This window comes from Zalophus californianus, chromosome 10 (assembly GCF_009762305.2).
Source record: "Zalophus californianus isolate mZalCal1 chromosome 10, mZalCal1.pri.v2, whole genome shotgun sequence".
In the NCBI taxonomy this organism is placed as follows: Eukaryota; Metazoa; Chordata; class Mammalia; order Carnivora; family Otariidae; genus Zalophus; species Zalophus californianus.
The window spans coordinates 2,281,093-2,402,988 of NC_045604.1; the positions used below are offsets into that span (position 1 = coordinate 2,281,093).

The following is a 121,896-nucleotide window of genomic DNA, read 5'->3' on the forward strand; positions in this document are numbered from 1 at the left end:
CCTCTCTCGCTGTGTCTCTCTCTGTCAAATAAATAAATAAAATCTTTAAAAAAAAAAAAAGAAAAGGAAGGGAACTTGAGTAAAAGGGGCCCCAGGCAGCCTTGCAGGGCGAGCTGGGCTCTAACCAGGAAGAATGAGAGGCAACAGTGAGGAAATGGTTGCAAGGTCCTCTGGGCCTCCAGGTTTTGCCTGTTGAGCAGAAGCCCGCTCCTTCTGGCCCTGCACCAAGACCAGGTGCCTTTCAGGACATGGGCGTGGGGGGGGGGGAGGGTAAGGGGGGAATCAGAGCCGCTGACTAGTTACCAAGACGCACCCTCAAAGCTAACCTCGAATGAGATTTTCCCAGCTATCTCCCATTACTGATTACAACGTAACTCAGCCTTGCTTTCATGTGTATTCCCCGTTCTGGGTGCGGCCCTCCTGGATCATTCCCACCTAGAGGTGTGTGAGGGCGCCTGGCACCTCTCCGAAGTGTCAGGGGCATTCCTCACGTCAGGCTCAGCAGGAACCAACTTGCTCGGAGCCCGGCAGCTGCCTGTGCAAGCAGATCCTGAGCACAGGACAGGACCGCAAGGCCACGGCCGAGGTCCGGTCTGGCTGCAGGAACCTCCCTGCAACCAGCTGCCGTGGCTCTAGCGCTGCCCCTGGAGCCAAACCCGCCACTCCAGAGGGCACAAGTCCCGGTGCGGACACGGAGGCTGCATTCTCTCAAGATGCGGCACACACAGTGGTGCCAGACACAAGGTCAGACCTGTGACTCACCTTCCCAAGATGAGGGTGTGTGCCACCCAGGAAGAGCCGGCAGGACCAACCACGCTGGCGTCACCAAGCACCCTTCCCTCCCTTGCCCTGTCCCTCCTGCATGCCCACTCTGAATCACGCTGCTGGTCACATACCCTCCCCTGTGAAGGTGTCTGAGTGGTTTGGGGCATCATTTTAGGTGTGCTCGGTTTGTGACAGGGATAGGACAAGGCAGCAGAGCACGTGGGCTGCACGCAAAGGCTTGGTCAGTGCTTCTCGATGACTTCTAGCAATGGGGGTCCACAGAGATCCGGGAACCCCTCACGCAATCACAGCCCCTAAGACCTCGTGACAAGATTCCTCCCCCCCCAAGTAAGCTCTATATCCAGCGTGGGGCTTAAACTCACAACTCCCGCGATCAAGAGCTGCATGCTCTCCTTGGGCCAGCCAGGCACCCCTCCTCGTGACCAAGCTTTTTAACGTAAAGTTCAAACAACAGCAGGAGCACACAATTGTTCTTCCGTTACAAACATTTATCGAGGGAATAATTTGAGTCTTTAGAGGTTTGGTTTAACAAAGTAAAACACTAAAAACCATGAAAACACTTAAAATTCTTTTTTAACCTACCAAGGGGGACCTAAGTTAAATAAATTCTCTATTACTTTACGAGAGGGACTGCTTTCCTAAACCAGAGAAGTTGATTTCCAAGTCACGCTCTTACTTCTACTGCCTTGTAACCCGAAGGGGAACTGAACCTCCCCAGGGATGGATCCTCTGCAGATCAAGGTGGGAAGGATGGGCGACAGACCACCACAGACTAGGTGGAGATTCTGAGCCAAAAGCTGAGTCTGGGATATGCTGTCATCCAACCAGGGTACTTCGGAGAGTGAAAGAGGGTGCTGCTAATTACTTGACAACAAAAGGCATACGATGGGGCCTGTGGCCCCCCGGTGAGAAGGCCGTTTGGGAAACTCCACTGCCCAGGGTGCCCCGTGAAGCTCCAAAGGCCCGCTGGAGCACCGCACCCTGGGACCTGTGCTTAGCACCGTGTAAGAGGTAAACAGTGTAGGGCTGCTTCTGACGCGGAGGCTTCCTCCTTCCTCGGAACACTTAACCAGACACACGACACAACACCTGAGGTGAAACTTCAATGACTATTAAGCCTGGGGCGGAGCCTCCGTCTCCCGCCCCCGAGCTGGCAGAACTGCAGCCTGCGGTGGCACGCGGGTCCACGGCCGGCTCTCCTGCATGCGGCATGCCCTGCCTCCCCACGTCACCCGCGGCCCTGCTGCCACTAGTCTTTCGGAGGGTTCTGGGCCAGCTGCTGTTCCCACTCGACTTCAACCAACTTGTACAGCTCCATGGTGGCCTGAGCGTCTTCCACTGAGGAGTGTCCACTTTTCCCGACCTGAACGCAGGAGGAAGAGAAGAGCGTGAAGCCACAAGAGACCATTTCTTTCCTTCCCGACTGGCTTCCCCCTGACCCCCAACACGCTGCTGCTGAGTTACTGCCTGCAATGCTACAACTCGGGGGGGGGGGGGGTCTACTCCCGGGTTCCTGTCCGCCCCGGTCCGTTCTGCGCTCTGCAAACACAACGTTCCAGATCACTGACAGGTCTCGAGTCTGGCACATTCCCCACTTCCACAACCTCTCTCGACATGATGTGCGCCCGCCCTCCTGCCAGGCAGGCCGCCCTCCTCCCGGTGCAAACGTGTCACAAGAGGCCCAGGTGCCCACTGCGGGCTCTTCAGGGCACCACGATGTGCTTTCTCCTTTTCCCAGCTTGGGTTCTGCATGCACTTGAAGACTGTTCCCTCTCCCAAGCACCCCCTGGGATGCTCCGCGAGGCAGAGAACAGGAACCATTACCCTACTACAGACGGAGAAACTACTGGGCTTTTTGTCCAAAGCTCTTCCCATCAGAGCGGCCGCCTGCATCTACGTCCCAGAGCAATTCTGGGGCTAGAGTCTGCAGCGAGGCAGCAAGGAGCTCCCCCCGCCCGGGTCTGAGCCGGGGGCCTGGCAGCATCCGGGGAGACACTACCTGGATGTCCCGGTTCAGAAGTTTCTTGGTGAGAGTCTTCAGGGACATGGTGGCATTCTCCGGGCAGTCGGCCTTCCGGTTGAGGGGAGGAATATGGGAGGTGTCACGGGTGAGGGACTTGGGGTGGAAGTACTGGAGGGCTTTGAAGTCGTTGTGGATGGCATGGCCCACCACTATCTTCCCTGTGAGGATCTTCAAGATCTGGAACGGGAGCAGGGGACGCGGTGGTGAGGTGGCCGTGCAGGCGGAGCCCCTGCATCCCAGAAGCCCAACGTGGCCACTGGTCCTTCTAGACTCTCTTCACCATGTGCTCACCTACCTCATGCTCTCCCACAAGGTTTCTTCCATCTGAGGGCCATCTCCACTCCCCGAGGTGAAAGTGGCTGTAACCCGGTTTGGACTTAACCAGTGGTTCCTTATCTTCTCGTTAATTTCCACCCCAAAGACAGATCAGTTTGCCTCAGTCCCAAACCACAGTCACGTGTGAGATGTTCGCTAACTATCCAGTTCAGTTCTGGCTTGCTACGTGAACTTCTCCAGCCATTCCCACGTGCTGGCCTCAGGCACACGGCTTGGACGAATGTAGTCAAAGATGGGCTCCAGGGAGGTAAGAGAAGGCCCATGTCGCACACGAACAGTTATGTATATGGGCTTTCTTTGTGGGGAGGGGTCTGTGGTTTCCATCAGACTCTGAAAGGGCCTACAAGCTACAAAAACTTAATAATCACTTGTAGACTCTGGCTGCAGGGGAAAGCGGTCAAGCAGCCGGGAAAGTCAGCCCCACTGCTCTACTCACCAGCTGCTCAGAAACCTTATTCATACCGGTCTTGAGACCAAGTAACCTCTCACCATTTCAGGATTTTTTTTTTTTAAAGATTTTATTTATTAGAGACAGAGAATAAGAGAGAGAGAAAGAGAGCACATGAGGGGGCGGGAGGGTCAGAGGGAGAAGTACACTCCCCGCCGAGCAGGGAGCCCGATGCGGGACTCCATCCAGGGACTCCAGGATCATGACCCGAGCTGAAGGCAGTTGCCCAACCAACCGAGCCACCCAGGCACCCAACTGTTTCAGGATCTTAAAGCGACAGGACAACCAAAGAATATACCATGAGCTCTGAAGGCCATTCCCCAAAGGGCTCCAAACAGGTTGTGAACAAGAGAATAATCCTATGATCAGTGCAGAGCCAACAGGAGCCCCCAGAAGGGGCCAGACCCATCTGAACATCCCCCTAGTGTCACACCCAAGCGTGGGCACCAGGAAGCACTTTATGATGAAAACCCGATGGGAGTCCAATCAACTAGGTACCTGCGTGCTCCTGACTGCAACTGCCATTTACCGTCCACCAACACCTTCACTGCGTGTTCAATCAACACATAGCTCTCCTTGGAGCTGAGCAGATTTGAGATCTCAGACCCAACCCACCTTCTGCCTCTCCCAAGTCCTGCTCAGTGGTGCCCCGGGGCACAGAATCTGCAGCCCTTCCTCTCAAGTTCTTTCTAAAATCCAGCCCCTTCACCTGTGACGAAGCTCCTCCAACTGTCAGGGCATGAACACAATTCGTGGAACAGAGCGTGTCCAGAGAAGACAGAGAATGTGGAGTTGAAGAGACAGACGCGGACCACGGACGCCCTCTGGAGGCCTCCCAAGACCAGCCGGCTCCCTCTCCACCTCCTCCCTGCGCCTCCCAGGTTCACCCTCCTTTCCCTGTCCCTCTGTGGTGCTCCCAGGGGCCAGCGTCCAGCACAGGGCCACCATGAGGAGGTGTGCTCAGTGAGCGAGGTGAGAACCCTGACACGCCAGCCCCGTGTCTTTTATCCCCTCCACTTCAGGCCATCTGTCCCGGGTATACACATCACCCTGCTCCTGCCACCACCACGTCCCAAGCTTGCCACACTTGCTTGGGAACCCTCTCCACCTTTCTGGGCTCAACCCCAAACTCCAGCTATAAAGCATTCCCAGACTGAGCCCTTTCCCTCGCCATTCATACCTGCTGCTCTGCCCCTCAGCGGCTGTTATTTCTGTGTGGATTCCCAGTTCCCCACACGAGGATTCATTTTGGGAGCTCAGGTAGGTCTCAGCTAACCCAGTTCATCACAGCAGCTAACTAACTTTCTGGACTCTCACCATGCCTCACCCCAGCAGGAAGCCCCCTTCATCTGGCAGTCCACCCCCCTCCCTTCCTCCGCCAGGATCCTTCAGCGCCTTCCTAGGGTGACCTCGCTTGCTGAGAAATGATCTGCACCTCACTGCCTCCAGCGTACCCCATGCCTCTCACCTGGCTCCGGGCGATCTTGAAGGGTGTAGCATTCACCATGTGCTGCTTCCGGATGCCACTCCATCTGGTCCGGTAGTCCACGATGTGGCAGGGGGGAAGAACGTACTCATCATAAAGCACGTCTCCGTGGTAGTTAACAATGCTACATCGGGCCAGGGAACTGACATGCCCCTTGGGTCCTGTGCCCACCATCTCACAGTCAATGGCCACCATCTTCCTTGGCATCTTCTGGGATGCTCCGGAACATTTATTGTCTGAATGAGACTGGGTGGAGCTCTGCGGGGCATTCTTCTGAGTAGGGTTCTTCTGGGGGCCCTTCTTGTGGGGGCGAGTTGGGTGGCTCCTAATCTTTGGAAGGGCACTCTGGAACTCCCCCAGCAAATCCACCTTAGCCACTGCAGACCCGGCCTTCTGTGCAGGAGCAGGGGTCAGCCACGGCACTGCAGCCTTCTTGTCCAGGGACTGCTCTGGTCCACTGCTGGAGGAAACGGTCTTCTTTTTTGGAAGGAGAGACACCTTCCAAGTGCCATCCACGCTAGAAGTCTCCCCTTTCTTTGGAGGTTCTGAGTGCAGCTTAGGCGCCTTGCTCGGGGGCTGGTTCTTCTTATTCAGAAAGCCTCTCCGTTCCAAGAGCCGCCGCTTCCTGACAAATTTGCGGTGCTTGGCATTCCCCTCAAATGCTTTTTTCGGGGGAGGTTCACCAAAATCCAGATTGAGGAGTAAGGTAGACATGAGGACAGTGGATGGCGGGAAAGCAGGTGGGAAGAGTGGCTTACTGGTGACAGAAAGACAGAGGACTCATCCTCTGTTGAACCCCACAGGCCGACATCTGGAGATCTGGAGTACACCCTGGGGAAGAAAGTGATCCTGATAACCGAGCCCGCAGGCCTGGTAAACAATAAGACCCATCTGCGTGGGGCTTAAGGTTGGAAAGACATCAGAGCGACTGCCCAGAGTGGGAATGAAACTGTAATGTGAAATGATGTTAGGAGCACTGTCTGAGCCAGGAAGCCTGGATTCCGGCGCGGCCCCACAATTCATCAGCTGTACGGTCTTGACAAGGGACACCTGCCCTCTCCCGAGCTCAGTCTCATTCGGAAACTGAGTGGGCTGTAGGGCCAACCAGCTCCAACTCTGAGCCTGGAAAGCCAGAACAGGGGAGCTCCATCATCCGCCCAGGGAGGGGAGATCTAAGTGTGCTCGCCAGCAGTGGCGGGGCCGGCCCCCAGGGCCTCTGGATTACCCTGGCACCCCCCGCGCGGCTCCCTCGGCTCCAGGCCGGGGGGGACCCTCCGCAAGCATCTCACCCCAGCCCTGCTCCCGAGACAGGCCCTCTGACCAACACATATCCGCCGGGGAACCGAGGCTGGGGGCCGCCTACCTCGGCGAGTACGCCGAGGTGAGGGGGGGGTCCCCGCCACGGACAGCGCCCCTCGCGCCCACACCTACCTCCCAAAGGGCCCCGCTAAGAGCGGAAGCGCCCGGAGCCGGATGCGGAAGTCGGCGCGCGCCGGCAAGGCCCGGGCCGGCAGGCGCGCGGATTGGACCGCGCCGGGGGCCGGCGTGCGCGGGCGCGCAGCGCCCCCGCCTCCGGGAGCGAGGCCAGGGACTCCAAGCGCGTGAGCAGCGGCGGCGGCGGCGGCGGCGGCGGCGTGGGGAGCGGCGGGGGCAGGATGCGCTCCCCGGCCCCTCGAACCCCGTGGAGGTACAACTCGAAGGTGGGGAGGCCGCGCCCCGCGAGAAACGCCGCACGCGGGACCGGCCTCACTTCCGGGGGAGGAGGGAACTGCGCGGGGAGGGGCGGGCCTCGGCGTCGCGGCACGCCTCTGTGACGTACTGCGCGGCGCCCCGCCCCACGTGTGCGCCCACGCCGCGCCGCGTCGCGACCTGTGACGTCAGGGGGAGCGTCCCGTCTTCCGCCCCAGCCGGCCGGGGAAGGGGCGTCGGGGGTGCGGGAGCCCCGCGGGTTCCGTCCCCGCGCAGCGCGCTCTCGTTGCCGACGCCGCCGCTGCCGCCAGGGATGCCGGGCGTCTCCGCGCGCGGTCTCTCTCTGGAGCAGAGGAAGCAGCTGGCTGTGAACCTCACCCGTGTGCTGGCGCGCTACCGCTCCATCCTGGACGCCTACATCATCGTGAGGCCACGGGGGTGCGGTGGGCTGGGTGCGCACAGCAGGCGCAGAATCCGGAGAGGTGGCTTCTGCCCGCTCCTCGATGCGTCTGTGCAAAAAAGGAACCATCCCCCCCTTTGCTCTTCGGTTGACATACATTTTAATATTCCTGACCTCCGGGTGGTTTCTCTCACCTACCCACGTCCAAAGTAAAACGCGTGGACGCGGCTACGTTGAGCTCTCCTAGGAACACGCGAGGTGTTCCAGAATCACCCAAGCTTTGGCTAAATCCCCGGTTCAGCAGTGTAATGGGCTGTTAGAGCTTTGGAGTCCACTGACCTATTGCCTCCCTTACAGGGTCAGCCTTAGGCGTTTAAAGAAACTCCTCCTAGCCCGGGTTTCTCAGCTGTAATAGTCACCCCTGTCTGAAGGCTCACGGTGGGGAATAAATGAGGTGATGTATGAATGGCACCAGTATCCACTGACTCGTCCAGCCCCAAAACCCAGAAGCATCCTTGATTCGGCTTCCTCCTTCATTGATGTACAGTCCAGTCCTTCCCTTAGCTCTACCTGCAGAATAGATATCAAATTCACCCATTGGTTTCCATCTCCATCGCTACCCCCCAGGGCGAAGCCACCATCCTCTCGCTCCTGGACCACTTCCCAACTGATCTCTGTGTCTACTTTTCCATAACCATTTCTTCATAAAGCTGCCTGATTGATCTCTTTAAAACGTAAATCTGATGAGGGGCGCCTGGCTGGGTCGGTGGTAGAGTAGTAAATTTGAGCCTCACGTTGGGTGTAGAGTTTACTTTAAAAAAAAAAAAAAAGTAAGGGACGCCTTGGTGGCTCAGTCGGTTAAGTGGCGAGGTCGTGATCCCAGCGTCCTGGGATTGAGTCCCACATCGGGTTCCTTGCTCAGTAGGGAGTCGGCTTCTCCCTCTGCCTGCCGCTCGCCCTGCTTGTGCTCTCTCTCTCTGTCGCTGACAAATAAAATCTTAAAAAAAAAGTAAATCTGATCAAGACACTGCCTTGCTTCCTGGGTACTTTGATGAAATCTTAAGTTCTTACTGTTACCTAGAAAGCGCTGCACGATCCGTCCTCTGCTGCCTCGTGAAGACCGTCACTTTGGTTCTCCCACATTCCCTTTCCAAACCTATACTGACCTGATTTCTGTTCTAGAAACATGGCGGGCACCTGGGCCTTTGCACTTACTAGTGTGCCTGGAATGTCTTCCTCCACGGGAAGGCAGTAGAACAAAGTGGTTAAGAGCAAGAACTAGAGTGGAGTTGGTTTCAGATTCCAGCTTTGCTACTTACTAGCTTTTTGACTTGGACAACTTACTGAATTGCTGTGTGTCAGTCTCCTTATTTGTAAAATGGGAGGTAAGCTAGTACTTACAGGGTTGTTTGAAGATTAAATGCATTAATACGTGGAAAATGTTTTGGACAGCACCTGGCATATTAAAGTATTTTATAAGTGCTATTACCTGAATTTTTTTAAGACTTTATTTATTTATTGGGGGGGGGGTAGGGAGCACAGAGGGGGAGTGAAAGGGAGAAGCAGGCTTCCCGCTGAGCAGGGAGCCTGATGCGGGGTTTGATCCCAGGACCCTGGGATCATGACCTGAGCCGAAGGCAGACACTTAACTGATTGAGCCACCCAGGCACCCCTCTCCCCTTTTTTGGATGCAAACTTTTAAGATCTATGTTTGCCAACTTTCAAATACGCAATACAGTATTATTAGCTACAGTCACTCTGCCGTACATCTCTGTGATCTATTTATTTTATAACTGCCAGTTTGTACTCTGACCCCCGCATTGCCACAGCTGCCCCCCTCCAGCAGGTACCGCCTGGCCTTTCTTATCTGCTGTTGCGAATTTGTCGTTCACGTCTCAGCTCAAGAGCCAGCCCCTCAGACAAGTCTTCCCTGTTGCGCCCTCGAAGTAGCATTCTCTCAAACTCCATCATGTTACTGTTTCGTCAGGGTTTTAGTGTCTATGTGGCATTTGATGTTACCTGAAATTACCTTTTTTATGTAAACTTTGTGAGAAGAAGAATCTTGTCTCTCTGGTTCCTTGTATCCTCTGCGCCTAGACTAGAGCTTGGTGAGTGACCAGAGCTCCAGAGTGGGTGATGAACAAACGCATGAATAAAAACGCATTCTGTCACATACAGTGTCTGGCACGTAAAGTGTCCGGTGCACATAATGGTGGAGTGTTAAATGGCAACGTGCTGATACGACAGGCCAGTCACTGCACTTTTGGGGATGCCCAGGTGAAGGCGCCGTTGTGTGGAGGGAACACACAGAGCAGCGGGCAGGGGAAGTGCTGCAAGGAGAGGCGTGTCCAGAATGCCGCCTGGGCCCCAAGGGGGGTTGATGGAGTCCGGCTTCAGAGAGCGGTGACTGGGATGGGCAGGGAGGAGTGGGGAGGGCAGTGACCAGACTGCTTCTCCCCTGCTCCTGCAGGAATTCTTCACGGACGACCTGTGGAGAACACTCCCTCGCTCATGGCAGGAAGCACTGGACGGACTGAACCCGCCAGAGCTGGCCACACAGCTGCTGGGGATGCCCGGGGAAGGGGAAGTGGTCAGGTATGGGCAAGAGGGTCCCCGGGCCCTCCTGGTGGGCCTCAGGCTCAGAGTCTCCCCCGGGCTTCCTGGGTTGCAGACTGGTGCGGTCAGGATGCAATGGAGCTATTCACTGGGGTCCCGGGCCGGCCTGTCACAGGTACAGGTCGGTGTGGCCACTCTCTCTGCTGGCCCTGAAGTCCACAGCCTGTGCCCTGGCCTTTACCCGGACACCTGGGTTTCAAACCCCTTCCGAGTTCCTGGAGAACCCCAGCCAGAGCTCCCGCCTGACAGCTCCATTCCGGAAACACGTGAGGCCCAAGAAGCAGCACGAGATCCGGAGGCTGGGAGAGGTGAGATGGCTGGCATTCAGGTGGCATCTGGGAGCAAGCGCTGTGGGTTACCAGGACGTGAGCACCTTCTGTCACCCGCAGGACCAGCCTCGGCAGGCATACGATAATTATATCTCAGTGCTGCAGCTTTTTGTGTTGTGTGTTTGTCCTTTTGTTGGGTTGGTTGGTGGCTGTGTCCAAATCACTGTCTTCTTCCCGTTTTCCACCTCCACCATCCGCTCTGGGCTTCACGGTGGGGGCTCCTCTCCTTGTTCATGCTGAGAGGAGTGAGGAGAGGAGCTTGAGCCTGGGGTCAGCACCCTCCCTCTTGGTTTCCGTATGTCCTGTCTCCCCCGTGGCCCCCCCTCGCCATCCTCCCCCGCCACCTGCAGCTCCTCCACCTTCACTGTGGGTGTTTGCTCTGGGAGCCAACTGCCAGTAGCCAGGAGAACTTTGTCCCTCCTCTTGTAGTTGGTGAAGAAGCTGAGTGACCTCACAGGCTGCACCCAGGTTGTGGATATAGGTTCAGGCCAGGTGAGTCAGACCCCTGGTATTCTGGGGCTTGGGGTTTCTTTTTTTGAATTGCAGGGATAGAAAGCTGGAGGCAGGTTACGAGGCCACAGGCCCCGGGAAGCAGGTGCTGAGGAGTGGTGGAAGTTGGCAGATAAGCCGTCTGGGGGCCTGGGCGACTTCCTGATGGTGGGAGGCTGACAGCGGAGGGGGCACTGAACAGGGCTGTCTCTGTCCTCCCTCTCGTGACTCCAGGGACATCTCTCCCGATTCATGTCCCTGGGGCTGGGGCTGATGGTGAAGAGCATTGAAGGGGATCAGAGACTGGTGGAGAGAGCCCAGCGCCTGGATCAGGAGCTCCTGCAGGCTCTGGAGAAAGAGGAGAAGAGGCACCCACAGGTAGGCCGGTTTTCCCTGCAGCCGGGGCTGCGGGCGAGGTCCAGTTGGCTGGAATGGGGCACCGAAGCTGGACCCACTCCTCAGTTTCTGCGATTGAGATGGTGTCGTCTCTAATCCTGCTGCCCCTTGCCCGAGAGCCCCCTTTTGCCAGAGCCTCCTCACATCCTAAAGGCACTTTCTAGTTACCAAGTGCTTTCCACAGTGTTTTCCCCACCACCTGCCAAGTGGCCAGTCAGGTACCAGGCTCCTAACGGACGAGGGCACTGGGACTCGGGGAGGAGGTTTGTGGTTCCCCATGAGGGGCCCCAGGGCTCAGCCTGTCTCCTGATTCAAGGCCCAGCTGTCTCGGTCCCCAGCTTCTCCCCCTCCTTGGGAAGGAAGGCAGAGGACACATCCTGTCCTGTGACCTCAGGTGGCATGGGGACAGCAGAAAGACTTCCCACTTGCCTCTGTTCCGCCCTGCCTCCACAGGCGGTCCACGCGGGCCCTCGCCACTCGCCACACCACGTGGTTAGGTGGGTGGAGCCCACGGCCCTGTGCGAGGAGCTGCTGCTTCCCCTGGAGACCCTGCCCCAGAGTGGGGCCCGCTTGCTGCTGACAGGGCTCCATGCGTGCGGGGACCTGAGCGTCGCCCTGCTGAGGCACTTCTCCTGCCCCGAGGTGGTGGCACTGGCCTCGGTGGGCTGCTGCTACATGAAGTTGAGTGACCCCGGCGGCTACCCGCTGAGTCAGTGGGTGGCCGGGCTGCCGGGCTGCGAGCTGCCCTACCGGCTTCGGGAGGGAGCCTGCCACGCCCTGGAGGAGTACGCCAAGCGGCTACAGAAAGCGGGCCCTGGCCTCCGCACCCACTGCTACCGTGCAGCACTGGAGACCGTCATCCGGGGGGCCCGGCCTGAGCTTCGGCGGCCCGGCGTGCAGGGGATCCCCAGGGTCCACGAGCTCAAGATTGAAGAGTGAGGCTGGGGGAGGCGGGGGGTGGAGAGGGGGCTTCACCGCCTGATTTCCCCCCCAGCCTCACTTGTTGGCTTATCTCAACGAAGTTCTAAACGTGCCCAGGGGGTTGATGTTGAAGTCTTGGGGCAGCTTCTCAAAATTTCTTTAGAAGGGAGATGTCGTTCTCCTATCTGGGTACTATCAAGTTTTTCAAATGCTGAAAATATAGCTAAATAATTGGACAGATCTGGCTGAAAAGAAATTTTGCGGTTAATTTGCAATTGGACAGACAGCTCACAGCCAGAGAAATGTTTGAAAATGCATCCTAGGGTAGCACATGAAGCAAAGTTGCAATCGAATTAGGAATGGACGGTTTTGAGTGGGCGGTGCGGGTTCCTGGAACCAAACTGAGTACTGTCTGTGGCTGACCCCACAGATACGTGCAGCGGGGGCTCCAGCAGGTGGGGCTGGACCCCCAGCTGCCGCTGAATCTGGCTGCCCTTCGGGCCCACCAGGCCCAGGAGAACCGAGTGGTGGCCTTCTTCAGCCTGGCCCTGCTTCTTGCCCCACTAGTGGAGACGCTGATTCTGTTGGACCGGCTGCTCCACCTTCAGGAGCAGGGTGAGGGTGGCCTACATTGGGGACCCTGGGTGGGTGGGGCTGGAGTTCTGAGGCTCCTCCTCCAGGCCCCCAGCCCCGACAGCTGCCAGGCAGCCTGGGTTCCTCCCTGCAGTGATTCTCCAGCCAGTCAGCTGTGGGGCGGGAGACAGGTCAGTGCAGATTCCTACTGAATTGGACTCCCATCCCTGAGCTGCATTTTAAGCCAGAACCCTGGGCACCGAGAACCTACAGTGGGCACCCCATTCCTGGTGGAGAACTGGGTCTCCTTAGATACCCTGAGGCCTCCCCCATGGGGAACAGGGGCTGTACCCACAGACTAGGCAGGGAGTGGCTGAGAGTGTCTCTGTTTCTTTTTGAATAGCCCTGCCTTTCTCCTAGGCTTCCATGCTGAACTCCTGCCCATCTTTAGTCCTGAGCTCTCTCCCAGAAACCTGGTTCTGGTGGCTACGAAGAGGCCCCTGGGTGAAGCCTTCTCTCTTCTAGAGACTGAACACAGCTGACAAACCCCATCTGAGACCACCCAGGCATCACACTCACCCAGAGAACCACCAATCTCTATCCCTGGAACCCTGATTTCTCCATGTGTTAATGTGATATGATGTAAAAATTTATTTTTAATTTATTAAATAAGTGAAATCTTCATTTCCCTGCCATTACCAGTCAGTATAGAGAAGGATGGATGTGCAGCCTCCCTACTAAGATGCTGCAGAGATGCCACAGCTGGGCCGCACACCCCCCACCCCTACCACCCTCCCTAGCGGGTAACACCCCATTACTCACGGGTCTCCCTCCCAGCACCTGCAGGCCCTGCCCCGGGGAAGGCTGGCGAACTTCCATCCAGGCTCTGTCACTACGTGAGTGCAGATGCCCCTTCCTTCAGTCCCAGAAACGGTGCGCCGGGGTCAGGCATGCCCATCTACCGGAAGACAACAGTTGCACGCAGGGGAAGACTCGTGGCTCTTTATTGGGGTCTGGAGAAGAGGCAGCCCTGGCCTTCAAGGTGAAGACGAGGGGAGAGGCTACGCCCCCAGGTTCAATACCAGTAGACCTTCTTGTGTCTCCGAGTCTCCTGGATCCCCATGGCCTCCATCACCTCTTCCTCCAGTGTCTTTAAACAGGGCACATAGGTTCTTTCTAGAGCATCTTCCACCGAGGTGTCTTTGGGACCATCTGTTGAGCCGGAGGAAAGACGGGTGGGAGGGCTTCTCAACACCCCTCACTCCCACTCCTACCACCCCCAGCCCACCTTCCTGCCCCTCAGCCTGTCTCACCGGTCCATGTTTCAGGGACGATGCCATCAGCTCTGGGAAAATCAGGTTTGGGGATAATTCTTCCTGATCTTGAGGAGACACGTACCCGCTCTCCTGCCTCCGTGAATCTCCATTCCACCTCAGTGGGTTTCCTAGTGGATGGAAGAGAGAAACCCAGCATGGGAAGCAGGCCTTCCTGCTGCGTTCCACCCAAAAGTCAATGGCTGAAAACATTAAAGTCACCACCCTGTCGCCGTTCCATCTGTACATCGTGTCCATCAGATGAACGGCCCCTTTCAACTTCCAAAGACTGCAACCCACCGTTCCTTTTGTATAAATGTGCTCAGCACCTACGCAGATGCGCAGGGTGGGAAACCCTCTGACCGGGGCCCCATGTGCTTGCCTGTCCACAGGGTCCACAAGTTTGACCTGGTTGTGGAGCAAGGGCGCTTCGCTAGGGATCATGGTTCCCCGGTACTCCTCGGTCTTGCCAACATAGCGGTAGTGCTGTCCAAAAGAAAGGTGGTCGCGTTCAGCCCCAGGGGACAGCAGAGCCGTCAGCTGCATCACTGCCCCTGCAGCTTGTCTCCTCCCTCCCCAGGCTGCTCTCTGCAGAGTGACGGGACAGCTTCCTGAGAAGCCCCAACTCTCTCCACTCACTGTATTCAGTCCCTCCAGGACCACCCAGTTGCGCTGCCGGATGACTTGAACTACTTTGCCTTGCTTCCCAGCATCCTTGCCTTTGAGAACCTCCACCTGCAGGAAGACATGTGGGTCAAGGAGTGGGGGATCCTTGCCCGGGAGCCCCCCGCCACTCCATCCCACCCGAGGCTCTCACCGTGTCCCCACAGAACAGATGCCATTCTTCATCAGAGATGGGCTCCACAGCCACCCGGCGCCGCCTGGTCCCTGGAGGGTTCTTCCTCCTGTCTGCAAGAGAGCCTGGGCGGCTCATCCCATAGCGGTAGTCTCGGGGCAGAGTGACCTTGGAAGCCAAGGCCAGCAGGGCAGAGAGACGCATGGCTGGAGGCCGGGAGAAATCCCCTGGCCAGGGAAGATCCAGAAACCTTCCTGGTCAGCTCTGAAGTAGATGGATAGAGGGGCTCCTGGCTGGCTCAGTCAGGAGAGCATGTGACTCTTAATCTCAGGGTCCTGAGTTCAAGCCCCGCAGTGGGTGTGGAGCCTATTGTTAAAAAAATAAAAAATTAAAAAACGAAAACAGAGTAGACAGAAACAAGTGGGCAAAGAAGGAATATTTTTTTATACTCAGTCCATTGCTAGATGCATCGCATTGAATCCCTACAAAATGTTATCTCCACTTTACAGATGAAGAAGGACTTTAACTGAGGTTCAGTGACTTGCCCATGGTCATAAAGCTACTATGTGAGAACTGAAGTTCAAACCCACATGTATCTGACCTCAAAGTCCAAAAAGTTCCCCCAGGCCAGGGACCATGCCATCTAGTTTACCCCTGAGTCCAGCAGATCCAAGCAGGGCTTGGCACACAGTAGATACTCAGTAACAGTTATTAGATACTCGCACAAACAGCAGCATAGGAAACACACAGGTAAGGGGAACAAACCAGTGGCACAAGGCCAAGGGGCAGGCAGTTACAAGGCAAAACATAGGGAAAAAATGGAATTAAAATGTCCCTATACCACTTCCAATTCCTAAACTCATTCGGGAAATAAGCACTTCTCCTCCCTAAGACAGCTTCTTTTCTAAAGGAAAAGGCCCCAGAGCCAGACTAGGATTATGGAGTCCTGGATTTCCCAACTAAGTATGTACTGGAAGCCTCCCAATTTTGGATGATGGACTAAGTCAGTGGGCTGATGATGAGAGAACTGAGGCAAAAATCGTCATGCGCTTCCACTTATCGAGCACTTGCTACCTGCCAGGCGCCACGCGGCTTTCTTGCAGCATGCACTAAAGGAAAGGGATGGAGGGGGCACCTGGGTGGCAGTTAGTCAGTGAAGCGTCTGACTCTTTGATTTTGGTTCAGGTCATGGTCTCAGGGCTATAAGACCGAGCCCTGCATTTGACTCCACAATCAGCGGGGAGGGATTTTCTCTTTTTCTCCCTCGGTGCACATTCTCGATCTAATAAACACATAAATCTTTTTTAAAAAGGGGGGAGGGGGAAAGGATGGAGCAGGGATCGTTAATCATATTTTATAGCTAAGAATGGAGTCTAACTTCAAAATACAAATAAAGTGCACTCTTGGGGCGCCTGGGTGGCTCAAGTCGTTAAGCGTCTGCCTTCGGCTCAGGTCGTGATCCCAGGGTCCTGGGATCGAGCCCCGCATCGGGCTCCCTGCTCGGCGGGAGGCCTGCTTCTCCCTCTCCCACTCCCCCTGCTTGTGTTCCCTCTCTTGCTGTATCTCTCTCTGTCAAATAAATAAATAAAATCTTAAAGAAAAAAAACGAATAATGTGCTGATAGATCTATTTAAAAAAAAAAAAGACTTTACAGTTTTACTTTCAATGTTTTAACAAAGCAAAGTACAGAATAATGTGAATGGTATGTCGTTTAGGCAAACTAAAAGTACATATATTCTGGCACAGACTTAAATATTTATGCGAAGGAAAGAGCCCCAGGGCTTGTTTGGGGCGAGGTAACTGTTTGGGGGCGCGGTTCCTTTCCATCTTTTCCAACTATGCGCGTTGGGGGGAGAAACACCAAATTGGAACTGGTTTATCTGAACCGTCAGTCATTTTTCTTTATACTTCTCAATATGAAAAAGACAACGCCTAACGCTCTCCTCAATTAACGTCGGCCTCACTGTTCCCATGCAGATCCAACACACGCTTGGGAGCACAGCTCCATTGACAGACCGAACGCGGGGAACCTCACCGCCGCCGCCGCCCTGGGAAGGAAGCTGACAGGTGCGAGAACCACAGGGTCGGTTCCGCAGATGAGGAAACCCGCCGGATCGCTGCGAGAGGTCCCGGCCTCAGCCACTCTCGGTTTGCAGCTCCGGGAGGAGACCCCAGAAGCCAGCCCCCTGGACGCTGCCCTCCTCTCCTGCACACCCTGGAGGGGCTGTCCTCGGGGTGCTTGCGCGGCGGGCTCCAGCAGTCTTCAGCACCCACACGCTCCAAGCAGCCGACTGAGCCACGGCCGGGGCAAACGAAAGCCCTTCCCGACCCCGGCTCCCGGGCGAGCCCAGCGAGGTCACCACCACCTGGGTACCGCACGCTCACCTCCGCTTCCCGCCGCGTAGCCGCGCCGCCCGCACCGGCGCCCTGAGCACGCTGTCCCCCCCCTCCCCCCGGTCCCTCGGCTTTCTGGGAAATGTAGTCCAAATGCAGAGGGGACGCTCAAACCAACCTCGCTCTGCAAGCTGGGAGTTGTAGTCCGCCGCTACGAAGCCAGCTGGAAACAGGAAATTTGGTCGGGTAGGTAATCAGGAAGCGTAAGAACACCGAGAGGCACGTTGGGAGTTGAAGGCATGGCGGGATAGGCTTCAGCGCCCGGCACGTTCCCTCGCGCGCTCTGCGTGGGGGCCGCTGGGAATTGTAGTTTCCAGAGAGGAGGGCTCCATTTTATAGGGGTTGCGGCTTCCTCTTCGGAGCAGAGGGCCTCCGTTTCCAGGCTGGGCTGCGGCGAGTCCTTTCCCCGCGCGCCCCAGTCTGCAGTAGGGGGCCAGGGCAGATTAAGAAACTGCCCTAGGGCTTCCGCAGGAAGGGGTGAAACGTGGGCCCTTCCAAGGCAAGTTGATGAGCTTGTCACAAAATGTCAGCTCTGGGAGGGGAGGCACGGGAGGCACGGGAGATGACCTGCTCCGGCCCCTCCACGCAACTCGGGGTCGTGGGAGCAGCCCACGCTGCCAGCCTCCCGGCCCTTCCCCACCACTTACGGGTGGGGGGCACCCCTAGCTCTGACCCGTGGCAGCAGCATCGCTCCCCGCCTTCTGGAGCAAGCCTCCGCTCTGAGGCCTCCCGGGTGACCGTGGGGTGAGCTGTGTTCCCCAGCGGCTGGCAGGAGTGGACTGAGGGGTGCAGTTCGTGCCAACTTTGCCAGAGCAGAGAGGCTGGCACCACCCACCTCCATCCGAGAGGGGGCCACTGCATTCGGTTCCCCGTCCCACCCCTCCAGTTCAACAACCTCCCCCCAAGAAATAGTCAAGATCCAATCTAGTAATCAACGGGTTTTATTTTCCTAGAACTGAAATTGTCTACTGTTTTCATAGCTAAACAACCAAAGCTACAGTCAGCAATTTTTCATCAGAGCCCAAGGGAGAGGGGCGAGGGGGAGACAGGAGACTGGAGAGAGGCAGAGAGACCGCGCGAGAGGCTGGGCGAGGGCACTTCTTTCCCTGTCCTCTCAGTGGGTTTCGGGTCGGCTGACGACACTGAGGAGACCAGGTGGGGGATGTGAATGGGAAATGACACGAGAAGGAACACCAAAGCCCCAGCGCTACAAAAAGAAAAGTCATCAAACCCCAAATAGAAGGGGAGCCTCCCAGTGCACCTCAGAAATGGGGGCCACAGTGGGGAAGGAGTGAGGGGGAGGAGGGCACACAAAGGGATAGGGGTCTTCAAAATTTTTTTTTTTGTAATTTTCTTTTATTAAAAACATTTCCTAAAAAATGTGTCTTTTCCTTAACGTCTGGGTGACATATGTGACTGTAGGCTGGCCTTGAGCACGTGGGGAAAGGGCAGCTAGGGGTCTCCCCAGGGCAGAGATCAAGGGCAGACAGATACTCAACGCTCCCACCCTAGCTGGGTGAAGCCAACCCTTCCGATCTCGGGAGGCCCCGGTCTTTTGATGATCAACGACAACTCCCAGAACTCCTGGGGTCAGCAAAAGAAGAAGGGTGCTGTTAATCATCAAGGATTCATGGAAGGGAGCACCTCCCCCACAAGCCGTCCCACTTTCCCTGAATCTAGGCAGCTGGGGTAATAGGTATGGGAGGAAGGGACATCAGTGCAAGATGCCATCCTCCTGCCCACCCCCCCTCCCCAATTTGAAGATTGCCCCTCCGAGGCCCAGAAGCCCACCCTGCTGTTTATTCTCCATCCTTTCCACTCCTACCTCTGATCCCAGCTAACCCAGAAGTCCAGGATGCTGGGGGGGGGGGGGGGACGGAGGAGGTGTCAGGAGGTGGAAACAGCCAGTCCAGGCCCCAGCAGATCCCTCAGAAACAGCTCCAGGCAGGGAGGGACACAATGGTCTCATCTCAGCCCATGAAGCAGAAGACAGAGCCCTGACTCGGATCACAGGGGTGTTGGGAACATGGAGGTGAGGGCCAGGTTCATCTCCAGGGGCTGGGCTTGGAGTGGGGAGAATCAATGGAAGCGGACAGCAGGGGGGAGGGGGGGAGGGGTTCCCAGTTTGCAGGCCATGGCCAGTTTCCCCAGTAGCACCCAGACAGCAGCAGGAACGGGGCGGGGGCTCCTCTTGAAACATTGGTGGCTACAGGCTGCGGGGGAGGGTTGGAGGGGAGACGGGGTTATGGGCGCGGCCTTGCGCTGGCCACACCCCAGCCAGTGCCAGTCTCCTGGGAGAGCCCACCCCGCCTCTGCGGCAGGCCCACCTCCTCCTCCTCCTCTCCACAGCTGGCTGGGCCCCCCCCCCCAGCTGCCTCAGGGCAGGGGGCTCCCTCACCTCTCATGATCTCTGATGCCTGGGGCCTCAGCATCTTCCTTGGCAGCCTCTTCCTCCTCCACCTCCTCCTCCTCCTCCTCCTCCTCCTCCTCCTCCTCCTCCTCCTGAGGAGGACCCCGGCCAGAGCTGGGCTCAGAGGGGGTGCTGTTCTTCTCCACCTCCACGGGGAGGGGCCTCTCGCCCTCCAAGGGGGCTACCTCCTTCTCCTCCCCTTCGGGGTCTTCTGCCTCCTTGGGGCGCTTAGGGGAGTCCTACGTAGGATTGACAGAGACGAGGCCAGCTGAGGCTGGAGAGGGAGGACACCAGCCACCTAGCAGTCCCCCCCACCCCCCACTTTCAGAGGGGCTCCTTCCTGGGCACACCCATAGTCCACTTCCCCGGCCCTCTGACAGCTGAAGCGTCCCTAGGGACCCCAGACTAGGAGCTGGTCTCCCCCAGATCGAGACGTCAGTGAAGAAGGAGCAGCTGCCCCCACCCGCCGCCCTGCCCCGCGGCCCCAGGTGGCGCTCAGCTACCTCCAGCACGTCCCCGGCTCTCCTCTTCAGTGCCCCCTTCTCGTTCTTCTCCTTGGCCGGCTCGTCGATGACCAGCTTCCCTTCCTCGTCACTGCTGCCCTCGGCGCTCCCCTTCCTGTCGCCATCCCCCTCTGTGGCTTCGGGCTCGGGCTCGGGCTCGTCCACCGAGCTCTTCTTCGGGGTGGACTGCGCGCAGAGACAGCAGAGGCTGAGTGGCACCAGCGCGGCCTGCGGGGCCCCTCCCCAGACCCACCCGCGGCCACTCACTCCTTCCTTCTCCCACCTCGCCCCCGCCCACCCCCCAGGTGCCCAGTCTCACGAGTGATTTGAGACCCACCTCTGGCGGATTAGCCCCGGGCTAAACCCACTGGCCGGGCAGGCAGGGCTCTGTGCAGGAGGGGGGAGGGCTGGAGCAGGAGGCAAAACCTCGGGTCAACTTCTCCCGAAGGGAGCTGGGACCCTTTCCCCGCCGACCCCCGCCCCCCACCCTCCCGCCTCATCCTGCCCGGCTCACGAGCACCTCCTCCTGGAAGCCTTTGTGGAAAGAGTTAAGGCCAAGTCCTACACTCACACTAGGCCCCATAAAGGGCTGTCCCCACTTACCGCCTCTGTCCTCTCCTTGCCCCCGCACCACACACCACCCCCTGCGACCCCAGCCCCTCCTGCAGGGCCCCCCACCCCCACCCCAGGAGCTCCTGCCCTGAAAACCCTGGTCTCCCAGCCCCATTCCTGAAGGCTAAGCATCCCCAGCCCTGTGGGCCCCGGAGACAGTGGCCACACCTGCTTCCCAGGGGGGTCTCTGGGGTGGACAGCTGCTCACCTGGTAGCCCGAGGCCTTGACGGTGGGGTTGTTCTCGATCTCCCACAGCCCCTCGCTGAAGCCTTTCCTCTTGTTGGGCTTGCCGAACTTCTCCTTGGACTCCTCGTATGGGAAGAGGTCTTTGGGGCCCAGGAATGCCCTGGGGAGAGATGGGAGACTGTGCTCTGGAGCCCTCGCTGCCTGAGCTTCGAAGCCCCAGGGGAAGGGGCACCAGCACGGCCTCTGGCCTGCCCCACCTACAGCCCCTCACTCACGTCTCATGGGTCCCGAAAAAAAAGACTTGGTACTTGTTGGCTGTGGATTTCACGGCGGCCTCAGGCATCTCGTCAATCTGGGAGCAAGATGAGGGAAGCGAGTAAGTGGAGTCCTGAGGTCACGAATCTGGGGCCAAGGCCGGCCTCCAAGACACATTCGTGTAAAACCAGACTGAGGGGGACCCGGGAGATACCCCAGGTGGTGTTTAAACCCTTCTTAGCAGCGGAACTTTGTTCAAAGTCAGACATTAAGCCCAGCAGAAACCTGGAGTCGGCCCCTCTCCACGATGGGCGGGACGGCACTTGTTCTGCGGGCCCGTTACCCCAGCCCAACCAGGGTCACCTGTCCCCTTGGGCTCACTGGACTACAGCCCGCCTACAAGCTACCACCCCCACGGCAGCCGGGGGGGGCCTTCCAAGTGCTGCCTTGAGCACTTCTCCCTCTGCTCAAAACCTTCCAGGTTCCGCTCACTAGAGTGCCCACCTGATCACCTCCTCCGGAGCATCAAGGCCTGAATCCCCACACTGCCACCAATATACCTGGATGACCTGAGGCAACTTGCTCAACTGTCCTTAACCTGTTACCCCATCTGTAAAATGGAGAGTGCCATGGTACTTAAGTCGTAGGGGGGGGAAGGATTAAATGGCTACAGCCTGGCCAGTAACCCAGCCCACGGGCACCAGCTCTCCTCCTCAGCCGTATGCTGCCCTTCTCCTCCCCGCTCCAGCCACACTGGCCTCTGGTCTCCCACACTCATTCGGTCCCGGTGAGCCTTCCCACCCCAGCCCAGCCGGCCCCCCACAGAAGGCTCAGCCCCTCTCCTTCAGAGCACCCGTGTTACAGTCACCCGCGTGAGCATCTGAACGCTGCCTGTGTGGGCTCTGGCTTACACCTGCCCCGAGATCTGAGAGCAGGTCTGTCTGTACCCACCCCCCCACCCCGTTCGGGGCCTAGCATACAGTAGGCTCACAAGAAAGATCTGCTGAAGGAAGCTAAGAGACAGGTAAAGGCAGACTGCTCCGGTGGACAGGGAAGGCCAAAGGGCTGCCTATCCGACACCCCTCTCCGAAGCAACGCCAAAGGCCTCGGCGGGGGGGGGGGGGGACACTCTGAAAGCCTGTGGGTGTAGTCAGGCACTCTTGTTTTACAGATGAGGAAACAGGGCCCCCAAATGACAGGGGAAGTTAGTGAGGGTCTGAGTTGGTTTCCTGACTTGACCCCCCTGCCCCCCCATGTTCTGGGGGACGAGGAGTGCCGTGGTGGGGAAGGTGCAGAGGTGTGCGGTCAGGGAAATGGACAGGCAGTGACCCCAGCAGCCTCCCCAGATCAGGTCCTGGAAGCCCAGGTCCTGGAAGCCCAGGTCCTGGAAACCCAGGCCCAGCTGAGCTGGGGGCGGGGGGGACTACAACTCCCAGCAACACTTGCAGCAGCCCAGCAGCCCGGCTTCCCGCCGGACACAGGCCAGGTGGCCATGTTGCCCGGGGCCCCAGGCGCAGATAGGACAGAGACAAGCCAGAGTAAGGCACTGACTAACACAGAGACTGGGACGCAGCACCTGACCTGGGGACCTGGGGAGACGGAGAGGCTGGGTGGTTGCAAACCCACTGAGACCCACCCAGAAGAGGGGGTGGAGCCCTGGGCAAGAATCTGAGGGGCATCTTGCTCCAGGCATGGAGTCTTCAGGTTCCTGGGCCCCTCCCCCCTTGCCCTGTGGCCTCTGGGACAGAGGTCCGGCCCCTCCCCCCAGGAAGGCCCAACACCAACTGGGCCCTCCCCATGACCAGGAGGTTGGGGTGTGAGAGCAGGGGGTGGAAAGGCATGCAGTTCCCCCCCACAAACAGGATCCCCATCGCCATGACAACCCACCCCGCCCCCGGGGCCACTCAGCAATCAGGAATGTGACCACCCCTCCCCCCAAGCCCTCTCTCTGGATTGGGGAGGAGGGGACACTAAACACACCCCACCCCACCCCCAGCCTGGCGTCTGGCACCTGGGTCCCAGGCTGTGCTAGAAACCACAGCCAGGGCTGGAGGGCCCAGGCCTTCCTCAGGAAGCCAGACTTGGGGTGCAGGCGGAGGAGTCAGTCCTCGGCCCGGACACCTGGGTCTGGTGACCAGCTAGCTCCCCACCCTCCTCTCAGAGGGGGTCAAGGAAAAAGCAAAATGCGAACCTCCAGGGCTTAGAGGTCCCAGGAGACAGGCTGGGTACAATAGCAGAAGGCCTAGGCCTCTTCTCCATGGATCTCAGCCCCAGAAACAAGGGGCAGGGCTGGGAGCACAGCAGGGAACCCTGAGCTCTGCATTCCTGGCACCCATACCTGAGCCAGGGCGTTAATAGGCTCATGGGCTGAAAGGAAGAAACTGAGGCTCAGGAAGGGGGTGGGGTGAGTGAAGGGTCAGAGACCAGCGGCCAGGAAGTTCTCTCCAGGAGCACAGCCCCAGCAGGGCTGCTCCCAACCACAGGGCCATGGGAAACCATGGACAGCAAACCCAGAGGCAGCTGAACGATGTGACAGGGGACCCAGGAGGCCACCAGCTGCCCAGCCTCAGGGGCGGAGGAGAAACAAAAGAATGGATGGGAATTAAAAATAGAAAGACACGCCAGATATACCCGCCCTGCTGACTTCTCGCCAAATAAAGGGTGGGTCTGGAGGAAAGAGGGAAGCCAGGGGCCCGGGCAGATGGGCATCTACCCCAAAAGGGTCACCCGCCCCCTGCCTCCCCTTGACTGGAGGTACCTGGGGGGAGGTGCCAGGAGAGGGGTGCTCCTTTCACTTAATGCAAGTCCCAGGCCCTCACCTCAAAAGGGGAAAAAGCCCTTCCTTCAAGCTACAAAGGAAACGTCCTTTCTGCGTTTCGAAGCAAAGGGCGGTTCTTCCTCCACATAGAGGACGTGAGGTCTCAGGGGAGGCCTGTACCCCCAATACAGACACATGTCTCCCAGGCGGTGCCTTTACATCCAGGCTGTGACTCAGAACAAGTGAGTCAAAGCTAAGTGGGTCAGGGTGGGGCGGGAGGAGGACTAGGGACCCCACCGCACACCCCCCCCAACCACTGGCCAACAGGGGAGGGGGCTCTGCCAATTCTCAGCCACTCCACAAAGCCAGAAGGTCAATTCTCCCAGGCCGGGGCCCCTCCACCCGGCCCGGCCCTCTGCATTTGCCTGGCTCCATCACGCAGAGCCAAGCACGTGAATCGCCGTCCTCCCTGAGCCCAGGGCCACCCCAGGGTCTGACGACGGAACTGAAGCTCCCAGGTGAGGAAGGCGGGAGAGGACTGAACACCGACTGAACACCAGCCTCAGACCAAGGCCGAGCCCAGGGCCACTGGCCCACATGAAGGAAGGCAGCAGGGAAGGCTAAACCCGCTTGGAGTGCCAGCCAGGGTTCTGACCACCACACCCAGGGCCAGGCCCGACCTGACCCAGGAACCGGAAAATCTGGGGCAGGAGACAGTTGTGGCCGGGAAAGTGTGGCAAGCCCAAGACTCAGAAAAGAGAAGGTGGTGCCTGGCCGTGGGGGAGGGGGGGAAGGGGGAGGAAAGCTGGGTGAGGCCCTCTGGCTGCTCAGGTTTTCTGGGATTGTGAAACAGGAAGCAGAGAGACGAGGAAGGAACCTGGGAGGGAAAAATCCCTGAGTCTTGGAGGTTAACTGTTAAGTGCTTGGAGATCCCCCAAGAAGTCAAGCAAGAGAAAGAGGGAAAGGAGAAGGTTAAGATGGAGTCACCCTACACTCCAGGCAGGTCTTGCCGACCACGTGGCCCCTCTGGCTGGGCCTCTCCAGGCACTGAGCTGTTCCAGCCTCACCCGCAGTCAGCCACCCTCCCCAGAAGCAGGGGCCTTCACCATGGCTCAGGATTCTACTAGATGAAGTGGGGCCATCCATGAGAACCCCCAAGCCTCCTCCCTCTCAGGAGGGGCCAGGCCCCTTCAGACTCTGCCACTCTAGGGGCTAAGGCAGCATCCCAACATTCACCATGGGACGCTGGGATCTGTCTGTGCTTTTGGCATGCAAGGGGGACCCATCTGGGAGCTAAGAGCCTTGGGTGTACCATCCCCCAGACGTCACAAAAGCCGGAGGACAGGCAAAGGGTGGTGCCTCCTTGCGATCCAATCTGACCTCCCCTCCCCAAGCCTAACTTTTATCTCAAAGGTCCAGGCCTCAAAAGGAAGACACTGCAAAGACACTGCCTCCCTGTCCCCACCTTCTGTGCTGGAGGTCCAGGGTGAAGACAAGACAGGAAGGGATTCCCCAGTCCCAGGTGCTGCCTCACCCTGAAGCTCTACCTCACTGGGGCCAGGGGCCGGCGTGGGCCCATCTGTGTCCCCCTCCCTCTTCCCTGATGCGGAAAGGCTTCCCTGCAACCCACATTCCAGCTGCCATTCCCTGGGGCCTGGGCCAGCCTCCGAACTTTGTCCCACCCCCAGCAGGTAGGAGCAGTAGAGACCTGGGTTCAGTTCTTGCCCTGCCCAACAGGGCCTTGTCGTCCGGGCCAAGAAGCCAGATGGATCAAAGGTGCAGGGTAAAGTACACGAGTGTTCACACACCACATACACCAGGCACGCACCAGGCCGGGTGGCTGGTTCCCCCCCCCCCCCCCCCGGCTGCTTCCAACCGCCCCCCACACACACCGGGCCCAGGCTCTTAGGAGGCCCTAGAAGCTGGGAGAGCCCCACTTCTCCCTGTACTGCATTCCCACTCAGAGGCTGGACATCTAGAACTGTCAGGGAACAAGGAGCTCAAAGGATATGGGATGAAGCACACTCCTCAGGAGAGGGTACAGAGTGAGGAACGGCCTAAGTGGACCCTGGGGCAACTTCGCAGGCCCAGAGCAGGGTCTGTGGCAGATAAAGACACAGACTCACGTGGAGAGCAACCTAAAGGCAATTCTGCACTTGGTCCCCTCGCCTGGAAAACCCCCTCCACCCTCTACTCTCTGCCCTATTTGGTTCTCCTGAGTCCTACCTCTAGGGGACAGAGTCAGACCCGCACCCAATTCCAAAGGCCTCTCCAGACCAACTTTGAAGTAAGTTGCCAGAGGTACTGCCCTGCCCCCCCCCCCGCGTGACACCCCCGACCTCTTCCAGCAACCTCCCTCCGCCCTCCCTCCTTACTCGAGCCGACCTAGTCCTTAGGGGAAACATGATGAACACACCAGGTTGGGCTTTTGGGCCCCACCCTCCCACCTGGCCAGGTGCTGGGGAGGGGGGGCAGGCCCTCATATTGGCGGGCTAACTCAACCACATGGCAGACTGGGCCGTTGTGGCGGGAGGATCCTATCTGGGGGGGAGCAGCTGGGGCTCCCCCCACCTTCAGGATGAGGCAGCCTGGACGGCACTTCCCGGCCTCCCGGGGCCCTGCCACCCTCAGCCCCCCCCTTCTGAATTACCAGCGTATAGAAGAATATATTTGTGGGGCTGCGAAGGGTTCTGGCGGATAATTTCCGAGCAGGTAGATTCCCGTCTTACGCCGCCCCCAAACATTCATTCCTCGACCCTCCCAACTTCAGACCTCTCACCGCCGCCCCAAACCAAAGTTTTCCAGATGCGAACTCCGCCTCCACATATCCCTCACCGGGCTGGGACCCTCCTGCTACCTTCCGGTCCGAGAAGGGTCTGACCCGGGGCACCGATTAGAGACGACACCGGGGGTCTCTAAGGGGGTCCCCGGGCGCCCGGGAGGGGTTCCCGACGGCCCCAGCCCAGGCCGCGCGCCCCACGCCGCCGCGCTCGGGGGGCCCCCGCGCTGACGCCGCGCTCCCCCGCCCCCACCATTATGTAACCGGCGGGGGGGGGCGCGGAGGCGCTCGCAGCGAGTCGGGGACTCGGCCGCCCCCCGCCCGCGCCCCTCCGCGCGGGGCGCCCGCGTCCTCTCGGGTGTTACGCAACCCAGCCCGGGGCCGGGGCGGCGGGCCGCGCTGCTCACCCGGGCCGGCCAGTGCGGGTAGCCCTTCATCTTGGCGAACACCAGGTCCCCGCACTTGTACTCCTTCTGCCGGTTGGAGCGCGACATGGCGGGGCTCCGGGCGCCCCGGGCTCCGCGCCGCGCCGGCGAGCGTGAGCCCAAGTTTGCGCGCGCGGCGGTGGCGGCGCCGCTGCGCTCCGGCCCTCGCGCGGCCCCCGCCTCGATGGCGGCCCCCGGCCCCAGCTCCGGCGCGGCCACGGCTGTGCGCCCGCGCCGCTCGGACGGGGCGGGCGCGGATGCAGCGGCGCGGTGCTGCGCGCTCGTGCGGTTGTTTGTGTTTGAAATTCAATTGCTCCCTCCTCGGCGCGAGGCCTCTTCCTCCTCCCCCGCCGGCCCCCTCCCCCTCCTCCCCCGCTCCCCCGCTCCCCTCCCCCTCCCGCGCCGGTTCGATGCGCGCGGCGCTCGACGCCCCGGGCCTGCCGCGGCCCGACGCCCAACCCGGGGCCGCCCGGCGGCGCGCGGCCGCACAGGCGTGAGGAGCCGAGCGCCGAGCTCGCCGAACGGGCTTTGTGTGCGGCTGTCGGGGGGCGCCCGCCCGCACGCCCGCCGGGAGGAGCTTGCGCCCGGCTGGACGGAGCGGCCTGGCGCCCCTCCCCTGGTCCGGGGGGCGCTCGCACGCGGTGCCCGACGCAGCCGCGGGTACCCGTGTGGGCGCGGGCTCTCCCTGCCCTCCGCCCCCTCTGTGTCCCCCAGTGCTCGCGGGTCACCGACGTGCAGACACCCGGGGGTCTGAGCGGCCTCGGCGGAGGGGAGAAGCCCGAGTTTGGGACCCGGGAGGTGTCCGAGGGGTTGGGGCACAAAGCGGTCACGTTGTGGGCGCTGCTCCCTGGCAAAAGCGATCTGGGCTCCGCCACCCGCTAAGTCCGCAAAGATGAGCCCTTTGGGGAAGACACCGCACAATGCCAATAAATCCCAAACCGTCAATAAAGCAAATCGTGAAGACTGGGGAGCCGGGCACTCCCCCAGGGGCGGGGGGGTACTGGGGCAGAATCTGGGAAGGCTTCACAAAGGTGGTGACTTGAAGCTGGGCGTTAAAGAGTGAATGATTTTGCGGGATTCCAGATTGAGCCAAGTTTCTAGGTTGACAAGTGGTGGAGCCCAAACTTGAACTCAGGTCTCTTCCCATTAAGCCAAACAACTACTGTGATTACTTTTTTGATTTGCTGTCACTGTTGATCTTGGATTTGATGAAATCCAGACACCTATGATCTCTTGGAAATAAGATATTTAGATCTCTTACAGCACTTCCAGATCCTTAAAATTTTGCAACTGGATATTCTGGATTTGAGTAGGTAAAATACGCATGCATGCTTTTCTTCCCACGAGTTTCCTGATCCACTTCAAAGCATATGCAAAGCCTCCCTGCACGGAAGCGCAGTATGTAGCCAAAAGGCCCAGGTCCACATGCTGCTCCTGAGAACAGGGACCCTTGAACTTCCCTGAGTCAGTTTCCTCAGGGGTAAGAGGGGGTACTGTTCCTGCCCTGCCGACATCCATGGGAGGCATGGGGTGGCCGCTCCCTACAGTCTTTCGTATTGGCTGGCTGTCCTTATACGTTATGTCCTTATGGCAAAGCGTTTCACAGGTTTTGCCTTTATAACAGTGTGACCTCTCAGCGTAATTTCCCCTTGTGATAGGAGTCCCTCTGGCCCTGTCCACAAGCGCTGCTGGCACAAAGGGACACCCCTGTTGCAATAAAAGAGCCAGGCATGGCCTCAGCCACAGACTTGTCGATTTGTTTCAATAGCAAATCCAAACTTGTTGCAACAGAGCAGCTAGATTCCAGTTGGTGTTTACTCTGCAAGGCATTCCAGTTTGAAATGTTGTCAGTGTGATAGTCCAGATTCTGTGCTTTTCTTTGTTGTTGTTGTTAGCAGACAATCTTGTCACAAATTCTTAAACCTGTTTCAGTGAATCCTGTGCCCCAATAGGTTTCCTTTAAGTGTCTAGGCCAGTGTTATAAATATGCACCATTTCAGCGCAACAAACATGTTCTAAGCTGTTTTCCAATTTAGTGCACCCCAGTTCAGTTAAAACCGAGAGGCCTGTTTCTCCACTCTGTTGCATCGCAATAGCCTGTTCGGAGGTGGCAGCAAGTCCTCAGAATCCTTCCACAAATCTCTTGGGCCCATCATTCACTCCATCATGCAGATGCTGGTTGCAATAAAACTAGCAGGATTCCTTTTGTTGCAATAATCTCCCGGACCTTGGTTGCAATTTAATATCCAAGTTCTCCTTACAATAACATCCTCAACCACCTCACAGCTGGCCCTAACAACCCAGCCAAGCACAGAGGGTCAGTTACACGGGTGGCCAGGCATAAGCCTGCCTCCCCTGGGAGTCAGGTCTAACTTAGTGCTCTGCAGATTTGAATGTGCAAACAAACGAAATCATCTGGGAATCCTCTTAAAAAGCAGATTCTAATTCAGTAGGTTTGGAGTGGCTGCATTTCTAACAAGCCCCAAGGTGCTGCTTCTACTTTGGACCACCATTTGAGTGGTGGGATCGAAAATGCACAAGTCACAGGCCCCCAGATTCCAAGCCCAGCTTGGAACCAATTCACAGATGTCTCCGTGAAATCATTCCGTTGATGCTGGTGTTTGGTTCAACTTCTGTGTGGGAGGGAGGTCAGGACAGAAGTCAGGGGACTTGGGGCCCCACAACAGAGAAGACTCTGGGTGCAGACCTGGCTCTAGGGTTGTGAAGCCTGTCTCCAGAGGAGCAAGGTCAGGGGGATGGTGGGGTCCTTATTGTCCCTATGGGGAAGGAGGCGTTAACACCGCAGCAGGAGGGCTGGTGCTCAGGCTGCTAGGGGAAGGGGCAGTGTGGTCTGGTGGAAACCACCTGGGTTTGCATGTCAAGGAACCGGTTTGAATCTCGCTTTTGGCAAACAACTTAGAATTTCTTTCTTTCTTTTTTTTTTTTAAAGATTTTATTTATTTATTTGAGAGAGAGAAAGAATGAGAGAGAAAGCACATGAGATGGGGGGAGGGTCAGAGGGAGAAGCAGACTCCCTGCCAAGCAGGGAGCCCGATGCGGGACTCGATCCAGGGACTCCAGGATCATGACCTGAGCCGAAGGCAGTCGCTTAACCAACTGAGCCACCCAGGTGCCCACAACTTAGAATTTCTAAACAAAATTCTCTTCTACTGTAAAACTGTGATACAGATACTACCTTGTGGGGTGTTGTGAAGGGAAGAGGAGCCCGGCCCTGTGAAAACCTCAGATGCTCAGTAGGTTCAAAAGAAAGTTGAACTTTCTTTTTCAGTTGCCTTCCTTGGACTCCCAAGTCAGGGGTTCAGCTCCTGTGCTCGACCCTGCGTGAAGCCTCCTCTCCCCCAGTTACTCTCTGGAAAACGGAGGTAGGGAGGATGGGTAGTTCAGACCAGTGGTTTGCAAAACAGCCTCTGCATTGCCCCCTCCCTGGGGTGTCACCCAATGTAAAAGAGGGGATGTGCATTTATGCATTTTACCAGGCATCCAAGTGGCTCAGTGGCCCCATCCAAGCCCCTCAACCACTGCCACCCTAGCAGAGCTACCTAACCCCCCAGTCTCATGTCTGTAAAGAGGGGCTTATGAAGAGAGAGGAATGAATAAATGTATCTAGGGGCGCCTGGGTGGCTCAGTTGGTTGGGCATTTGCCTTTGGTTCAGGTTGTGATCCTGGGGTCATGGGATAGAGTCCCATGTCGGGCTCCCCGCTCAGCGGGAGTCTGCTTCTCCCTCTCCGTCTGCCCCTGCCCTGCTCTCTTGCTCTCTCTCTCTTGCTCTCTCTCAAATAAATAAATGTATCTTTAAATAAATAAATAAATGTATCTAAAGTGTTTTGAGGGGCGCCTGGGTGGCTCAGTCAGTTAAGTGTCTGCCTTCGGCTCAGGTCATGATCCCAGGGTCCTGGGATCGAGCCCCGCATCGGGCTCCCTGCTCCGTGGGAAGCCTGCTTCTCCCTCTCCCACTCCCCCTGCTGTGTTCCCCCTCTCACTGTGTCTGTCACATAAATAAAGTCTTTAAAAAAATAAAGTGTTTTGAGCAGAGCCCGGAACATAGTGCCTGCTCAATTTGCCATCACTGTATTTATTGTTCTACTAGACTTTGAGTAACGTGTACTTTGAGAACATGGGTTCCTCTGTGTCTAGCTGCTCTGGCAGCAGCCTGTGCCCTGCTGCAGTGGGGGGCCTGGGGGGAAGCGGCTGGCTCGCTTTGGGTTTGAGTCCCAGCCCCGCCGCTGACCCGCTGTGACCTGCCACAAGTTAGCAACCTTCCTGTGGGGAGGGGTTGCCCGACAACCCTTTCATGTATGTGCTCCGTGTGAACGCTTAATACGCTGGGGGCCTGGTACGTCTTTAGCTGCTCTACGTTAGCTGTTAACTGCTGCTATGATATTAGCTGTTTTTCTTTTTTTAAAAGATTTTATTTATTTATTTGAGAGAGAGAGAGAGAGAGCACGAGAGGGAAGAAGGTCAGAGGGAGAAGCAGACTCCCCACCGAGCAGGGAGCCCGATGCAGGACTCGATCCCGGGACTCCAGGATCATGACCTGAGCCGAAGGCAGTCGCTTAACCAACTGAGCCACCCAGGCACCCTAGCTGGTTTTCTTGAAAATGCATATGTGTGATAACTCTTCCGTATGTATAATAGCCTTCATAATAAAGAAATATGTTTTTAAAGATTTTATTTATTTATTTAACAGAGAGATAGAGCCAGAGAGCACAAGCAGGGGCAGTGGCAGGCAGAGGGAGAGGGAGAAGCAGGGAGCAGGGGCTTGATCCCAGGGCCCTGGGATCATGACCTGAGCCGAAGGCAGCCGCCTCACCGACTGAGCCACTCAGGAGCCCCCAAAAGAAATATTTTTTAAAAAGAGGGCTCTGTTTTACAAAAAGTGACAATCATTGGATTCATATTCTAAGATTATATTGTCCAATATATGTGACTATTGAAACTTAAGTTGATTAATATTAAGCACAATTAAATATTCAGTTCCTCAGGCATTGAAGCCACACTCAAGTGCTCAGTATCCTCACATGGCTGGTGACCAGTGTAATCAGCCGGGGCAAACACAGAACATTTCTGTTATCACAGAAGGTTTCTTGGGCAGCACGGCTCCAAGGCAATGACTTTCCACTTGAGCTCTACATTAGAGTCAGTTGAAGAATTAAAAAGATACTAATGTGGGGGCGCCTGGCTGGCTCAATCGGTAGAGTATGTGACTCCGGATTCGTAGGGTCGGGAGTTCAAGCCCCATGTTGGGTCTATAGTGCTTACTTTAAAAAACAAAAAAACTAATGAACGGGCCCGAGTGCCCAGAATTTATATTTAATTCGTTGACAGTGGGAGCCATTAAAGGGTTTGGGCAGGAGAGAAATGTGAACAGAGGTGAACTTCAGGACGCTTCGCTGGGCAGCAGCATGGAAGTGGGGGGGGGTCTGGGATCGCCAGGTCAGGGGAGAGGGCACAGCCTGGCCCCTGCTGTGGGTGCGTCCCGGTGGGGGTGCCGCAGAGGCCCTGGGGCTCTTCTGTCCACTCTCCCCAAGCATGGCGGTGACCATAGCTCCGTAGCTCTCAGGGGAGAGACCTTGTACCTTCCAGAGCCGGAAGGGGCAGGGTACCTCAAGATCCCCGGGAGGCCCACATCGCCATTTTATTTTATTTTTTTAAAGATTTATTTATTTATTTGAGACAGAGAGAATGAGAGAGAGAGCGCACAAGGTGGGGGGAGGGTGAGAGGGAGAAGCAGACTCCATGCAGGGAGCCCGACTTGGGACTTGATCCTGAGACTGCAGGATCATGACCTGAGCTGAAGGCAGTCACTCAACCAACTGAGCCACCCAGGCGCCCCCCACATCGCCATTTTAAAAACTCCATTCAGGGACGCCTGGGTGGCTCAGATGGTTAAGCTTCTGCCTTCAGCTCAGGTCATGATCCCAGGGTCCTGGGATCGAGTCCCGCAACGGGCTCCCTGCTAGGCGGGGAGCTTGCTTCTCCCTCTGCCTCTGCCTCTCTCTCTCTCTCTCTGACTCTCAGGAATAAATAAATACAACATTAAAAAAAAATAAAAACTCCGTTTAATTTTCCCGGTAAGTAATTAGTACATGCATATGATACAAGATTTAGGAGATAAAGAAGGTGATTTTCAGAAAAACGGTCTCCTCGGCACCTGTCTCTCCTAGCCGCCCCGATGTTCTTCTTAGAGACAGAAAATATGACCAATCTTGTACATATTCTTCTGGTGGTATTCCCTCTATATCACTTTCAAGCAAACGCAGAGCTGTTGGCTGCACACAAATCACAGCATCCTGTATGCTGTTCTGCACTTCCTTTTCAGGCCCCCCTGGGCGTCACCCTGGAGCTCTGCTGCGCCCACTGTAACACTGCTCACTGGCCCCCCTGCTTCTGGGCCACAGGTCCTTAGCCAGCCCCTGCCCACGGGCCTGTGGGTGTGCTCACTCTTGTTAACACCCGCTGTAGTGAACATGCGTGTACACACTGCATCTCATTCTGCGGGAAGGGCCTCTCCCCATTTTTGACTGTGCAGAATGTAAGAGGTACAAGGCTGTTCACAGCCACGGCCTTTGCCGGAGCTTGCTGACCAGCAGTGCGGGCAGTAAGCTGGCTGCTCACAGATGGGGGTGTCCAGGGTCAGATGCGAAGCCCACCGTTCTGTTCAGCCACAAACTCCAGGTCTGTCTGCTTGCCCCTGAGTCCCTGGGGCTTAAAGGAAGGAGGTCTGGGCCCAGGGTCAGGGCGGCGGAATTGTCGGGGCTCTAGTCACGTTTGGCCACACTCCGCAGCCTTCTCTCACCGACACCTGGGACAGAAGCCTGGGGAGGTGAGGAGTGGGGAGGAGTCAGGGTCCTTTCCTGGCCTCATAAGATTGAATCCTACTGGGCTTGCTCCCTTCTCCTCCCACTCGGGAGAGACAGCATCCTTCCACGTGGGGCAACAGGATTGGCCCTACAGGAGGAGGCTGATGGTGGCTTCTGTGGGGACAGATGGCAATGGGGTGCTGCAAAGCCATTTCCGCCACCACATAGCCTATGGCTTGGGGCTTCATTCATTCACCTAGTCATTCATTCCTTCACCCGCACACATTTCCTCAGGCATTGTTAGGTGCTGTGCCTGGCCCCCCTCAAGTTTGCTGGGGGTGGGGAAGGGGTAGGTCTGGAGATGAATAAGACAGGTGGCTGGCCATGAATAGTCTGGGCTCCAGCCTTGGGTCACCTGATGTACCCTGTTCCTGCCCTGACTTCATGTTCCAGTTTGGAAGCTTCTAGTTTTCTCTCTCCAAATTCACCTTCCCTCCTTTATTTTTGGGCATTTATTTTTTCAAAGTATTCGTGCAAACCAACCTAATAATGTCAAGACTATCTGTACAAAGAACACTTACAAAATAGGAAAGGACAAACAACCCAATTGAAAAATGGGCAAATTACATGAACAAGAGTTTCACATAAGAAAAAAGATATACATATGGCCCATACACATGAGAAGATACTCAATCTCATTAGTAATCAGCAAAACTCAAATCAAGAGACCACGCGTGCTTGTCCAATAGGCAAAAATTAAGAAGCCCAATAGTAGCACCAGCTGTTGGGAGGTTGTGGTCACTTCTGTGCTGCTTTGGAAATCAGTTTGGCAGCAAGTTGTAAGGTCTGACTTCCGCATATTCTGTGACCCATTATTTCCACTCCCACGTGTGCACACGAGAGAGGCCATTGTGTGTGAGTGCACTCGGAGACGTGGAGAAAGAACATCACAGCCTCGTTCACGACAGCAGAGACCGAGGGGAAATTCAAATGCTCATCAGCAGGAGAATGGATAGATAAATTGTATATTCACACGAAGGAATTTCAAAACAGAAAAAAATAACAGACAACGTTCAATGTAGATATACCTAAGAAATATACTACTGAGTGAAAAAAAAGTCGTTACAGCTTGATACTCTTTTGATAAAAGTTAGAAACAGCCGAAAATGACCAGTATATTTTCAGGAGTACATGTAGATGTGAAAAAACTGTCTATACACAGAAAAATTTTCAGGACAGTGGATACTAGGGTTGGGGGCAGTGGGGAGTGTGACGGGGGCAGGGAGCCCAGGACAGAATGGGTCAGCAGGAATGGTTGGTGGGTGGGTACACTGGTGTTGATTACACACGTACACATTTTTCCATAGATAAATCAAAGAGGGTCCTGTGTGGACCAACAACGAAAGCAAATGAAGAACCAACCAGGGATTATGGTCACTCCACGAATGCAGTGTTCAGAGAAACAGAGTTCTAGAAGTTTTCATCCAAAACGGTGGTGCTGGCCCCCACTTTTCTCTATTCCCTCTCCAGAGACAACAACATTCAACAGGCAAAGTATTCTAACTAATTTTTGGTGATTTAATTCCATATTTCTAAGCAACATGCTGTTATGCCTGCATCTTGATTTCTTCAGGTGTGGGCATTATCCATTGACAGAACCTTCTGGAATACATTTCGCTTTTTCCTCTGTCCATCTCAGCTGCAAGGACTTGTCCTGTCCCCCAAATTTCCATCATCCCAGTAGAGTCACATGATAATTTCTGTTGTATTCATATTCAGTGTTCACGTATTGCCTATGTCTGAGCCATGATTATTTTTTCTCTTATGTTTAACATTTTGTTTTCCCTAAGTTGTTAACTATTTTTGTTTTTGTTTGTTTGGTTGGTTGGTTGATTGGTTTTCTAGGTTCTCATTCATCAAGTCAGCCACAAATCCCTACTATTTCCATCTCTTCTCAAAATATTTGGACACCTCAGATACACCATCAATTTCAACATCTTGCTGACGTGGCTGCTAAAGCCTTCTGTCCTGAACCAGACCCTTGGCCTTGGCCGGCGGGACGGGCAGCCCCCCTGCCGGTCTGGAATCTCCCTCTCCAACCCCCCGGGGGCCCTGCCCCCTCTGTGTTGCAGGGTGTGTATTCTAAATTCTAGGTGTTTCTCTTTCATGATTTAATATGTCCCTCCAACCCAGGTTTTTGATGGAACACATCCACTAGTAGCTTCCTGAGAAAAGGTGCTTATAACAGAAGTTTTTTGAGAACCCCCCATGTCTGAAAATGTCTTCATTCTCCCCACCCATTTGATTGATTGTCTGGGTGTCAAATTCCAGGCTGGAAGTGCTTTTCCTTCAGAGTCTTGAAGGCCTTGCTCCCCCATCATTAGCTTCCGGTGTGTCCCGTTAGGAAGTTGGCAGGCATTCTTTCCTGACCCCTCTGTGTCTTATCTTCGGAAGCTCATACATAGGATCTTCTCTTTGTCTGCAGTGTTCTGAAATTTCGTGATAGTGGGGTCTGTTTTTATGCATTATGCTGAGTGTCCGGTAGGCCTTTCAGTCTGAAAACTCCTGTCCTTCAGGTCTGGGAAGTTTTCTGTAAACATTCCCTCAGGGGCTCTGGCTGGCCAATTGGTGGAGCATGTGACTCTTGATCTCAGGGTCTTGAGTTCAAGTCCCATGTTGGGCGTAGAGCTTACTTAAAAAGAAAATTCCTTTAATTATTTCCTCCCCTCTGTTTGTTTTATTTTTTGTTTTTTATTTTTTGGTTTTCCCTTCTGTTCTCTGTTTCTGGAACTCTTATTACTCAGATGTTGGACTTTCTGGGATGGTTCTCTGGTCTTCTTTGTGTCATCCAACTCTCCTAGTGAGAACTTTATTTATGCTTTTATGTTTTTATATCTTAGGAGTTCTATTTTATTTTCTGCATATTACCTTTTTTAGCGGGGAGGGGCAGAGGGGGAGAGAGACTCTTAAGCAGACTCCACAGCCAGGGCAGAGCCCCATGCGGGGCTTGATCTCACCACCTTGAGATGACAACCTGAGCCAAAATCAAGAGTTGGATGCTTAACTGACTGAACAACCCAGGAACCCCAGCATATTACTTTTTATGGCATTCTTTTTTGTTCATGGGGAACATGTTTTGTTATCTGGGGAAATTATTATTATTATTTTTTAAAGATTTTATTTATTTATTTGACAGAGAGAGAGAGACAGCGAGAAAGGGAACACAAGCAAGGGGAGCAGGAGAGGGAGAAGCAGGCTTCCCGTTGAGCAGGGAGCCCGATGCGGGGCTCGATCCCAGGATCTTGGGATCATGACCTGAGCCGAAGGCAGACGCTTAAGGACTGAGCCACCCAGGCGCCCCTATCTGGGAAAATTATTGATAGGTTTTTAAAGTTTTCTTCTCCCTGAACTTTCTGTATTTCTGGTTGTTTGCCTTGTCTCTGTGCCTCCTGTTGGAGGCTTTCCTCAGCATATAATCCTTGGTGCTGATCCTGTTTAATAACAGTGAGGGACTAAAAGGCCTTCTCCCTCTGGGCCTGTGCTTGCAGCTTAACTGAGAGCCTCACAGTTGGGCTTGTGTGGTTGAAGAGTTGGAAGGGGGAGTCCTTGATATCACACTCCATGGGGTCTTTCCTCTCGGGCTGAACAGGTTTCCCAGTATCTAGCCTGGAGGGCAAAGGCCCGGTGGCCACTCTTCTGGAAGAAATAGGGCTGGGGTCTTAGTATTCCATGTGCATATTGCTTTAATTCTTCTCTTTTCTATGCAGTGCCTCTACCCCTGTCCCTTAGTTTTCCCCACAGCAGAAAACCTCTGTTTCAGTCCCTCTTGAGGGAAAGGGGAAAAAAAAAAACTGATTTTTTTCAGGGGTTGGGGAGAGGCAGTCTCTCACCAGCATGAAGTGGGGGAGGGGATATAGGGATCTGTTTCTTTTTTCTAAGATTTTATTTTAAGGAAGTTTGACACGGGCACAGGGCTTGAACTTACAACCCCAAGATCAAGAGTCCCATGCTCCATGGACTGAGCCAGATGGGCGCCCCTGAATCTGTTTCTTTCTTTCTTTTTTTTTTTTTTGATTTTTAATTTTTAATTTTTAATTTTTTTAAAGATTTTATTTATTTATTTATTTGCGACACAGAGATACAGAGAGAGAGAGAGAATACCAGGAGGGGGAGGGGCAGAGGGAGAGGGAGAAGCAAGTTCCCCGCTGAGCCAGGAGCCCAATGTAGGGCTCCATCCCAGGACCCTGGGATCATGACCTGAGCTGAAGGCAGACGCTCAACCATCTGGGCCACCCAGGCACCCCCCTGGATCTATTTCTTTTCTTTCTTTTTTTTTTTTTTAATTAATTAATTAATTTATTTGACAGAGAGAGCAAAAGAGCACAAGCAGGGGGAGCAGCAGAGGGAGAGGAAGAAGGAGGCCCCCTTCTGAGCAGGGTGCCCTGGATCCGTTTCTTAAACAGTTTTTAACCAGTCTTCACTTTTCTTCTCTTCCCTCCTCCTTCATTTCCAGAGGTACTTGCTGGCACCACTCCTGAGCCTCCAGACGCTTCCACAGTAGATCGGGTTGATTCTCACCATTCCCCAAGGCTGGCGTGGCTCTCAGCTCCCCAGGGCGCACCCCATCAGCTACTGCCTTCCTCCTGCCCAGGTGCTGCCATAGTGGTCCGCCCCTCTCCCATCTTTGTGGGCTGAAATATTTTCAAAATGATCTTTAATGCCTTGTCCATAAACAAGGCTTTATTGACGTTTTAGTGGGATTTCAGGGGGGAGCCAAATTATATGTTTGTTCAATTCACTATCTATTACCGGAAGACTTTATTATTGTAATTACTACTTTAGGATAGGTAATATATGTACAGGTTGTGCATTTCTGAAGGTATAAAAGAGGACACAGTGAGAAATAAATCCCCTTCCCATCCCTGCCATGAGGTTTTATTATCAATTTCTTGCATGGAAAACAACTTTTCAGGGCAGATATATACCTAATGAGACAAATCATTAATCTTTACAGTAAGAGGACCCAGCTTAGACAATATTTGGGGCTTCTCTTCTTTGCAGGGCAACAAGATGTGCTGACAAGCAACAATAGTCATTTTCCTCTGAAAGTTTCTCATTCTCTTAGGTTCGAAATCATTTCACTGTGCGTCTCACAGAAGTAAAACAGGACTCCTTAATTCTCTACCCATTTTTCAAAGAAGAAACTTGAGACTCAGAGAAGTGACTGTCCAAAGTCACCGGAATGCAGGCTCGGGAACCTAGACTCGAAAAGCAGGTGTTCAAAGTCAGCATTGTGCAAAGCATGGCACCTGGGAGGTAGGCCTGGGAGGTCTAGCTTCTCACTGTGGTCCTCGGTGCACCTGCTTTGCCATCAAATGAGAAGTTTCTTAAAAATCCAGACTTCTGGGCTCCCCCCCACACCTACTGAATAGGAATCTCTCAGGCTGGGATTCAGAGATCAGCATTTTTAAGAAGCTTGGCCAGTGATCTTAGGCACATTAAAGTTTAAGAATTGGTACGCAGGAAAACTGCTCTGTGCATCCAGAGCAGGGAGTGAACAGACCTAAGGAGGCTTCATGGAGAAGGTGGCATATGAGTTTGTCTATGGAGGCAGAGTGAGATTTTAGACAAATGGACCGGGTGGGAGGAGGGGGCCACGCAGGCTTGTCTGATGGAAGATTCACTGTCTCTTGGCTGTTGCCATCATCATCGTCCCTCCTCAGCAGCCTTACCATCTTTCTCTTTGGCCTCCTCCCCAAACCTCAACAGTCTACAGGGGCTGAGCTCCGGAGAATCTTTTGCTCTCCGGGAGCTCGGAGGTGGCGCCCACGAGGTGGATTAGCATGAGAAGGACATGCACAGAGTTGACAATAGAGAACGCTCAGTCACAGGCAGACAGGAAGGGGCGAAGATGGATAAAGAAGAAAGGGAACAAAAGCACAGGTGGACAGGTACGCAATCGCGGGCACACGTCCACGAGCTGCAAAAGGATGGGCAGGAGGGTCACACGACCACAAACACCGGGCCACCAGGCTCAGAGAGAGAGAGACGGACGCAAAGCAAGTACGCAGACGGCTAGGTGGGAGGTGGGAGGCTCGGCGGACAGGGATGGGCTCAGGTGATGCCTCAGATCCCCGAAGGGCGCTGCGGGGAAGGGACTAAGCTCAAGGACCCGGCTCTGCCTTCCAGGCCCTGCCCATCTTCCTTCTCACTGTCTGCTGCAGAGGGGCCAGGCGCCAGGCTGGAAGAGCCAGGTGTCCTCCTGATGTGCACCTTGGTCAGGGGCGCGGGAGTCACCCCCCCCCCCCCCGGGGTCACATTCACTTCAGCTCGCAGACGTGTATTATTAGGGCTGAAGTCTCGCTTCTTTCTCACTCATCCCCCACTTTCGTACACGTTTCTCGGGGCCCGGCTCTTATTGGGGGGGTGTTTTATTCCAATTCCCGGTTTCAGGCGTCTCGGGAGCTGCCTCTGTTCATTCAGAGATCACTTTCCCTTTAAGCGATTTTCCCCATCAGCCACCTTCGCAGGCTCCCTCTCCTTCCCGACATCGCTTGCAGTTTCTAAGAGCACTACATCTCCCATCAACCTTAGCGCCCAAGCGGCTGCTCTAGGGAACTTCAAGTACCGAAGTGCTCGCCTACCCGTCTCCGTGACTATTGCGGTGACCGATGGGGCTTGTAGTCCCCTCGGAATTGCCAGCAGCCCAGAGAAACTACTCATCCCAGGAGTCCTCGCGTCAGAGGTGGGTTTCCCTCCTGGCTCTCTGCGCGACCCTTAATCCTCCCTTGGACTCTAACTCCCGCCGTGCCATGCGCTGAGCTCCCGGCGGCGGAGAATGGAGTTGTGGCCAGAGTGTCCTCTGGGAGTTGTAGTTTCCATGTTGGTGAGGCGAGGAGGAGGCGGAGTGACTCGGCGGCCATTAGCTGTGTGTAGTTGCCCGGGACTGGGAGCTTAAGTGAAGAGGGAAGCCTTACTCGGTGGAAATCTACCGTGGCCATGGGCTCCTGTCGGGGCTAGCCCCAGAGTACGGAGAAGGCGGGCTTTTCGGTGCCCCGCCCCGCCCAGTGGCGGGGCCCACTAGGCCTCCGGGCATCCCCGGTCTCAAGTAGGCCTCGTCTGCCGGCAAGGGCGCCCCAAAGGCGGGAGGCGCCATGTCGCTGGTTGCTTACGCCAGCAGCGATGAGAGTGAGCCGGATGAGGCCGAGCCGGAGCCGGAGGAGGAGGAGGCGGCGGCCCCTACATCTGGGCCCACTTTAGGGGGCTTGTTCGCTTCTCTCCCCGCACCCAAGGGCCCGGCCTTGCTGCCTCCGCCCCCCCAGATGCTGGCCCCAGCCTTTCCCCCGCCGCTGTTGCTGCCCCCGCCCGCCGGGGACCCCCGGCTCCAGCCTCCGCCGCCCTTGCCCTTCGGCCTGGGAGGCTTCCCCCCACCTCCGGGCGTGAGCCCGGCTGAGGCGGCGGGAGTTGGGGAGGGGCTGGGGTTGGGGCTGCCCTCGCCCCGGGGCCCTGGCCTCGGCCTGCCCCCCTCCATGGGCGGTGCCGGGCCCCCCCTGGGCCTTCCGAAGCCAAAGAAGAGGACGGAGCCCGTGAAGATCGCGGCGCCGGAGCTGCATCAGGGGGATGTGAGTATCCGGGGAGGGCAGCCCCGGACGGCCCCTCGGGGTCGGGCTTGGGCCGGGCTGTGCGCGGGACCTGGGAGGTTCCGGGACTGCCTCCCGTACCTACGGCCGGTGCTTGCGGACCGCGGGATGCCTGCTGCCGCGCGATCCGTGGAGCAAGTTCGTCAACTTTGGGATCTGTCCGTGCGCGTTTCTGGAAGCTGGACCCGCCTGCGGAAGGGCCACAGAGGGTCCCCTGGCGCTGACAGGCCCGGCCCGCCACCCTGCATTCCCTTCCCCCGTTGCATCCTGCACCACGGGCCGCTTTTCACTTTTCTTATCCTGAGAACAGCATGAAATCTGGCGCCCGAAGAAGTGACAGGAAACAGGATTCCTGAGCCCCTGCTGGACATTTGGGGCTCACTCTTGAAGCCCTGGCATCCAACCTAAAACCATCAGGGTCTGAAGGAAAAGAATAGGCACCCTAGGTTCTGCGTTGGAGGGAAGAAACAGAGTGTGTGTTGAGTACAGAGCATTAGCCAGGCGTCGGCTCTTCCCTTCCATTATTGCAGAGCTCTGGGAGATAACATTCTAGTTTTTACAGAGGAGAAGGGGACGTCCACCGTGTGAGACCTTACCTGGAAAAGGACACAGTGGAGGTGAAGAGCTGGGTCGGTCATCTCCAGGCCCGTGCCTCGGTTTCCCCATTTAGGTATTGCCATGCCACGTGAGTTAGGATGCTTGGGTCCTATTTCTAGAAGAGGCAGCCAGTCTGTATGTTGGAGCAGAGAACAGAAGGCCTTTTCTGGGGTGAGCACTTTGGGAATAAAGGAGACATGAAGCCTGTGGGCAGGTGGTGTTTTAGGGTTATCCCAAGTTCTTTCTCTTTTCTGAAAAGTTAATTGGTCGGGCCTTCACTCCCCTTTGGTGACCCTCGGAGAGAAGCTTATTTTTGCTCTTGCTTTTCTGCAGGCTTCCACCCCTGGCTCGGGGCCGTGTCCGTGTTTGGTCTCGCTGGTCCCTCAGCTTCTTCCTCAGGCAGCCTGCCATTCCCTCCCTCACCTCCTTTGGAAGACAGGTGCTCAGTGAGGACGTGCCGGGCTGCCCACTTGCACTGCAGCCTCCTGTCCTCTGCCCCCTCCCCCCCGACCCCGTACTCGCCACCGGTAAACGTGCAGCAGGTTTTATTGCTTCTCTCCTTCCACTAGTGTGCAAGCCCTATGAGGGCAGGGCTTGCTGCTTATTCTGTCCACTACTGTATCCCTCCAGGTTAAAACTGCTTGGCACCTGCTGAGCACTGCCTGAATATTTTTTAAGTGAATGAGCTCGGGTGAATGTGGACTGTTCATGAAAAGGAAGTTCCAGAATCTCCCTCACTGTTTTGTTCTAAACTTTCTTCCCCATTATTTCCCCCTTCTTTCTCACTTGAGTCTGCCATTTCTATGTCCAGGATCCAAAGCAGCCTTCTGTCGCTTTGCTGAAACTTACTTGGGCCTTGATTTAACCTCAAGCAAAGAAAAGCCCCTGAATAAGACACAAAAAAATAGATTCATTTTCTCAGCTTTCTCTTTTTTCTCCCCTTCACGTTTCTCTCCACCATGTTTGTGTCGGAGTAAGTGTGAGGTCTGGGGGAGGTGGCGCTTTGGGTCAGGTGGCCCCCTGCACCCTGACAGTGGAGAAGCTTATTTCCAGGTCTGTGAAGGCAGCCTTAGAAAATGTAGCTGGTAGGGCGCCTGGGTGGCTCAGTTGGTTAAGCAACTGCCTTCGGCTCAGGTCATGATCCTGGAGTCCTGGGATCGAGTCCCGCATCAGGCTCCCTGCTCGGCGGGGAGTCTGCTTCTCCCTCTGACCCTCTTCCCTCTCGTGCTCTCTCTCATTCTCCCTCTCTCTCTCAAATAAATAAATAAAATCTTTAAAAAAAAAAAAAAAAAAAAAAAGAAAATGTAGCTGGTAGGGCGCCTGGGTGGCTCAGTTGGTTGAGCGACTGCCTTCGGCTCAGGTCATGATCCTGGAGTCCCGGGATCTAGTCCCGCATCGGGCTCCCTGCTCAGCAGGGAGTCTGCTTCTCCCTCTGACCCTCTCCCCTCTCGTGCTCTCTATCTCTCATTCTCTCTCTCTCAAATAAATAAATAAAATCGTTAAAAAAAAAATGTAGCTGGTAGAGATCGTAGAACCTCCCGTTCAGGCTGGCTCAGGTGGCGGGTCTCACTCAGGACTTCTCAGTCTGTCCCTGCTCTGTTATTGGAGCTCACGAAATACCTGAGGTGAACAGTGACGCGATCGTTAGAGAAACCCAGATCTGAGCCCTTAGCTTTTCCAGTTCCCTATTTTCTTCCTGCCTGGGTTGGTGGTGGTCCTGCGGGAAGGTGGGGAAGGTGGCCCGGAGAGTACAGGATGGCCAGGTGAGTGCAGCCGTTGTCCCCGCAGGTTCTGAGCGTTTCTGCTTCTAAGCTCTGTCCTGCATCTAGTACGCTCTGAGGACACGTTGGAAGAAATGAATGAGGTTTCCTTAAGTGCCTTCTCTTCAGGGTTTGGTGTTGAAGTAGAAGGAACTAAACTCTAAACTCTTGTTCGTTCATTCATTTCTTCATTCAGTACGAAGCTGCTTGTCTGTGCCAGGAGCCGAGAGTACAGGGGTGAACATGATCGGCTCTGCCTACAAGGACCTCACGGTCTACTGGAGGAGACTGACAAGGAGGTAGATTTTAGGTCAAGTCAGAAGAACTGCGTGAGAGCTGGTGCCGTGGAGGCACACCTGGCGGGTGCTAACCCAGTCTAGAAGTTGGGGAGGCTTCCAGAGGGAGGAGATGTCGGAACAGAGATGAGAAAAGTGAGTAGGAGGGAGCCAGAGAAAGGGGGGTGCTGTGCGGAGGAGCACGTCAGGTTGCGGGGCCGACTATTGCAGGGGGCGCAGTGGTGAGAGAGTGACAGTGTCTCGGGGGCACCTGACGTGAGTAAAGCACAGGAGCTGGAGCCCGGGGAAGGGGGTGCGTGGGCCTTGGGCGCCACAGAAAGGCCTTTGTACGTGACCCTGGGGTAGTGAAGTGTCCCTAAAGGCCAAGCAAGGATTCTCTGGTCGCAGAGTGGCAAAGACCTGCGAGGAGCAAGACTGGCGGGCGCAGCGTGAGAGAGGGTGCCAGCCTGGGCGCAGGGGTGCAGGTCTGTTCGGGAGGCAGAAGTGGCCAGTCTAGGCCATTGATGGGATGGCCTGGATGCAGGCCAGGATTCAAGGTCGACCCCTGTCTTTTAGCTCAAGCAGCTGGGAGGGTAGTGGTGCCATTTACTGAGGGAATACAGGAAACAGCAGATTGGGGGTTAGGTGGATTTGATTGGTTGCAAATATCAGAAAGCACCTCAAGGTAGCTTGAATGATAGTGCATTGTAAATATAACGAGGGGCCTTGCGAAGGGCCTGGAGTCAGGAATTGGAGGTCTGTCAGGGACCCACACAGCTCTTTGCAGGTGCGATCCATCCTTTGTCTGCAGAGCGGTTTCCTCTGCTCCTCAGCCTTCCCCACAGGGGAACGATGGCCACCCACACCCCCCACCTTCTTGTTTTGTAGGTCCGTTTAGCGAGCAGCCCAGATGGAACGACATTCTTAGCCCCAGTTCTGGGTTTCCACGAGGGAGCACGTAGTCGGTCTGCTCTGGGTCTGCTCCTCAGCCAGCCACAGTCAGGGGGCAGGCAGTGTCCAGTTCTTTGTCCAGGTCAGCCTTCCAGCCTTCAGTGAGGGAGCAGGAGTGACCCGCAAAACGGGGGGTCGCCTCCCCCTTTCCCCTTCTTACCGCCTCGCTCCGACCCAGGCGACCTCCGGGCATTGGTTGATCGTTGGTCTCGTGGACTGAGGGGATGCAGACTTCTAAAATCAGGGTGCAGAAAGTCAGTATTAGGAAAGTCAGCTTGCTGTAAGAGTTTTCGGTCTCAGAATGTGCATTTCAGAGCAAACACATTTCAGGGTTATCTGGATTAGTATTACCATACTTTCAGATCGTTTACCCAGATAATGGAAAATTGGCAGCTGTGAGATGGGAGGTTTCACTCGTTTTGGTCATTTCTGTTAAGCAAGCAAGCAAGCAAGCAAGAGTTGACTGCAGCAGACGGAGCATAGTCTCGGCCCTCGGTCGGGAGGGAAGGAGCGCAGACATTTGTGGGGCCCCTGCCGAGCGGCTGTGACTCTGCCAGCTCAGCATCGTTCCTGGTTTACAGATGAACTAGGAGTTGAGAGAACAGAGGTGATGGGTCTGAAATCCCGGTTTGGCAGTGGCAGGAGTCCTGTTTGACCGCAGGGCTGTTTTGTTCTGTCATAGAGCCTGTGGGAGGGGGAGCCCCGAGCTGCTGCAGGCACGGGGGAGGAGGCTCCGCTCGAACTGAAGGGCACGTGTCGGCACCAGATCCCGGAGACCAAAGAGGGAAACGAGTTGATGATGAATCTGACTAATTGGGATAATAGTGGTGAGGAGTGTAGTAGTGATTCGAGTTTGGAGCCCGGGGGGGTCTGTGCCTGGGCCCTTACTTCCTCCTTGGCTCCTGGCCCTGGCAGCTAGTGATTGCTTTTTGGAGAGGGAGTCTGTCAGAACCAGAGCCTGAGAAGATAAGAGGGAGGCTGCCACGGGGAGGGAGGCTCCGATAGATTAGCAGATCCCACCGGGCCCGGCTTAATGGAAAATGTCTGTTTCCGTTCTTGCTCAGCAGTCTCCGGTGCGTGTGTCTTGTCACTCTTGGCAGCTGGAGCGGAGAGGACGGTGGTGGCCACTGAGGCCCAGGCTCTTGTGAGGCCAAGAAGAAATAGATTACTTTCTCCTTAAGGCACAACCAGTTCGTGCCTCTAAAGCCCCGGAGGGCCCGTTCTGACCGGGCCGTTCTGACCCTCTGGGGTCTCGGACACCACCCCTGTCTCCGGGTCTGATGGAGTTGACTCCGGAGGCTTCCTGGATATCCTCCTGTGCAAGACAGTTTGGCAGTTCCTCAAAAAGTTACTTAGAATTACTCTGTAATCCGGCAGTTTTCTTTTTTTTTTTTAATTTTCTTTAAAAATTTTTTTTTAAGTAAGCTCTACACTCCACGTGGGGCTCGAACTCACCACCTTGAGATCCAGAGTCATGTCCTCTACCGACTGAGCCGGGCGCCCCTCTCGTCCAGCAGTTTGAGTCCTAGGTGGAAAGAGCTGGGAGCTGGACTCAGACACACCCGCGCACGCGTGTCCCCAGCAGCCGTGGGTGGATGAGCAGCAGGTGGTGTGCCCGCGACGGCGGCCTGTTGTCCAGCCTGAGGACGGAAGGAAATGCTGTGGCCACTGGACAGCAGTGGCGCTCAGTGAGGCCGGCCGGCTACAGACGGGCGCGTGCTGCATGGCCCCTGCTGTGTGTTGTGTGAGGCACCCGCGGTGCGCGTTCGCAGACACGGAGGGGAGAGGAGCGGTGCCCTGGAGGCTGGAGGGCAGGGAGTGGGCCATGGGTGGCTGTGGTTCAGGAGGTACAGACTTTCTTTTTGGGATGACAGAAAGTTCCAGAAATGGACGGTGGTGATGGTGGTACAGCAATGCCGCTGAGTTGCACACTGAAAAATGGTTAAAATGGCACATTTTATGTTCTGTATGTTTTGCTGGGATAAAGGAGAAAACCCCAATGTGCTTCTGTCCCTGTCCCCATCAAGGAAGTTCTTCTTGGATCTAAATTAAATGCTGTGTGCTGGGGCTGAGCCCGTCACCTCCAGCAGGATCTCCAGGGTTCCTCTGCAGGGCTCCGATGGGAGCCCCCGGCCTCGGGAGACTGGGGGGGCGATGGCGCATCTCTTAGCCTGTGCCTCGCCCCCCCCCCCGCGCTCACTGGCGCTCTGCTCGCTGAAATGGGTTTTCTCTGTAGCTCCCCTGTTTCCTGTTAGTGTTTAGTCCCCCCTCCCCACCCCCCCGCCCGGCCATGAGGGCTTCATGTGGCCTCTGAGCCTCCACAGTGAGTCCGGGTGCTCTGTGTGGCCGCCTGCTTCTAGGGCAAGGTTGGCGCAAGTTCGTGTGAGGGGCAGGGGCGGTTTTCCTCCCTCCGTGTCCCTGGACCCCCTGGACTTGCCCTATGGCCCCGATGCGGTTCCGAATGTCCCTGAGGCCTGTTTGTCAGCTTTCAGAGGCAGAGACTTCTCTCTGTCTCTCCCTCAGAGACGGATAGTCAGGACTTAATGGGGTTCAGGGCTCGGCGCACTCGGGAGGTTCTGACTTGGGTGCTGTGTTTTGGGGGGTCTGCCATAGCTTGTGCGCGTCACGAGATGGCTTTTAAGGCAGTTTGGTGGGTTAGGACCCAGTGTTCTGAGAGAGGGGGTGATCTTGAGGGCCCGTCGCAGCTTCCTGAATCCAGGAACAGCAAGCCGTTCTTAAAGTCTGTACAGGTGTGTAGTTTTGTGCTTTCAAACTGGAAACTTAGGCTGTCAGTACAATGGGAACAAGTGTGTGCCGTTTGAGAGAGAAAGGGCATTTCCTCGGTGCGCCCCTGGCCTCCAGCTCTGTTGGTCGCCAGACAGTCAGGCTCACGGTAGCCTCGTTCTGTTTGTCACAGGATCTGAAGAATACGAACATGCTTGTACGGTTTTATGGATGTCATCGTCTTAAACTTGGCTAAGATTTGTTTTCAGGTTGTTGCAGTTGAACCTGTTATGTAAGGTGTTAAAGTTAAGTTGTGCCCCTGGGCCTCGCAACCGCTCTGCGCCCTGCAATGAGGTGGTTCCGTGTGGTCTGCGGGAGGAGACAAGGCTCCACGGTCAGAAGGCAGGGGGTGGTCAGGGGTCTCCGAGGCACTGGGAGCTGGGGCTTCGGGCTGTTTCTTCGGTTGAGTTTGACATCTTGCAGGCCAGAGAGAGTGACAATCCCTGAACTCTGCCTATAAGTTTACTTATGTCCATCTTCGTGGCCAGGAGCTCGTGCAGTCTCGGTTGTGACGTGTGTGTTATTTCCAACGGCTTGGGGGTGGCAGATAAGTAGCGAAGCCGAGACTCAAACTTGTGTTTCTCATTTTGTGTCTGTGCTCTCGTCCGCATCGTGCGGAGTCTCGCGGGGCGTGCTCACTGTGGCTCTGGGGCCTGGGCCGGCACGGACAGCCGGGGCGTGCTGTCCCTGCAGAGAGGTGGGGGCAGAGTGGGTGCAGGGCCTGGTTCTGCTGTGTTCTGGCTGCTGTTGCACCTCAGCAAGCCTCACCTCCCTTACCCGCAAAATTGAGGCGGTAACGTCTGTCGGGAAGTGTTGCCGGGAGGACCAAGTGAAGCATCGTGAGTTGCCTGCCACCTAGACGACTGTCCTTCCCTTTACAGCCTCTTCCCTTATCCCCCACATTTAAGTACAAGGACAGACTCCCCTTACGGGTTTTGTCATACGTATGCATTTGGCAGCAGTAGGTAATGGAAATCGTTGCACGCACAGACTCCTGTGAGGCAATCTTGAACTATATGGTGGAAAAGGCAAGGATAGGAATGAGAATAATGTCATATTCAGGGCCGTCTAGGTAGCTCAGTTGGTTGAGCGTCCAACTCTTGGTTTCAGCTCAGGGTCGTAAGATCAAGCCCCGCGTCGGGCTTCAAGCTGAGCATGTAGTCAGCTTGAGGTTCTCTCTCGCCCTCTGCTCCCCCCATCTCGTGTGTGCTCTCTCTCAATTAAATTAATATAATTTTTTTTAATTAAAAAAAAAAGATGTCACCTTCACAAAGCAAGCACAAGTGGATCAGGGTTAGCATGATGCCACCCAAACAAGTGAGTTATGCAGGGACATGGTGAAAGAGAGCACGGTGAGAGTCACCAGGAAGATTGTCGGGACTTTGGCGTCAGGAGTCCAGAGCACAGATGCAGGAGAGTAGCCGGCGGCTGAGATACAGGCACAGGGACGGGGTGCTAAGGTGAGGCCCCCACATGAGAGAAAGAAATGTAGGACCAGCAGATCTTTGAGGGGATGTTTGAACCACACTTGATGTCCTTATGTTTGTTTATTTATTTATTGAGACAGAGAGAGATCGAGGGAGAGAGGGGCAGAGGGAGAGGGAGAACCTCAAGCAGGCTCCATGCTCAGTGCAGAGCCCGACGGTGGGGGGAGGGGGGACTCGATCTCTTGACCCCGAGATCACTACCTGAGCTGAAACCAAGAGTCGGAAGCTTTAACCAGTTGCACCACCCAGATGCCCCTTGATGTCCTTATGTTTTACTGCCTTCGTCGCAGTTACTGGGGTGCTTGTCTTTCTTCTTACTGGACCGAAAGTTTCTGGAGGGCAGGGACTTCTTCCATGTCACAGCACACACACACAAAATCTTTGAAGCACACCGGGGTGAATGGTCTGGAGGCACTCCCTGCCCTGGGCCCTACCTGGTGGCCTGTGGGCAGAGTGGATCCACACCGTCTTGCCTGGGAAGTTCTGTCTATATACGGGGCACAGTGTGTTGCATAGAGTAGGTTCTCAGTTACTGTGAGGTCCTCGTAGCCGATGAGCCCAAGAAGGGACTTGTGGGAGAGTGAGAAAGTCAGGCAGACGGTTTGAGTTCTTGTAGAATCTTGGAGATGAACGGGTCTTAGAGGCCCATTATGTGCATATGCCCAAACCAAGACCCCGAGAATAAACGGAAGGCTTTCAGGGTTCTTGGCTTGGGGATTAACTTTTTAAAATAGAGTGGTAAAGCTTGCTGTTCATATGCCTTGCACCTTTCTGAGAGGATGCTCAGGAGCTGGTGCTGAGCGGCACGTTCAGGTTGTTTTCAGTGTGAGAGCTTGTATTAGGAACGGTCCCAGTGAGTCAGAGGGGTGACACAAGTGGCCTCCTGTCTTGTCCCAGGCGCTGCCCACTGGCTCGCCTTCTTCCTGGACACGAACAACTCTGTCTGGCAGACAGACAGTAGATCATACTTGGAGGAAGAATGGATTTCTCCAATGGCTTTGACCTTTAATGCCGCACAGAAGAGCAGTTAACACACCACTTACTCCCGCCGGACTCCCCAGGCCGTGTGGTTATGTAGTCTGGATGAGTGGTTTCAGAAGTGAGGCTGAGGCGGGGGGCGATTGTGGGCCAAATCCCATTCATCTTCTCGTGGACAGATTTGTAAGGAGAAGAACAGGCATAGCCTTTTCTTTGCACCAAGTCTAAATGGGAGGAAAGAGTTTTACTTTGACGGAATAGAAATTGATGCAAGAAAGCCATGCAACAGGTGTGGGGCAGGAGAATGAGTGGCCTGGGGAGGTGGGCACTTCCCCCTTCCTCTGACGTCGCGGGCCGGAGGGGAGCTCTGCCCTCGGGCACTCGGTGGGGCAGGGGCAAGGTGCTGGCGCCCTGGGTGGCCCTCCTCTCATGCCCCTCATCTGACCTGGTGCTTCCTCTGCCGCCCTCATGCAGGAAGGCCTTATTCCGTTTCTTTTTCTCTTAGTCAGATTCCGAGGAAGATGAGCCTTCCAAGAAGAAAACTGTCCTTCAGGTAAGCTTCGTGACGTGGCAGAAGCCACCTCTTCTCTTTCCCTGCAGCTTCCTGAAAGCGGGAGTTACGACGCCCAGCAGTTTCCACAGCGCGCTTAGTGCAGATGCAAGTACTGGAGGATCGACTGTTTCCGGGTGGTTTTGTGTTTCTGGGTGACACCAGCCCTTGCGCTCCCTGCCCTACCCTCACTGCTCCTGGGGCAGGCGGGCGCGGGCTGGGGGATGTGGAAACCACCGGAGGAGTTACGTTTCTGCTCCAGGGATTATGTAGGAAGGTAGAGTAGAGGGAACGGATCAGTCAAAACCATGTGAGGGAACATCTGTATTTTAAAATGTTTGGGAAGAAAGATGATGTGGGATTAAGAGCATCTTCTTCCTGTCTCATTTTTAACCTGGAAAATAAACACTTAAATAGCATTTACTGTGTACCAGGCACTGTTTTGAGCGCTTTACCAGCATTAACTTGATTTAATCCTCCAAGTGGTGCTGAAGGCCTAGTGTCTTCATCACGCTCACATCCTGCCTGAGGAACCGGGAGCTGAAGGCGCTCGCCCCAGGTCACGAGGCGAGTGGGGCAGGGCTGGGGGTCCGACTTGCTTTCTGACTGTGGAGTCCAGGCCCGGCCCTGCTGCGCTTGGCTCCTGTTCCAGAACTGTGACCAGAAGCCCTCAACCAGACAGCGCTGGGTGATTCCCCTTGCCCCAGTGCCTCGATTCCGGCCCCCGGGAGTTTCTTCCCGTTCTGCTCCGTACTCGGGGACTTATGTGCTCTCTGATCTCATGGATCATATGTCTCAGGAGAAGCAAAAGCAAAGTGGTCCTGGCTCTCTCAGATTGTTCTCTCGTGACTCAGGTATATGATGCCGAAGCTGCCCCCTTCCCTGAGTCTGCTGAGGTGTCACTTCCGCTGCTGGGAGGCCTGACGACCCAGGCATGTGGGAGTGAGAACTGGCACTGGGAGAGCGACCTTGTGGCCCTGTTTGTGGGGGGTGATGGGGGAGGAGCCAGCTCACACACGGGCAGCTTGAGGCCGCTGGAGGCCAGCCCTCCATTACCAGAATGGCTTCCTGGAGGAGGTGGATGGCAGCCCTAGTCATGGGAGGGCACTGGCTCAGAAGGCCTCGGGAGGCAAGAGCAGCCTTCCAAGCTGGCAGGAGGGGGTGGGTGGACAGAGAGCTCAGCTGGGGGCAGAGTGGCCACTGCAGGAGGCTGTGGCTGTGAGCCCAGATATCACCTGAGAAGTCGGACGCCTCAGGGTAGCCTGAGCAGGTGCTCCACATGGCACCTTGGCCCGGTCCCTACACGCTTGAGTCTCTGCGGTCTGCCAGGACACACAGCAGGGAGAGGGGCCCACTCGCCATATGAACACTCCTGCCTGCCTGACTCACGGGCCCTACTTCGCTGGCTCCGGGCGTTGCTTGGCCAAGGGGCTGAAGTATACTAGTCCTCCAGGACAGGGGCATAGTGACCTTATTCCATTCTCCTTTTTCTTTCTTTCTTTCTTAAGATTTTATTTACTTATCTGAGAGAGCGAGAGAGCATGAGCAGGGGAAAGGGGCAGAAGGAGAGGGAGAAACAGACTCCCTGCTGAGCCGGGAGCCCGATGTAGGACTCAATTCCAGGACCCTGAGATCATGACCTGAGCTTAACTGACAGAGCCACCCAGGCGCCCCTCCATTCTCCTTTTTCAAACAGACGTCTCCCTCAGCCCTACAGTTAGGCCAAGCTGGCCCTGTAGCATACAGAACGCAGAATGGGAGAGATTTTTATGTGTAGTAGGAACTCTGAGTGGGCTGAGCTAGTTAGCTTACAAATTGAGAAGTTAAATGCTTGACTGGGGCATAAGCTGAATATACCACATCTGTAGGGCTTTCCTTGGGCAGAAGAGAGGACTTTGGGCAACAGAAATGGATGTCTTCTGGACAGAGCCTTGTTTTTGACTTTGAGTAGCAATTCAAAGGAAGCAGAGGATTCCTATGTTAAGAGGAACCTACAAGACATGGGGAGAGGTAGAGCGGTCAGCTAGAGAGAGCCCTGGGCTGTTTGGGAAGAAAGATGATGTGGGATTCAGAGCATTATATCTGAGACGCTGAACTCTAGGAAGCAAATGGAGGGTTGCTGGAAGGGTGGGGATGGAGGGGTGGGGTAACTGGGGGGTGGGCAGTAAGGAGGGCACTTGAAGTAATGAGCACTGGGTGTTGTATGCAACTGATGAATCACTAAATTCTACCTCCCAAACTAATAACACTGTATATGTTAATTAATTTGAATTTAAATAAAAATTAAAAAGATCATATTTGCCCCAAACACAGAATCGGGGGGGGCTCTGTGACAGAGGGCGGGGGAGCTGGCTCGGTATGGAGCCAAGGAGGCCAGGGATGGCATCTTACCTTGGGAGAAGCAGCCAGCGGAAGGGCCTGGGGTGGGAGGGGTCCAGCCCAGGTGGACGAGTCACGTGGGCAGAGGTAAGAAGCGGGGGCTGGTAAGGCTGGAGGCGGAGCGCCTGCCGTAAGTCTCGTTCTCGATGTCGGTGATACAGATCACAGGGTCTCACTTGTCCCATTTCTTCCCTCCTTCCCCAAACCTGCGCTCACCAGGGATCCGGCGAGGGGACGGGTCTGTCTGCTCTGCTTCCCCAACCTAAAAACCTGACGGTGAAAGAGACTAACCGGTTGCTCCTTCCGCACGCCTTCTCCCGGAGACCCTCGGATGGCTCCTCTGGCACCAAGCCCTCCAGACAGGCCTCTAAGCCCAAGCCCTCTCCCCCGGCCTCTGTTGTGGGCACCACGACCACCACCCCGTCACCCTCTGCCATCAAGGCTGCCGCCAAGAGCGCTGCCCTGCAGGTGACGAAGCAGATCACGCAAGACGAGGACGACAGTGATGAGGAAGTGGCCCCCGAGAACTTTTTCTCCCTCCCTGACAAGGCTGAGCCGTCTGGAGTTGAGCCATACCCTTACCCCGTCCCCACTGTCCCTGAAGAGCTGCCTCCAGGCACGGAACCAGAGCCGGCCTTCCAGGACGATGCGGCCAATGCTCCCCTTGAATTCAAGATGGCAGCGGGCTCCAGTGGGGCGCCTTGGACGCCTAAGCCTGGGGGCGACTACAGCTACAGTCAGTTTCCCACATACGGCGACGCCAGTGCCGCTGGTGCTTACTATCAGGTGGGCAGGAGGCGGGGCAGGCCAGGGCGTGGTGGGGGGTGGCGGCCGGGGAGAGCTGCGGGCCGGCGGTACAGCCTCTGTGGCATCACTTCGGCTGAATTCGTGTCTTCTGGTGTCTCGATTCTCCTGTACATATTGGGCCTCAAAACATGCCACCTTTGTTCTGAACCATGTGGGTCTAAAATTGCCTGAGTCTTGAGGTCTGCTATAACTGATAGCTTTATTCTGAAAACCAGCCCTCGTCGTAGGAGCTGGTGGGGGGGGGAGAAGGCAGAAGAGAGGGGGCCTCTGCTCTGGGAGATCCAAGGTGGCCTCATGGGGGTGAGGGAGCTGGAGGTGGGGTGCGCCGAGAGCAGGACAGGAGAGGAAGGGCCGAGGGCCAGGGGCATCTGGAGAGTTGACACAACAGGGAAGAGGGAGAAGGGAGAAGGCGGGAGACTGAGCCCTGGGAGGTTGGAATATATCTATAAATTCCAAATAAAAAATGTGAAGAGAGAAAAAGGCAGACAGACATTGATTTGGAAGAGAAGGGAACTACCTCAACTTAATAAAAGAGCATCTGTGAAAAACCTACAACTAACATCACACTAAATGGTGAAAGAATGATCAGGAATAAAGCAAGAATGTCTGTTCTTGTAACTTCTATTAAACATTTTACCATAAGTTCTAGTCAGGCAAATATATATATATATACACATATATATATACACATATGGCCCTGGGGAGCCAGGGGGCCATAATTTGTGTTGTGAGAGCGGGGTCCAAGGGTAGTTTGGGCTTTGAATTGCATGCTGTGTGAGTCCGAGCAGCTTCCTCAGCTGTGCAAGGGGTGTAATAGTGGTGGCCTCCTGGTGTCGCTAGGCCGTCGCATCAACTTAGCGTGGTGCCTGGGACAGTAAATGCCCAGTAAATGGTTGCAATGACTTTTTATCCAAGCGCCATTTGGAGGAGCTACTTAGCTTTGCTGTGGGTGGCGTGAGAGTGAGAGTATAGCATGCCAGGTTGTAAGTGGGTTTAGGAGATTTTCCTGGCAGCCAGAGTGTCCTGGGTGGAGAGGGCTCCAGGGGCTCGGGGACTCTTCGCAGGGCTGCTGGTTGAGCAGGGGCAGCTGGTGGCAGTTTTCCTTGCAAGACTTAAGTCCCCTTGGACCACTGCGATTCTCTGAACCGCCAGCATTAATCTTCAGCCTGGGCATAGGTAAGGACCCATAGTGGGTGGGCTTTGGGGGGACCCTGTTCTTTTTTTTAAGATTTTATTCCTCTGACAGCACAAGCAGGCAGAGCTGCAGGCAGAGGGAGAGGGAGAAGCAGCTCCCCACTGAGCAGGGAGCCTGAGGCGGGGCTCAATCCCAGGACCCTGGGATCATGACCTGTTCTGAAGGCAGACGCCCAACCGACTGAGCCAGCCAGGCACCCCAACAATTTCTAAATATTTATATTTCCTAAATATTTGCTGTTGAGCCTCAGTGTATCCTGTAGGCTGATCGGGGACAATATATCTCCCTTCAACATTGTTAGAAGGAAGGAGGAGGAAGATAAGAGTGTTTTGACCTCTTTAGCCAAAAACAAAACAAAACAAAACATTTAAATGAATAACAGGCGTTCTGTATCCATTTATAAACTACACTGAGGCAGTCTGTGCACATGAAAGCATGTTACATACACTCGGGGACCCTGCAATTGCATGTATCTTACTGTGAATACTTTCATAGAAAATCGTGCTCCAGTCACTCTGGATTTTCATGTATTTTATTTGGTTGGTGTTAAACTTTACTTTCCATTTAGCTCACCAAAAAGTGAATGTACTTAGAGGGACATTTTCTGGAGCTTGGGTCAAAAGTGGAAGAATTGGGAGAAGGTATGCACTGGGAGGAAACCCGTTTCTCAGCCTGAGGGCCGCCTCTCCCCCTGGCCTCCTGGGGTCCCTCTTCCTCTGGGACCCACAGTGCTTGTGACAGCTCACCTCTCGGGCCGGTCCTCAGATTCCTGAGCTAAGTGTGTGGTAACACACACCTGGCTTGTTCCCTTCTAGCCAGTGATTTTATCTCCTGTTCTTATGCAAGTAGAGTTGACACCACACAACGTTAGGTTAGTTTTAGGTGTATGGTTCTGTGCGAGATCAGCACCCCCCCCCCCCCCCCCCCGCCTGTTGCAGGCAGTGTCCTTGTGTCCGGAGGCCCTAAAGAAGACGAGGAGCAGGAATGGTGTGCCCTCACACCTCTCCCCTGCTCACAGGGAGCTTGCCAGCGGCCTCTGGAGGAGCACGGGCCTGGAGGGGCGGCCTGCGGGGGGCAGGGGGCGGGGCGGAGGGGAGCAGGGCGAGGCCAAGGCCCTGCAGCTCCAAGGGTTGGGAATCACCTCCGGAAGCGGCTGAGGAAGCAGGGAGTGAATTGAAGCAAGAGAGAACGTCTTACTTCTTGTCCCCCTTCCCTAAAATACGTCCTCCAGTGCGGGTGGTGCGGCTGAGAAAAGCTGCAGATTGTTCTTGGTCCAGGATGGGTCCTTGGGACGCGCCGCGTCCGCGGCTTTAGCTGGCGGCCCGAGGAGTGCGGGGCGCCCTCTCCCTGCGCAGCGCGAGGCCGCTGGCCGCCGCGCCTCAGTTGCCGTGTTTCCTCCCGTCTTGGCTGCAGGATTATTACAGTGGTGGCTACTATCCTGCACAGGACCCGGCCCTGGGCGCCCCCCAGGAAATCGCCCCGGACGCCTCCTTCATCGATGACGAAGCAGTAAGTTAAAGCGCGGGTGACCGTCTCTGACCGCGGACTCCAGGTTTCAAGCCTGAAACGAAAGAAAACAGTTTTTTAACTGTATTCAGTGAGGATTCGCTGCGGCAGCACATACCCGAGAAACTCCAGCGCGGAGTGGCTTCGATCAGAGAAGCGAGTTCTCTTCCTCCTGAAAGAAGGCGGCAGGCAGGCAGCAGGCCCGCGGGCGGTCCCCTCCGGATCGGTTCGCTGCCCCTGCGTGTGGCCGCTGAGGTGGCCGGTGCGGAAACGCCGAGGAGGGACGCCTTCCCTCCCCGCTTAGGGGACCTCCCCAGGGTCGCCACGCGCGCTCCCGCTTCTGTCTCACTGCCTAGAGCCGGCTCCCGCGGCCGCGCGCGCGGGCGGGGGGCGGGGGAGCCAGACTGGGGCGCCCATTCGCGGGGAGCCATCTGGGGCGGGAGGAGCAGCCACCGCGGGTCCGCCCGGTGTTCCACACTCCTGGGTCCCCTGCTGCTGAGCTCCCTAGGCCCCGCACAAGGAGAGGTGACGCCCGGCGTCCTGGGCCGTCAGGCCGTGTTGGCCATGGAAGGTGGTGCTCTCTCCGCAGCGAGGTCGTGGCCCGTTAGGAGGGGTTGGAGCAATCCGGGGTGCTACCTCTTTACACGCAGGTTCTTGTGGAAAATAACTGTCTGCTCACCTCCTCACTGAAGGCTGTCCATCCCTCTGCATTTTTCCTCCTATGGTTAATGTTGCGTCCATCCACTCCCCTGTGGATGTATCCTTGGCCAGTTCCATAGGTAGGCCCTTTTTGTCCTCCGCCTAGGAGGCCGCAGAGAGCTCATCCTGTGCCGAAAGTTCGTTTTTTGTGGGTGGAGTGCCCCTCAGAGCCTCGCTAATAATGCTCACACCAGGACCTGGGTTCCACTCAAGTCTCTGAGTGTTTTGTTTTGTTTTTCCCTAAATGTTTTTATTTATTAAAGAGAGAGAGAGAACGAGCAGTGGGAAGGGGCAGAGGGAGAGGGAGAAGCAGACTCCCCGCTGAGCAGGGAGCCCTACCTGGGGCTGGAATCCCAGGACCCTGAGATCGCAACCTGAGCTGAAATCAAGACTTGGGCACTTAACCAGCGGAGCCACCCAGGTGCCCCTGAGTGCTTTTCATTAGAGTCCCCACCCACACTACCCTCCAGGCACATCTTTGGGTGACTTTGATGTGATCTGCATTTTTGGTGAGGAGGGAGAGAGAGTAGCAGTCTCTTAGAAAATTTGCCAGGCCTTTCTTGTGAGGCTCCTCTCCCCATCTCCCTCTCTGGGTCCACTCTGGTGTGGGGTCTGCTGATTTTGTGATAACCAAACCCATGAGAAGGAGCAGACGTGTGAAAACCAAATTTTAGAGGAGAAATCCTAGATTTTTTTTTCAGCCTGAATTCTTAATTTGAAAATTGTATACCGTTCTTTTGGGTAGATACAGTGTATGTATAATTTGAGTACAAATTCCTAGCAGTGATCCCCTGCACTCACTCGTGTTTGGGAGTGCTGCCTTGGCCTCCCTTTCCCTGAGGGCAGGAGAACTTCTGAGAAGCAGCCTTTCATATGGCATCAGGGGAGCTTGGTAGTGGTGGGGTGAAAGGGGGTATTACATGGGGGGTCGGGGAATTGGGAGCGCAGTGGGGGTGGGGAATCACAAAACCATTCCATACATTCCGGATCGCTAGTGACATCCCCTGATCTCCCACCCAGAGCCCCTACTCCTGCTTTCTTTTCCCTTTTCCAGTTTAAGCGGCTGCAGGGCAAGAGGAACCGAGGGAGAGAGGAGGTCAACTTTGTGGAGATCAAAGGTGATGACCAGCTCAGTGGGGCCCAGCAGTGGATGACCAAGTCATTGACAGAAGAGAAAACCATGAAGTCATTCAGCAAAGTAAGTGGGAAGGTCTGTTGTGTGGCCCCAAAGCAAAATCTAGGCCTACCCCTGTCCTGACTCCACACCCGATTGTTACTGCCCCAGCCAGCACCTTTCACACGTGTGTGCTGCCCATGCTATGGGGTCTGCACCAAGCCTCACAGATGCAGCCTCTGCCTTCAGAACTTTGCAGCACTTTGCTTCCCATCTGGATGGTGGAGTCTGGTTGCTGAGATTGAGCAGTTGGAGCAGTTTCCCATCCTGCACCTGGGAAGAGCTTTGATATATTGTGGCTGCTTCCCTCGCTGGACGGAGCCCGCAGCTGCTCTGCCCTCTGTCTATGGTCAGATCCCTCCTCCGTCCGTTCGAGCTGGGGCCTGGCTCAGCACATCTGTGAGGTGTGGGCATAACAGCAGAGTCCTGGGGGCTTAGCTTCTGTGTGCACAACTCCTCCTCTCTGCTTTCTTTCTGTTATTTATTGTAGTCAGCTGTGGGCTTTTCAGATGCTTTATTCCTCACGCTTCCCACACCGAGCTCTGCCTTCCCGTGTTCATTTTCTTCAGTGTGATGAACCTCTCTCTACCTAGTAGCTGAGTACAGCAAATGTGGACATTTATGAGCCTGCCACAGGGGGGTAATGTGGGGAAGCCCTGGATTTGAGCCCAGCACCAGCAAGGCCAAGGTTGGGCATCTTATTCCCTTTTCCTCCCCCCGACTTTCTCTGCTTTGTTCTGTGGCCACAGATGGCCATCTGAGCCCCAGCCGTTTGTTTTCACTGAATGCTGGCGGTCATACAGGACAGAGCAAAGGATTGTGGTTAGATCAGCATAGATCCATCACTGTTTCCTGGAAAAACCACTTAGGAGAGCATGCTCTCCTGACTATGGGTCGAGAAGCATCATCGCATAGTAACGGCACTCCCCGCGGGCCGGGGGTGGTTGGTGTTTGCTGTCTTGGACGGTCACGTTAAGTGATGTCGCACAGCAGCAAGGAGTTGGAGTTCACTGTTTTCCTGGGTCCGGGTTCTCTGCACCATCTCATTGTATTAAAGCTAGATTATTTATTTATTTATTTTTAAATATGTTATTAATTTATTTCACAGAGAGAGACAGCAAGAGCAGGAACACAAACAGGGGGAGTGGGAGAGGGAGAAGCAGGCTTCCCGCGGAGCAGGGAGCCCGATGTGGGGCTCGATCCCAGGACCCTGGGATCATGACCTGAGCCACAGGCAGACGCTTAATGACTGAGCCACCCAGGCGCCCCTAAAGCTAGATTTTTTTTAAAAAGAAGAAAAAGATACGGGTCCTGTCCTTGAGGCGTTTACAGCGGAGCTGGGAGAGAGACATCAGGACGCTCGAGTGTTGACGAGGGATGACAGGCATGCTGAGGACACTCCAGAGAGGAGTGCTGGGAGCTGGGTGGGGCTGATTAGGAAGGAAGCTTCTGGTCTGAGACGGCTCTGGCGTAGGGCAGGAAGGCCACAGGACCAATATCGACTTTGGCAGTAAAGCATTTGCATCAGAGCTCGGTGAGGGCTTCAGTGCAGTTACGGGCCGAGGCTGAAAGATTGGAAACAGGGGGGATGACGGTGGAAATTTGAATTGGAGGGTCGCTGTACGCACCAACGGGAAAAGGGGACAGAGATGAGGGGCCCGGGGGGACGGGCAGGGCTGTGAGAGGGTCTGGAGGGACGGAGGTCGCCTGTCTCCTGGAAGGGACATGGTTTTAGACCCCTGCAGGCACTATAACCGGCATCAAGTGTCCACTGTGGGCGGAGCCCTGTGCTTGTTGCTGGGGGTGGGGTGGTGCGGTTACCAAAGAAATGAGAGACACAGTCCTGACCTCAAAGTATTTCCAGTCCAGTGGGGGTATTAGCAGCCTATTTCAGGCAGGTTTTCTGAGCCTGGGTTTTTTGCATAATGGCTTTAATAAAAGTAACTGTTTTGTAAGTGTTTAGACCTAAAAACAGGTCCAAGCTGACTTTTCTCCCCCAGGATTTGGGCTGTGTGGTTGGTTTCTCAGTCCCCAGCCTTGCACCGTTTGGGCACTTGAGATACTTCTACTTTTCTTCCTGTGGCTTAATGATTGCGTTTTCTTCCCTGGCAGAAGAAGGGTGAGCAGCCAACAGGCCAGCAGCGGCGGAAGCACCAGATCACGTACCTGATCCATCAGGTGAGAGGGCTGGGGGCCTGGGCCCGAGGCCCGCAGGGCCCTGTAACCCTGGGAGAGTGCTGGCCAGGCCTCGCCCAGGCAGGAGTGTCTCCCGCCGCCTCGGCCACGGCGGATTCTCCACATGGCCACTAGGGGGAGATGTGTCCTTCAGGATCACCCACGGCGCTGCTGCCTCATTTCCCCCAAGACTCAAGTGCAAGTAATTTAGACATTGAAACGAAAACGCAGAGAGCAGTGGTTTCTCATATGGTTCTTTTAAAGAGCTAGTTTATCAAAACTAAGTAAACAGCAAGCTTATCTAGGGATTTAAGAAACTATTTTAAAGAAAAGGATTGGTTCACCTGCTTTTTTTTTTTAAAGATTTTATTTATTTATTCGAGAGAGAGAGAATGAGAAATAGCACGAGAGGGAAGAGGGTCAGAGGGAGAGGCAGACTCCCTGCTGAGCAGGGAGCCCGACATGGGACTCGATCCCAGGACTCCAGGATCATGACCTGAGCCGAAGGCAGTCGCTTAACCAACTGAGCCACCCAGGCGCCCTGGTTCACCTGCTTTTATTCAAAATAATCCACCTGATAAGGAAGTTGGTATTGTTTTTTTTTTTTATTTTATTGATTTATTTGAGAGAGAGAGAACGCGAGTGAGCACACCAGCGAGGGGAGAAGCGGAGAGGGAGGGACAGAGAGAGAGAGAATCCCAAGCTGACTCCATGCTCAGAGCGGAGCCTAATATGGGGCTTGATCCCATGATCCTGAGATCGTGATCTGAGCTGAAATCAAGAGTGGGACACTTAACCGACGAGCCGCCCAGGCACCGCGGGAGGTTGGCTTTGTATTCTCCACTTCTGTGGCAGGAAATATCAACATGATAATTAAAAATCACACATAATCCAAAAATGTCTTTTGGAATTAGAATGTTACTTATCTGATAGGACCCAGCAACTTTGAAATACTCATTTAATCATTAAACACATGTTTTTGAGACCTGCTGGTACTGCACACTGTCCTGGCCCTTTCCCTGGGGGCGCACTTGCTGCTCGTGGATTTCAGTGGGAAATCTGCTTTCATTGTTCATCTTCTTTTTCAGGGACCCCCTTGTGTCCTACCCTGTTTTGTTTTTTGTAGGGAAAGGATTTGAGGGTAGGAACATTTTTCAAACCCAAACTCTTTTTTTTTTTTTAAGATTTTATTTATTTATTTGACAGAGAGAGACACAGCGAGAGAGGGAACACAAGCAGGGGAAGAGGGAGAGGGAGAAGCAGGCTTCCCGCTGAGCAGGGAGCCCGATGCGGGGGTCGATCCCAGGACCCCGGGATCGTGACCTGAGCCGAAGGCAGACGCCTAACGACCGAGCCACCCAGGCGCCCCTCCAACCCGAACCCTTAATCGCTGCCCCTCATCCAGGGGAGATGAGCAGGCATCCATTAACTCTTGTGGGTTGGGGTCAACGAGCCCTTCTTTAGGGTGGTGCTCGTTCACTCTCAGGTGCCGCATTGAGGTCAGCAGAGGAAAGTCTCAGTTCTGGTACCTTCCAGTCTGTTTGCCACAGCTTCTGTTTGCGCTGGAGAGAGGTGTGAATTTCTCGGGTACCGCATCCACCGTATTCAGCACAACAGCAAAACCGCATCCCCCGATGTGGCTCTTGGGGGGTGGGCTCCCGTGTGGCCCTGTCCGCGTCTTGAGGCCATCCTCCCCAGTCCTCCCCCATCATCCACGGCCCTCCGCTGTCCTCCCCTCTGTGTCTTCTGGTCAGGCGTGCAGGGCATCTGATTTGTCTTCCTTTCAGATGCATACTCTAGCTCTCCTTTGCCCATCTTCCACTTGAGTGATTCAGTTTTAATTCCAGCAGGTGAGGGACCAGGATTCTTTTTTTTTAATTACTTTATTTTTAAATATTTCTTATTAAAGATTTTATTTATTTATTTATTTGAGAGAGAGTGGACAAGCAGGGGGGAGAGGTAGAGGGAGAAGTAGATTCCCCACTGAGCAGGGAGCCCAATGCAGGACTCGATCCCAGGACCCTGGGATCATGACCTGAGCCGAAGGCAGACGCTTCACCGACTGAGCCACCCAGGCACACCCCTATTTTATTTTTAAGTAATCTCTGTACCCCACGTGGGGTTTGAACTCGTGACCCTGAGATCAAGAGTGGCATGCTCCTTCAACTGAGCTGGCCAGGCGCCCCAGGACCAGGATTCTTGAGTTTTTATTCTTCTTCAACCCTGTTAGCCCCAGAGAGATGCTGTCAGCTTCCCCGAAGAGATGTTTCTTCTGTGCTTTCCCAGGGTCTTCCCCTTCTAATTAAGTAAGAGAAAATGAAGTCTTTCAGGGGATTTGCTATTTCACCATAACTGTTCCAGGGGAGAAAGATGTTAGATTGGGAAGCTTGCAGAGGTGAGCGAGAGGCCCGTCAGCACCCCAGTCGGCTCACCTCACCCGTGTCCCTCGCCACAGGCTAAGGAGCGGGAGCTGGAGCTGAAGAACACCTGGTCGGAGAACAAACTCAGCCGCCGGCAGACCCAAGCCAAGTATGGATTCTAGGGCTCTGGACCTGACCGTTCCTGGGGCTCCTGCTGCCCGGCGCCTGGTCTCACCTCGGGGACCCCGCTGCTCCAAGCCCAAGGTCTCTGTCTCTGAGGACCCGGCCCTCGCCTCTGCGAGAATGAACACATTTGATAGATTTTTCTTAACAGAAGTTAGAAAATTCAGCTCCTCTGTCTCGGAGCTAGCAAAGACTCAAGTGATGCTTCAGATGGGGCTCTGAGTTCCTGGACGGGAAGGGGGCTCCCTGGTGGGTGTGATGAAGTGGGAAGCCCCTCCCTCCACTTTTTTTTTTTTTTTTTAAACCAGGGATGTCTGTTGAAATAAAACATTCAGTCTGACAGACGTTGCTTGCCCTAACCCCTTTCCTACTTTTTAGTGTGGTCATGTTTTTCCATTCTGGATCTTTCTCACTTGTTCTCCCTTTCCTGGATCTGACGTTACCCTTGTGTAGAGCACCCCCTGAACCGTCATGAGCTGCCTCAGCGATGGCTTTGCCTTTTCCTCTGTGCCGACCTTCTAAGCTGGGTCCACGGCCATTGAAGATCCTAGGAATTATGTGTACAGCTTTGCATAGGGCAGAGGCCTGTGGTCCCAAATCTGGAAAGTATTGCTGGTCCCAGGTATCTTTGAAGACGAGAGGAAGTCGAGGTTCTTTCCGTGACACCAGAGAGTCGTTAGCAAATTCAGTCCAGCAGGAGAAGTGGCGAGTGTCTGTCCCTGAAGAGGATGTGCGTACACACTGATTGCCATTGGCCTTGACTGGTTTGGAAGCTTTGTGGTGTGCTGGGGGGCTAGACAGATATCCTTGGAGACTTCTGCACCCTGAGCTTTATGCTAGAGAGGGAGGGGGGTGGCATGGTCACGGGCCTCAGTTCACGCTTCTGCACTGGGATGCCCACCAGCAGCATGGGGTTCCCGGAGGGGTGGGAAATCCACACCCTGGTACCAGAACCGCGCGGGTCCTCGTGCACACCGCCATAAAGCGTGTTGCCGAGGGCACTGGGGCTCCAGTAGGGCTGTGCTGCAGCGGCTTCCTGCTCCTGTGACTGGGGTTTTGGCAGAGTCCTGCGGAGAAGCGTCTGGTGCTCGGCCCAGGGGAGCTGCCCCGGGGGAGCTGACTGGACGCAGCAGCTCACCTCCAGCTGCTGCAGGCTTCTCAACAGGAAAGCGCTGGGAGGAAGGACTGACAGCCCTAGTGACGGACGGAAGGTTCCGGCCACGGGGGCAGTTGGAAGTGTGTGGTGTGGGGACCTGGGGATGAGAGGGAGGCAGCAGGAGGGAGGGTCTCACTGTGCCCCCCAGTCGTATGTGCTGGGTAAGTTGAGGAGTCTGTTTCTCATTAAGTACAGGGGAGGCTTTCGTCACTTACAGGAAAACCACCCACTTATCTGAAATCTGACCTACTTCGGGTTGGAGCCAGACAGGGCTCCTGCATCCCACAGGGACACTGGGGCTGTAGTGGTCCACATCCGTGCATCCAGCCAGTCTTCGGGAAGGAGCAGCAACCCACCGCCACTTCCACGGTCCTCAGAGGCACTGGGGCCGGCGGCCGAGGTCACCCTCCTGGGGTGTCATAGGTGGTGAGGTAGGCTCCACAGGGCCCAAAGTCTGAGATCCCGAGGATCTTTGCTGCACCCAAGACGCTGCAGATGCAGCCCTGCCCTCCTGGCTTGCCACGCCCCTGGGACTTGAGTCCCACGTCCTCACTCGAGGGGCTTGCAGCATGATGGAGTTGGAGGGGCTCTGGGCACGGAGGGTCCCAGCATCTTCTGGAAGTGGATGGACTTGGGCCAGTTGTCTGTAAGCCTCTGGCCTCCCACTTCTGTGCTCTGCAATAGCTTACACCACTTTTTTTAAAGCCGCTTCTTAGTCCTACCAAAGGTAACAGTCTATTTGGTAGATGTAGTTTCCTGGGCGCCAAGAGAAATGCAGATTAGAAATGGACAGTCCTCATTTGGGAAGGCTTCCTGGAAATAGTAGCCTCAAGTTCCGATAAATAAACAGCAAAGGGAAGACAGAGCAGGACGGTGGGAAGAACGAGGAACAGGAATGATACTTGGCTAAAGCTGCTATGGCAGCACCGGCCGAGGGGCCGAGGGAGGAAGGGCAAAGGCTTCGGTCAGAATGGATCCAGGCCTCCCCGGGGGGCCCCGGGGGGGGCTGGCCTGTGCCCAAGGGTGCCGGAGTGCACGGTGCAGCCTGCTCCTAGCCTTGCTGGCCGCCTCTTCCTCTGCCCAGCTTTGTTTCAGATGGGGACAGATGTCCTACAACAGAGGTAGTTGGGGGCGGGGCCTCAGCGGCTCTGGGGCCCTAGTCCTCCCGCTGTGCGCGGTGCTCCAGGACAGAAGGGGTCACCCCCTGCCCCGGAGCCAGACTTCCAGGGCGCCTCCCTGAGCGTGTACTGGGTGAGCTGAGGGAGCACACAGGATGAAGGGGGCGGCTCAGGGGAAAAGTGCAGAGAGCCGACAGGTCGGCCGTGGTGGTGGAGGGGAGAGCTGTGCCCCCCGCGAGCCTTCTGTAGGTCCAGACTGCGCCGAGAAACTGTCCTCTCTCCGCTCTGAGTGCGCTGAGCCCCAGAAAGCCCTGTGTGGAGGGCAGGGGGAGGGCTGGAGGGACCGTGGCAGAAGGAGCCAGCTGGGAAATGCCCTTCCCCTGTGGCACCGCGGTCCCTGGCTGGGGAAGAGCTGCCTGCCGCACAAACTGCCCCAGTCCTTCTCCTGTAGGAGTTCCTCAGCTTCTCCATCCCGGCCGGGCCACAGCGCCCAGTCGCAGCACCCCGGCTCCGCACCCCCCGCAGCGCCCCCGCAGCGCCCAGTCGCAGCACCTCGGCTCAGCGGACCCCCGCAGCACCCCACCATAGCACCTCGGCTCAGCGGCCCCCCTCAGCTCCCCACTGCAGCATGCCGGCTCAGCGGCCCCCCGCAGCACCCCAGCTCAGCGGCCCCCTGCAGCGCCCCCCTGCAGCACCCCAGCTCAGCGGCCCCCCCCCGCAGCACCCCCCACAGCGCCCCGCTGCAGCTCGGGAATGGAGCGGGTGGGATGATGCAGGGGTGCCAGTGGGTGAGGTGACCAGGGGAGACTTACTCCACCCGGGTCTTGGGTCCCGGGCCTACAGCTGGAGGCCCTGCGAGTACGGGGAGGGGGGTGGGGTGGGGGATGGGGGGGTCTTATCCTTTGGCCTGGGAGGGGCCCCTGGTACCCGGGGAGCACGGGATTGGGCTGACTGGATGCGGGCCTGACTCCCTCCAGCTCCCTGTCACCTCCCCTCTGCAGACCTCAGTTTCCTATTTGGTGGAACCCAAAGGAAAAGCAGCCGCAAAGGGCCCACGTGCCCTGGAGCCCCAGCAGTCCTGCTTCCCCGAGCCTCTCACTGACCGTGCAGCCGCCCCGGGTGCAAGCAGGGAGGTGCTCCGTGGGGGCCAGTGGCGCAGGGGAAGGGCACATGCCACTAGCCAGCACCACGCCACAACAGCACCCAGGCTTCTCGCTGGTGCCACTGCCCGATTCTCCCAGCACCCCTCGGGCAAGCCAACCCCTAGCCGGGTGGCGCTGCCAAGGCAGGGAGAACTTTGCTGCTCCCCTCTTTGCTCCTTCAGAAACACCAACGGGGGTCACTAGGCATTTCTGCCCCCTCCCTGCACCGGCCCGTTGTATGCCCAGGTATAAGGAAATTCCGTTTTCAGACCCTAACTTCCAGCTCTGACAGTAAGCCTCTTGTTCTGCCCCCTCCGCTCCCGCAGGAGCGCCCCCCCAAGCCTGCTCTGAGACAGCCTTCTGCTCCCCTGCCCTCCCCTCCCGTCCGACTCGCTCCCCGTCTCTCCTCTTGCTCAGGAGACCTGCAGACAGAAGGGAGTGGAACCCCGACCGTTGACTCAGCAGCCGAAGCTCTCCTTCAGCCGATGAACACGGGCTGGGCAGGCGGGGGGAGGCACTAATCCTGGGGGCTGGTGCCGCTGCCAGGCTGGGGGTGGCGTGGCCGCCGCCCGCAACACCTCCGTCTGGGGAGCGCTTCTTGAGGAGAGGGTCTGCGGGATTTCTGGGCCTCAGCAGGTTCTCGGCCCCCTTGGGGGGGGGGGGGGCCCGACCGGACTGTCTTGACTAGGCTCTCGTGGGACAGAGAGTATAAGGACTGGCTGCGCCGACGGGAGCACAGGAGCACCCAGAGCCCCGAGCAGCTCCTCAGGGGCACACCGCGGCCCGGCCTCAGAGAGCCAGTCTGCGAGAAAAACAAGCCCCAAGGCAGGTTCCTCCAGGGGGTCGAAGCCCAGAGCTTTGCGCAGGGCGGGGGGCAGGTCCTGAAGTGGGTCTGGGTAGAGAGGGGAAGAAGCCTCACAAGAGGGGCAGGGGAGGAATGGGGTCCGGACTGGGGCAAGGCCAAAGCCCAAGAGGCTGGGAAGACAGGTTCTCAGCCACTGCGGGAGGCCGCCCAGTCCTGCACCGGTAGGGGAGTTGGGGAAGGGGTGCAGGGCCTGCCCCTCAACCACTCTCCTCCCTGCCCCTCTTTCTTTCCTGGTGTCCCCCAGGTGATGCAGCCACCCCACTGCCCCTGGCCACCTGCCCAGCCCAGCCAAGAGAGACTTTGCGGTTCCTTGCCTTGCAGCCCCCCAGCCCCCAGATTCGTGACCCTTGCCCAGGTACCTCGGAACCCCCAGACCCGCTCCCTTCACTGCCGTGGCACTTCAACCCCTTGCCTCTCACGGTAGGAGAAAGAGAGAACGTGTGTGAGACAGACAGGAGGAGGCTGGAGTACTTGGATCCCTGTGGGGAGAGGTGGTTGGCGATGATTTATTAGCCAGACAAGAATCAACAAACAAGTTCTAACATCTGTTCTCACCAAACCCTTCCTCAGACAACAGCAGCACTGGACCAAGGCCCAGACCCAAAGGCTCAGAGGGCCAAGGAAATCAGGCTCTGAGAGGAGAAGCCAGGGCAGTGGGAGGCGGCAGCGCCAGCCTAGCACACTTCCTCAGAGGCCCTTGGATCACCGAGCCGCCGGATCCTCAGGGACAGAACCAGTGCGTGTGCCCCTAAAAGGGAGCTGAGTCCACCTTTGCTCCTCAAACTCCAGGCTTCTTTCGGGGGCGGGGGGCAGACCTGTCCAGGAAACAGGGCTAAGCTGGGATCTGGAGGAGGGAAACGGCACCCAGGCCTCCGTGCTGTGGAACTCTGGAAAGTAGCCAGATTGCCTGAGGAAATCTCTGACGTTTCCTGTGCAGAGGAGGATGCGGGGTAAGAGAGCGCCACAGCGGAACGATGAAGCCTGGGTTCTAGTCCTTGGCTTTGGCTGAGTCACTACCCCTCTCTGGCTTTGTCTCCTTATCTGCACCGCCAGGGACTTGGCCTGGATCAGTAAGGGCAAAGGAGACACTGCTCCTTTTGCCTCCCTGCCCACAGCAGACATCACTAATCAATCATGGTGCTCTTTTCTGCTGAGTGTGGAGATGACCGAGCGTCCTTCCCAGGGCAGTGCTCCAGGCAGCCACGACCAATGGATGGCAGTTGGCATGCAAGATGACACCTTTGCACTATCTTCGCAACAGGTGATGGCCGAGGTCCTTGCTAGCTCTGATCGCCTACGGCTTGTTCCACACACATTTCCTGAGAAGGGCATCTGGTGTGCAAAAGTCTGCAGACCCGGTATCCTGGGCTGTCCTTCCCCAGTTCAGACTCACCCGGCTACTGAGGAGGCCCCAGGGGAAGCCACGCTTGTCCTCTGTCCTCTGTCCTCTGTCTAGAAAGCTTGTGGGGGAGGGTGTGCCCCCAGCTGGGCAGGGGCTGGTGGGGCACGGGAGGGCCTTGTCCAGGCACAGAGTTCTCAGAGTGCGGTTGCCGGCCACCTGGAATCTGCAGAGAGAAGGATGATCCGAGGTCACGTCCTCTACCCTCTGCCTCTCAGGCCTACCTGCAGCCTCAAGGGCTGTCCTCTGGTCTTAACGGATGTTGGCCTGCACAGAGGAGGTCTAAACCGCTCTCATTCATTCAGCAACCATTTTCTGAGCACCTGCTCTGTGCCAGGCATTGTGCTGGGTGCTCTGGAGACAGATGAATACGTCCCAGTCCCTGCTCTCAGGCAGCTTGCACTCTGCTGGGGAAGAGGGGAGACAGGTGTCCCAGGTGATCAGTGATGCAGCAGGTGTGTATAAAGCACAGTGGATGGCCTCTGTGGTCGTGTTGGGAAGTGTGCAGGGAGAAGGGCAAGCTGGTCTTGAAGGATAACTAGAAGGTCACCGGGCAGCGGGAGGGTGTGCTCAGAGAGACGCGAACAGCTCTGGGAGGATGGAGCAGCTGAGGAGGTGGTCCTCTGCCTCCACCACTATGGACAGCCGCGTGGGCCAGGTAGCTGTTTTAGAAAGACCATTCTAGCCTCCTTGGGGCAGAGTGAATCAGAAGTGGAAAGACTGGTGGTTAGACCAGTTAAGAAACTCTTGGAAAATCCCGATGAGGGATGATGAGGCTGAAACCAGGGAAAGGGACCCAGCAGGAATCGGGGCCTATGAGGAGTCGGGGTGGGGCGGGGATGTCGAGGGAGCCCTGGGGCTTCTGGCTTGGATAGTCAGGTGGCTGGAGAGACATCAGTCTGGCTGGGAGATAGAGGAGGGGCAGTCTGGGGACAAGGGTGAGAGCGGGTTGCTGTGTGGAGTTCAGGAGGCCGTGGGGTGCTGGGGGCTGAACGGCAGCCTGGAGGGCAGTGGGCATGGACAGGGGTGGGCTGCTGGCTCATCTCTAGCACCGCAGCAGGGGGTGGGGGTTGGGGGTACAGGCTCAGGGGCTGAGGCAGGCCTGGGGCATGGCAGGGAGGCGGGGCAGAGGCCCAGGGAGAGGGTGGGAGTGGCCGGGAGGTCCAGCCCAGCCCTGGACTGGGACACTGACTCACAAGATCAGAGGACAGGGGAGGTGGTGGGGGTGGACGTAGGAGGGGGGAGTGTTGGAGGAGCAGGTGTGCAGGTGCCCCCTCCCCTGAGCTCATCTGAGATGACACGAGGGACTTCAGGGCTCTTCTTCCTCAGGATGGCGGGCCTGTGAAGGCGGAGCGGAGGGAGCCAGAGCAGGAGAGGCCCAAGTTCCAACCAGGAAGACAGGGTGATGGTTGGAGCCAAGATGGTGGCACAGGACAGGGTACAGGTGGCCGGGACTGGGTGAGAGGGACACGGACAAAAATGCAGGCTCCCCGGGGGGAGGGGGGGGGCGAGACCGAGGCCTGGGCCACCATTTCCTCTGAGAAGTGGAGGGGGTTGACCAAGGGGAGGCCGGTCCCGTGACTGCAGGGAGAGGACAGGAAGCCACTTCTGGGCCCGGGAAAGGGCCACCGGCGGACGGAGCCTCCGTCTTTCCCATGCGGCCTCAGACCTCTGACCCTCACCCTGACGCCCGGCATCCACTTTGAACACCTTCGCTGCGCTCCCCAATCTGTCTTTCAGGACCTCCTCCCAGCGGCCCGCCTCCTCCCTGCGCCCCTTTACCTGGCCTCCCGCGACGGGCCTGGACCTGCACTTGCGCAGGGCCAGGTGCCCGAGGCCGCAGGGCTGGCCCCCAGCGCCCGGCGGCACCTCCACCTCGGCGTAGACGTTGCTGGGGGCTTCCCCGGGGCTGCCCCGCCCCATGGCATAGAAGGCGATGGGTTCGTCAGGCTCCTGGTAGATGGGGTTGGAGGGCTTGGGGGGCGGGGCCGGGCGCGGCCTCGGGGCCGGGCTCGTGTAGACTTCGGGGGGCAGCTGAGGCTTGACGGCCACGGGAGGCTTGGGCCTGGGCGGCTGGGGAGACGGGGTGAGAAGGCCAGGCCGGGGGAGGAGGGGGCGTCAGAGCGACCCAGGCCGGGCGGAGGCTGCAGGCCCCGGGGCCCCTCCCCTCCCGCAGGCCCCGCCCCAGCGCTGGACCCTCCCTTTGCCGCACCCCCTTCCCCTCCCTCAGCCCCTGCAGCCCAATACCTCCTTCTGTTCCCCGGGCCCCTCCTTCGGCGTGGGGGTCACGTTCTGCAACTTCTTGACGATGGGGCTATACTGAGGGTGTGGGTCCTTGTTTCCAGAGTCTGATATTTCAGTGCTCAGGGAAAGTCCTGCAGGCTCAGGCGTCTGCTGGGCAAGAACGAGGCCTCAGGGATTTGGTGCAGTGGGATGGTGGGTGGGGGTGGCCAGGGGATCCAGGAGGACAAAGCAAGCTGGTGCTGGTGGAGGATGTGTGGGGGAGGGGCACAGAAATGTGGACTGGGGGGTTCCCTGGGTGAGGAACAGGGGATGGAGATGGTAAGGGGACCAACGGGGGTGGTGGGGGGTGGGGGGGGAAGTAGCTCTGGTCACAGGCTGTGTCTAGCATTGACCTTAATTCCACCCGGAACACAGGCCAGGCCAGTCTCCATTTGTGCCTGTGGTTGTAAAAATGCAACAAAGCTTGACGGGAAGGCGGCTCCTGCGGCCGGGGTCCCAGCGTACCGGGGTCCGGGCGTACCTGGCGGACGAGGGGCTCGGTGAGCGTCTCCCCGTAGGGGCTGAGCGGGCACGCAGTGTAGTGTCGCAGTAGGTCCTGCAGCCGCGCGTGGGCGCTGTGCTCGCCCAGCACCACGTGGCGCCCGTCCCGGAGCTGGGCCAGCAGGAAGTGGCGGCAGCGAGTCCGGCTCCTGGAGGGCGCCCGTCGGATCAGAGCCGCACGCCGTGCCAGGCGCTCCCTCCCAGCCGGCCCCTGTCCCTCCCGCGTCAGGAGCACCCAGCCTACCCCGCCGCTAGGCGGAAGCTCCGCCTCCGGGCTCCCGCCCCTCACCTGTAGGTTAGCACGAAGGTCACAGCGCTCTCGCTGAACCGCACCAAGTAGCATCCCTCAGGCTTGGGCTCCAGCAGCCTCTCGGCCTCCCTGTGGGCGACGGAGAAGACTCTTCCAGCCTCGGGCCTGTCCCCGGCTCTCCGGCGGACCCCAGCCCCCAGCCCAGCGGGTTCAGGTGTCGGAGGAGGGTGGGGATGGCAGAGAGGATGTGTGGGTCGGCTGTCCCGCGCAGGGACTGGAGAGCACAGGGGCCAGGGGTCCCACCCAGGAGAGCTCCCAGCCCTGCATCCTCCTGCGGCCTCCTCCTGGAGGGCAGCCTGGTGGGGGTGCCCTGGGGTGGTAATTGACTACAGGCTGGAGAAGAGGAAAGCAAAGCCGAGAAATGTGGCGGGAGGGACGGCCTAGCAGGGAGACAAGGAAGGCTGGTAGACCGGAGAAACCATGAGGACTAGAGGCCAAGACACAGGAATGGAAGCAGAGGCCCCAGAGCGAGCGGGCTGTAGCCTCTGCCGTGACCTCCCCCAGGACAGATGCCTCAGAGATTGGCCTGGGAGCCTCCAGGACTCAGGGCTGGACTTGCAGCCTCCACGCACTGCTGCTGGGCCCGGGACCCAGGACTTGCCCAGCTCCTCTCTGGGCCCCTTTCTGCCGCTGTGACTCGCCTCCGGCTGATGAAGCCATGGAACCAGGCAGGGGCTGCCCCGTGCTGCAGGAGCCAGTGGGCCTGGGTCTTCTGGAACCAAGCCCGGGTCTCGGCCTGCAGGGACTGGCCTCCTTCCTCAAGCCCCTCCTGGGCCTTCCCAGCATCCTCTGGGCTGGAGGCAGCCCCTGGGGGTTGGGGAGATGTCTGGAACAGGGGAAAAGTTCAAGGAGGAGGAAATAACCATGATTCATGGGCTTCCTCCTGGTGCCATCCCGCCACCGCCTCCTCAGCCTCACCCCTGCTCCCCACCCCAGTTGCCCATTTTAGGCCATAACTGCCCAGAAAGTGCCTCTCAGGGTCCAGCTTAAATCCCCTTCTTCAGCTCCACCTGCTTTGGTTTCCAGGGGATTTCTGTCCACTTCGCTCTGGGCCTTTTAACCCAGGAGCAGTGAGCTCTTAACCTGAGCTTCAATGAGTGTGAGGCCTTCCAGAAAGACAGGAAATCATTCCCTGGCCTGCAGGACGAGGGACATGATGCTGCCTGTCACCCCAGAGGACAGAACGAGGGAGCACTCAGCCTCCCGTAGGAGGGGCTGGGCTGGATCCTAGGGAGGACTTCCTAATGGACCGCGGGGTGAGAGGGACTGAGGCCTGGATGCACTGGGCAGGTGGAGGCCACGGACGGAGATGCAGATGCCTGCTTCTGGGACTCGGTACCCTGTACCCTGGTCACCCGCGGACTCAGCCCCAGCGTCCCCGGACAGTGAGGGGACACTATAGTGAAGGAAGGAGATACTCCCCATCTCCTTTCCCTCTCTCCGTCCATGCCCTAGCCCTGTTGGCAGCCCCAGATGATTCCTGCTCCCCACCCCCCGCCGTTGGCCTTGGTCCATCTGCAAGTCCTCACCGCTGGGGGGATGGGAGCTGAGGAGGACGATGTGCCAGCCGAGTTCCCACCTGCCGCAGCGTGGACAGCTTCGACCCTGGGGCTGGGCTGGGCCTCCGCAGCCTTCAGGGCCTGGAGTCTGGGCCCCTGAAGCAGGCCCACATCCTGGTAGGTCCTGCAGGGCAGTTCCACGGGCTGGAAGGTGCTGAAGGTAGGCGCAGGGGCTCGGCCGCTTCCTGTTAGCACAAAGAGGACAGCTGGGCTTTCTCGGGGAGGGACTGCCCCTCCTCTAGGCTCCCAGGGGCCCCGCGTGCCTCTGACCAGACACCTGGAGGACAGGGACAGTCACAAGAGGAGACCCCAGGGTGTCTCTCACGGGGGGGGAGCAAAGAGCCGAGGAGGCCCTGGGTGGCCGGGGAGGCAGGGTGTGGGGGAGCAGAGAGTCCCACAGTGAGGGGTGCAGGGTGTGGGGGGGGCGAGACGTCTCTTTATGGCCAAGATCCTCCGCCTCCCGGGCCTCATTCTCCTGCTCCCTCCCCTCTAAGAAGCACTCCGCAGGCCCAGCCGCCTATGTCCCGCCTATGTCCCCGGGGCTGAGTGGACTGGCGCCCCGGAGAAGGAGAAGGAGCTGTGGGCACCCCGCCAGTCGGCCATGCCAGCCCTGGTTCGGGGTGGGGCCCTTCACCCTTGAAGTGGGACAGCAGGGGTCATGGGGGTCTGGATGTCCCTCCACCCACAGTCTCCAACCTCACTACTTACCTTGGGGGCATATCTGGGCCAGGGGGAGCTCCATGGGCCGGCCTGAGGACAGAGCCCCGGAGCAGGGTGTGTGTAAAGGTGTGTGTATGTGCTCTGAAAAGATGTGCACACTCAGCAACTCATCTCTCTCCCCCCGGCCCCCGAGGGCAGGAAATGTCGCCTTCCCCGCAGCCCTAGCCCTGGCAGAGGACCCACGTCATGGAAAGCCGTAAGACACTAGTCCCTCCCCCGGAAGCCAGGCAGCTGAAGGTGATGGTGGTGTGGTGGCGGGTATTTGTGTCATTCTGTGTCTGGGTTTTGGGCAGTCCTGACTGCCCTCTGACCTCCATCCCTCCTGTTTCTCCCTCCACTCCCTCACTCCAGACTGGGACTCCCTTTTCTCTCTCTGCCTCCCTCCCTGTCTCTCCCTCAGCTTCGGTCCAGAGCGGTAGCAATGGGGATGTCAAACTCAAAAGGATAAGCCCTAGTATGGTGCCTGGGCTTCAGGCTCCTGGGAGATTCCTACGCAGGATTATGCTCTTAGGACACATGAGGAGTGAAGGGGGCAGAGCTGCAACAGGAAGGATGTGGGGCAGACCTCTGGAAGGACTTTCTGAGGTCATACAAATCTGTGAGATAAGGGGGTGGGACTTCAAGGGGGACTGGCTTCACCTTCCAGCAGATAATGAAGCTGGGTTAGGGCAAAACCCAGCAATCCTGGGGGAGGGAGGGAAGGTGTCCTGGGGGAAGCGGGTGGTGATCAGAAGCAACGTTATTAGCAGTTATTGGAACATAGACGCTGACTTCTTAAAGTCACAGTGTGCTGACACCTCCTGCCACACCAGAGACCAATCCCATTGCTCTCATTCAGTGCTTGCCAATAAAGGACAAGGAACCATTACCCCCATTTCCCAGAAGGGTACACTGAAGCTCAGAGAAGTTAAGTGCTGTGGCCAGGTGTTTCAGTGTCTCAGAAGTTGGGATTAGAAACTAGATCTTCCTTTAGTAATTTCACCGTGATTTAAGCCAACAATCCAGAACTAAGTGCCAGGCACTGTTCCTGGTGCCAAGAACCCAGAGAGGAAAAGGATCTTGCCTCAAGGTGCCAGGGGTGGGGAGCCGGGCCTGCCAACAGATCTTCCTTGTGAGGACACAGTGGTGCGGCCGACGCTGCGGGAGCCGGGCTGGCCTGGCGTGCACGTGTGCATGGGGCGTTGGGATGTCAGAGGAGACTGAGTGGAGTCGTGGAGGGCGAGCAGGGTGGAAGGAGGCGGGCAAAGGCGTTTCTAGAAGAGGCACCAGCGTGGCAAATGTGTGTAAGAAGGAACGGGCGTGGCGTGCGGGCAGCTGTAGAGGAATGCGGGGCTGGGGCCGGCTGGCTTAGGGGCTGCAGTAGTGGTCCCCGCAGCTCGGTTATCTGCTGCCCTGGGCCTAGGAAGGAGTCTGGACACCTGGCTTGCAGCCCGAAGAGCCACCTGCCCACCAGCTCCGGGCAGGGGAGCGCTTTCCCCACCGTCACCACCCACATGCCAGGACCTTACCTCCCCGCAGCTCCCTCTTCCGGCAACACTGTCGCCTTAACCTGGTGCCAGCCCCCAGGGGCTGGCGACAAGACTGAGAGGTGCCCTCGACATCCTCCCCAAACGCCTCGCTGTACTGTGACGACCCGTTGGATGCCGGGCCTCTGCTCTGTGCTGCGTGGCTGGTTCTGCTCAGCACAGCTGGGTTCTGGAAACCCTGCCCGTCACTTTGATGCGCTTTGTGATGATTGCAACAGAAGCAGTTTTCACCTTTCAAATGGAATCACTCCCACGCTCTTTGTCTGGAGGCCTGGGCCCGGCCCACAGCCCTGGCAGCTGGAGGGATCTCTTGTGTGGGCCTCGACCTCTGTCGGATGGAGGTTGCTGGGAGAACCTTAGTCTCTCTGAGGCTGTGACTGTCCCCTCTGCCCTCGTGCTGGGCTTCAGCCTGGGCAATCGCTCCATCCCTCTAAGCTTCAGGTGCCCCATCTGGAAAATGGGGCAAGAACACCTCTCTGGGGCGCCTGGGTGGCTCAGTTGGTTAAGCGACTGCCTTCGGCTCAGGTCATGATCCTGGAGTCCCGGGATCGAGTCCCATGTCGGGCTCCCCGCTCAGCGGGGAGTCTGCTTCTCCCTCTGACCCTCTCCCCTCTCATGCTCTCTCTCTCTCTCTCTGTCTCTCATTCTCTCTCTCAAATAAATAAATAAAAAATCTAAAAAAAAAAAAAAAAAAAAAAGAACACCTCTCTGGAGGGGTGGCTGTGGATTCCAGCACTAGGTGGGTGCCGAGCCAGCAGAGGGTCTGTCTGACGCAGAGGAGGGCTCAGGTGCGGGTCCCTTCTTTGCTGCCGGCTCCCGGCTCTGTGAGGGGCACCGTTAACCACTGTTTCCTCGCGGCTGGGGCGAGGTCCACACTGCAGGTCTCCCCTCTGCCTGGGCTTGTGGAGGTCGGGGTCTGGGGGCCTCTCAGCCCTGCACACTGCTGGGCAGGGATCAGGTGCGTGCTAGATGGTTTGTGTGCCCCCCGCCCCCCCATCCCAGGACTCTTTCCCTGAGGCCCCCATGTATTACCCTGAGCTGCCATAATGAAATACCACAGACCGGCGGTGCGGGGGTATCAACAACAGAAATTTGTTTTCTCACTGTTCTGGAGTCTGGAATTCCAAGGTCAAGGTGCCAGCAGGGTTGGTTTCTGGTGAGAACTCTCATCTTGGTTTGCAGATGGCTGCCTTCTTACCGTGTCATCTCATGGCCCTTCGTCTGCGCTCGTGCAGGGCGGGCTGGGGGCTAGCCCAGGTGTCCTTTCCTCTTCTTACAAGGACTCCTGTCCTAGCCAATCAGGACCCCACCCTTATGACCCCATTTAACCTTAATTACCTTTTTTTTTTTTTTAATTTTATTTGTCAGAGAGAGAGAGAGAGCACAAGCAGGGGGAACGGCAGACGGAGAAGCAGGCTTCCCACAGAGCAAGGGCCTCGATTCAAGACTCGGTCCCAGGACCCTGGGATCATGACCTGATAGAAGGCAGATGCTCAACCGACTGAGCCACCCAAGTGGCTTAATTACTTCTTTAAAGGCCCTATCTCTCCATAGAGTAACATTGGGGGTTAGGGCTTTAATGAATGAATTTTGAGGGGACATGGTACAGTCCACACACCAAATTTCAAAGCCCGTCCTCTCCCCTTAAGGAGCTTGCGTCCTAAGGTAGGCAGGACCACAGAAGAGACTTGGCAATTCAAAGCAGTCATGCCCAGAGCCATGTGCATCCTCCAGGACCTCCGGGGAGAGAGCTGTCTTCTGACGGGGGTGACGGGGTGGAGGCTAAGCAGAGTGCAGTTTTAGGGGGCATCCAGGTTGGGCCGTGATGAGAAATCATGGGTGAATGTCCATACTACCCAAAGCAATCTATAGATTCAATGTAGTCCCTATCAAAATTCCAATGACACTTTTCACAGAAATAGAACAGACAATTCTAAAATGTGTATGTAATCCGGGCGCCTGGGTGGCTCAGATGGTTAAGCGTCTGCCTTCGGCTCAGGTCATGGTCCCAGGGTCCTGGGATCGAGTCCCACATCGGGCTCCCTGCTCCTTGGGAGCCTGCTTCTCCCTCTGCTTCTCTCTCTCTCTCTCTCTCTCCTCCTCTGTCTCTCATGAATAAATAAAATCTTAAAAAAAAAATAAAATGTGTATGTAATCCCAAAGATTCAGAATAGCCAACACGATCTTGAGAAAGAACAAAGCTGCAGGCATCAGGCTTCCTGATTTCCAAACTATATCACAAAACTATAGGAATCAAAGCAGAACGGCATTGGTATGAACCAGACACACAGATCAATGGGACAAAAGAGAGAGCCCGGAAATAACCCAGGCACTACGGTCAATCAATTTATGACCAAGGAGCCAAGAATACACATGGAGAAAGGGTGGTCTCATCAATAGACGATGTTGGAAAAACTGGACAGCCACATACAAAAGAATGAGACCGGACCCCGATCTCATACCACAAACAAAAATTAACCCAGGACGGATTAAAGAGGGACGCCTGGGTGGCTCAGTCGGTTAAGTGTCTGACTTTGGCTCAGGTCATGATCTTGGGGTCCTGGGATGGAGCCCCGTGTCAGGCTCCCTGCTTAGCGAGGAGTCTGCTTCTCCCTCTCCCTCTGCAGCTCCCCCTGCTTGTGCTCTCTCTCTCTCTCTCTCAAATAAATAAATAAAGTCTTTTAAAAAAATGGATTAAAGACCTGAGATTAAAAGCATAGGACATCAGTCTTGGTGATGACTTTATGGGTTTCACACCCAAAACAGAGGCAACAACAGCGAAAGCGAACAAGCAGGACCCCATCACACCAACAAGCTTCTGTAGAGCAGGAAACCACCAACAAAATGAAAAGGTAACCTACTGAATGGGAGAAAATATTTGCAAATCGTATCTCCGGTAAGGGATTAAGATCCCAAATATATAAAGAACTCATAAAACTCCATAGCAAAAAGCCAAACACTGTGATTCGAAAATGGGCAGAGGATCTGGATGGACATTTTCCCAAAGAAGACAAACAGTTGGCCAGCAGGCACCTGGAAGGGGCTCTGCCTCACTAAGCATCAGGGAAATGCAAATCAAAACCGCTGGTCGCACATGCAAGGAGGAGGAGGCTGGCTCTGCGGATGTCCAGCGTCAGGCCTCCTGCTCCGCAGTGGACTTGGGCAGTGGACTTCCCACTTGACAGATGAGTTCACCTGAGGCTCGAAGTAAGCTATCAGTGACTTGCCGGAGCGGACTTAGTACGTTTAGATAACATTCAGTTCGGGTCTGGCTCCAGAGGCCGTGTTCCCTCTCTGCCTCTCTGCCCTTAGCTGCTTTGTCCTGAAATCATCCAGCGGCTGATTGAAAATCTATTGAAAACCTGTTCCGCGCTGGAGCGCCTGAGAGTTTTAAGGGCTACAGATATAAGCAAGACCCGAGGGTGGGGGAGATACACAGGTAAAACAACCCAGGTAATTCGGAATGATAGGAATTAACTAGAAGCCGGGGTGGGTGGGGAGTGGGCCACTCTGCCTGGAGCCAGGTTGCACGGGGCCAGGAAGGCCTTCAGAGAGGAGGTGGTTGCTGAGAGAGCGGGGTTTAGGGGGGAACAGGTGATCCTCCGGATAAAGGAGCAGGGGTGGGTGGAAGAGGGTGGAGGGGCGAAGTAGGTGAGGATGCGGGGCTCAGAGCCGCCGTGTCCTCTGGGCACGCATGAGCAGGGAGGGCAGGGAGCCTGGGAGACAAAGCCGAGGGGTGCCTGCTGAGGCGCTTTGTCTTTGGCTCCCGGGCACTGGGGAGCCGTGGGGGGCTTCCAGCCGGGAAGTGGTGAGTGGGACTAGGTCCTTGCTCGCCCCGTGGCAGCTGTCCTGGGGCGCTTGCTTGGCACCTTGAGCTCCGCAAGGACAGGCCGTGGCTTTTGCCCGTCGCTGGGACTGCTTCACCCAGGACAGGCCCGACTCTCCATGGGTGTGAATTCAGCATGTCACTGTGTGCTCAAAGGTGGTTTGGGGCCCGACCACCTTCCTGCCTGTAAGGGCTTCCTCGCCACCCTCCCCGGGGTCCCCAGCACCGTGCGGGGCACCCGGTCAGTCGGCAGCGGGTCGTGGCGGGGAAACGCCAGGATGGCTCGGACTTTGAATCCCAGCTCCGCCATTTATTCGTTGTAGGACTTCGGGCCAATTATTTCACTTCCCTGGGCCTCAGTGTCCTGATCTGCCAAATGTCAGCCCTAGTAGGACGTGAGACACATTGTTCCCTGTGTGAGAGCGGGGGCCGCGTACGGACGTGCAGCAGGTGCTCGGTGCATTTTGGGAACGATAATTACAGTGGACGATAACCCCCACGGGTGCTGGTCACTCACCTCTGGTCTCCCAGCCCCCACCCTGCCTTGTTTACACCGTGCACGGCAGGCAGTCGGGGCTTGGGGCTTCGACTGCAAACCGCATTTCACAGACTCCTGAGCTAGCTGGTCTGTGTTAGTTTCTGCCCATAGGGAGGTCTGCTGCGGGGGTGGGGGTGGGGGTGGGGTGGGGGTGTGTGGGGGAAGGGCTTCTTCCTGTTTGCTTCCTTTTCATGTTGCTCCAGCTCCAGCTGGGCAGCACTGACTCCTCCCCACCTGAGTTTCTAGACACTGACAAGACCCACCTCGCTCGTTCTCACAACCTAGAGGGGGGAGCTTCTTCCTGCTGTATCAGGGTTACTCAATGTGTTCCCTTTTGCCTTCCGGCCTCTCATGCCAGTGAGGTCAACCCCTTAACTTCAGCGCTGCTTGTGGAAATACACAGCATGGTTTCTGTTCTCCTGCGGCCACTCCTGACACCAGCCGCGGTTGGGTGTCAGCAGGTGCCAAGACCAGAAAGGGCATGAGGAAGAACCTCAGCCCACAGGTGGGGGCAGGGGATGGGTCACACGCGGAGGCAAGTCTCAGGGGGGTCTCAGGAGATGGGTTGGCACGTGGCAAGAAGGGAAGAGTCTAGACCGATCGAAAGGTGGATTTTGTACTGGGCTCGGAGGGTCACGGTGCTGGATAGGTGGGTTGCAGCGAGAAGTGGAAGGCTTCCATGCTAGGGAAGATGCAATGTAGATAAAGATAGAGACCATAGGGCGGAGAGGAGAGTTGTTCTCAGCCCCTGGCAAGATGGGGCTGGAGGAGGCGAGACCTCTAGGACCTGGCTGTGTGATGTCGGGCAGGTCATTTGGCCTCTCAGATCATTGATGCTATCAATGCCATCATCTGAATGCTTCCATCTCTGAAGCAGGTTTTTTAAAACACACAAGTTCTCTCTCTCTTTTGGAAATAGAAAGTTCTTTGCCAGCATGAGGACTTATTGGTATTTGATGCTATTCTGAGTAAGTGAAGGATTTCAATACCCCCTGCCGCGGGTATTTCCAGGCTGGGAAAGAGAGGAGGGTGGGAGGCCAGTGGGGAAGAAGGTGCGGGCGGCCCCAAGGGGTGTGGTGGCCCACACTCAGCCTGGGAGGAGAGGTTGGGCAGGGTGTGGGAAGCCACGGGAGGGGAAGGTACGGTGGGGTCTGCCTGGTGAAGGAGTATGGGAAACGAGGTGGAGGGTGATCCAATCGGGTTGCGGGGGAAGGTGCCCTCAGTTTTCGTGGTCCCAAAGACACTGCGAGTGGAGGGCCGTTGGCCCAGAGTTGGCCAGCATCTCCAAGAAGTGTCTGCTTTTCTCCATCTCCCGCCCATTTTATATCTTTCCAGGTAGAAGACACCAAGGGGTTACAGAAGCATGCTATCAATCACAAATTCATGAAAACTGACCTAGGCCCCGCCCAGACCATGGAGGAAACAATGTTAGTGGAGACCATGTATGGGTCAGACGTTGTGACGCCCAAGCAAATAGAGAGAGGGTGAACTGGGGCCTGCAGGTCTGACCTCACCCATCCTGAGCCTCGGACCTCAGCCCCCAGGGCCTGGAGGCTGCTCTTAAAAGGAAACTGCTTGATACAGATCAGGAGAAAGAAGATGTGCCCTCCACAACCCCATCTCCCAGCTGTACATGCACACTTCCAGAGATTTTTCTGAGTTTGTACGTGGAAATGCAAGACATGGCATCTGTATAGTTTGTCGCCTGGGCTTTTCACTTTGCAGCTCATCGTGACCACCCTTCGGTGGCCTTCAATGTGCTTCTGCAGCAACTTTCAAGCGGTACCGCAATGGGACAGTGAGGGTCATTGGCTTAGGGCTCTCCCGCTCACGGAGTGCTTAGCGTTCATGATTTGATTTCAGCCCTTGACCTTCCTTCACTGGGGGCTCTCCCTTAGGTAAGGCTGCTTCCAAGAGGGGCCACCGTGCCTCCTGTGCGCCCCCCAGTCTCTCACAGCCCCACCTTCTTTCGTCCTGCGTCAGGGCCGATGCTGGCTGCACCCCTCCCCTCCAGCTCCCCGTCATGTCTGACCAAGATGCACGACCTTTTGTGCACACTCTCTCCTTCCTCAGCCTCCCAGAGAGGAAGAGGCCCTGTCTCAGTTTCCTGAGGGTCCTTCTTCGTAGTCTCAGGACTTCTTCCCTAGTCTTCTGTGTGCCCTCCATCCGCCCCCTCTCCCTGTACCTTTGCCCACCTCCCCCTCCCACAGTTCTGCCCAAGGACCAGCCTGACACCACCCGGGAGGGTGGGGACCCGAGAGGCCCTCTGCCACTTCATCTCTGGAAGTGACCAAGCAGAAAGTGTCCCTGTGGTTGCTCACAAGTGGAAAGGGGAGGAAAGAGGCCAGGGGGTAGCCTCTAAGCTGCTACCGCGCTCAGAGACAGGTTCCGGGCCCCTGTCCCCTCACCACCTCCCAGCACCCATCCTTTCCCATCCTGACCTCTGAGGCGGCCTTGGTGGTTCAGAGCTGCAGCTGCTGGGGGGTGTTGGTGGGGAGAGAGGCAGGAAAGAATATCTTGTGCCCACGAATGAGCCTCCCCTTTCTCCTAGGATTTCAATCACCGTCTTTGTGCTGGGAGAGCCTCCCTTCTGCTCCTCCCCAGCACTTGCTTCTTCCCAGGGCCCCCATCCCTTCTCTCCCGTGCTGTGGTGGGAACGATGCCAGTGGGGAGAGTGGCTCCTGGCCTGCTCAGTCCAAGAAGCCAGACTGCTCAGATGTCCTGCTTTCTCAGGAACCGAATCAGGGAACATCCAATATCCAATACTGGGGGTCAAGATTACTACAATATCTACTGTCAGCCACAATTCTGGGCCAGGGGCCAGTCTCCTGATTTTGGAGAAGGGCAAATACCCCTGAGTTAGGGTGGAGTGCTCCCCTCGCTCCTCACCACACCCACTCTGAAACCGCCCCCCCCCCCGGGTCCCACGGCCACGGCAGGGACGTTGGAACTCTTTGCTGTGCAGCCCCTTTGAGATCCCTACTTCTGTCAGGCATCAGGGGTAACTGAAGACTTGTTCTCAAGCTCCTGGCCATGCTCCCAGGGGCTCATCAAGAGCCTCCCTCTGACCGTGCTCCCAAGGACTCATCAAGAGCCTCCCTCTGACTGTGCTCGCATGGGCTCATCAAGAGCCTCCCTCTGACCGTGCTCCCACGGGCTCGCCAAGGGCCACCACCCGCTCATCTTTGGAGTAAAGCACAGCGTTCTTCTGAAGCCCTCCCTTCTTCAACTTTCAATCGCTTCCTTCAGGCGGTCCACCTCCCGACGACCACACCTGTAAGGCGGGCAGCGCTGTGCAGGTTAGGGGTATGGGTGGCGGGGAGAGGGCTTGACCCCACTGCTGCCGTCTGGGCCTGTGTGCTCTGTGTGAGGGTGCGGGTCTCCCCCTGGGGCTTCTGTGTGGAGCGTCCCTCCCTTCTAGGCTGCAGGAGGCCGTCAGAGATCAGCGCCCCAAGAGAGAGAACCTCACGCACTCCCGGCTCCCTAAGCTGTGGTTCCACCAGCAACCATTAGGGGTCACTGTTGCTTCAGCCACCAGGGACCGGCAGGGTCCCGGCAGGGGTCCAGCGGGACAGAGGGTCCTTGCCGCCCACCGTGACCCTGCCAGGGCAGGGTGCAGGAGTTTTGTAATCGTTATCGCAGAGACGGTCTCACAAGACTCTCCCCAGGCTCCGCGTGTGTGGCCGCGCGGAGCCGCGTGGGAGCCACGGCCCCACAGCTGGATGCAGGAGGGGCTGGTACAGAATGGGAGCGCGGCCAGCCCCTTCTGCCGCCATCCTCCTCACCAAGGTTTAAGTCCTTTATCTGCAGCTCTTCCCCTCAAATGCCCTGACGGTCTTGGCATAAGAGCCTGCAAATGGACTCCGCCGCGCTCCTGCAGCATGCCTCCGGGGCATCTCCGCTCTGGCTCATCCAAGGGAGCCAGACACGCAGACTCTGTTCTGATGCGCGTCCCTGCCGGGCTGGGGGGTGGGGGTGGGGGGCATCCAGCGCGGACTGGTAATCGGGGCCCCTCCCCCGCCCGTTCTGCCCACTGCGTCTGTCCTACGTGCCCGGAAAGGCGAGGGGCCACCCAGAGATGAGGGTGGGGACTGGCCCAGTGCAGAGCTTCCCTGCCGGGCTCAACCGCGGGTGGCCGCCTGCCTGAGCAGCAGGTAACAGCGGGGTTGTCCTGCTCCACCGCCTCGGCACCCTGGCGGTTCAGGCCCTGGCGGAGGTGCGGTCTGACGGCCCCGTACTTATCCTGTATCCCCAACTTAGGGTCACCGCATCAGGTCCCCAGGGAGGGGGGAGGAAGCCCAACCTGTGTTAACACCGTATAGATGGAGAGATGATGGGCTGCCCGGGACCACGGCACAAACAGCCTTTATTGTATCTTTTCCAGCCCTCCCGGGAGAGGCAGGGGTGGGGGCAGGAGCCAGGGCAGGGAGGAAGCAAGGCCCTTACAGCCCTAATCATCGGAGGGTAGGCGGGAGGTGGAGGGGAGGGGCCTGGGAGAAGGGGTGAAGCTACACCAAGGGATCTGCCTGGGGAGGAGGAAGGAGGAGCACCAACCTTGGGGGTTCCCGGGTATGGCAAAGGAGGGGAAGGGGTGAGGCAGGTTGCGGGGAGGACTGGACCCGTGCTCACCCAGGTCTCTGGGTTCTCCGCACACCACCTGATGCATGGGGCAGAGGGGGTCGGTGAGACACCATGCTAAGGGCAGGGGTGTGGACACCCCATCCCCAGCATCCCAGACATGGACAGAAAGGCTTCCAGGCCTGATGCGGCGTGCTCTCCTGGCTTCGAGTGTGTTGACGGCCCCATGTGTCCACAGGAGACCCAGAGCTGAGGGTGGGGTTCTCCGGACCCCGCCTTCCGAGTGGGTGAGCCCCTCTTCCCAGTCTGAGTAGGGCCCCCACTCTGAGGGCCTGGACCTCTCGTCCACTCCTCCTGCTGTGACCTTGCTCACTTTCTCATGGAAAATGAAGACTACTGAGAAAATCTTCCTTACAACGAGTCCGCTCTGACCCCCCAACCCCATCTTTCCTCTCCCGCTCCCTGGCCCAGCCTGGGCACCCCCTGGCCTTTCTGAGCATGGGATGGGGTGTGAATGTCTGCACACTTCGTGGCCGCAAAGGTCAGGACCCTTCCTCTCTGCCAGGCATCCAGGGAATAGGGTGCCCCTCAGTGCCCTGGACCCCCATTTTGAGGGCTGTAGTCTGAGGAAGCCCCTTCTGGGGTGGGTAGGGAGTTGGGTCTGGCATCAGGCAGCAGGGCCCCCTGGGCTCCCCGGCACTCTGGGCTATAGTAGAAGGAAAAGAGGCGGAAGGAGGGCCGCAGCTCCCCCCGAATGCTGTCCAGGATGCGGGTGAAGGTGGGCCGCAGACGTGGGTTCTGCTGCCAGCAGAGGCTCATCAGCTCCTGCCTGGTGGGGCGGGGGCAGCATGAGAGGGCAGCTGGTGCAAGGGGGATCGTGGGGGGCTACTCCTTCTGGTGGGGCGGGGGCGGCATGAGAGGGCAGCTGGTGCAACGGGGATCGTGGGGGGCTATATCTGGGAGGGCCATGGGGGAGTCAGCAGGGTTGGAGTGGGTAAGGCTCAGAGCTGGGGACCAGTGGATATGAGAGCATCAGAGGAGGTGGGCCAGAATCGTGGGGGCAGGGCAAGCTAGACAGAGCAGGGGTGAGGAAAGGGCAGGGGGTGACTTACAACTGAAGGGGACAGCTCTCCAGCTCCTCCAGAACCCCACCATCCATGACAAACTTGAGCACCTGCTCATTGGATAAGCCCTGGTAGGGCTGTTCGGCCAAGGTCACGATCTCCCAGAGCACCACACCGAAGGACCTGGAGGATACGCAGAAGGGCCTGAGCCCAGCACCTTGCACGCTGCTCAGCACACCCAGGCCTCACCCTAGACCCCACCTCCACATGCCCCGAGCCCTCTGCTCCAGCTAGGCCCCACCAGACATCCGAGTGCGTCGTGAAGATTCCATCTTTGAGGGACTCGGGGGCCATCCAGCGCACGGGCAGCAGCCCCTTCCCACCCTTGCGGTAATAGTCTGTCTCATACACGTCTCGAGTCATCCCGAAGTCTGGAAAAGTGAGGGTGAACGGGTATGGGGGCAGCAGAACCACGCGCCAGCCCCCGCGCAGAGATACCTCTCCCAGCCCTCTCCCGCTCCATAGCCTCCAAGAATTCTGGAGCTTGAGGGCTCAGAGAACCTCAGAGATCATCCTGCCCCAACCCCTGTGGCCTTGGATGAGGAGCCTGAGATCCAGAGGGGGGCAGCTGTGGGGGACAGAGCTGTCGGCCGGGCCTCAGTCTCCTAGCCTAGCTTGGGGAGTCCCTCTACTCCTCAGGCTGCCCCACACCCGCCCAGCACTCTCTGTACCCCCGATCTTGACTGTGAAGTCCTGGGACACCATGCAGTTCCGGGCCGCCAGATCTCGATGCACAAACTTGTTGGCGGCAAGGTAGGCCATGCCATCTGCAATCTCACCAGCCATCTGGATCATATCTCCCAGTGCTGGCCGTGGGAGCCCCGGGTTGTTCTAGAGCCAAGAGAGGGGGCTGGTGAAGAAGGAACCTAGAGGTTGGACTCCTGCCCAAGGATCCCCCCACAACTGTGCCCAAGTCTTCTCTAACTCCCCAGCCCCTTGGCCCAGGGTCTTCCTGGTCTCCACCTCTGCCTCAGGCCGCAGAGATCGAAGATGGCTCTTGAGGTCCCCACGGTTCATTAACTCCATGATGACCAGAGTTGGCTGGCCCTGAGACACCACACCCAGGAGACGTACCTGGGATGGACAAAGAGCCTGGTTGCAGGTCCACCCAGGTCCCCTTGACCCACCTGGCCAAAATGTTGACCTGTTGTGACCACCACCTGACCCTGCCACCAACCCTGACCCTGAACCCAACCATGACCATAACCCTAACTCTAATCTAACAATGACCCTGACCCTAACCCATGACCTTGATCATAACTATCATTCCAATCTTCATGATTCACCCAGTTCTGACCTTGATCCCAATCATGATCCTAATAATGATCCGGACACTCAGTACTGACCCTCATCCATGACTGCTCTCAGCCCTAACCATGATTTTACCACGGCCTCACCATGAGCTGGTTTTGACTCTAACCCTAACCATGACTTTTACCTCAGTCCCAACCCGGACTTTGATGGTGCCCTGACCTCGTCCTTGACCCTGTCCTTCTTACCATATGACTTTCACCGTAATTATGACTCTACCCTGGCAATGTCCCTGATCCTCCCTTACCACGTGGTGACACTTGAATGCCTTCATGACAGAAGCTTCCTTGAGGAACTCAATGCGTTCCCGTGGGCTGGCCAGCTCATTCACGGTCTTCAGGGCCACGGGTGTGGACTCCTCTCCAGCCTCTAGTCCCTGTGCCAGTCCCTCATATACCATCCCGAAGGAGCCCTGGCCCAGTTCCCGGATTATGGAGATCTGCTCCCGAGGCACCTCCCACTCGTCAGGGATGTACACTGAGAAGAGGTGGGGGTCACGAGGCAAGACCACTGCTCTCTGCCACGAACCCACCCGCTTCTCGCCTTTCAGAAGGGCTCGGGTTCCAAGGCTGCTTCTCCAGGAATGTCTCCTCGAGTGTGCCTCTCCTCCCCTCCCGTCTCCCTTTCCCACATACCTGTCCACCCACTCCCAGACCTACTATCAGAGGCGCTGAAGTACTCCGGATTCACGGAGGCGTACAGGGTGCTGTTTCTGCAACGGGAGGGGAGGGGGTCAGGCCATAAAGGTCCTCAGGCAGGAAGGAACAATGTCAGAGGACAAGCAGGAGGGAAGTTACTGACCACACTCCCTCCCGTCCCTTATCAGGGTGCCCCTGGGGAGCCCTACACCCTTTTCAAGCTGGTCTTGGTCCTGGTCCTGGGACCTGGGATCTGAGAGGCTGGGACGAGGGAGCACAGGAGGGGGGGGAACTCCTGCCTCCTCAGGTAGTCCTTAGAAGTCAGCTAATCAAAGTCCTGCCCCCATTTCCCTCTTGTGTTCAGCCCCAGGGGCATCTGGCACCAACCATCCCAGGGCACATGGTGAGGTCCCTGTATCTTCCCCTGCTTTATTGGCTGAGAATGTGGTGACCAAGAGTCCCAGTGCGCCCAGACTGGGGAGTCCCAGGAGGCAAGGCTTTGACTGGTAAGGTCGGGGAAACTTGGTCCCTCAGACCGAAAGGTGTGTCTCCTCCATGCTGCCCTCAGGGGATGAGCTATTGCTTCTAAGGAACGTCGTCTTGCTGTCTCACTGACCACCCTCCGGGGGCACCGACCTTGTGATGAGGGCTGGGGGGGGGGCGAGAAGGGGGGTGGGAACCGGTAGGACTCAGCATCGTCACCTCTTCCGGCCGTAGAAGAAAGCGAGGGCAGCAAGAATGATGAGCAGCGTGAGCCCCACGGGGGTGACGGTGAGAAGGACGTGCAGCCCCCCGGAGTCTTCTTCCTCTGGTGGTCAGAGGGCAGCAGATGGTAGGGTCAAGATGGAGAAGTCAGAGGGTAGAGGACACTTCAGTTTTCACCATGGGAAGTGAGAACAGGGGGAGGACTGGGGTGGAGTGGCCACCACAGGAGACGTGGCTGGGGACCCAGCTGGGGCTATGGGGAGTGCAGGTCCCGGACCGAGGCTGTGTCTACCTGGGCCGGGGACGTAGAAAGCGACGCTCTCTGTCCAGGAGCCGTTGCCAGCCAGCGAGGTTGCCCGAACTCTGGCAGAGTAGTTTCCAGGGGGCAGCAGGGCCAGCTGGACACCCCCAAACTTGGCATATCGTAGGCGAGACACACACAGCACTGTGGCCTCCTGAGGGCAAGACGGAACAGCTGGCTGGGAAGAAGATGGAGGCACTATTTGGGTTCAGGTTTGGGGGTCCCCCGGGGAACCTACCTCTCCCAAGCGGCGGTACTTGATTTCATACTTGAGGATGAGTCCGTTAGGGTCTGGGGGCTCCAGCCAGCGCAGGAGGACACTGCCTTTGCTGGCTGCCTCCCAGGCCACCTTCCCTGGGATACCGTCGGCTTCTCCTATGGGAGACGGCATCAGACAGCCCAGCCGCAGCATTTCCTCTCAGCTTCACGTTCAAGCTCAAGGGGGCTAACCCGGGGGGGGGGGGGGCGGGGTACGGCAAGCTCGGGCTTATGGGGACTGGGAGGGGTTAGCAGAGCGAGGCCCTGGAGTTATGGGGACGGCGAACTCGAACTCCTTAGTGGGAGTACTAATTGGGTAGAGTCCTTGGGGTCGGGGGCTGGGGGGGGGTCACCTACTGTGGGGCATGGTGCGCGAAAAGACGAAGGTGGCCGCACTGCAGCCTACGGTGTGCGCCGCGTGGTTGCAGGCATGGATGTCGATCCGGTATTCCGTGAAGTGGCGCAGGCCACTCAACACTGCGCGCTCCCGGGGCACTTTGTCCTCCTGGATCTCGAAATCCGAGCTGTTCCCCCCAAGCCGGAGGGCCCCGGCGGCCCGGCGGTGCCTCCCCGAGTCTCTGGGGAGTGCGCGAGTCAGAGCGGCGGCCGCGCCCCGGGACCCCCGCCCCTCAGTCCCGCCCGGCTCACCTTTGAGGGCTCTTATTGATGGACGTCACCTTCCAGGGGGATCTGGGGAGACCCGGGAGGGCAGCGTCAGGCCTGGCCCTCCTCCCACCCCTCGCCCGGCCCAGCGAGACCCGCCCCTCCCCGGCCCCGCCCACCAGGCCCGCCCCGCCCCCGGCTCGGGCCGCACTTGGGGATGGTGATGGCGTTGTGCAGAAAGTTTTCGAACTTCTTCTGGAACGAGGCCTCTTGCGCCTCCAGCGGTGGCAGGACCTGCCCGGGAGGGGGCTGCTGGCAAGGGCAGCAGCCGGGCTCCATCTCGGCTTCCAGTTCCCCGTCTTCGCGGTCGAAGCGGGGGTCGTTGTTGCTGGTGGGCAGCCGCAAGCCTGGCGCGGCGCGGGGGAAAAAACGCAGTCAGACGGACAGCGCCCGGGCCCCGCCGCCCCGACCCGCCGGCCTGAGCCGCTGCCCTGCGCACCGCGATGGCAGTAGTCGTTGAGATAGAGGTCGCCGTCCTCGGCCAGACGCTGCCACAGCACCAGGTAGTAGGTGATGTTTCCGTTGCGCTGAGTCGGTGGCTTCCAGCGCACCAGCAGGTGGGACGAGGAATTGGACGTGGAAATGACGTCCTGGGGCACCGTGGGCGCTGGGGGCGCAAGTAAGGTACGACTGAGGGGCAGTGGATCCCCCTTTCTAGTACTGTCTGGTAATGACCCCTCTCTGGGGTCCGAGCCCCTCGCATTCTCCCAAGGAATCCATGACTCTCAACCTCCCCTTCCCGGAACTCAGAATCCTGGCCTTCCCATGTCCCTCGAAGGCCCTTGAGTTGCCTCAAGTATTCCGCCTGCACTCTCCCACCCACAGCCTCCCTAGGGCCCTAGGCCAATGCCCTCTGTTCTTTCTAGGACTCAAACAACTGGCTTCTCAGTCTCTAGGGGCCTGGTGTTGAGCGACCCAGCTTCTCTATTTCTGATGCCTGGGTTCCCTCATTCCCATTAGGACTCAGACATCTAGCTCCCACCCCCTTCAAGGTCTTCAGCCTACCCGCAGGCAGGGTTCGGAGGTAGACGATGGGGCTCTGGGCTCCTTGGTGGGGGCTGTCCTCAGCAGTGGTCAGTGTGATGGCCCGCACAAACACTGCATACTGTGTCCAGGGCTTGAGGGGCGCCAGAGTCACCCCGGGGTCCTGGGTGCGGCTTAAGGGCAGCTCCACATCCAGCAGGTTCCAGCTCTGGGTCCCACAGGCATCCGGACCTATGTGCTCTGTGGCATTCTGGAATGGGCTGAACATCCCATCATCCCTAGAGCTGAGGGGCGGCTCAGCCCCACCCTGGTTTCTAGAACCACCCTAAGACTGTGATTGTCATTCTTCTTCCAGTGTGCATGAAGACATCCTGCTCTTTGGGAGCACTCACTGGGTGGGTCTGCTCAGAGCTGGGATTGAGCCAGAAGAGCCGCAGCCAGACTGTGAGGCCGTGATGCTAGGGGAGCTTCCTGAAGGACCCCTAAGATTCTTTACCTCCTGAGCCCAGAGGCACCTGGGTACAGTTGTGTGGATTGTGAGCTGCACAAGCCAGGCAGGGGGTGCCATGCACACTGCCAGCCCATGTTAGTTCTCCCCAAAACGTGGCCCATGGACCAGGATTACCTGGGAGCTTGTTAGAAAGGCAGATTCACGGGCTCTCCCCAGGACTGAATCAGAATCTATGGGGATGGGGCCCAGGAATCTGTATTTAGCAAACTCTCCAGCTCCCCATGCTGGAGACCTTCACCTACCACTGAGGCCCAGGAGAGCCTTGGCCATTTGAGCCGGCCTCCCACCACTGACTCCCCTTCCTCCCTCCCAGGCCAGGCCCTGTGCTAGTGGGAAACTAAGACCTCTCCGTTTTAGTTCACAGGAATGCTTCCAAGCCAGGTGGCTCCCATCTTCTGTCTACCCTAGAGGGGGAGTACTCCCCACGGCTGCCCTCCCAGCCCGCCACCCGGAACCCACCTCTCCTCTAAGAATTGTAGTTTTGATTTCTAGCCATGCTTTTGGAGAAATCCTTCCTGTGGTCTAACCACTATCCCTCCTGCTATGGTCAGTGCACTCTCTCCAAAGAAAAGAGCAGCCTGTCCTTGGTTGTCCCTGCTCCCTCCCTTCCTCAGGCTTTAATGAAATGCTGGCAGAGCTACGCATAAAACCGGCCAAATTAGTGGGTACTCCCCAAACCGCTGCTGGGGCAGGAGCATGTGGTCAGTTCAGAACATTAGCATAGTGAATTGAAGTTTAATTATCCAAGCCTTCCCAGCGGGGCTCTTCTCCTGGTCTCTCAGAAGTCCCGACTGTCCTCTCCATTTCGCTGGTGAGGCGAAACTGAGGCACGGAGGGTGAATAAAGTGAGGGGAGAGCCAGACTTGGGCCTTACAAGGGAGTGAGCCTTGGGGGTCCTGGCTTCTTGCTTCCCTGCAGCCCCGCGGCGCTCTGCCCTCACCCCTCAGCGGTCACCCGATTGCGTTTGTGAACAGATCGGCCGGGTGTCCGGGTCTGACCCCGCCCCACGGGGCTCTGGCCCCGCCCCCGGCACTCACGACTCCTTGTAGTACACGATGAAGCTGAGCAGGTCCCTGGCCTCCAGCGGCTCGTAGCGCTCCCAGCGCAGCAAGATGCTGTCGGCCTGCGTCACGTTGGACACGAAGCGCAGGGTGCGAGTCTGGCCTGGGCGGGGCGAGGGGCCAACACCTGCTGTCAGCCGCGTTCGTCTCCGCTGGAGTCGCCTACTTCCCGGCCCCCACCTTGACCCAGCGGATGCCACCCCCAACGCGGCCTCCGAAGAGAACCTATCGCGTTGTCCGGGTCAAACGTCCCCTCCCGCCCGGGTGCGTGTCTGGTGTGTTTCAGTGTGCGTGCGCGCGTCTGGGGTTTCTGGGGTCGTGTCGCTCTGGGGTTGTGGTGTCGGGCCTCACAGGCGGCGCGGTCTCCGTTGGTGCGGGGGTTGATCTCGGCCTTGTTTTGCCGTCCCCGCGTGCCGGTCACCTCCTCCAGGCGGTAGATGTGCTCCAAGCAGAGGCGAGGGTTGAAGGCGAAGTATATCTTGCCCACGGGAATGGTGAGCCCCGCAGCCACCCAGGACCCCAGCTGCTGTAGATTCTGGTTGTCCAGCACATACAGAGTGTAGTTCCTGGGGGAGGCCAAGAGACCTTCCGCTGCAGGGGAGGTGGAGGCCAGGGGTGGGGAACTGGGCGCCTTATGGGTCCCTCCTGGAGGGGCTTTGCTGGGGGCACAGGGGAGGAGGGGCACTCAGCCTGGGGCTATGCCTCTCCAGTGGAGTGTAGGTACCCCTGGGGGTCCATGGTAGTTTGGGGGAGACATGAGAAACCACTCCGCTGCATGATAATTTAAAACATTCTCTGGGGGCGACTGGGTGGCTCAGTGGGTTGAGTGTCCTCTTGATTTTGGCTCCAGGTCCTGATCTCAAGCTCACGATCTCAGGCTGGTGAGATCAAAACCCCTCTCGGGCTCTACTTGGGGTGTGAAGCCTGCTAAAGATTCTCTCTCTCTCTCTCTCCCTCTGCCCCCCCCAGCTCCCACGCCCGCATGCCCTCTTGTGCTTTCTCTCTCTGTCTCTCTTGAAAATAAATAAAATAAAGTAAAATAAAATAAAATATAAAACAGGGGCGCCTGGGTGGCTCAGTCGTTAAGAGTCTGTCTGCCTTTGGCTCAGGTCATGATCCCAGGCTCCTGGGATGGAGCCCTGCATCGGGCTCCCTGCTCAGCAGGGAGCCTGCTTCTCCCTTTGCCTCTCTTTCTGTCTCTCATGAATAAATAAATAAATAATAAAAATCTTTTAACAAATACATAAAAATTAAAATAAAATAAGGCAAAACATTCTCTGTATTTTGAAAAATCCTAGCTATGTGTTACAGGTAGGCCTTGACGGTTAGGTGGCAGGGATGGGTTTCAAACCCAGGCGGTCTTGCTCTGCAGCTGAGAGCATCAGAGAGTAATGGTAGCTAACCAATGCGGAGTCTGATGGTACCATAACTTATATAGTATATACTGTGTTTCAGGTACTGTTTTAAGGACTTTACACATAACAACATAAGTGATATTCACAACAGCCCTAAGAAATAAGTAGCATTACATTAACCCCATTTTACAGATAAGAAAGTCGAGGACCAGAGAAGTTAAGTAACCTACCCAGTGTCACACAGGCAGTACACAGCAGAGCTGGTTCCAGAGCCCATGCCCTTTCCCCCTTTTTGGGGAGTGTTAGGGAGGAGATGTGATAGAGGGAGTTGGTCAGAGGCTGTTTCTGACCCCTTACCCATCCACCATGGCGTCCCCCCGGATTAGTTTGAGGTTCTTGAAAAAGCCCAGGGACACGAGGGCAAAGGAGTGCTTGATTTTGAGGAAGCCGGTGATGGTCTCTATCAGCCCCAGGCTGTGCTGCAGCTCCAGCTCCAGGTTATCTGGAAATGGAGAAGACAGGGCTGGAGCAGGGCGGGGAAAGTGTAGGGGGTGGGGTGGGGGGAGGTGCTGATGGGGTGCAGGGAGGAGGCCCCTCAGGACTGGGACCCAGGGTGATGGAAAGCAGTGCTTTAGCTGGGTCACTGTCAGGGGCATGGCCGGGAGGAGAGGTGCGGCCCGAGGAAGGTACTGACAGCCCTGGCGAAGGTTGACGATGAGGCTCCCCTCCACGTGGGTGCAGCCCACCAGGTCCTGTGCCGCCTGGATGGAGTCGATGGTCTTGGTGCCCACCTTGCACTCTTTGGGGCACAGCCCCTCACACTTGTGGCAGAATATGCTAGCAGGGGCAAGTGGAGGGTGTGGAATGAGCCCTGGACCAGTGGGGACCCCCTCACTGATCCAAGAGCGACCCCACCCCCCCCTACACTCACCTGCTGCCATTGCGGGTGAAGCCCGGGGGGCACTGGGCCAGGCAGCTGCCCTCGTGGATGCCGAAGGTGGAGGCGCGGCCGGGCACAGAGCGCAGGCTGCCGCAGCGCTCTGCCGTGACACAGCGCCAGGCCTCATGCTGGTAGGTGCCTGGAGGGCAGGCCCGGTGGCAGGCGCCCTGGAAGTAGAGGTGGCGGCAGGCCACGCAGGCCCGGGGGTCTTCCGGCCGGCTGCAGCCCCCCAGGCATTCGGAGTGGCAGCACTCACCCCCAGCTGTGCAGGGCAGCCCATGGGGACAGGGACACACTGTGGACAGAGTGCTGAGTTAGGCCTCCCCGCGCCGGTCCTGGCGCCACCCGCCCCCCCCCGCCCCCCGCCCCGGGATAACACTCTTAGAGAGCATCCAAATTCCTCCAGTGCAGATGACAAGGGCTGCTGGCTCGCTTTTCCCCAGATGGGGTTCTTGAGGACAAGGACCACGGCCCCTCTCTGTGGCTTCCCATGTTCCACGGCGCCTGGTCAGGGTTCAGAGCTCAGGACAGAGCGGTGACCTTGTCCACCAGGGCAGCTTCTCCCCAGCCTGCTGTCCTGTCTGGGCCCGGTGCTCAGATCATCACTGGGCACGGTGCCAGGGGGAACCAGCCAGCTTCTACTGGGCAGTGAGGCCTGGGGCCAGTGGGCCTGGGAGTGTGTGCAAGCGGGGGGGACCCCTGGTCATCTCCCCTGCCCATACCTCCTCCACCCTCCTCAGCTCTGTGCCCTGGGCAGGGGGCCGCCCCCAGCCGCCGTGGGTGGGTTTGGGGCTGGGGGCTCATGGTGTGCAAACTCTGCAGGTGGCAGCCTGCCGTCTGTGCGAGCGGGCGTGTGGTGGGGGCAGGGAGGGCGTGTTGATACTGTACATGAGGGAGGACGCTCAGCCACTGTGTTTACAGCCAACACGGAGGCATGGGGACGTGGGGCCCAGTGGATACAGAAGGGATCTGGTTACTCTGCTGCTTAGACGCTGAGGCTTTGGGGTGAGGGAGCCCCAGGTTGGGGACCCCGGAGCTACTCCTAGCCTCTGGAAACTCTTCCTTTTCTTCCTGTAACTTCTGCTTCCTCCTTGCATCACCCCCTTCTTGTATCACTTCCCCCCTTTGCTCGGCTCCCTTCCTTCTGTTCTCTCTCCATGTACCTTACCTCCTAAAGAAGATCGCACCTGTTCTCTCTTTCCTCGGTCACCTCCTTTCCTTGCCCACCCAGGCCTCCCCCAATGCTGCCAGCCTGCCCTGGATCACCTGTGCTATGACCACTTTTATCAGGAGCCTAGAACTCCCACCAGGACTCAGGCACCCGCTCTAATGCTTAGAGAATAGCTCACTGAGGGAACAGGCTCAGGTATGTGACATGAAACAAACCATTAAGTCCCCCGGCTGAGATCGGAGCCCAGGCCATCTGGCCTTGTACTTGACCGCTGCCCCATACGGCTTCCTGCGCGGCCACCCGGCATCCTGCCCTGTCCCCCCTCCCATGCCCACCTCGTGCTTGTCCTGCCCCCTCTCCCTGACTGTCCTGCACGGTCCCTTGACAGCCTTACACCAACTCAGTTATTGAACTTTTCTGACCCATCCTGTGGCCGCCCAGCCCCGCCCGCCCCTGCCCTCCTTGTGCCCCCTGGTGTTCTGGGCAGGTGCCCACCTCTCTGGCAGTGGCTGGAGGTCCAGCATCTGTAGTCGGTGTGCCCACCGAAGGTGGTCCTGGCACAGGGCTGGCCAGTGGCGCCCAGCACGCCGGGGCACACGTCGGCACACTCCTCACGCAGCTTGTTGCCCACGATGTGGTTGGCGCCAGGCGAGGGCTGCAGTAGGCCCCAGTCGATGGTGGAGAGGTGGCAGAGCTCCTGGTTCTTCTCCACCCGCACGGCCCCGCGCAGCACGGCCCCCAGCGCCGGCAGCCCCACGTCCCGCAGGTGCGGCATCTCGTAGATGACCAGCGCGTAACCCAGGAAGAGGCGGGCCCCGCGGACCACTGCCAGGTTGGGGAAGAGGTCCCGCAGGCTCTCCAGACCATAGACACGGAAGAGTAGCAGGTACTCAGTGACCTGAGTGAGGCGTGGGAAGCTGAGGCCTCGGAAGTCCTCGCCCGTGGCCGTGAACATGAGCAGGATCTGCAGATGGCCCTCTACCACGCTGCAGTTCTCCAGCCGGCGCAGCTCCGCCACCTCCGAGCGGATATCCAGGCTGGGGCACACTGTGGGCACAGGTCACAGCAGCTGTCAGTGCAGCTCTGGCTGGGCACCCCGTCCTGCCCTGGCAGCTTTGGGGGAGGGGCACCTCTCTGGGAGTGGGACATCATGAGGGAGCAGGGCTCTGCTGTGGCCTCCTCCCTGGGCCTCTGAGGCTCCTGGCAGCTTGAAGGGCCCCACCAGATGGGCCGGCATGGCAAACGTGAGCTCCCCTTCCCTCCCCAGCCTGCCTCCCTTCTCAGGGGACTGCCACGGCAACCCCCCACCCCCCAACCCGCCCCTGGTGAGACTCCGAATCTAGAGTCTTCTTGGACTCCTTTCCTCCACTCCCCACACACCCTGTGGGCTCGATCTTCAAATTACAGCATATCCAACCGCTGGTCTCCACCTTCACTGCTGGCACCATCCCTACCTCCCTGATTAACTGCAGGGGCCTCCCAGATGGTGCCCCCCCCACTGCTGCCCTGGTCCCCTCCTGATCTGTTCTGCACTGGAGAGCCAAAGGGATCTTCTCAAAACAGGTTGGATCCCGTTCCTCCACTGCTTTAACCCCCCTGCTGGCCCCCTCTTGCTGATTGAAAGCTCCAGTCGTTACCCTAGCTGGCAAGGCCTCTGCAGCCTCTCTGGCCCCATCCCATCCCCTTCCTTCTCTTCTTCAGCCACACTGACTTCTTGCTGTTCCTCACACAAGCCTGCCAAGCTTCTGCCCTGGGGTCTTTGCACCTTCTGTTCCCTCTGGCTAGAACACTGTTCCCCCTAAATGGTCCCTCACCTCCTTTAAGTCTCTGCTCAGATGGCCCCTCCTCAATGAGGCCGTCCCTGACCATCCTTTTAAACACTCCCTGCTTCCCTTCCTACTTATTTTTTCTCCTTAAATCTTAACACTGGCTAATATATATAATTTATTTTGTTTAAACTGTAAGCTCCAGAAGGGCAGGGATTGTATAATTCATTGCTGTATCCATGGTGGCTGGTCTAGAGCCTGGCACAAAATTGGTGCTCAGTCAATATCTGATGAACGAATGAATGAATTCCACGGCGGAGAAGCACAGCTTCATACATCGCACTTCCCTCCCAGGCCTAAAGGAGCTCGATGTCTGGTCCCCGCATTGCTTTACCCTCGAAGGGACGTTCCCTGGCTCCCCATTGCCAGAAGTTCAAACTTAAATTCCTCAGCCTCACATGGCGGGGTGTTGATACACAGGCCTACACGAATACCTCCAGCCTCAGAGGGGTTCCTCAGCCTGGTCACAAGCTCAGCTCTCGTCCCACAAACCAACCGCAGGCCAAGCCCGCCTCCCGCAATCCTCTGATCTGCGTCAGTCGCTTCCCCATCAGGCTGGGCAGCACCTGCCCGGGCACCCACAACCGCCGTCTACGTTTTTGTCACCCTCCAGGGAGGGGACCTCCTGAGGGTGGGGCCCTTGTTGGTCAGCACCGCGTCCCTCCATGGTGCTCAGTTCAGGACTGGAGCCACCAGGCACTGGGACCATGGTTTGAATTGATGGACATTTGGTTCTCAAGTCCACTCCTCTCCTGGGGACCGGGGTGTGTCTGGCTTCTTCTGACCCAGGCCCCAGGCCCACTTTCCTTTCTCTTCCCAAGGCACCTAGGACCAGTCCCCCAGTGGGCTGGGTACTTGGTCTGTGCGCTCTCACTTTGCTCCCGGGGATACCTTCCTTCCATGGCACGAGATGCAAGTCTGATTCTTTAGCTGGCCACTCGAGCCTGCTGGGCTGTCTGGCTTCCGCTCCCTCACTTCCTGCCTGGCTCTGGGCACTCTCCCACAGACCCAGGCCCAGCCCCTGCTGAGGAGGGGGTGGCTCCCTGGGGCTTACATCACACCTTCTCCTTGCTGTTGTTAATGGTCCCTGTGCTCGGCTCTGCCCAGTTACTGTGTGTGTGTGTGCCTGAGCACACGCAGGTACACACGCACACACACACAAAGAGAAAAATAGAATGAGAAAACACTTCTAGCCCTCCAGGCAAAGGCCAATCAGGGCCTGCAAGGCGCCCACATGCCACTTCCCATCATGCCCCTGCCTCTCTAGGGCTCCCCTGATGGGAGTCATTTGGAAAAACAAACCCACGACCTTCACAGATTAACCCCTACCTGCCTCCCCTCAGGACATGGCCCTCCGTGTGCAGAGCTGCACTGGGAATGGGACATCTGGATCCCCTGTGACCAAACAACCAAATGCCACCCCCCACCCACTCCCTTCTGGGGACGTGCTCCTGGCTGGCATGCTGCTGCAGCAGTGGAGGAGAGGAGGGGGCGGGGCTCTTCCTTGCCTGCAATGCCTTCCTGACTGGCACTCTTCAGGGGACCCCCTACCCCAACCCATTTGCAGCTTTCCTCTGTCTCTGGCCTGCTCCTGGAAGCCCTCAGTCTGAGGGCATCACAGGACCCCTCAGGTGGCACAGAGCACTGGACCTCTGAGCTGCCTCAGTCTGGAAGGGGATCATGGAATTGGGGAAGGGCATGCTCTTAATCCTTCCCCTTTTGAATCTTGCCCGCTCAGCTCCCCGCACCCCCACGAGGGCCACCTGCTCTGCACACGGGAAGTGTCTGGCCCAGAGCACTAGCGAAGGGCAGCCCCCACCCCAGTGGATGGGCCCTAAGTGTGGGGGTCACGAGACAAGGCCCAGGGGCCAGTGCCCAAGGCCCCGGGCCAGCTTTCCGTCCCAGTCCTCTGAGCCTCAGTTCCTTGTCTGCACAATGGGTTCGGTTACTTCATGGTGCCCAGTTCGGAGCTACCCATCCCATCCCTGTGCCCGTGGAATTCAGTGGCCTTGGAAATGACCCCTAAGACTCTCCCCCTCATGACATTCTCATTCAGGCTTGCTGGGATCAGGGTTTCACAAGCGGGAACGGAGGACATCTCTTCATCCCTCTGTTTCAAGGTCCTTCTCACATCCCAGGGAACTGAGAGGAAACCACGCTTAGGTGGGAACTAACTGCCCTTGCTGGTAGGAAGTCGTTCTGAGAGCTAACCCCAGTCTTCATGTTGCAGTAGGTAAACACATATGTTCTAGTTGGAGACTCAGTTGTTTGGCTTCCCAGCTGGCTGGGGTGTGCGGGAGGAGTGGAGATGGGGCTCCAGGAGACAGTGTTGGGGGACTCACCCTCTAGTGTGTCCAGGCCAGATCCCAAGGAGAGGAGGATGGCGAGCAGGCGTGCTGCCCACCCGCACAGCCTGGGCCCTGCCATTGCCCCAGCCCTGCCTTGTGCCCAGTCCTGGCTTCTGCAGATGGCTCCAGGGAGGAGAAGGGACTGGCAGGCCCTAAGGGACACAGAGATGCAGGTTTCAGGGGGGAGGGGAGGGGAGGGGGGCACCGAGGGGGAATTCCATACAGAGATAGCAGGAGAGGGAATGAGAGCTACAGAGACGCAAAGACAGCCACAGGCAGCTGGGGACAGAGACTCAGTCTGAACCCAGAGACAGACCGATGAAGACAGCGATGCAGCCGGCAACAGAGCCCACCAGGACAGGCCTCCAGAGGGAGAAAGGCACGCGGGGTGCCGAGCAAAAGGCAGTCCAGGAGGCCTGCCGACCCCGAGCAAGCGCCGAAGAGAAGCCTGGGGATCCCGCCCGGGAGAGCGGCGCGGACTCGCGGGGGAGAGCGGCCCGGATCCTCGCGGCCGCCCGGCGCCCGAGCAACGGGAGCGGCAGGTGGCCGCGCGGGCCGCGCGATCTCCGGGCCCGCGCGCCTGGGGGCCGCGCCCAGCTCCCGCCCTCCCCGCCCCAGGGCCAAACGGATTGGCTTGCTGGGACCTCCGGCTCTCTCCGCCCTTCCCGCCAAGCCAAAATATTTAGCCTGACAACTCAGTGGGGGGACAGGTCTGTTGGGGAAATAAGGCCAAAATACAGGGGGATGGTTGTCCGGGAACCGAGCTCCCCTATTGCCCCTGCAGCCTCACTCACGTGGGGCCGCGCTGCCGGCAGAGGAGGGGGGACCGTGGGGGGGGGGCAGCGTTCTGCTGCCCGGAGCCCTGACACCTGCAGGGTGGCTTCTGGCAGCCACGACCCGGCGGAGCGAGCTTGCTGAAACCTGGCGGGAACGCAAACCGGGTCCTGAACATGCAAGCCGTTCGCCCCTCTGAGCCGCTCGCCGCCACCCGGGGGCTCCGTCCCAGCCAAGGCCCTCGGCCATAGCCAAGATCCTGTGGGCCCGCCTCTGTCCAGTCGCCTTCCCAAATCAGGCTGCCGGTCGGTCTGTCTGTCCCCGTCTCGGGGCTGGGGCCTGGCGGAGGGGCAACCGCGCGCCTCTCCCTATCGGAGGGCTAGCTTTGCGCGCTCCCCGCGGCCCCAGCCTGCCCGCCCTGCCCGAGAGTCCCTCCTCCCGGGACCCTCTTGCTCGCCCTTACCGCCCCCTCCCCGGCCTGAGACGGGTGGGCTCCTGCAGCCGCCGAGGCCCGCGGGGCGCGAGGCTCTGGGGATTCCGGGGCTTTCCGGGTGCTGGGCCTCCGAGGACGGACGGGTCCCCAGCTCCACCCGCGGGCGGCTCCCGGGTCCGAGGAGCTAAGAGAAGATCTATTAATTTCTCCGCGCAGAAATCGATGCTCTTGTCAGGACGGCGATCGATGCCAGCCCAGCCCCGCGGGGCCCCACCCGGCCTGGGGCCCGGCGCTGGCCGGCCGGGGTCAGGGGCGGTCGCTGGGGCCTGGGGCGCAGCTCCGCGGGGGCTGCAGACCGCGCCCCCAGCCCCGTGGAGCTCACACCTCTGCGCGCGGGCCTCTAGCGCCACCCTGTGGTCTCTCCTGAAAGCGGGCACCTCGGCTCCCTGGGCTCCCTTCTCCGGCTGTTTTGGGGCGACACCTTCCTTCTTGCCCCAGATCCTGCGTTTTGTCCTTTTGGATTCCCTTCCCCTTTCTTCCTAGGGTTAGAGAGTTTTTCACCTCATTTACCCCAAGTGATATCGTACACTCCCTCAGGGGCGCGCACCGCTAGGAGGGAGATCTGAGGCGGGGCGCTGGCTGGGATGACCCCGACCGTAACCTTGCCCCCGCCCTGTCATCTTCCCGCCCCCTAAAGGCAGCTGCTTTAAGCTGGGAGAAATAACGGATCAACTTCCCAGCCACCGCCCCCCACCCCAGCAGACACCTCTAAGGCGTTTCCTCTGGAGCTGGTGGTTTTGGGGGAGAAGGGGTGCGGGGTCCCCCGAAAGGGGTGGGGGCAGCCTTAGGACTGAGGACGGGAGGGGTGGGGGTGGAGCCAGAGGGGGCAGGGCGGGGCGGGGCGGGCCGCGGGCCCCGCCCATTCCCGGCGGCCGGGTCTTTAACGCTGTGGGCGCACGTGTCGCGGGAGGCCCGGCGGCCGCGGCTGGGAGCGAGCGCACGGACGGCTGCCGGCCGGCGCGATGCTGCGAGGCGGACCTCGCGGGCAGCGAGGCGGGTATGGCCGGGCGGCGGGCCCGGGCAGCCTGCTGGCCTGGATGATGCTGGCGTCCGCGAGCGCCGCGCCCTGCCCCGATGTCTGCTGCCCCCACGGCCCCTCGGGGCTGCGCTGCACCCGGCCTGGGGCCCTGCATAGCCTCCGCCGCCTGCCGGGCGCTGAGAACCTGACGGAGCTGTGAGTGTCCGGCGGGCGAGCGGGCGCGAGGGGCGCGGGGGGCGCGGGGGCGGGCGGGCGTAGCCGTGCCCCGAGGGCGCGCGCACTCTCGTCGGGCGGGCGGGGTCCGGAGCGGCGGGCGCGGCGGGAGGCTGCACCTGGGCCTGCCTCCGCCACCGCGGCTCCCCGGCCGCCACGGCAGTGACCATCTGAACGGTGCCTGGTGCTCCGTGCAGCTGGGGCAAGGGGGTTATCCGCGGACCAGGTCTGAGACAGCCCGGCCATCTCGAAGCAGTCTTCTGGAGATCAGACAGGGGCCCAAGCTCTGCCTCTTGGGGGGGGGTTTAGCTGCGGAGACCCCTCTGTTTGGCACCCTTACCGCTTTAGCCTCTTTCCAGGGGGGAGCTAGCCCCTACCCCGTTCCTTGCCATGATCGGGCAACTTCAGCTCTTGCCTCTGGAACTGGGATTGAGCTGGTATAGGTGGGAAGGGGTGAGGAGGCATAGCTTGGTGGCTGGGCTTCTCTTCTCCCCATTTCCACCGTCTCTTGATTTGGGTGTAGAGAATGAGACTCCTGGCTTCTCTGTCCCTGCCCGGCTCCCTTTTCACCCTTCGCTCCCTAGCTGGGGCAGAGAGCCAGGGCTCTTGTTGACAGACTGTCCTCTTTTCAGGGCCCCAAACTGGGAGAAATCTCCAGCACTCTGTAGTACTCCAACAACCTGCAGTAATTGGTTACAAAATACTGGAGTACTTGTTAGCAGCTGGTGAAACCTATGGGAGTATTCTGTAATAATTGGCCTAGAGGTACTTGAACATCACATGGCCATGCCTGGAAAATACTTGAGTATTCTATGTAGCTGATGGGGCCAGCAAGACTTCTAGAAGAGGGGAGGGACTGCTAGAAAAATCCTCGTCCTGCGCCGCCTGGGGCTTAGAGGGTGGTCAAGGAGCGCTGGCCTCATGCGGTGATGGGGACGGGTTGGAAGGCATCCGAGGTGGAAACCTGTCTCTGTCTGGAAGTTACTTGAGCAGCCTGTGATAATTGGCAGCGAGGTACTCCCGTATCTCGTGGTAATTAACGGGAAGGTTCTCAGTCTCTCTCTTTAATGGCCCTAGGGAGACCAGGAGATGAGGAGATGGCCTTGTCTGGGTCTGGGCCTAGGGCTTTGCAGGATGGGAGGGGCCGCCACCCCCAGCCCCGTCCCCCCAGGCCCCTGCACCTTCACACCAGGGCCCCGGGCTCCAGAATGTTCCCCCATCAGAGCTGTCCTCCTCGTTCCCTGCCCCAAGTGGGTCCAGCCCCCGGGAGGGTGGGTGGGGGGCATGGACAGGCTGGGCCGAGGACCAGGAGGCACGCAGAGTGGGGAGCTGAGAGGTCCCTCTGGGTGGGGCAGCAGCCTGACCCCCTGCCTCCGCCTGCCCGTCCTCTCCTCCTCCCTCACCCGCAGAGCTAACGAGGAGATAATGGACTCGGAAAGACAGATTGATGATGAATCCAAACGAATGAGGCAGCTTTGAGTGCGCTGCCCGACAGCTTGCACACGGCCACCGCCACCCCTTCCTGGGTCCCTCCAGCTCTAAACCCTGTGGGCGGGGGGGGGGGGGCTGAGCTCTCCCAGAGTCAGGGGAGGTTGCTCCCTAGGCCCCCCGGGACCTTTGACCCACTACCTGGCTGTGCGGCTGGGCTGGGGCTGGGAAGGGGGAGGGGGAGAGGTCACGCAGGCTGGTCCCCGCTCCAGCCAGGGAAACGGCGCGGGAGAGGGGAGAGTTCTGAGAAGAGGCAGTGAGTCAGGGGCCCCTGGCGAGTGTGTGTGTCCATGTGCGTGTGTGCACAGGCGGGGGTACACTGACGTGCCGCTGCAGGGCACCCGGGTTCTCAGGAACTCTGTGGCGTGCCAGATCCCGAAGCTGGGCAGGGCCCAGGGCGTCGGCAGCCTCCATCCCCGAGTGCCCGTCCTTCTGCCCCGGCTCGCTCCCAGGCTTTCTCTGGCGCTCTGTCCTTATCTCTGGGTCTCTCTGTCTCCTTGTCCTTATCTGTCTGTGCCCTTGCCTGTCTCTCTCTCTCTCTCTGCCAGTCTCTTCCAGCTCATTGTCTCTTTCTCCGTGTCTCTGTTTCACTATCTCTGTGTTTCTGTGTCCCCCTCCTTGAGCCTTCCCATCACTATCTTGCCCTGTAAACCAGCCCGGCTGTGCCTCTCCACCTCCCACCCCTTCTCCAGCCTCCCAGTGCCTCTGTCCCCCTTCTCCGGTCCCTCTTGGGGCAGGGAGGGGCTCAAGGGGGTCCCTGACCGACAGCCTGCGTGCCCTTGCTTGCTCTGCTGAAGGCTGGGGGCGGGGGTAGGGGTTGCTGCCCGAGTGTAGGGAGGGGCCGTGGCTTCGGGGGAGGTTTGTGCGCGCGCGCGCATGCGGGAGCGAGCGCACAGCGGTGTGGGTCGGCCCAGACAGGGACTGTGTGTTTGGGAACACGCGGATCTGCGTGGCCACAGGGTTCCCTCTGTGCTGCGGGGCCCAGTGGCTGTGGTGGGCCTTGGTCCTCTGAGGAAGCCAGTGTGCCAGCGTGACCCCCATTTCTGAGCACGAACAGGAGAGGCCCTGTAGAAAACCAGAACCCCGAGCTAAGTGTCTATGAATGTGGAGCCATTTGTGTGCACGAGAGACATATGAACGCCCACGTCCGCTTGTGAGGGTACAAGTGTGCTGACGCGCCCACCTCTGCGTTCACGCACGCACAAGTGCGTGTGCAGACACGTGCGAGGAGGTGTGTCTCTGCGTATGTGCGTGCCTGCATGTGCACACACGAGGGATGTGAGTGTGCCTGCGTGATGGTGAAGACGCATGCGTGCACATGTCTCTTTGTACATGTGTGCGCACGCAGGTCTGTGTGTGACCGGGTGCATATGTGTGCAAGTGTGCATTAGTGTGTGTGCATGCACCTGCAGGTGTGATTGTGAGGGAGGCAGGTGGGGGGATATGGGAACTCGAGTGTGGGCCTGGGCCCCTGTGACTCCCATCCCCTCTCCCCACAGCTACATCGAGAACCAAGAGCATCTGCAGCATCTGGATGCCGTTCACCTGAGGGGCCTGGGGGAGCTGCGAGACCTGTGAGGGGGCTGTCGGTGTGGGGGTCAGCACAGGGCCTGGGGGACCAGTGACTCAGGGAGGCTGAGGATGGGGGAGATCAGAAAGCTCAGGGGTCTTTGGGGCCCAGGGTAGCTGGGAAGGCTGTGGGGGGATGGGGGGGTCCAGAACTCAGCACTGGGGGCCAGGGCTGTGGGCAGAGAGGCGGGGCCCAGCGTAGCTGGGGAGGCTGTGGGGGGTTGGGGCGCTCCAGGACTCAACACTGGGGTCCGGGGTCCTGCGTGGGCAGAGAGGCAGAATCCAGGGTAGCTGGGGAGGCTGTGGGGAGATGGGGGGGCGTCCAGGACTCAGCACTGGGGGCCAGGGCTGTGGGCAGAGAGGCGGGGTCCAGGGTAGCTGAGGAGGCTGTGGGGGGTTGGGGCGCTCCAGGACTCAGCACTGGGGGCCGGGGTCTGGTGTGGGCAGAGAGGCAGGGCCCAGGGTAGCTGGGGAGGCTGTGGGGGGTTGGGGGGTCCGGGACTCAGAACTGGGGGCCAGGGTCTGGTGTGGGCAGATAGGCGGGGCCCAGGGGAGTGGAGGCCTTGTGGGCTGACCCTGCTTCCCCCTCCCCAGCACCATCGTGAAGAGTGGACTACGTTCCGTGGCGCCCGATGCCTTCCGTTTCACTCCTCGGCTCAGTCGCCTGTGAGTGGCCAGGGCTGGGCAGAGGGAGTGGGAGGACCCCCAGACTTGGGTGGCTGCTGGGCTTGTGCCCCACCCCCCAGCTGTTGTGAAGAAGGCCCTGACCCGGTCAGGGAGGTGGCCATTCTCCTGGGGCTTTTCCGCATCTCCTTCAGGGATGCTTGAGCTCTGGGCACCAGCAGGGTCATGGGTTCTCGCTTCCACGCTTCATGCTACGGGACATCCTGGGCGCCTGCCCTGTTTTTCTTTCTGGAGTTCAGACACATACCAGTCCAAAGGGAGCAAGGGACAGGAGCGTGTTCCACATTCTGACCGGGGCTCCATCTCCCACCCCCTCACTGGCCCCCGGGAGAGCCTGGGAGCTGGGGCATTGGATCCACCGCTAGTCACCCTGCCCACCCCTGGGAGTCACAGCTGCCCCTCTGTAGATGGTGGGGAGGGGCAGCGGGGGGCAGGAGAGGGAGACCCTTGGAGTCCCTGGCAGCCCCCTCTCTGGCCTTCTGGGGCCAGGAGTTCAGCCCCTCCTTCTTACCATGGCGAACAGACAGACAGACGGCAGGGTGCTGGGGGCCTGCCATTCATGGGGTTGTGCGGGGTCCTCTAAAGTCTCTGCTGTGTCCCGTGATGTAGCAACGACAGAGAAGGCGATGTTACTCACATCACTTACGACATACTGGGGCTTCAGGTAAAAACGAGTACCCAGTGACACCTCACGACACTTATGTCCGTGAATCTTCACAATCAACATGGGTGAGAGAGTGTGTCAGCTCCCTTTTATAGATGAGGATTCTGAGAATCACAGAGGCGACATTTCTGGGCCGAGGCCACACCCCGCTGTGTCTGGTGCTGGACTGGGCATTCTTTCTGATCCCTGTGTGGTGGCGCCCGCCCCCACTCAGCCCCCACAAACTGCAGGACAGCTAGGCAAGGAGACGGGCCAGGGCAGTCCCCGTGGACGGAGAGTCCCCCGGAGTAGCAGGCTGGCGCGGGGCTCCTTACGCAGCTCGCTGTGTGGCCCAGAGCTGGCACCTCTTGGCTGGCGCTCTCTCCGTGTCTGCAGCTGGGGTCCCGGGGGCCTGGGGGCCCTGAGGAGGGGAAGGGGGGAGGCAGGGAGAAGCCGAGGAAGTACTCGGAGATCCTGGTCATCATCCCCCTGTTCCTCTGGCCGGTTCTGGGCTCCCGGGCAGGGGAGCACAGATGGAGTCCCTTCCCCCAGCTGGGGCCTCAGCACTTTGCCAGCTGGGGCCAAGGCGGGGAGAGGGGAGCAGGCTGGTCCCTGAGACCCCCTCCCTGGGGTCTGGGGAGGGGGTTAGGTGGGGTTGGTTAACCCTCGCTCTCCCAGCGAGAAGAGGGGGACTCCAAGAGCCTAACCTGTCCCAGCCCCAGTGCCTCCGAGGCTGGCTCTAGTTGCCTGGGCTGCAGAGAAGCCAGACGCCAGCTTCTTGCCCCTCCTCCCTCCTCACCCCGGGTCAGAGCGAGGTCGGGGGGCTCAAGGCGGCTGTCTCTGTCTCAACTCCCACAGGAATCTCTCCTTCAACGCTTTGGAGTCTCTCTCTTGGAAAACCGTCCAGGGCCTCCCCCTGCAGGAGCTGTGAGTGTGGGCCTTCCAGGGGCCAGAGCAGTGTGCGTGCCCGCGCACGCACATCTCTGTGTGGAGCTGCGGCGGGCGGTCGGGGGGCTTGCTCTCTGAGGACTCTGCCCACGCCCGTGACCCCCATCCAAGGCTGCAGGCCCCCTGGAGGGGACTCCTGCCCTGAGGGCGGCCGGGGTGTGGGGGCAGAGCTGGCTGGCTGAGGCCGTGTGCGCTCGGGAGCCTGGGGGCTGCGCCACCCCTGCGCCTGTGCTGGGCACGCCGCGCCAGCTGTGTGCATGTGAACCTCTGCCCACCTCGCCAGCACCCCACGCCCAGGGGCCGCCTGGGGCCATAGCTGGGTGTGTGTGTGTGTGTGTGTGTGTGTGTGTGTGTGTGTGTGTGGTTGGCACCTAAGGCCCCTGGGTCACTGGAACACACTGCCCTTCCCTCTTTGTCGTCCTGCGCAGAGTCCTCCCCCGGCCTGTCTTCCTGAGGAGCCCGCTGGGGCAGGGGAATGCCATGTAGCCCCCAGCCGGCCCCTGGGCTTTCTGGATTCTCTTTCTTGTAGTAACGTCTTGTGCCTGGGGTGCCTGAGAGGACCATCTCCTCTGCCCCGTTCCTTCACCTCCGGATCCTCCCCGCCCCGCCGACCGACCCCACTCCCTCCTGCGTGTTACTGCAGGTCTCTGTGGTGCTTCAGGCCCAGCGCCGGCCCATCCCCGACTCTCTCGGTGTCCCCCATGCCCACAGGGTCCTGTCGGGAAACCCTCTGCACTGCACGTGCGCCCTGCGCTGGCTGCTGCGCTGGGAGGAGGAGGGGCTGGGCGGCGTGCGCGGCCAGAAGCTGCAGTGTCCCGGGCAGGGGCCCCTGGCCTTCTTGTCCAACGCTAGCTGTGGTAGGTGCCGGGGGCGGGGGGGGGGGGAGGGTCCTGGGGGGGGCCCCATGCCTGTGGAGGGAGCACTGGGCAGGGGACTGCGGAACGGACATGGGCAAGAGCTGGGGGGCCTGAAGGTTGGAGGGCACTGGGCATGGCCGGCGGGGGCTCGGGGCCACTGAGGAACATGCGGGAGAAAGCCCTGGGGCTGCGCCCTGCTCTAATGTGCCCCGGCCATCCTGGGCCACCAGGCGTGCCCGTGCTGAAGGTCCAGATGCCCAACACCTCCGTGGATGTGGGGGACGACGTGTCGCTGCAGTGCCTGGTGGAGGGGCGGGGCCTGGAGGGGGCTGGCTGGATCCTCGCGGAGCTGGAGGAGTCGGCCGCGGTGACGGTGAGAAGCCCTTCACTGCCCCGTCCCTGTCCCCCCCTCTTTCCCTCTCCCCTGGGAAAGGCTTGCACAGGACACAGGGGACAAAGCCAGGAAAAGAGAGACAGTGAGGAAGAAGCACATAGAACGCAAGGGAGGGGCAGATATGGTTTCGACCCATGAGGCTCAGACTCGTTCTGCGGGGCAGGCACACACATGCCCTCAGGGTGGGCACTGACCCAGCGGGGACCCCAGGCCCCTCTCTGGGAACATGGCGCTCGCTGCCAGAGAGACAGTCCCTGGACCCACAGACCGTCTCTCCCATCCACCGGTTTTGTAGACAAGGGAACAGGACCAGGGGGAGAGCGCACAGTATTCGTGGTCCTGCACCCAGCTGCATTCTCAGGGTCCTTCCCATCTTTGTCTGGAGATTCTGGAAGCAGCATTCTCTTGGGTGTGTGATGAGCTTATCAGTAAAGAAGGTCCAGGTCTGGGCCCAGCTTTCTCACTAATGAATTTTTGGACTGAGTTTCGGAAAAATCCCTTAATATGCCTACACTTTGGTTTTCTTATCGGTCAACTGAGGAGGTGGACGTGATGACCTTTGATGTCCCTGCCTGGTCGTCAACTGAGGAGGTGGATGTGATGACCTTTGATGTCCCAACCGCCCCTGGGCACTCTCTGGCTGCTATCTCTGTCGTGCAGATGTGTCTTTGGGCATCTTCCCGTGCCTGGCCCTTTGTGCTCAGGCAGACATGAGCAGCCAACAGCTGACTCAGGCCTTGTGGACAAGGTCAGCCGAGGCCGACAGTAGGCTGTGCCCACCCGTCAATCTGGCCCCACATGGGTGGGCACACAGGGTCCAGCCTGTTGGAGGAGCCGGGCCAGTGTGTTCACTTTGGGAGGGGACCCACCCCCAGGATCGCTGGAGGCCCCTGGAACAATATTGAAAGAAGGAGGAGCCACTGGAGCTGGGGACCCAGGTATGGTGGGGGGGGAACACGAGCCGCTGAGCAGAGCCACCGAGAGTGAGTGATGGAAAGGGAACAAGGCAGAGGCAAGAGGTTGGCCATGACCATCAGTGGAGAGACCTCTGCTCAGCTGTTTTGGGAAATCCCAGGGTTTTGCTTTTCTCTTTGGGGATTTACGTGTTTGCTACCACTTCTGTTTTCTAGAAACTTCCTATAGAAAAGTCACACCCAACTGGGTTCAGTGGAGGGCAAGGGAGGCTGGTCACCCTCAGGAGATGGGACGGTGGCAGAGCAGCTCAAAGGAAAGAGTTGATGGGCTGCCCTGCATCCCCAGGGATTTGGGGGAGACGGGGCTGCAGACAGAAGCTTGGGGCAGGGCCGGGCTTCCTCTGGAGGAGGCTGGAAGCCAGAGCCTGCACAAGAGGCTAGAGAGCTCTTCTGGAACTTCGAGCTTCCATTCCAGTGGAAGCCCGGGGAAACTTCACCTTCTCTGGCACTTAGTCACAGGATTCCGCATTTCTGAAATTTCCAGATAAATGAGGTTTGTCCACTGCTCCATTGACTTCCATCATTTTATGGAAATAGCTTTCTGAAATGTCAAAAGATCATTTTGTCTTACCTCCTTGGCTTACAAAGCAAGAAAGCCACGGTTCGGCAAGATTAGGAACTGTCCTAAGGTCGTGTGACTGACACACATCCACAGTTTCTTAGGAAGAGAATCTGAACCCGATCGAGTCTTCTGATGATGATTCAGAGTCAAGTCACTTTGCCGCTAGCTTCACTCTCCGTGTTTATCTGCCAGAGGGGCTCAGGGTGCCGCCGCCATGCCTACCCAGTGCCCTGCCAGCCCGTATTTCTGGTCTCCCCTGGGCAGAGACTGTTACACTGCGTGTAAAGCAAGAATGAGTTGTGTCTGTTTGGTACTTGGGGTTCTTGACATCTGTTGAGCTGCTCGGATGGTGGTCCTGGTTCAGGGTATTCTGCACCTGTTTTGACGTTACTGGTCATGTTCTAGATTTTTTCGGATCATTAAATAAAGGGTCCAGGAGATGGTCTGCGAACAAGCTCTGAAGGCGGGGGGACATTCTCTCCTCTACCTCTTCCCTCCCCGCTCTTCTCTCCATTCCGCCTTTTTTTCCATCTGGAGCCACAGGGGTGCCCCAAAGATATCAGCTCCAGCCCCCTGCCTCCATACCCACACCTGCTGACACTCTCCCTCATTTACCCTTCTCTTTCCTGACCCAGCAATCTGGGGGTCTGCCATCCCTGGGGCTGACCCTGGCCAATGTCACCAGTGACCTCAATAAGAAGAATGTGACATGCTGGGCGGAGAATGACATGGGCCGGGCCGAAATCTCCGTGCAGGTCAACGTCTCCTGTGAGTCCCAGTGACGCCCCCCGCACCCCCCTTCTTCCCTGGAAAGAGGCTCTGAGGGGCAGGGGCTGGAGGAAGGGGCTGGGATATGTATCTCCACAGCTGCTCCCGCCCAGCTGTTTCCAGATTCCCATGAAAACCTGATCCTGTGGGGGAAGTCCTGGGGGCTGGTCAAGGCCAGAAGGATGGGGATGGATTTCTTTCTGGCTCCCTGCCCAAGGCTTGCTACCTGAGGCAGCCAGCTGCCCAGCCGCTCTCACCACCTTCACTGCCCGCCCACCGGAGCACTTCTGTCCCACATCCGAGTTTTAAAAGAAGAGATTCCCCTCCCCAGCTCTTCTTTAGGCTCGCTGCCTAATTTCCCTAGGTCTGCCAACAAATAACTTTAAATCCTGTACATTATACAATTTTTTTTCTTTAATTGTGAAATATAAGGTAGATATGTGCAAAAAACATAGACACTTTAAACAATAATTGGTCTTCGGCTCTTCAGAACACAGCCGCTTTCCTCTCCCCATCCTTTTTCTCTGAACCATCCCGACTTTTGGGATAATCATTTCCTTGCTTTCAAAAATAATTTTACACACGTGTGCTTCCCTATCAGTGTGGTTTAGTTTTCCCCGTGGGCGAACGTTCTAGAGATGGAATCCTCCTGCCAGTATTATTCTGGGCTTAGTTTCTTCTCTGCAACATTGTATTTGTAAGATTCACCCCTGGTGCTGGGAGCAGCTGTTGTTCCTTAGGTCCTTTCCTGCCGAGTACTGTCCCCTGCGCAACGTCTACGTATCTATTATCAAGAGGCTTTTCCTCTCCTCACATTGGGTCTATTTTAAACCCACATATTTTTTCCCCAAAAACCTTTTTTTAAGGTTTTATTTATTTATTTGTTAGAGAGAGAAAGAGAGAGAGAGAGAATGAGCAGGGGGAGGGGCAGAGGGAGAGGGAGAAGCAGGCTCTCCGCTGCACCGGCCGGCAGCCTGATGGCTGATTCTGGGCTCGATCCCAAAACCCTGAGACCATGACCCGACCCAAAGGCAGACGCTTAACAGACTGAACCCCCCAGGCGCCCCTTTCCAAAAGCTTTTTAACTACATGTTTTTTGCTTGTTTGATGTTTAGGCCCTCTCCCAATCTTTTTTTTTTTTTTTAAGATTTTTATTTATTTATGACAGAGAGAGACACAGTGAGAGAGGGAACACAAGCAGGGGGAGTGGGAGAGGGAGAAGCAGGCTCCCCGCTGAGCAGGGAGCCCGATGCGGGGCTCGATCCCAGGACCCCGGGATCATGACCTGAGCCTAAGGCAGACGCTTAACGACTGAGCCACCCAGGCGCTCTTACCTCTCCCGATCTTCTTAAGCTTGATTGCACTTCACTTTTCTGGATCCCTTATCCAAAAGACTGCGCGTTTAGTTCCCATAGCCAGCACCCGCTTCCCTGGGGCTGTCACTTACGGCCACCACAGAGGCTGGCCAAGCCTCTGGATTGTATGCAGCTGCTGACTGGTTCATTTAAGATTGACTGTCAGCTTTCTTTAGGAGGTCCCTCCTTGTGCATTTCTTCGGGCCTGCTGGCCAGTTTCTCTTAGGCCCGCCACCTGATTTCTGGCTCTGCCCCCACCCCCCCGACTTGTCAGGTGGGCGCTGGGTCCCCTCCGGCTGCTCCCTGACTTCTGGCTGTCGCCCTGTCTGGCCCGCAGTCCCGGCCAGTGTGCAGCTGCACAAGCCAGTGGAACTACACCACTGGTGCATCCCCTTCTCGGTGGACGGGCAGCCGGCGCCCTCTCTGCGCTGGCTCTTCAACGGCTCCGTGCTCAACGAGACCAGCTTCATCTTCACCGAATTCCTGGAGCCCGCGGCCAACGAAACGGTGCGGCACGGCTGCCTGCGCCTCAACCAGCCCACCCACGTCAACAACGGCAACTACACGCTGCTGGCCGCCAACCCCTCCGGCCAGGCCTCCGCCTTTGTCATGGCCGCCTTCATGGACAACCCTTTCGAGTTCAACCCCGAGGACCCCATCCCCGGTGCGAGGGCCACCCTGGGCCCCGCCCCTCTCCGGGGCTGCCCGCTCCCCGGGGCACAGACCCAGGGGCCGCGGGGAGGCCTGGTCCTGACCGCAGTTGGAGTGCCTGGTCCTGGACGGAAATGAGCCTGGAGCTGTGGTGTCCGGCTCCACGCTGGCCTCCCTGCCCCGCCTCCCCTGAACCCCGGGAGCCCCGAACCCCTGGGCTGCCCCGCTCCCTGGGCTGGCGGAGGAGAGGGCGGTGCACCAGGGCGTCGGTGGCCCAGCTGGAGAAGGGCTGTGTGCCTCTTCTCCTCGAGGTCCAGCCGCCCCACCTCCCCACCCCACCCCCTGCCCCAGGAAGGGATGAGTGGGAGGGGCCTCCCTGCCCCTCTGCCCCCCCATCTGACTGCTTTCTCTCTTCCTCCCACTGCAGTCTCCTTCTCGCCAGTGGGTGAGTAGCCCAGGCCGGAGGGCAGGTTCTGTCTGGTCCCTGAAGCCGAGGCTGGGGCAGAGGGCACGGCTGACCTGATCCCTGAGGGCTCAGTGGGGGGTGGGGGTGGCGGGGGGGGGGGAGCTGCTGCTGGAGACACGGCGTGGGCCGAGGCCCACTCTCCGTGCCCTGTGTCCCCGCAGACACTAACAGCACGTCTGGAGCCCCGGTGGAGAAGAAGGATGAAGCCCCTTTTGGGGTGAGCATGAGATGGGGCAGGTGGTCTCAGCCTCGGGATCGGGAGGCTGGGCTCGCGGCTTGTCCAGGAGGAGTCCGCAGGTCTGGGGGCCCGGCTCTGGGCTCCCACGCAGGACGGGGAGCTGTTTGCTCGGAGGGGGGCTCTGAGGGAGCAGGAGAAGCTGGGCTCTGACCACCCCCGCCCCCCAGGTCCCGGTGGCCGTGGGCCTGGCTGTCTTTGCCTGTCTCTTCCTTTCCACGCTCTTCCTTGTGCTCAGCAAATGTGGACGGAGGAACAAGTTTGGGATCAACCGTGAGTCGGGGTGCTGCAGCGGGGCTGTCCGTCCGTCTGTCTGTGTGTCCGTCCTGTTGGCTTTGTTTCCCACTGGCTCTCCCTGACCCCGTCCTCCGTGTGGGGGGCCTGCACACGGTGGAGAGCGAGGGGGCGTGCACTGGGGTGGATGCGGGCCTGGCTGCGGGGTGCGTCTGTCGGGTCTGCGGCTGGGAGAGCGTCAGGCAGCAGCTGCTAATTGGCAGCTGGATTATAGTCAAACACTAAGTGGGTCTGGGAGGTCTGAGCTCTGCGGGGGGGAGTTCTTTGGTGGCCCCACTGGGCCTGGGGTTGGGCAGGAGCCAGACAGAGAGAGGCCATAGTGCTTCCCCCGTCCCCTGCGGGCTGCCTCGCTCCCTCGCTCCCCTGCCCCTCCCCTGCAAGTTACAGGCCGGGGTTGCCTGGTGCCCTGCAGCCCGACAGGGGCCGGGGTGTGTACCTGGGTTGTGACCCCTCCATGGGGCTGTGTTGCTTCCCCAGGGGCAGCTGTGCTGGCTCCAGAGGACGGACTGGCCATGTCTCTGCATTTCATGACATTAGGTGGTGGCTCCTTGTCCCCCACTGAGGGCAAAGGTTCTGGGCTTCAAGGCCACATCATCGAGAACCCACAATACTTCAGTGATGCCTGTGAGGAGCTATCCTGGGTCAAGGGTGGGGGTGAGCCTGGGTGTGTGCGCGCGTGTGCGTGCGTGTGTGTAGAAGCCCCTGGTATCGTCTCCTTTGTCCACCCCAGGCCTGAATCAGCCTCCCCTCCCATCCCTCCCTTCCCCGTCCATACCGCAGTATGGGGCTTTGGGGAATGCACAAAGGCTCAGTTTCAGTCCCCAGGCACCCCCTTGGCTGGCAGCCTTGCGCTGCCCCCAGGCCTGCCGGCCAGTCCTTCCCAAGATGGGGGCTGAGGTCTGACCCCGCAGGTGTTCATCACATCAAGCGCCAGGACATCGTGCTCAAATGGGAGTTGGGCGAAGGCGCCTTTGGGAAGGTCTTCCTTGCTGAGTGCCACAACCTGTTGCCTGAGCAGGACAAGATGCTCGTGGCCGTCAAGGTAAGACCCTGTCTACGAGCTGCCACTGGCCTGGGTCCCATGTCCCAGAGCACCATGGTTCCGGGACCAGGTGCTCAGGCTGGGGGGTGGGCTGCGGGGTGTGGCCCCCTTGGGTGTGGGCAGGGGAGGAGGGCCCCTCACCCTGTCCCGCCGCGCCCCGGCGTCCAGGCGCTGAAGGAGGTGTCGGAGAGCGCAAGGCAGGACTTCCAGCGAGAGGCCCAGCTGCTCACCATGCTGCAGCATCAGCACATCGTGCGCTTCTTTGGGGTCTGCACCGAGGGCCGTCCGCTGCTCATGGTCTTTGAGTACATGCGCCACGGTGACCTCAACCGCTTCCTCCGGTAGGAGTGCCTGGCCACCCATGCTGGCCTCTTGGCTCTGAGCCCCTGTACCCCTTCCCTACAAGCGCATCCCCGATGGTCTGTCGAACCGAGGGGGGACACCAGACATAGCAGGAGGGCCGGGCTCCTGTCCTGGAGGAGCTCAAAGGCGGGTGTGTGGATGGGGGGCCGTCTGCGCCAAGGACATGGTAGCGGTAGTTGGGGGGGTGGGACGCGAGCGGAAGTCAGGATAGTGACTTGCGGAGAGTGTGTTTGCACGTGCGGGGGGCGCGCAGAAGCCAGGCCTGTGGGGGTGTCAGTGTGGAGAGCTACGGTGACAGTAACAGGCCTTCCAGGTACTCTGCTCCCACTCTGCACCCTGGCTGCATGTGCATGGACACGTGTGTCTGAATAATCACCCAAACACATACGTATTCTTCATAACCTCCAAGCGTATGTGGCCATTTATACTCGAAGAACGTCTTTAAAAATTAATTTCTTTTGCTGTGGACAGAACAACTCTGACACATTTACTAATGTGTGCCGACGATTTTAACAGCTTTAAGAAATGTGCCCATTTCACAGATGAGGCGTAAGTGGCTTGCCCACAGGCACACAGGAGGGAGTATGACCCTAAGTAGAGCCCTGCTCTCAGCCCCTGACTGTGATGGTCGCATGTTCCCTTTGTTGAGTCCTTGGGTGAGAACGCCCCCTTTCCCAGGATGGCGCCCTGTGAGGTGTGAGGCGGGTAGGGGGAGGGCCAGGCTTGCACTCAGCTTGACCTCCTAGCTGAGCCAAGTAGCTTTCCTCTCTGACCTCAGTTTCCCTGACGGTAAGAGGGACAGTGGGGGGGGCTGGGGTTCTGGATGAGAAAGCACTGTGTGGCTGTCCAGCTGATGGTCGTGATTTGGTCTCCGAACACCCCCCTGGGACTGAAGGGTCATCCACGCTGTCAGGCTACAGAATTCGGTTGGGGGAGACCTCGAGTCTGAGCTTATCCTGTGGCGGAGGAGGAGCCCGTGCAGGGGCAGGCGGGAGGTGATGAGAGCCCATGTGGAGTGTGGGGGTGGGCGGGCTCGGGGGACTGGAGTCAATGGGAGGCCAGACCGGAGGCCCGGCTCACCAGACACTGCGCGGGCTCAGTGCTGAGTGCGGGGGATGCAGGCCCCCGTCTGGGACCCAGGCTCTGGGAGAAGTGGCTCTTAACGCTGCAGGAAGCACAGGGAACCAACGGAGGGAATCGTGAAGGCTCCTAGATAAGTCTGGAGGACATTCCCTAAGAAGCCCGGCTGTTCCTTCGAGGCTCGGGGCCTTTGCATTTACAGTTCCCTTTGCCTGGAACACCAGGTCTCCCTCCCAGTCACTTCACCCACCTCTGTCTCTGACCCTTTTGAATGGCTTACTCACCTCCTTTCTTCAGGGTTTCCATCTCAGTTGAAATGTCTCTTCCTCCAAGAAGTCTCCCCTGACTTCTCCCATCCCTAGCCCGAGTGCCCATCAGGTGCCCTGTTGATCTGTAGCCTACTCTCCACGGTAGCGCTGGTGATCGGCACACTGCAGGTGTGTAGTAAGCCCCTGCCATACGTGAAAGAATAAACAGATGAGGAGAAAGTTGGCCCGTGGGCAGGGGCCGACCCGACAAAGCCATGGGCTCGGGCAGGGGTCAGAAGAAGGAATATCTGGGGAATGGAGCTGAGTGACCAGGGACGGATCTGGAGTGGTGGCTGTGGGAGGTGGAGGGTGTCCTGGAGACCTTTGGCAGGAAGAAGGACCCCACGGGAGGCTGAATATTGAGGGCAAAGGTGAGAGAGACAGGAGGACCCCCAGGTTTCAGGCTTGGAGCCTGGGGGGGGGAAGCTTCCTTTCACGGAGGCAGGGGCAGACCTGGGGAAGAAGCTAAGCATCTAGAGGACCCAGTGGAAGGTGTCCATGGGCAAGAGATGCAGGGGCCAGGGGGCAGCTGGCTGCTGGGCTCAGAGTTTGAGGGGGCTGCCTGGGGGGGGCGTGAATGTGGAAAGTGTGGGCAGTGGTGGAGGCTCTGGAGGTGGGCCCACCCGGTGGCCCCCCCTCCCAGGCCCTCCAGACACCTGCCTCCCTGTTCCTTCCTTCCTCCATTCTCGGGAGTCTCCTCCCCCCTCCCACCCCAGCCCCCCTGGTTCCGTGACCTCAGCCTCCTGGGGGCTCCCCGTCCCCCAGCCGGGCCTCCTCTCCCTCACTCTTTGGCAGGTCCCACGGGCCTGACGCCAAGTTGCTGGCTGGCGGGGAGGATGTGGCTCCCGGCCCCCTGGGCCTGGGGCAGCTTCTGGCCGTGGCGAGCCAGGTCGCAGCGGGGATGGTGTACCTGGCTGGTCTGCACTTCGTGCATCGGGACCTGGCCACGCGCAACTGCCTGGTGGGCCAAGGCCTAGTGGTCAAGATCGGGGACTTTGGCATGAGCAGGGACATCTACAGCACGGACTATTACCGAGTAAGGGTCCTTGGGCGCCCCCTCGGATGGGGGCACGCCCTCCTCTTCCTGGGCGGCGTGGGGGCCCAGGCTGCCCCGCTCTGGACTCTAACCCCGCTTTTACCTCCTGGGCCACGGAGGAGGGTGTGTCTCCGCTCTCTGGGACGCACAGAGACGCCACCATCGCTTTTTCCCTCTTAGCGCCGGCCCCCAGAGCCCCTTCCATTCATCTTTAATGATGGGGCGGGGCGGGGGGCACGGCGGGGGCGGGGGCGGGGGCGCCCCCCCTCCCCCCCCCCCCCCCCCCCCCCCCCGCAATGACGCGGCACCGCCCACAGGTGGGGGGCCGCACCATGCTGCCCATCCGCTGGATGCCCCCCGAGAGCATCCTCTACCGCAAGTTCACCACCGAGAGCGACGTGTGGAGCTTCGGCGTGGTGCTCTGGGAGATCTTCACCTACGGCAAGCAGCCCTGGTACCAGCTCTCCAACACGGAGGTCAGCCCTGCCCGCCGCCCCGGCCCTGCTCCTCAGGTCCCCTGGTGCCCCCACCCCACTGCCGGGGCCCCATGCTGAGGAGGCTGGGTCTCCTCCACGCCCGCCCCCCCCCCCAACCCCGGTCCCCTTCTCTCCTTGAATTCTTCCCCACTCGGATTCCTGCCTCCACTCACTGTCCGAGCCCAGGCCCAGCTGGCTTCTGGGGGAGCTTCAAAGCACTTTACAGATGGAGCCCAGACCCCATGCTGAGCTGCATTTTATAGACCCGGTAGGCATTATCAGGGAGGAAGGGAGAGGCTTGGAAGAGATGCAGAGCACAAGAGGGCCTGATACTGCAGCAGGAAGGCTGGAGGTCAGACTGCAGGAAGGACAGGCCCGTCCCTCCCTCTGCCCTCCCCCTTGGACACCGCCAGAGCAGGCCCCAGGTGTTCTGTCTCCCAGAGCAGCTCCCCCCACCCCCTCCTTGGCTCGCAGCTGTCAGCTTCCATTTCTCCTCCTAATGCAGTCTGCTCCCTGGAGGCTGCTGGGGTGGGGGAGAGGGTTATAGATTTTAATTTTCTCAAGCACGGAGAGAAGGAATGGAATTAGTGCTGCCCATAACCCAAGTCCTTTAATGGGGAGGGAGGGAAGGGCGGGGAGAGCCTCCAGGCCCCGTCACCCATCTCCCTGCTGCCATCTCTCCTTCTTTGGATCCCTTAGCTGCTCTAACAGTCCTTCCTGGAGTCTAACTTGGATCTTTCCTGCTGTAGTTTCTGTTCAGAGGTGCTAGGACCCCACAGAATGGTACCTACAGAAGACAAAAGGAATTGGGGTTGCTCCGTACCTTAAATTGCCAGCCAGCCAGTTTTCAAGGCCTTTGCCTGCAATCCTGCTCTACTTTCTTTTTGCCCTCTGGACCTGAGAGGTGGAGGACCCTTCCCTTCCTCCATTCAGCCCTCGGCCCTGGCTGATGGATTTGGCAAATGCCTGGGCCCCTCCCCTTCCTCAAATCACCTGGCCAGTCTTCCGAGGGTCTGATTCCAGCCCTTCGGGAAGCAGTCCTACCCCCAGCTCAGCCTTCCCAGCCTACCTACCTGCTCAGTGTCGGGGTGGAAAGGAATCTTGGGATTTGCTGCGTCCTTTTAGATTATTCATAGCCAAGAGGCCCAGACATCTGTGGGACCCGCGTGGAGAGCTCAGGGAGGTGCGGGGGGCTGCCGCTGCTGGCCTCCCCCTCCCGCTCCAACTCAGTGCTCCCTCTTCTCTCTCCCTCCGGTGGTCCCAGGCAATTGAGTGCATCACGCAGGGGCGGGAGCTGGAGCGGCCCCGGGCCTGCCCGCCGGAGGTCTATGCCATCATGCGGGGCTGCTGGCAGCGGGAGCCCCAGCAACGCCACAGCATCAAGGATGTGCATGCCCGGCTGCAGGCCTTGGCCCAGGCGCCTCCCGTCTACTTGGATGTCCTGGGCTAGGCGGCCAGCCCAGGGGCTGTGCAGCCCGAACACTGGGGCCTGCCCTCAGTAACCCCTGCAACTCCCAGCAGCCCCAGGGTGACCTCAAAGCATCTAACCCACCCTCAGCATGCCAGAGGGGACAAGTGGGGTCTGGGGGTGGAGGTTGTCCCTGCTTCTCTGGGCAGGGTCCCGTCATAGCAATTATATTTATTATCCCTTGGCCGTGTGTCTCTTGCCAGTTCTTGGGATGACGTCACTCTGGGAGAGGGGGATTGAGCCGCGGGTAGGGGGTGCTCCTCCCCTCGCTAGTCCCCGTCAGCGGGAGTCCTCCTTCCAGCAGCTGCCGCAAACCCTCCTGGTCCTGGGGCCACTGTGTCCACCCCGTGGTGGGGTGGCTCCAAGGCAGGCTTCCCAGAACCTCAGACCCGAATCGGCTGTCTCCGTACTTCATGCTCAAGAAGGCCGTTGCTGTAGCGGGAGGGACAGAAGTTAGACGTTGGGGCGGACAGGACGGAAGCATTGGTGGGGAGGGTCTTCCTGGTGTTCGTGCGCACAGAACAGCAGGCACATGGTGGAGCACGGATGAGAGAGAGGGAGAGAGTGCTTGAGTGTGCATGTGTGTGCGTAGGTGCACGTGTGTGTGCGCACGTGTGTGGCAGGGGCAGGGAAGGAGCAGGAGAAAGAGATGATGAGGGAGGCAAGACCATGATCCTTCCCCTCCGTCACTCTTCTTGGCTCTGAGTGCTTTGAGATCAGCCCCTGGAGACTGGGGCCTGGGCGAGGTGGCTATTTCCTGAGGACAGAGCCATCTCTCTGTCCCATTCTGCCCAAGGAGGAGGTGGGCTTTCCCTTCCCCTCTGCCCCCTGGAACACCACCGGCCTTACCGAATGGCCCCAGGCTTCTGTAGGCTCCGAGGCTGGCTGAGGCCCCACCCGCCCGCCCCATCTTCCTCACCAGGAGCCTCGGAGGAGCGGTCCCCCCACCCGACTCCGGCCCCATCACTTCCAATCACCTGCTCAGCTCCCGCAATAACCCACGCTCCCCATGGCTCCTCAGGGCTAATGTCATGGCTGTCTCATGTCCCTGGGTGACCAGCTCCCCCCACACAGTGATTCAATCTGGGTCTTATCACCCCTAGGCCTAGCCCGATGGTGTCTGCCTCTTGTCCAGGCTGGTTAGTGCTAATGGAGGTCTGACCCAGAGCTGCAGGCTGATTGATGGGGTGGATGGGGGGGGTCTGGTCCCTGAGGGCCAAGTTCACAGGTCCTCCCTCCTCTTCTGACCTGGGGAGGGTGAGTGCAGCCCCACCCAGTGGGGGGGGCTTGCAGCAGGTGGAGTGGGGGGGTGTGGAAACATGGTGGGAGAGACAGGGTCAGCGACCAGATCCAACAGGTAGGCCAGGGAAGGTGCAAAGAGAGAGACAATGCAGAGACGGGGGCAGAAGCTACGGACTTGGAGACATGCAGAAAGACTGTACAGGGGGATGTGGGGACAGAGCAGAGAGACAGACGGACACCGACGGACAGACAGAGGCAGATGGGTGGTGGAAGCAGACACAGGCCAGCCGAATCAGAGACCGTTCTGGAGAACAGCATGGGAGCTTGCGGGGGCGCCTTCTCTCTCACCCGTGCTCCCATCCTCCCCCTCCTCTGCTCCTTAAGCTTCTCTTCAGGGCTGAGGAGGGGGTGGACTGGGAGACTCCGTGGGTGGAGGTTTGGGGGGTCCTCCCTGAGCGGGATTTGGGCCATCCCCGTAGCAGGGGGGATGGAGGGTCGGGCAGTAGAAGGGACCTGCCTGGGCAAGTGGAACATTTCCAGGGTCCAGAGCATCCGGAGCATCAGGGCATCA

General features: G+C 58.1%; 8 protein-coding genes across 22 annotated transcripts; 3 read left to right on the forward strand and 5 right to left on the reverse strand.

The window, feature by feature from the left end:
* Positions 1-1,253: 1,253 nt before the first annotated feature.
* ISG20L2 (interferon stimulated exonuclease gene 20 like 2) lies at positions 1,254-6,648 on the reverse strand. 2 transcript variants are annotated; one of them, XM_027610613.2, is made up of 4 exons: positions 6,511-6,648; positions 5,062-5,910; positions 2,786-2,986; positions 1,254-2,149 (listed from the first exon to the last, which is right to left on the reverse strand). In XM_027610613.2, the coding sequence occupies exons 2-4, from the start codon at positions 5,791-5,793 to the stop codon at positions 2,036-2,038; spliced, it is 1,047 nt and encodes a 348-aa protein (XP_027466414.1). In that variant the 5' UTR covers positions 5,794-5,910; positions 6,511-6,648; the 3' UTR covers positions 1,254-2,035. The 2 variants fall into 2 exon arrangements, with proteins under 2 accessions (XP_027466414.1, XP_027466416.1); XM_027610615.2 differs by lacking the exon at positions 6,511-6,648 and adding an exon at positions 6,369-6,504.
* Positions 6,649-6,813: 165 nt separating this feature from the next.
* Positions 6,814-13,176, forward strand: RRNAD1 (ribosomal RNA adenine dimethylase domain containing 1). Of its 6 annotated transcripts, XM_027610610.2 has the most exons (9): positions 7,061-7,192; positions 7,526-7,622; positions 9,639-9,763; positions 9,900-10,092; positions 10,543-10,605; positions 10,837-10,980; positions 11,452-11,933; positions 12,350-12,534; positions 12,913-13,176. In XM_027610610.2, exons 3-9 carry the CDS (start codon positions 9,738-9,740, stop codon positions 13,032-13,034), a joined length of 1,215 nt encoding a protein of 404 aa, XP_027466411.2. In that variant the 5' UTR covers positions 7,061-7,192; positions 7,526-7,622; positions 9,639-9,737; the 3' UTR covers positions 13,035-13,176. The 6 variants fall into 6 exon arrangements, with proteins under 6 accessions (XP_027466409.2, XP_027466411.2, XP_027466412.2 ...); XM_027610608.2 differs by lacking the exon at positions 7,526-7,622 and having other exon boundaries at positions 6,814-7,192; XM_027610611.2 differs by lacking the exons at positions 7,061-7,192; positions 7,526-7,622 and adding an exon at positions 7,629-7,902.
* A 298-nt stretch (positions 13,177-13,474) lies between these two features.
* On the reverse strand, positions 13,475-17,031 carry MRPL24 (mitochondrial ribosomal protein L24). 2 transcript variants are annotated; one of them, XM_027610616.1, is made up of 6 exons: positions 16,987-17,031; positions 14,623-14,967; positions 14,445-14,540; positions 14,188-14,291; positions 13,806-13,936; positions 13,475-13,704 (listed from the first exon to the last, which is right to left on the reverse strand). In XM_027610616.1, exons 2-6 carry the CDS (start codon positions 14,803-14,805, stop codon positions 13,568-13,570), a joined length of 651 nt encoding a protein of 216 aa, XP_027466417.1. In that variant the 5' UTR covers positions 14,806-14,967; positions 16,987-17,031; the 3' UTR covers positions 13,475-13,567. The 2 variants fall into 2 exon arrangements, with proteins under 2 accessions (XP_027466417.1, XP_027466418.1); XM_027610617.2 differs by having other exon boundaries at positions 16,637-17,012.
* Positions 17,032-17,918: 887 nt separating this feature from the next.
* On the reverse strand, positions 17,919-27,251 carry HDGF (heparin binding growth factor). Of its 4 annotated transcripts, none has more exons than XM_027613977.2 (6): positions 26,907-27,251; positions 20,983-21,059; positions 20,729-20,867; positions 19,909-20,094; positions 19,394-19,644; positions 17,919-19,208 (listed from the first exon to the last, which is right to left on the reverse strand). In XM_027613977.2, exons 1-6 carry the CDS (start codon positions 26,991-26,993, stop codon positions 19,202-19,204), a joined length of 747 nt encoding a protein of 248 aa, XP_027469778.2. In that variant the 5' UTR covers positions 26,994-27,251; the 3' UTR covers positions 17,919-19,201. The 4 variants fall into 4 exon arrangements, with proteins under 4 accessions (XP_027469778.2, XP_027469780.2, XP_027469781.2 ...); XM_027613979.2 differs by lacking the exon at positions 26,907-27,251 and adding an exon at positions 26,578-26,712; XM_027613980.2 differs by lacking the exon at positions 26,907-27,251 and adding an exon at positions 26,556-26,669.
* A 13,649-nt stretch (positions 27,252-40,900) lies between these two features.
* Positions 40,901-63,628, forward strand: PRCC (proline rich mitotic checkpoint control factor). Its single transcript, XM_027612136.2, has 7 exons — positions 40,901-41,368; positions 50,724-50,771; positions 53,367-53,933; positions 56,563-56,658; positions 58,409-58,552; positions 60,641-60,706; positions 63,159-63,628. The coding sequence occupies exons 1-7, from the start codon at positions 40,901-40,903 to the stop codon at positions 63,243-63,245; spliced, it is 1,476 nt and encodes a 491-aa protein (XP_027467937.1). The 3' UTR covers positions 63,246-63,628.
* A 4,375-nt stretch (positions 63,629-68,003) lies between these two features.
* On the reverse strand, positions 68,004-74,400 carry SH2D2A (SH2 domain containing 2A). 4 transcript variants are annotated; one of them, XM_027612132.1, is made up of 10 exons: positions 74,288-74,400; positions 73,550-73,764; positions 72,662-72,846; positions 72,000-72,089; positions 71,691-71,859; positions 71,174-71,317; positions 70,709-70,999; positions 69,250-69,333; positions 68,921-69,092; positions 68,004-68,456 (listed from the first exon to the last, which is right to left on the reverse strand). In XM_027612132.1, exons 1-9 carry the CDS (start codon positions 74,319-74,321, stop codon positions 68,925-68,927), a joined length of 1,380 nt encoding a protein of 459 aa, XP_027467933.1. In that variant the 5' UTR covers positions 74,322-74,400; the 3' UTR covers positions 68,004-68,456; positions 68,921-68,924. The 4 variants fall into 4 exon arrangements, with proteins under 4 accessions (XP_027467933.1, XP_027467935.1, XP_027467932.1 ...); XM_027612134.1 differs by having other exon boundaries at positions 68,004-69,092; positions 70,709-70,879; XM_027612131.1 differs by having other exon boundaries at positions 68,004-69,092.
* A 10,248-nt stretch (positions 74,401-84,648) lies between these two features.
* INSRR (insulin receptor related receptor) lies at positions 84,649-100,042 on the reverse strand. Its single transcript, XM_027612046.1, has 22 exons — positions 99,958-100,042; positions 96,285-96,836; positions 94,610-94,913; positions 94,373-94,515; positions 94,036-94,180; positions 92,675-92,889; positions 92,303-92,426; positions 90,773-91,029; positions 90,207-90,374; positions 89,919-90,114; positions 89,753-89,794; positions 89,462-89,682; positions 89,085-89,221; positions 88,838-89,000; positions 88,543-88,648; positions 87,862-87,914; positions 87,450-87,679; positions 86,855-86,965; positions 86,563-86,722; positions 86,133-86,262; positions 85,880-86,014; positions 84,649-85,596 (listed from the first exon to the last, which is right to left on the reverse strand). The coding sequence occupies exons 1-22, from the start codon at positions 100,040-100,042 to the stop codon at positions 85,356-85,358; spliced, it is 3,918 nt and encodes a 1,305-aa protein (XP_027467847.1). The 3' UTR covers positions 84,649-85,355.
* Positions 100,043-102,192: 2,150 nt separating this feature from the next.
* On the forward strand, positions 102,193-120,149 carry NTRK1 (neurotrophic receptor tyrosine kinase 1). 2 transcript variants are annotated; one of them, XM_027612047.2, is made up of 17 exons: positions 102,193-102,404; positions 105,410-105,484; positions 106,074-106,145; positions 107,665-107,733; positions 108,466-108,611; positions 108,842-108,984; positions 111,177-111,309; positions 113,002-113,328; positions 113,743-113,760; positions 113,943-113,998; positions 114,187-114,289; positions 114,788-114,934; positions 115,222-115,352; positions 115,521-115,693; positions 117,899-118,139; positions 118,457-118,615; positions 119,880-120,149. In XM_027612047.2, the coding sequence occupies exons 1-17, from the start codon at positions 102,193-102,195 to the stop codon at positions 120,063-120,065; spliced, it is 2,391 nt and encodes a 796-aa protein (XP_027467848.2). In that variant the 3' UTR covers positions 120,066-120,149. The 2 variants fall into 2 exon arrangements, with proteins under 2 accessions (XP_027467848.2, XP_027467849.2); XM_027612048.2 differs by lacking the exon at positions 113,743-113,760.
* Positions 120,150-121,896: the final 1,747 nt, after the last annotated feature.

Excerpts from the sequence above, each read along its gene's own strand:
- SH2D2A (XM_027612132.1), bottom strand. The coding sequence starts at position 74,321 with ATGGAGCTCCCCCTGGCCCAGATATGCCCCCAAG. Across the intron at positions 71,000-71,173 it reads GGCCCGGGGAACAGAAGGAG|CCGCCCAGGCCCAAGCCTCC; the intron begins GTATTGGGCTGC and ends CCGTCTCCCCAG. Across the intron at positions 69,093-69,249 it reads CAATGCCTGGCACAGAGCAG|ATTCCAGGTGGCCGGCAACC; the intron begins GTGCTCAGAAAA and ends TTCTCTCTGCAG.
- PRCC (XM_027612136.2), top strand. The coding sequence starts at position 40,901 with ATGTCGCTGGTTGCTTACGCCAGCAGCGATGAGAGTGAGCCGGATGAG. Across the intron at positions 58,553-60,640 it reads CCATGAAGTCATTCAGCAAA|AAGAAGGGTGAGCAGCCAAC; the intron begins GTAAGTGGGAAG and ends CTTCCCTGGCAG. Across the intron at positions 60,707-63,158 it reads TCACGTACCTGATCCATCAG|GCTAAGGAGCGGGAGCTGGA; the intron begins GTGAGAGGGCTG and ends CCCTCGCCACAG.
- NTRK1 (XM_027612047.2), top strand. The coding sequence starts at position 102,193 with ATGCTGCGAGGCGGACCTCGCGGGCAGCGAGGCGGGTATGGCCGGGCG. Across the intron at positions 105,485-106,073 it reads CTGGGGGAGCTGCGAGACCT|CACCATCGTGAAGAGTGGAC; the intron begins GTGAGGGGGCTG and ends CCCCCTCCCCAG. Across the intron at positions 114,290-114,787 it reads GAACAAGTTTGGGATCAACC|GGGCAGCTGTGCTGGCTCCA; the intron begins GTGAGTCGGGGT and ends TTGCTTCCCCAG.
- RRNAD1 (XM_027610607.2), top strand. The coding sequence starts at position 9,305 with ATGAACAAACGCATGAATAAAAACGCATTCTGTCACATACAGTGTCTG. Across the intron at positions 9,446-9,638 it reads GCACTTTTGGGGATGCCCAG|GAATTCTTCACGGACGACCT; the intron begins GTGAAGGCGCCG and ends CTGCTCCTGCAG. Across the intron at positions 9,764-9,899 it reads GGGGAAGGGGAAGTGGTCAG|GTACAGGTCGGTGTGGCCAC; the intron begins GTATGGGCAAGA and ends GGCCTGTCACAG.
- HDGF (XM_027613977.2), bottom strand. The coding sequence starts at position 26,993 with ATGTCGCGCTCCAACCGGCAGAAGGAGTACAAGTGCGGGGACCTGGTG. Across the intron at positions 21,060-26,906 it reads ACCCGCACTGGCCGGCCCGG|ATTGACGAGATGCCTGAGGC; the intron begins GTGAGCAGCGCG and ends TCTTGCTCCCAG. Across the intron at positions 20,095-20,728 it reads TCAAGGCCTCGGGCTACCAG|TCCACCCCGAAGAAGAGCTC; the intron begins GTGAGCAGCTGT and ends CTCTGCGCGCAG.
- ISG20L2 (XM_027610613.2), bottom strand. The coding sequence starts at position 5,793 with ATGTCTACCTTACTCCTCAATCTGGATTTTGGTGAACCTCCCCCGAAA. Across the intron at positions 2,987-5,061 it reads TCAAGATCGCCCGGAGCCAG|ATCTTGAAGATCCTCACAGG; the intron begins GTGAGAGGCATG and ends CTCCCGTTCCAG. Across the intron at positions 2,150-2,785 it reads TTCTGAACCGGGACATCCAG|GTCGGGAAAAGTGGACACTC; the intron begins GTAGTGTCTCCC and ends TCCTGCGTTCAG.
- INSRR (XM_027612046.1), bottom strand. The coding sequence starts at position 100,042 with ATGGCAGGGCCCAGGCTGTGCGGGTGGGCAGCACGCCTGCTCGCCATC. Across the intron at positions 94,914-96,284 it reads CTCCAGCCACTGCCAGAGAG|TGTGTCCCTGTCCCCATGGG; the intron begins GTGGGCACCTGC and ends CTCTGTCCACAG. Across the intron at positions 86,015-86,132 it reads ACGACGCACTCGGATGTCTG|GTCCTTCGGTGTGGTGCTCT; the intron begins GTGGGGCCTAGC and ends CGTATCCTCCAG.
- MRPL24 (XM_027610616.1), bottom strand. The coding sequence starts at position 14,805 with ATGCGTCTCTCTGCCCTGCTGGCCTTGGCTTCCAAGGTCACTCTGCCC. Across the intron at positions 13,937-14,187 it reads CTTGTGGACCCTGTGGACAG|GAAACCCACTGAGGTGGAAT; the intron begins GCAAGCACATGG and ends TCCATCCACTAG. Across the intron at positions 13,705-13,805 it reads CGTCCCTGAAACATGGACCG|ATGGTCCCAAAGACACCTCG; the intron begins GTGAGACAGGCT and ends CCGGCTCAACAG.